This window comes from Sturnira hondurensis, unplaced genomic scaffold (assembly GCF_014824575.4).
Source record: "Sturnira hondurensis isolate 20B ecotype Veracruz unplaced genomic scaffold, ASM1482457v3 Scaffold0008380, whole genome shotgun sequence".
In the NCBI taxonomy this organism is placed as follows: domain Eukaryota; kingdom Metazoa; phylum Chordata; class Mammalia; order Chiroptera; family Phyllostomidae; genus Sturnira; species Sturnira hondurensis.
Genome location: NW_028081011.1, coordinates 3949519 through 4089926, shown reverse-complemented (window position 1 = coordinate 4089926; position 140408 = coordinate 3949519). Strand labels below are relative to the sequence as shown.

General features: G+C 44.3%; 7 protein-coding genes and 2 pseudogenes across 11 annotated transcripts; 5 read left to right on the top strand and 4 right to left on the bottom strand.

Moving 5' to 3' along the window:
• Nucleotides 1-21640: 21640 nt before the first annotated feature.
• On the bottom strand, nt 21641-26299 carry PVRIG (PVR related immunoglobulin domain containing). Its single transcript, XM_037054955.1, has 5 exons — nt 26099-26299; nt 25655-26011; nt 25442-25565; nt 25292-25349; nt 21641-25175 (listed from the first exon to the last, which is right to left on the bottom strand). Exons 1-5 carry the CDS (start codon nt 26238-26240, stop codon nt 24858-24860), a joined length of 999 nt encoding a protein of 332 aa, XP_036910850.1. The 5' UTR covers nt 26241-26299; the 3' UTR covers nt 21641-24857.
• A 6469-nt stretch (nt 26300-32768) lies between these two features.
• STAG3 (STAG3 cohesin complex component) lies at nt 32769-59912 on the bottom strand. The gene is made up of 33 exons (XM_037054954.1): nt 59738-59912; nt 58601-58703; nt 58052-58168; nt 52796-52892; nt 52024-52100; nt 51533-51737; nt 50928-51079; nt 49264-49337; nt 48346-48469; nt 47723-47821; nt 47437-47516; nt 47016-47123; nt 46646-46760; nt 46382-46487; nt 46089-46192; nt 45764-45856; nt 45552-45641; nt 45098-45298; nt 44929-44999; nt 44731-44818; nt 43234-43314; nt 43060-43152; nt 42750-42918; nt 42487-42623; nt 41810-41911; nt 41127-41275; nt 40768-40896; nt 40511-40668; nt 35344-35518; nt 34973-35074; nt 34605-34683; nt 33469-33528; nt 32769-33196 (listed from the first exon to the last, which is right to left on the bottom strand). The coding sequence occupies exons 1-33, from the start codon at nt 59908-59910 to the stop codon at nt 33188-33190; spliced, it is 3720 nt and encodes a 1239-aa protein (XP_036910849.1). The 5' UTR covers nt 59911-59912; the 3' UTR covers nt 32769-33187.
• Nucleotides 35533-36161, top strand: LOC118992753 (60S ribosomal protein L28-like; annotated as a pseudogene).
• Nucleotides 59913-61214: 1302 nt separating the features above from the next.
• Nucleotides 61215-67267, top strand: GPC2 (glypican 2). The gene is made up of 10 exons (XM_037054947.1): nt 61215-61603; nt 62247-62405; nt 62714-63036; nt 63958-64038; nt 64753-64915; nt 65123-65253; nt 65485-65628; nt 65714-65853; nt 65962-66137; nt 66866-67267. Exons 1-10 carry the CDS (start codon nt 61438-61440, stop codon nt 67096-67098), a joined length of 1716 nt encoding a protein of 571 aa, XP_036910842.1. The 5' UTR covers nt 61215-61437; the 3' UTR covers nt 67099-67267.
• Nucleotides 67268-68373: 1106 nt separating this feature from the next.
• On the top strand, nt 68374-73970 carry GAL3ST4 (galactose-3-O-sulfotransferase 4). 2 transcript variants are annotated; one of them, XM_037054949.1, is made up of 4 exons: nt 68374-68461; nt 69722-69823; nt 70016-70319; nt 72511-73970. In XM_037054949.1, the coding sequence occupies exons 2-4, from the start codon at nt 69726-69728 to the stop codon at nt 73540-73542; spliced, it is 1434 nt and encodes a 477-aa protein (XP_036910844.1). In that variant the 5' UTR covers nt 68374-68461; nt 69722-69725; the 3' UTR covers nt 73543-73970. The 2 variants fall into 2 exon arrangements, with proteins under 2 accessions (XP_036910844.1, XP_036910843.1); XM_037054948.1 differs by having other exon boundaries at nt 69525-69823.
• A 219-nt stretch (nt 73971-74189) lies between these two features.
• On the top strand, nt 74190-78501 carry TRAPPC14 (trafficking protein particle complex subunit 14). Of its 2 annotated transcripts, none has more exons than XM_037054946.1 (11): nt 74190-74785; nt 74982-75077; nt 75181-75310; nt 75473-75559; nt 75718-75838; nt 76018-76087; nt 76206-76288; nt 76377-76540; nt 77047-77201; nt 77439-77632; nt 77743-78501. In XM_037054946.1, the coding sequence occupies exons 1-11, from the start codon at nt 74375-74377 to the stop codon at nt 77894-77896; spliced, it is 1665 nt and encodes a 554-aa protein (XP_036910841.1). In that variant the 5' UTR covers nt 74190-74374; the 3' UTR covers nt 77897-78501. The 2 variants fall into 2 exon arrangements, with proteins under 2 accessions (XP_036910841.1, XP_036910840.1); XM_037054945.1 differs by having other exon boundaries at nt 75940-76087.
• Nucleotides 78502-78743: 242 nt separating this feature from the next.
• Nucleotides 78744-81958, bottom strand: LAMTOR4 (late endosomal/lysosomal adaptor, MAPK and MTOR activator 4). Of its 3 annotated transcripts, none has more exons than XM_037054953.1 (4): nt 81852-81958; nt 81218-81298; nt 79405-79522; nt 78744-79039 (listed from the first exon to the last, which is right to left on the bottom strand). In XM_037054953.1, exons 1-4 carry the CDS (start codon nt 81852-81854, stop codon nt 78942-78944), a joined length of 300 nt encoding a protein of 99 aa, XP_036910848.1. In that variant the 5' UTR covers nt 81855-81958; the 3' UTR covers nt 78744-78941. The 3 variants fall into 3 exon arrangements, with proteins under 3 accessions (XP_036910848.1, XP_036910846.1, XP_036910845.1); XM_037054951.1 differs by lacking the exon at nt 81852-81958 and adding an exon at nt 81708-81845 and having other exon boundaries at nt 78744-79056; XM_037054950.1 differs by lacking the exon at nt 81852-81958 and adding an exon at nt 81708-81845.
• Nucleotides 81959-95612: 13654 nt separating this feature from the next.
• Nucleotides 95613-98763, bottom strand: LOC118992772 (keratin, type I cytoskeletal 18-like; annotated as a pseudogene).
• A 14356-nt stretch (nt 98764-113119) lies between these two features.
• Nucleotides 113120-139533, top strand: LOC118992771 (NXPE family member 3-like). Its single transcript, XM_037054728.1, has 8 exons — nt 113120-113162; nt 113614-114079; nt 117524-117571; nt 121898-122012; nt 129746-130470; nt 136623-136696; nt 136804-137016; nt 139001-139533. The coding sequence occupies exons 1-8, from the start codon at nt 113120-113122 to the stop codon at nt 139531-139533; spliced, it is 2217 nt and encodes a 738-aa protein (XP_036910623.1).
• Nucleotides 139534-140408: the final 875 nt, after the last annotated feature.

The following is a 140408-nucleotide window of genomic DNA, read 5'->3' as shown; positions in this document are numbered from 1 at the left end:
ATAAATAGTGTCTTAAATTGGGCTTCTGAGAGGCTGGCAATTTCTCGGTTGCTTAGAGTTATTGGCTCTGGGACTTTGAGTTCCTCTTGCGCCATCTTTTGGGCTGTTTGTACCTGTTAAGTAGCAGGATCGGAGCCCTAGGTTTTCACCAAAGCAGGGCAACTAAGTCGCTGGGTTGTGACATTGTATGTGGGGGCGGGGTCAAAGAGGGACAATGGCTTCCCTCTGCCGTCCGCTGCCTCGACCCCCACTGGCACCGCAGCCACCACTGTCACCAGGCCCATGCGTTTCGTTCCACTGCACTCGAGTGTGCCACCGCTGTTGGCCCTCCACCACTGGGTTCGTCCCCTGGGGCCTGCGTGGTCCGTCTCACTGTGTGCGAATGTGCGACCTTGGTCAGTCTGCCCCGCACCCCGACTGGCTTTGGGCTGCCCGCGCGCCTAGTGCCTAGGTCGGGGGATCTGTCCTGCCCGACCCAGCTCTGCTGCTGGCTCCGCCCCTCTTACCGTCCCATTGAACGGTTCGTAGCTGTCGGACTTCCATATAATTCCATGTTCTGGTCTTTGGGTGTGTTCTAGTTCTCCAAAACTTTTGCTGTAGTCAAAGTTGGTTGTGGGAGAAGGCACAGTGTTTCCGCCTATGCCTCCATCTTGGCGGAAGTCCCCTAGAATTTTTCTTATAATTCATTTTTTACTGACAGTAATGCCAAATTAGACAACCTTTACTGGTTCATTGTATTTCTGAGGTAGTTTTCTATTAATTCCTATTTGGAAACATCTCTCTCCTAAGGCAGAAACTGGAATTGTGAATACAATTCTTGCAGCAATACTTACATTTGGAAATGTCATGCATCTTATACAACATATTCAAGTGTTGAGACAGGGTCACAAATCAGAAATTATTGCAGAAAATATTATAAAATATTTTATTATCTGACTTGTTATCACTTAGATCATGATTTTAGCCACTTTTTAAAGCAACATTCATAGCATGCATCATGTATGATAGGCCAAACCCATATATAACACATATGCATGTATAATGTATATATACATGCACAGGCACATATGTAGACATGTAATAAGAATTGTTTAAAGCGCTACAGTGCCATGTGCAGCTGTTATGCAGAGCATGCTGCTTTGCGCTACAGTGCCATGTGCAGCTGTTATGCAGAGCATGCTGCTTTGTACCTGGAACTATAAATTGGAACATGAAGAGAAGAAAGAAAGTGGGTGCTGACACAACCAGGACACAATTGTTTGTTTGTAAAACTCTACTGCATTCTAGTTCTATGAGGGACTTAACCAGTTAATTTGTCTTTTCTTTTTTTTTTAAATTTAATTCTTGTTCAAGTACAGTTTTCTGTCTTGTATTCCCAGCCCTGCCCCCGTAATTTTCTTTTCTGAAACATCTGTACCTCCTCTGCCCATTTCCTTCACACAGGCCTGTGCAGAGACAGGCTTCTCTGTCAACAAGGGCCTCCCCGAGCCTTACGGCATTTGGGTCCAGTCCCCTTGGATCAGGACATGGGGCAGGCTGTGGGAGAAGCACTTCTCTGAGGTCGGAAGGGTGTTAGTCACGAGAGCCCTCTCTATAGGTTACAAGTTTTCCTGGGCTAGCACTGAGGTGCTGGAATCCAGGTGACCCGGAAGTTCTTGTGTGTTTCATAAGTTCACTTGTGTGTTTATGTTCAAGACTTTCTGGAGCCTGGGGTCAGGGTAGGATCCCCCTTGCCTGACTGTGTTCCCAGTGCCTGTCAAGCAGCCCTATCTGCACAGCTCTCCCTCCCTGCCTCCCTCCCCCTGTGTCTGGATTCTGATAACCACTCTCTCAGGCTTGCAGGTGGAAGAGCAGGCTCATTGGGCCAAACTTGGACCACCACACTGACTCTTCTAGTGTTCCTGAACCCTGCCCACCCCTTCCTTTATAACTGTCTCTTTCTCAGGGTCTCTTCTAATTGCCTTTGTTGGGAGAGTCATGTATCCAGTTAGGACCCACCCTGCTTCCTGACCTGACAAAAGCAGGTGGAGTGTGAATTTGCTGTGGGCAAAAGTGCGGTGGCTAAGAATGGAGATGTGCTCTATGGCTCTTTGTTCGAAAGCCACGGTGTGGCTTGAGAAATGTAGACAGAAGGAAAGAGGGTTTATAGTCAACCAAAGAAATTGTATCTTACATTTTTTCAATCTTGGACCTTAGGTCCATCCACGGTAACAAACAACCCTCAATGCCTGTGGTCTGGAATCTCAGTTCTGTATAACATTTTAGTGGATGTTCTTGGTCCAGGGCTCCTTGGGTATTCATCTCCAATCAGTAATTCACGGACCCAGACTCCTTTTGTCTCATAGCTTCACCTCCTTTGGTTCCTTAGGGTCCTCTCCATCCCTCTGGCAAATGGGGAGAGAAAGAATGTGGAAGATTCTACAGAGGGGTTACATCACTTCCTCCCACATCACATTGGTTAGAAATCAGTTGGATGACACCACCCATCTGTGAGAGAGGCTGGGAAATATATTTAGTTATGGGACCAGGATCACAGTGAAGCAAGTGGGGGCCATCACCTCAGAGTGAAGACATAAGGGGAAGGCAAGAAACTTAGGAGATTTTTAAAGTGTTGTTGATGAGCTTGCCTTTTTTTATTGTTGTTCAATTACAGTTGTCCCAATATTTCCCCCATTGTTATCCCCTGACCTGCCAACCTTCCCCCCCACCCAGCTCCCACAGTCAACCTCCACCCTGTTATCATGTCCATGGGTCATTTATACCTGTTCCTTGACTAGATCCTTTTCTTTCTTTCCCCTATTATATTTCCCTCCCCTCTGGTTACTGTCAGTTTGTTCTTTATTTCCATGTCTGTGGTACTATTTTGTTTATTTATTTGTCTTGTTTAGGTTGCACTTATAGGTGAGATTGTCTTTCACTGCCTGGCTTATTTCACTCAGGATAATTCTCTCCAGTTCCATCCATGCTGTCGTGAAGGGTAGGAGTTCTTTCTTTCTGCTGCACAGTATTCCATTGTGTAAATGTATCACAGTTTTTTTGATCCACTCATCTATTAATGGGCATTTAGGCTATTTCCAGCACTAGGTTATTGTAAATAATGTTGCTATTGGGGTGCGTAGGTTGTTTGGATTAGTGACTCAGGGTTCTTAGGGTTTAATCCCTGTGGTGGAGTTGCCAGGTCAAAAGGCATTTCCATTGTTCGTTTTTGAGGAAATGCCACACTGTTTTCCACAGTGCCTGCACCAATCTGCATTCCCACCAACAGTGCACTAGGGTTCCCTTTTCTCCACAATCTCACCAGCACTTGTTGTTTGTTGACTTGCTAATGATGTGTGAAGTGGTATCTCATTGCGGTTTTAATTTACATCTCTTTGTTGACTAGTAATGCTGAGCATCCTTTCATATGTCTCTGGGCCCTCTGTATGTCCTCCTTAAAGAAGTGTCTGTTCAGGTCCTTTGTCTGTTTTTTAATTGAATTATTTGTCTTTCTGGTGTGGAGTTATGTGAGTTCTTTTTATATTTTAGAAATCAAACCCTTGCCTGAGGTGTCATTGGCAAATATGTTTTCCCATATGGTTGGTTCTCTTTTCATTTGGTTGATGTTTTCTTTTGTTGTGCAGAAGCTTTTTATTTGATGTAGTCCCATTTGTTTATTTTTTCCTTTATATCCTTTGCCCTAGGGGATGTGTTGGTGAAAATATTGCTGTACAGGATATCTGAGATTTTCCTGCATATGTTCTCCTCTAGGATTTTTGTGGTGTCATGACTTATATTTAAGTCTTTTATCTATTTTGAATTTATTTTGGTGTATGGTATAAGTTGGTGGTCTAGTTTCATATTTTTTGCATGTACCTGTCCAGATCTCCCAACACCATTTGTTTAAGAGGCTATTTTTACTCCTTTTTATGCTTCTACCTCCTTTGTCAGATATTAATTGACTATAAAGACATGTGTTTATTTCTGGGCTCTCTATTCTGTTCCATTGATCTTTGTGTCTGTTTTTTTTTTCATTGTGAATTTTTTTCATTTCACTTATTTATTTATATATTCATCGATTCATTGTTTCTTTTTTAAATTTTTAAAATTTTAATTGTTGTTCAAGTACAGTTGTCTGTCTTTTACTCCTCTATGTGTCTGTTTTTAAGCCACTTCAAAACTGTTTTGATTATAGTGGCCTTGTAATATAGTTTGATAACAGGTATTGTGAGCAGGTATTCTGCTTTATTCTTCTTTCTCAATATTGCTGAGGCTATTTGGGGTCATTTATGATTTCACATAAGTTTTTGAAATATTTGTTTTAGATCTGTAAAATATAGCATTGGTATTTTAATAGGAAATGCATTGAATCTATAGATTGCTTTGGGTAGTATGGACATTTTAATGATGTTAAGTCTAATCCATTAACACAAATGGAAGTACATGCTTCCACTTTTTTTGTGTCTTCCTTAATTTCTTTTTTCAGTGTTGTGTAGTTTTCCAAATACAAGTATTTTACCTCCTTGGTTAGATTTATTCCTAGGTACATTACTTTTCTTGTTGCTATATTAAATAAAAATTTTTTCTAGTTTCTGTTTCTGATATTTCATTGTTGATGTACAAAAATGCCTTCAATTTCTGAATATTGACTTTCTATTCCACTGTTTTGCCAAATTCACTTATTAGGTCAAGTAGTTTTTTGGTGGAAAAACAGACAGCCATAACAAGAAAAAAATCAAATAATATGCACCTAATTGTAGGAAAAGCTCACCTATAGCAATATCAACAACCAATGAGCTAAGATTTATATGGGTGGGATGGGAATAAGAGAGAAAAGGGAAAGAAAGAAGAGCTTAAGAGATGTCTAGAGGAGAGGTTTTTTGAGAGGGTAGAGGGAGAAGGATAGGAGTGTGGAGTGAAAACCCAACTGAGACAGGGAAAGATTAATGATTAAGATTAAAAAAGGAAAGGGCAGGAGGAAGACAAAATGGAGTAGGAGAGGGGAATAGTGAAATTTGAGATTTGAAATAAAAAGATAGTGACTCTAGAAATAAGATTGAAGAACTGTAACAATAACCTACTTATCCACAACATACGAGCAAAGATTGATAAAGGTGGAAAGAGAGTAAGGGTATTTTAAGAATGAGAAAAGGAATGTGAAGTGACTAATGACAATAACAAATGGTTTTGAGAGGCTGGAGAGGTGCACAATAGTAAGAGTGTAGGATAGGAACAAATCATAACAAGAGAGAAAATGAAGAGTTTAAAACAAAGAGGGAGGAAGGAGGTAGTGTGGAGTAAGAGAAGGGAAGAACAATATATGAGATTCAAAATAAAATATATTATAAAACTTGGTGTCATATTATGCTCAAACTTGAAGGATATGAAATGAATATTGAACAGCTATGTAGGAGAGAAGATAGCATCTTGTTGTACCTGTCTGTTTGCTCTGCTGGGTTTAGCAGATCAGGGCGAGGAGCTGTGTTGCATGTAGTGTCTGGCAAAGGGCCCTATCAGCATTTTTTCTTCTTTTCCCTGAGTAAATGTATGCAGCAGGACACTCCTGAGCCTGACCTCGCAGCTCTGCCAAACTTGTAATCCTGCAGGTGGGGATTGGGTTTACCTGTCTGTGAAAGGATCTGGCTGACTATAGGCTTTCAGCTCCTGCCTTCCAGACCTGAGCTTGGTGCTCTCTCACAGGAGGGTCAACTGTAATTCTCCACTCTCAGCTACCCTCTGTCCACCAGCCACACTGAGTCAGATTCCTTCAGTGTATTCTCTGCTTCTGAGTTGGTTAGCAAAACCACTGTGACCTGCTCCTGCACAGCCATGCAAGTCCCGGAGCCCTGCTGAGCCTCAGATCCCACCTCAGCTCCCCTTTTAAAAGAGTTTCTATATGGTCCCATGCTGTAGTATTGGTCCCTGGGGGTCCCATTCTGCACACACTCCCCCCTGCCCCGCCCCCTGCCCCACCAAAAGAGTCTTTCATGGTGAGGACTCACTGCCTCTTTCAGAGCCTCTGGCAGTTTTAGATAGTTTCTCTCTGAATCTTTCCCAGTTGGTGTTGGGAAGAGCCCTCCCTGAAGTTACAATGTAACACAGGGCAGTGGTGGTGTGCTGAGCCTGATACAGGGTGCAGCCAAGGGGGGGCCCAGAAAAGATTTGGAATGGTGTCCAGAACGCAAAGTGTACAGGAATATTGGAGGAAATATTAAGATATCCTCACTCCCCCCCCCAGGTGTCAGTTGGGGGAAGGGACGAATGGAGCAGGGCCATTGAGAGCTGTTTTGCATAGCAACAGTTTTGCAGCTAACCTCTGGAGTGGTCATTTAACATATCTATAACCTTTAACTGGTTTCATAGATATGTTAAATAGCTGTGGCCAAGTTTTGGGCCAGGGAGAAGTGAGTGGCTGCTACCCAGGCTAGAATTGGGAGCTGCTTCTCTGAGAGAGGGCCTGCTTGAGAGCCATGTGGCTTTAGCAGAGTGGGGGCTAACCAGGCTGGAATTGAAAGCTGCTTCTCGGAGAGAGTGCCTTCGAGAGAGGCATGTGGCTTTAGCAGAGTGAGGACCCCCCTCCCCCTTGGCCAGGGGAGGGGGAGAGCCACGCTGTTTTGGAAAGATGTAGACCCCTGTAGCCATTAGGAGGGAGAGCCATGCGGTTTCAGCAGAGTGCAGACCCCCTCTTGGCCAGGTGAAAGGGAAAACCACGCAGCTTTGCCAGAGTGGAGATCCCTGCGGCCAGGTGAAGAAGAAAGACGCGCTTTCGGTGGAGTGCGGCTTTGGTAGAAGAGGCCCACGCGGCTTTGGCGTGCTCCCTTTGGCTGAGTGGCCTGGAAAGCAGGAGAGACTTTGACTAGAACTTGGTACAAAGAACTCTTGCCAGTGGAAGGTGCCGCATGACTTTGGATTAATTGGAGATCCTGCCTGGACAGGCAGGCGACACAGCTCACGTGCCAGCGGCCTGAAAAAGGGACGTGTGCTCTTTTCCTGATTTACGGTACCCGGAGTTGGGACAGTGGGAGAAGGGAGCGCTGTGTGTGTGTGTGTAGGTGTATACCCTTAAAGACTTTAATATTTTAAGGAAGGCATTAGGCCTGAATAGCATTAAATAAACATTTTGTTTCCTTTTCACAAATCTCTGGCATTGAGAGATGTCTTTCCAATTGGCGGCGGACAGAAGAGCCCTATAGATATTAGTGTATCGTCCTTGGGAGGGGCCCCTGTTTTCTGCAGCAGTTTTTGGCATCCCTCGGTGGGCCAAGTATTGCCCCCCCTCGGACCCTTGGTTCGGTAACAAGCCCACATCCTCCTGAGATCTTCAGCCTCAGGCAGGCCTGCTCCCTCTGTGCTGTTTCTAGAGCCCACACCTCCCAGGCCTTCTCTTGCCAGCCCTGTTGCTTGCAGGTACTGAGCTGATCTATACCTGCCCTGACTCTGTGCAGCCATCAGTGCCAGTTCTTGCATATTTTGTGCACTCCCCATGCTCTCAACAGTCTACTTACAGATGCTTTCACTCCCTGTCTGCTCTGTGTTCTGACTGCAAATCTGGTCCATCTTTGTCTGAGAGCAGATAAATGGGGCTGCCAGCTACTCTGATGCCATCTTGGATCCATTCTGCCTTGCTTTTTTAAAGCAGGACATTTGAGATGCTGACTTTTTAAAATGGATTTTATTTAGTTATTTTTAGAGAGAGGGGAAGGCAGGGAGAAAGAGAGGGGAAGAAACATTGATGTGACCAGGTACCAAACCTGTACCCCAAACCTGTGCCATAATGGAGAATGGAACCAACTTTCTGTTTTGTGGGATGATGCCCAACCAACTGAGCCACACTGGTCATGGAGAGTTTGCTTTTTTAAGGCCAGAAAGATAAAATAGTAATAAATTCTGGTTTTAGTACAAACAAAATATTTAAGCTTAGTGTTGTAACTTTTAACAAGGGGGCCTTTTCAATTTTTCAACATTTTTAGCTCTATAATGTTCTGTTAAAAATGATTAAAAATACATTAAATCATTTTCATAACATTCACATTTTTGTGTATCTGGTAAAAAAAAGAAAGATCGGTTTTGAGGAATACCTAACAGTCTCTGCCAAATCTTCACACTTTATTGTCCGTCCTTTATTTATTTCATTTTTCATCTTTCTTCTTTAATAACAAATGCCTTTAAGGCAGGACATTTTTCTCTGCATACAGCTTTCACTGCATCCCAGGGTTTTGGTATGATGTGTTTTCCTTCTTGTCAAGTGGTTTATTATTTCTCTTTTAATTTCTTTTTTTAAAAGATTTTATTCATTTATCTTTAGAGGGGAAGGGAAGGAGAGAGGGAGAGAAGCATCAATGTATGGTTGCCTCTCGTGTGTCCCCCACTGGGAACTGGCCTGCAACCCAGGCATGTGCCCTGACTGGGAATCGAACGGCAATTGTCTGGTTCACAGGCCCGCGCTCAATCCACTGAGATACACCAGCCAGGGCTTTTTAATTTCTTTTTGATTCAAGAATTATTTGTGTATCTCTTTATTTTCAAGCATATATAGTTAAGATTTTTGGCCCTACTTAAAAAAATTATTTCTTAGATATAATTCACATGCCACACAATCCACTCATTTGAAGTATACAATTTAACGTTTTTTGGTGTATTACATTATTAATTTTTAAAACTTGTGGTAAAATATGCATAACAAATTCCTATTTTAACTTTTTTGGAGTATATAATTCAGTGTCATTACTTATATTCACAATATTGCACAGCCATCACCACAATCTATGTACAAAATCTTTTCATCACCCCAAACAAAAACGTTTTTCTTTTGCCTGTAGATTTCCAGTTGCCACAATAGCACTTATTAAGGCAAACTCGCATATTTTTTTAGTGGTTGTTGTAGGGATTATTGTATGTAGGTTTACTTTTTAACAGTTTTGTTTGAATTACTATTTTACCACTTCAAGTGAACTGAAGAAAATTGAAAGCCACATAGATCCCTCTAGCCTCTCCCTTTTATGTTGTAATTGTTATATGTGTTAAATCTACAGTCATGGATAATCCCACAAGATAATGTTATATCAACAGTCATATATATTTTAAATAATTTTAAAAGAGAAAAGGAATCTTTTAAATTCGTCTGGATTATTACTATTTCTGTGGCTCATGCTGCATTTCTGAAATTCCAAATTTTCCTGTGGTGTCATTCTCTTCCCAGTGAGGAACTTTTTTTTAGCATTTTTTTTTGCACGGGATTAGGTGTGCCAGTTTATGAATACATTCAGCTTTCCTTCATTTGAGAATATCCTTTTAAAAAATATGAGATAATGGATGTTAACTGAAGTTATCATGACAATCATTTCATAATATATGTAAGTCAAATCACTACGCAGTACACGTTAAACTTGTACAAGAGGGATTTATTCCTGGGGATGCAAGTTTGGTACAATACTTGCAAACCAATAAATGTGATACATCACATAAACAAAATGAAAGATAAAAACCATGTGATCATATTAATAGATATAGAAAAACATTTGATAAAAGCCAGTACCCATTTATGATACAAACTCTCAGCTAAGTGGAAATAGGTGGATCATAACATAACAAAGCCCATATATGAAAAACACACAGCCAACACCATACTCAATGGGAAAAATTCAAAAACAATTTCCTTAAAACCAGGAACAAGACAGGGATGTCCACTTTCACCACTCTTATTCAACAGTACTGGAAGTTCTAGTCATAGCTACAGACAAGAAGAAGAAATAAAAGGTATCCACATTAGAAAGGAGGAAGTAAAACTGTCATTATTCAGAGATGATGCAGAAAACCCAATAGGCTCCACCCAAAAAACTACTAGCCCTAAAATAAATGACTTTGGCAAAGTAGCAGGATGCAAAATCAATACTCAGAAATTGGTGGCATTTTTATACACCAATAATAAATTATCAGGAAGAGAAACTAAGAAAACAATCTCATTTACTATTGCAACAACAACAAAAAATAAGTTACCTAGGAATAAATCTAACCAAGGAGGTGAAAGACCTGTACTTGGAAAACTATAGGACACTGAGGAAAGAAATTGAGGAAGGTACAAATAAGTGGAAATAAGTGGAAGCGTATACCATGTTCATGGATTGGAAGAATTAACATTAAAATGTCCATACTACCCAAAGCAATCTATAGATTCAACACAATTCCTACTAAAATACCAATGGCATATTTCACAGATCTAGAACAAATATTCCAAAAATTTATATGGAACCAAAAAAGACCCCTCAGCAATCTTGAGAAAGAAGGACAAAGTTGGTGGGATCACAATGCCTGATATCAAACTATACTACAAGGCCACTGTAATCAAAACAGTTTGGAACTGGCATAAGAACAGACATATAGATCAATGAAACAGAATAGAGAGTCTAGAAAGAAATCCACACCTTTATGGTCAATTAATATTTGACAAAGGAAGCAAGAGTATACAGTGGAATGAAGATAGTCTCTTCAATAAATGCTGGTAGGAGAACGGGGCTAGTATTTGCAAGAAAATGAAACTAGACCACCAACTTATACCATACACCAGAATATACTCAAAATGGATACAAGACTTAAATATAAGTTGTGATAACATAGAAATCCTATAGGAAAACACAGGCAGTAAAATTTCACATATCTCACACAGCAGTATTTTTGCTTATATACCTCCCAGGGCAAGGGAAACAGAGGAAAATATAAACATGTGAGACTAATCAAATTAAAAACTCCTGCATAGCTAAAGAAACCAAAATGAAAAGGGAGCACTGACTGGTGTGGCTCGGTAGGTTGGGCATTGCTCTGTAGACCAAAAAGTCACCAATTAGGTTCCCTGTCAAGGCACGTGCCTGGATTGCTGATCAGGTCCCCACTTGAGGGTGTGGGAGAGGGACCAATCAATGTTTATCTTGCATGTGGATGTTTTTCTCCCTCTCTTTCTCCCTCCATTCCCCTCTCTCTAATGGGAGAACACATTTGCCAATGATACATTAGAAAGGGTTTAATCTCCCAAATATTTAAGAACTCATACAACTCAACACCAGGAAGACACACAATGCAATTAAAAAATGGGCAAAGGAGAAGAGACACTTCTCCAAGGAGGACATACAGAAGGCCCATAGACATATGAAAAAATGCTCAACATCACTAGCCATCAGAGAGATGTAAATTAAAATCACAATGAGATATTACCTCACACCAGCCAAAATGGCTATTATTAATAAATTAACATACAAGAAGTGCTGGCAAGAGTGTGGAGAAAAGGGAACCCTAGTGCACGGTTGGTGGGAATGTGGATTGGTGCAATCACTCTAGAAAACAGTATGGGGTTTCCTCAAAAAATTAAAAATACCTTTTAACCCAGCAATTCCACTTCTGTGAATGTATCCTAAGAATCTCACAACACGAATTCAAAAGAATATATGCACCTTTATAGCAGCATTATTTACAATAGCCAAGATCTGAAAACAGCCTAAGTGCCCATCAGTAGAGGAGTGGATAAAAAAGCTGTTGTACATTTACACACGGAATACAATGCAGCGGTGAAAAAGAAGGAATTCATACCTTTTACGACACTATGGATGGAACTGGAGACTATTAGGCTAAGTGAAAGAATCCAGTCAATGAAAGACAAATACCATATAATCTAACTTATAAGTGGAATCTAATGAACAAAATAAACTAACAACCAAAATAGAATTAAAGGCACAGAAACATGAAACACACTGACAATTGTAAGAGGGGATGGGGGAAGTGGGACTGGTTGAAAGAAGGTGAAGGGAATAGTCAAAGAACATACGTATATGCATGGACATTGACAACCGTGAGGGAATTGACTGTGGGAATGGGGAGGGGGCTGACTGAAGCGAATCAAAGGGGGAAATTTGAGACAACTGTAATAGCATAAACAATAAAATATTTAAAAGAAAAAAGCTTATACAGGGCTGAATGTCAACTATAAAACTAAAAAATTATTTAAAAATGGAATTATAATTGAAAGAGGACAAATTACACTGATACCACTGAAATACAAAATAATGAGGTTATTATTAAAAATCATACACCAACAAATTGTATAATCCAAGAAGAAATAGATAAATTCCTAGAAACATTTAATCTACAAATGTCAAGCCATAAAGAAATAGAAAAATTGATCAGACCAATAATAAATAAGGAAATTGGGTCAATAATCACAAATCTACCAACAAAGAAATGCTCCTGGGATGAGAGGGTTTCATTGAAACTACCAAACATTTCAAGAAGGATTAATGCAAATCCTTCCCAAATTCTATCAAGAAATTGTAGAGGGGACACTTCCAAACTCATTTCATGAGGCCAGAATTGCCTGCATATCAATGCCAGGTGAGGACACTATAGAAACATTTGAAAATATCCTTTTTACTGAAAGAATGTTTTCACTAGACACAGAATTCTGGGTTGACAGTTCTCTTTCAGCACTTTAAACATGTAGTTTTAACCATATGACCCAGCAGCCCTCTTTTGGTTATCTATTTGAAAAATTTGAAAATATTTATTTGTAAATGCACTTATTTGTAAATAAATGCAAATTTATTTGCAAATTTATTTGTAAATTTATTTGCAAATAAATGCATGTAAATGCATTTATTTGTAAATATTTATTTGTAAATGCACCTGTGTTCATTGCAGCATAATTCACAGTGGCCAAGACATGGAAATAACCAAAACGTTCTTTGGTAGATGATTGGATAAAGAAGGTGTGGTACATATATACAATGGAATGCTGTTCAGCCACAAGAAAAGATGAAATACTACTATTTGCAACAACCTGGATGGATCTTGAGAATATTATGATAAGTGAAATAAGTTAGAAAGTCAAGAACCATATGATTTTACTCATATTTGGGATATAAAACTGAAAGCAACAACTGGACAAACAAAAACTCATAGACACAGACAACAATATGGGGGTAACCAGAGGGAAGGGGGTAGGGAAGGTAGTGAAGGGTAAAGGGGATCAGACATATGATAACAAGAGGATTTGATTTTGGTAAACACACAATGCAATATAGAGATGATGTATTATCATAGAATTGTACTCTTGAAACCTATGTAATTTTATTGATCAGTGTCAGCCCAATAAATTTGATTAAAATTTTTTTGAAAAGGAAAATGGGGAAAAATGTATTTCTGCTATCTTTCTGCCTCTACATTTTATGATGAAAAACCTGCAGTCATGTATATATATTGTTCCCCTGCTTTCTTATGTTTTGGCTGGTTTGGAGCTTCATTTATTTATCTTTAGTTTCTGATGTGTCTGGACATGGTTTTCTTTGACTTTCTCCTGTCTGGGGTTGCATGAGCTCCTTAAATCTCTCAATTTATCTCTTCCACCACACTGAGAAGTTTTCAGCCACTGTTTGCTCAAATATTTCTTTTTGCATTGATCTCTATCTCTTCTTCCAGAATTTCAAAGATACATATGTTAAATCTTTTCATGTTGTCCCATGGTCTTTAAAGTTCTGTTCATTATTTTTAGCCCTGGCTGGTATAGCTCTGTGGATTGAGTGCTGGCCTGTGAACCAAAGGGTCACTGGTTTGATTCCCAGTCAGGGCACATGCCTGGGTTGTGGACCAGGTCTCCAGCTAGGAGCATGTGAGAAGCAACGGATTGGTGTAACTCTTGCACATTGATGTTTCTCTCCCTCTCTATCTCCCTCCCTTTCTCTCTCTCTAAAAATAAATAAATAAAGTATTTTTAAAAAAGACTGTTCACTTTTATTTCATGGAGCATAATGTTAAAGTCTTTGACTAAAAATTCCAACATTTGCATCTTTTGCATGTGGGTTGTTGAGATTTTCCTATTTCTTGTATGTCAAGTAATTTTGGTAACATCCAGGATATTTTAAGTATTTTTCTGAGATGCTGGGTCCTGTTAAAATCCTTTAAAGTTTGTTGATTTCTCTGTTTTGATAGACAATTGAGCTAATTAAATTCAGACCACAAGTCCTAACATGGCCTCTGTGGGATGTGGTTCCAATACCATTTGCATTTTTAAATATTTGTGTGTTTGGATTTGTCCTGCTAGAAGAGGATTCCACCCTCTTCTTTTCCTCCTCTCTTTCCACTCCTTGCCCCCAGGCCATTCTGAGACTATGGTGAGACATCTACACCACAGTTTCGTTCTCTAAGTCTTTGGTATGTGTTTATGGATTGCTTCTGTGTACGGTATCTCAGAGATGGGCCTGGGACTTCATATGCAGCTTATGGAATCCCTTTCTCAAGCTTCCTTCTCTTAAATAGAGAAAGACAGTGTTTCAGTTTTCTCAGGCACTTCTTGTCACCTATTTCCTGTTACTGCATCTTCCACCTGGGGGGAAGCAGTGGGAGGCAACAGTGAGTAAAAAGCGGGGGGGATTTCCCCTACTCTTTTTCAACCGTAGGGGCTCCCGTTGTTAGTTTTTGTGGTCTGGCAAAAGGATTGTTTTCTCTCTTCTAGTTTCTCTGTCACTGTGGTCATGTATGTTGCTCATGCTGCTATGTTGCCACTGCTGTGACAAGAGGGCATCTTTGGGAGAGGGACTTGCTTTGGGGCAAGGTTGGATGGGTTAGAGGTGAAACTAAGGTTTCCCCCTACTCGCTCTGTCCTCGTCCTCTGACAGAGAGAACTTCTCTTGGAGCTCTTCCCCTGAGCCTGCTATGCTCTCGGGGGATTCCGGCTGTTCTGACTGAGCCTGAGCTGGGAGATAGGGGAGGATAAAAACAAAACAAAACGGTAAACTCACTGCCATATTTTCCCTTGAGTTTTGACAGGTCTCTCCAATCTGTCTTCTATTATTTACTTTTCCAAGTCTTCCAATAGTTTCTTTATGTATTCTGTCCAGGGTTTCAGTTGCAGTCCTAGAGGAGGTGGGGTGGAGTGTGTTTACTCAACCAGAACTGGACCCCACCCCCCCCACATTGGTATTTTAAATCTCATGAATGAGACATTGTTGCCATTGTTTTGTAAGCTCAATATTTGTTCTGGTTTACCTGCATCCTTACTCCTTTTTTCTCATCGTTCCCTTTTGCCCCACAGACTTTACTTCCTTCTGTTACTTTTGAAAGTAACAGAAGGAAGTAAAATGTTATTTTACTGAAAATGTTATTTTGCTAGTGTTCCTAAAAATAATTTGTCTGAGTATGTAACTTTAGGTTGACATTGCCTTTCCTTCACAATGCAAACGTGAAGTGCAAACATGCAAACGTGGCATTTCACTGTCTTCGGAGTTCCATCGAGAGGTTAGCTGTTTATTTGTGGCTATTCTGTAGAACTGGCTTTTCATTTTGTCTATTAACATCTTTTTGTCTTTGGCATTTACAGTTTCACTAGAAGGCTTCTAACTGTGGACTTCTTTTCATTTATTATGCTTCAAATTTGTTGGGCTTCCTGAATCAAAACTGGGAAATTCTTAGCCATTGTGTCTTCAAATACTGCTTCTTTCCCAGTTTCATAGTCTCTCTTTCTTAAGTCATATTATCTGCCATCAGAAATGGCAGACATTCTCACTCTTTTACTTCTGAATTTTTTCCTTCATATTTTCCATTTCTGTGTTTTCATGTTGCATTCTAGTAACATATTTGGACCTATCTTTAATCTGCCCACTAATTTTTATCTCCAGCTGTATCCAATTTGTTGTTTAATTTATCCATTTACTTTTTCATTTTAATTTTTATATTTCACATTACTAGAATTTCCATTTGTGGTTTCCCCCCATCTGGTCATTTTTACATGCTTCTGTTTCATACTACTTCTGTCTTATTTTATTTCCTTAAACATTATTTTGTAATCTGTGTCAGATAATTCTAATGTCAGCAGTTGTTGAGGGTCTAATTCTGCAGTTAACTGATTCTGCTGTTCTCTTGCCCATGAGCACTTGTTTTATTGTACTTGATGATTTTTTTATTTTTTATTTAAAAAAATATTTTATTCATTTATTTTAGAGAGGAGAAGGGAGGGAGAAAGAGAAGGAGAGAAACATCAATGTGTGGTTGCCTCCCATGTGCTCCTTATTGGGAACCTGGCCTGCAACCTGTGCATGTGCCCCAACTGGGAATCGAACTGGCGACCCTTTGGTTCACAGGCCAGCACTCAATCCACTGAGCCACACCAGCCAGGGTTGTACTTCATGATTTTTTAAATTGTTATTTCATTACTTGGAACTTAATCTGTGGGAATCCTGTGAGGCCTAGATCTAAGTGCCTTTCTCCAGAGGAGATCTATGTCTACATCTGCTAGGTCAGGTATGCTACCCATTAGGGGGTTGCATTAAATGACATTGTTGGCTTTGTATTTTCCAAGCCTCATAGCACTGTGAAGTCTGGTCTAAACCCTTGAGAGTGTTATGAGTGGTTAGGGATGCTCTTGGGAGGTATTTTTCATTCTTTCAACCCTACCACCTCCTCTGCTTTTTCTTCTAGCTCACTATCTGAGGGTTTAGTGTTTTAGGGGTCCTACCTTCGTGCAGAAGTCTCATCTGATCTCCATCTTTTAAAAAATGTTTTATTTATTATTTCTGTTTAGACAGAGGGGAAGGGAGGGAGAAAGAGAGGGAGAGAAACATCAATGTATGGTTGCCTCTCATATGGCCCCCACTGGGGACCTGGCCCGCAACCCAGGCATGTGCCCTGACTGGGAATCGAACTGGTGACCCTTTGGTTCAAAGCCTGCACTCAGTCCACTGAGCTACACCAGCCAGGGCTAGTCTCCATCTTGCTGTGGCTCATTTTTGTCTCTTGTCACTGGGGAGTTTGAGGCCTGTTAAAGCTCATTCATTATGTTTGGATCCTTGGGGACTAGATGAAGGATGCAAAGTATCTTCCAGGACACATTCATTAATAACTTGCCTTTTATTCTTGTGATATGTGATTGATAAGAAAATTCTTATAAGAATTTATAAGAAATATAAATTCTTCCCATGAACTTGGCTTCTCCTGCATGCTGAAGGAAGTTCATGTCCTTAGGGTGTCAGAGGGGAAAAATGCTGTGGCTTTGGGACAACCTGGGGCTGTGTCAGCACTGACAGGAGCCTGGTTTCCCGAGGACCTGCTGGGGACATGCCACTGAGGGATGAAAAGGTGACTAGGGAGACTGGGGTCCCAAGGACACCTATTACATTAAGGCCACTCTACCGAGATGGGGAGATGGAGAAGCTCTAATACATAGAAATAAACACAGGAAGGTAGCCAGAATGAGCAGGCAAAGAAACATGTTCCAACAGAAAAAATAGAACAAAACTGTAAAAGAACTAAACAAAATGGAAATACAAGATGCAGAGTTCAAAACACTGGTTATAAAAATGCTCAGTGAACTTAAGGGGAGAACAGATGAACTCAAGTGAGAACTTTAATAGAGGTAGAAAACATAAAATGGAGATTAAAAGAAACATAAAAAGGAACCAGTCAGAAATGAAAAATACAACTGAAATGAAGAATCCTTAGATAGAGTCATCAGCAGATTAGATGAAGCAGAGGATTGAATCAGAAATTTTTGAAGACAAGGCAGCCAAAAACACCCAGTGAAAACTTCAAAAAGAAAAAGAATTTTAAAAAGTGAAGATAGTTTAAGGGGCTTCTGGGACAACATCAAGTATAACAACATTCACATCATAGGGGTACCAGAAAGAGAAGAGAGAGAGCAAAGGATTGAAAACCTGTTTGACAAAATAATGTCAGAATTTTCTGAAAAAATTTTTCTGAAAATTTTTTCTGAAAAGAATGTCAGAAAATTTCCCTCACCCAGTGAAGGACAGGGTCATAGAAGTTTGTGAAGCACAGAGAGTTCCAAACAAGATGAACCCAAAGAGGCCCACACCAAGATACATCATATTTAAAATGCCAAAGGTCAAAGACAAAGAGAGAATCTTAAAAGAAGCAAGAGAGAAGCAATTATTTACTTGCAAGGGAGGTCCTGTAAGACTGATTTCTCAACAGAAACTTTGCAGGCCAGAGGGATTGGCACGACATCTTTAAAGTGATGAAAAGCAAAGAACTACAATTAAGATTACTCTACCCAGCAAAGCCATAATCTAGAATCAAGGGACAAAGAGCTTTCCAGACTAGAAAAAGCTAAAGGAGTTCATTATCACCAAACCAGTATTATAAGCAATGTTAAAAGGTCGTCTTTTAAGAAAAATAAAAAATTAAAATATGGATAATAAAATGGCAATAACTACATACCTATCAATAATTACTTTAAATGTAAATTAATTAAATGTTCCAATCAAAAGACACAGGGTAGCTGAATGGATAACAAACAAGACCCATACAAATGCTGCCTCCAAGAGACCCATTTTAGAACATTTGGTTTCTTGCTCCCTGGCATGTACCCTCACTTGGTTGAAATTAAACTAATAAAAAACTTTTAAAGTATAATAAAAAAAGAAGAAGGGACCCACTTCAGACTGAAAGACATACACACGGAAAGTAAAGGGGTGGAAAGATATTTTATACAAATGGAAACAAACAAAAAGCTGGGGTAGCAATACTTAGACAAAAGAGACTTTAAAACAAAGGCTATAATAAGGGACAAAGAAGAACCCAGCAATTCCACTTCTGGGTATTTGTCCAAAGAAATCCAAAACACTAATTCAAAAAGGCATATGCATCCCTATATTCACTGCAGTATTGTTTACAATGGGCAAGATATGGATACAATCTAAGTATTCATAGATGGATGAATGGATAAATAAGAGGTATACATATATGCAATGGAATATTACTCAGCCACAGTGAGATGTTGCCATCTACAACAATAGGAATAGACCTAGAGGGTATTACAATAGTGAAATGGGTCAGAGAGAGGAGGACAAATGCCATTTGATTTCACTTACATGTGAAATCTAAAAAACAAGACAAAACGAACAAACATAAACATTCCATTCATAGATTCAGAGAACATTTTGATGATTGCCAGGTGGAAGGGGTTTCAAAGGATGAGGGGAAGGGATTAAGGTGTGAAAATTGCCAGTTATAAAACAGTCACAAGGATGTAAGGTACAGCATGGGGAATATAGTCAATAATACTGTGATAACTGTGTATGGTGTCAGATGGGTATGAGACTTCCTGGAGTGATCACTTTGTAAGTTACATAACTGTCTAATCAATATGTTGTACATCTGAAACTAATGTAATATTATATGTCAACTCTAATTGAAAAATAAAAATGATTTCACCTGGCTGGTGTAGCTCAGTGGACTGAGCTCGGGCCTGCGAACCACACGATCGCGGTTCGATTCCCAGTCAGGGCACATGCCTGGGTTTCGGGCCAGTTCCCAGCAGGGGACTCATGAGAGGCAACCATACATTGATATTTCTCTCCTTCTCTCCTTCCCTTCCTCTCTAAAGATAAATAAACAAAAATCTTTTAAAAAAAGAAAAAGAAAAATGATTTCAAAAAAGGACATTAAAATATATATATATGGTCATTCAGATGACCAAAATACATTTGCCAGGTATATTTGGTCTTCATCTAGATTTCTTGGCTTACATCTCCCCAAACCTTTGGAATTCTTTACTTTTATGTAAGTTCTGAAGCCAATAGTGTGAGTTTTCCAACTTTATTCTTATTCAAAATTGTTTTGTTTTTTTCTGCAGTAGGTACTTTTGGTTTTCCCTGTAAGTTTTATAATCTGCTGGCAAATTTCTACAAAGAAGTCTGGTAGAATTTTTATTAAGAAGGCGTTAATCCTGTAGATGTACATTTGGGAAGAATTGGACTCTTAACAATGAGCCTTCCAATCTATAAATATGATATACCCCTCTATTTATAACTTTTGATTTCTCTCATCAATATTTTGTGAGATGTTTCCCCTTCCTAAGACAAGGTCTGGGCTCCATGGAGGGGTCCATATGCTTTCACCTTGTCTGTTTCTCAAGCATCTCAACTTAATCTGTCTCTTATTGGCTTCTTGATTGTCACCCATTCCCTGGAACATGCTCCTATCCATCTTCCATCTCAGTGAATGGCACTCCTTCTACCTAGTCACTCAAGCTGAAAAACAGGGCATCACCCTTGAGACCATCCTTGATCCCCTCCCAGCAATGAAGAACAACTCTGCCTCAAAAACATACTTTGAATCCATCCATTTCTTTCTTTTTTTAAAAATATATTTTATTGATTATACCATTACAGTTGTTCTATTCCCCCCTTCATTCCCCTCCACCCGCACACTCCCTCCCCCACCCTTCTCCCCCCTTAGTTTATAACCACGTGTCTCAACTTCTTTAGATTCTATATTTCCCCCGCTATTCTCGCCCTCCCCCCTATCTATTTTCTACCCATTTCTTTCTATTTATATTCCACCATCCTCTACTCAGGTACCCCCATCTTCCATCCGGATGGTTGCAATAGCTTCCCAGTTCTTCCCACTTCCACTTTTCTGCCCTGCCTCCCACACAGATGTTTTTTTACCCAGATTGGTCTTTTTGTTTATTTTATTGCTCTGCTTAAAACCCACCCCGGATTTTATAATGATGCCCTTACAATAAAATCCTGATCCCACCCTGGCTAGTGTGGCTCAGTGGACTGAGTACCAGCCCGACAACCAAAGGGTCACTGGTTCACTCCCCAGTCAGGGCACATGCCTGGGTTGTGGGCCAGGTCCCCAGCAGGGGCCATGTGAGAGGCAACCACACATTGATGTTTCTCCCCTTCTCTTTCTCCCTCCCTTTCCCTCTCTAAAAATAAATAAATAAAATCTTAAAATAAAAAAAATCCTGATCCCTTCTGTCAACTTTGCCTGCTGCTCTCACTCACCTTGATTCAAACATACTGAGCTGCTTTGGGCCCCCGCCATGCCCAGCTCTTTTCAGCCTCAGGGCCTTTGTTTTTCCCTGCCTGGAAGGGTCTCCCCACGATTGTTGCCTACACAACTCCCGCTTACCTTCAGATTTTATTTTAAATGTCTACTTGGAGCGCCTTCTCAAAGCACCCCGGTATCTTAATTTTAACATTTGTAATGTTAGTTTATTTACTTTTCTCCAAACAGCCCAGCTTTCCAAGTGAGTTGACTCGTTTCACAGATGCTGAAAGAAAACTATTTAAGGACCCAGCTATGGGAATTCCAGATGTCACTGGCCACATCAGCAGTTTTGAAGTTGGAGAGCTTCCCCTGCCCGTGACTGGGCCAACGGGTCTATTAATACAGTATCCTCTGCATTTGTGCTTCCCTGTGTTGAAAATGAGGGCACAGTCTGTGGTTTCTTTTGGGGGAGCTACTCCTCTATGGGGTCTGGGAGAGGCCCAGGGAAGAGCAGGCTCTCTTAGCTCAACTCTGTCCCTTTCAACCACTGTCTCACGCTGGCCAGCATCTTGTCTTGCTGGCTGAGCCCTGACACCTCCCTGTCTGATTCCTTCTTTCCAGGTCTCAGGCCCATGCTCTTCACTGTTGCAGTCTCCTGGCCATCTCAGCTCGAGCGGGGTGGGCGCCCAGCAGGGGCTGGGAGCTAGGTCACAACGCGGCCCAGTGTTCTGCAGCACACCTGGCAAGGGGATGAGGCTCCCCAGCAAACTGGCGGCTGGTGGTCACCCACTGCAACCACCACCACCACCCCACTCCCCCAGCGGGCGGGCGGTCGTGGACCCCAGATTCCAGCACTTTGCATGGGCGCGGGGTTCTTTCCAGCAGGTCCCCAGAGGGCCTGAGGGCGGGGAGTTTGGCTGCTGGGCACCTTGACTGGCCTCCTAGGGGTCCAGACAAGGTGGTGGCAGCTGGGGGTTCAGAACAAAGAGCAGCCTGCACGACAGGGATCAGAAAGAGCAGGGGGCCACATAGATGTTGGGGACAAACGGAGGGAGGGGGGCGAGGGGAGGGAAGTACTAGAGGAAATAAAGGGGCCAGGAGTGAGTTCCAGGGACTGGTGGCAGGACATGGGTAGGGAGGAGGGCTGTGGTGGGCTGGGGGTGGAAACGAGCGTAGCTAGGGCTGGACCATGGAAGGAGGGCTCCGCGGTCAGTGAGGGGCAGATGGTCAGAGCAGACAGATTCTAGGACCCGCTGCTGGACCACAGTGGGGTTGGGGTGGGGTTTGGGGGATCAGCTGACCGAGGGTGAAGGTGGTCACGGTTCAGCCCAGCGTGCTGCTGGGCAAGGACAGGCTGCGGAGGGGGTCGGGGTGGCGGTCGCTGGTTGGTCGCAACTCTGTTGAGACCCCAAGACGCCTCCGAGGATCCTATTCTCTCAGGCAGGGTTGGTGTCTTCTGCAGAAGTACCTCCCGGGAACCCTCGGGGGCAGCCGCGCAGTGGGGCAGCGGCTGTCATCGCAGGGCCGACTGGTCCAACCCGAGGGCCCGGACTCCGTGGGTACCCTCCAGCCCCCTCTGGCCTCTCCCCATCGCCGCAGGGAGGCGGAGTCTGGGGCAGCTAATGTGTCCAGGACCAGACGGGTAGGAGTCCCAGGCCTCCTCTCCCCACCTCCTAAGAGCACCTCTGCCTTCCAGTCCCTCACCCGGGGCTCAGGCTCCACATCTGTTAAATACGCTATTGAAAATACCTACTACCTACCCCTTGGGGTTGGTGAAGTCCCAGATAAGATACCCCAGGCAGAGCTGCTTGGTACTGAGCCCTACTGCACAGTCCCTCACTCCCTTCAGGCCTTACCACCCCTACTAGGCACCAGATGAACCTAGTGAGCCTCCAGAGGTTAAGTCTTCTGGGTCCCACAGCTAAGGAGTAAGTAGCCCTTGGGATCAAACCCAGGGCAAGTTCAAAGCGCAAGCCTTCTCTCGGATTATGTCTGAGGGCACAACCGGGATGCCTGTCTGTGGATGTCCTGGGGCTGATTCAGTTCTGTCCATTTGAGCAAGTCCTCTTTTGGGCCTCAATTTCCCCTCTCATTGAACAAAGGTGAGGATGATCTCTCAGACTGGGTCTGAGAAGGGGCCTGGATTGCGGATCCCGCAGGCTGTGTCCAGCCACATGCCCACGGTGTAGAGCCACAACAGGGTCCTTTCAGCTACTCCCCTCAGCACTGCTGGGTCTGGCACTTGGGGATGGACAGTGGGGAGCAGGCCAGCTGCAGAGACTCCCTATGTCTCCAGGATGTTGATTCTGCGTGCAACCAAGACCAGGCTGGGCTGTGGCCTCCTGAGCTTGTTTGTGGAAGGCCAGCTCAGGCCAGAGGACCTCTCCCTCAACTCACTTAGAGGCAAGTATCCTGGCTGGCAGTTGGGCTGGGGCTGGGGGTCCCTCAGAGCTCCCCTTGTCCCATAAACTGCACTTCCCTTCCTAGAGAAGTAAACCTAAAGCCTCCCCTGAGACCCTGTAAGCCCCACTGCCCCCCAAACCCCTGTCCCTGGTCTCGACATGGTTCCAAAGCGGCTGGGCCCTCAGCTACTCCCTCGCTCACTGACATCTTTCTCACCCTCAACCCACCTGTGGACTTCCTCAGCAACCCCTTCTCTCTCCCTTAAACCCCCAGCCCTGCAGGGACCACTAAACTGTCTAGGCAAGTGCCAGGGGCTCCACAGAGGAGGAGGATGTTCGATGACTGAGGGAGGCAGGCCCAGTAAGCCCTTCACCACCCCCACGCTATGTCTGGTCCACCTTCTCCCTAGCACAGCATGGAGTTGGTGGCTAGATGGGCCTGGGTTCTGGGAAGGCCTCTTCTGAGCATGACTGGAATAGTAAACTGGTTTGCTAGAAGATTCTGTGGTTGGACAGAATCTCCAGGCAGGTTCTCCCTAAGTCAGGCAGAGGCACAAGAGGTGGTTCCTGGCTTGGCAACTGGTTCTACATGGGATCTCCCATATGGAGGACCAAGGAAGGGGCCAAGCAGCAGGTATGCCCCTGAACTAGGACTTGCCCTGGTTGGAAGTGCAGGCTCAGCCTGGCTCCAGAGCTCCACTGTCTCCCACGCTTCACGCAATCTGCCACGCTCCCGTGGAGCCTCTCAGCTTGCAGAGCTCTCCCACACGCTGTCTTAGGTGGCAGACGTGCGATGAGGCCCAGGCCGCTGGGTCCTTTTACAGGAGAGCTGCATCCTGGGCAGGAAGACAAGTGGGCAGGGGAGTGTGAGTTCAGCCCCTGTGTCAAGTGGGCCTGTCTGCTAGTGGCCAGTGGGGAGTAGTCCTGGTGCCCTAGTGACAGAGGGGGAGCAAAAGGAAGCCACTGTGGGCAGATATGAGGTAAGTCCCCTGCCTCTGAGTGTCAACTCTGGAGGGGAGACATCAGGGCTCATCCCCAGGCCATCTCAGAGAGCCCTGTTGTAGGGACAACAGGTCTAACCACAAGGTCTTTTCTCAAGTTGAAGCCCCAGAAACCTTTGTGCTCTCCTAGGATATGGTGGGGTTTGAACATGGACTATCCTGCCTGTGGCCATCGGACCCCCAGTTCTGTCAATCTCACCTGGCACCCCTCAGCAAGGCCTATAGGGCCAGGAGTCCCCTGCCTGACACGGCCACCCCAGCCCCAGGAACCCCTTGTCTGGGAGGGGCCGGGGCGGGGGAAATTGTCCTGTACTGGTGCCCTGCCTCCTCTGACTCTAACCTGGCTCTTACCTCCCAGCAGTCAAAAATACCTCTAACCTCTTAGGCTCCCAAAGAAGAAAAGGCCAGCCAAGACCTTAGTCAAATAAACCATTTCTGTTAACTTAATTATTGACATTGCCTGGGAGGGCTGGGGACTTGAAAACAGGAAACGACCTGGTATGGGTTTTGTCACCTCTCACATACACAGGTGCCCACACGTAACCCACATGAGCACATATGCTGACCACATCCACAGTAAGTGGGCCCTGGCTGCATGGACATGGAAACACTTACCAGAGGCCTAATAAGATGTACAAACACCAAAGGAAGGGGGTCCCAGAGGCCTGGGAGGTGAGAAGGCTGAGTAGACTTGGGGCCCCTTTCATTGAACTCTTATATGTCCCTCCTCGGCTCTGGGCTCCCGAGGGTCAGAGAAAGGGATGAGGTTGGAATGGGTGTGGGGAGGCCTCTCTCCTGACTGAACATAGAGTCCATTCTCAACGGAGATGAAACTGCTGCAAGCAGAGGCTGGCAGAGGTGCCCAGGGGGCAGGTGGGTGTGTTGTGTGGGTGGGGATCGGCGCCCACCTGGACAATGGCTGGGGTGGAAGGACTGTGTCCAGATCCGCCGGGCAGAAGTAGTTGGCGGTGATGGTGGCGTAGGGGATGTGGGGAGAAGCCAGGGAGACTTGGCTGGCGGCCTGCATGGGTAATGGGGGAAAAGGCCCAAGTGAGGTTCCACATCATGGCCCCAGCTCCAGCCCAGCCAGTTCCCGCCCACCCAGTTCCCTGCTCCAAAGCCATCCCTGATCCTCACCCTTGCTCTTGTCTGTGTTGGGAGGCTGCTGAGGGGTGGCTGAAGCTTCATGACAGAGCTGGAAGAGAGTTAGGAGGGTGAGAAAAAAAGCACGTGGCTGGCCCAGTGATGTAAAGATTTAGACTGGGCCTGGCCAGGGCTAGATCTCACCGGTGCTTCTGCCGATGCAGCAGGTAGAGAAGGTAGATGCAGCCAAAGACGAGGATCCCTGAGACCCCCAAGATCCCGGCCAGGTCAGCCCGCAGAATAGGGGCTGGAGTAAGGGCAGGAAGGTCTGTGTACAAAGAGAGACATACCAGATTGGCAGCTGGTGTCCCAAGCTCCTCCCTGCCCTCCCTGGGCCCTGCTCCTCATCAGCCCTACCTTGGTCGGTGCCGAGGAGGAGGTTCCCACAGGCTTCCTGGGAGCCCTCAGGAAAGGAAGTAAACTTGCAGCAGAAGGTGGTGTTAGGACTGGGGCTTCTCCCATCAGGCTCTTCCAGGGTGAGGGAGATGCTGGTTTTAGTTTCCCAGTGGGCCTGATGGGCAGGGGGCCACTTCTTGGTGCCAAATTCTGGGCTCAACACAGCCAGCTTGGTTCCTCCAGCACCATCAGGCCCCCCGGAGCTCACAGTCACCTGGGAGATAATGCTAGATCCCAGGAAGCCACAGCGAACAGTGAAAACAGTGAAGGACGGGGTCCTGGTGGCCATCTGAACTTGCACCCATACCTCAGGTGTCCCTGTGGGTTACAGACACAGGAAAGGCACAAGGCTGAGTCTCCATCACATCCCCACAGCCTGTGCCTTTCTCTGGCTGCCCCACTCACCAGCAGTGATGCAGAGTGTCAGCAGTGCCAAGAGCAGGACCAGAGCCCGGGGCCTGTCCATGGCTCCCCTCTGGCCCAGGCTCTGGGGGCTGTCATAGTGGGGATGACACCTGTTTCCGCTCTCATTGCAGGAAGTTTTCATGTGTGAGCAGGCCCAGGGGCAGCTGGGCTGTGTTCTCTGAAACCCAGATCCACTTCCTTCTCTGTCTACCTCAGCTGGTGAACACAGGGCAATGAACCCCCTCCCTGAGGACACTTAAAGTGACAGTGACAAGGTTTTTCCTGTCCCCATGTTGTGCTTTAGTGTGAGCAGGTCAGGTGGCTCAGATTCCTTTACCAGCCCTGTCGCTGGGTAACAACCTCAGCAGGGCAGGCCCTGGGGACAGGTGAGGGGTTGGGAAGGGAAGAACACTGCAAAGGGACCTGAAAAGAATCTCCTTCCCTCAGGAGGGAGGGAACCCTTATTTCTCCTTAGGAAGAAGGCTCTGTCCCAGACCCTCCCCACTAAGAGGTGGGGAATGTGGAGAAACATGGGAAGAGGAAGACCTATAAGCAGCAGGGGCTACCTATCCACTGAGGACACCTGAAGTGAGTGTCCTCACTGTCTATATGCCAGCCTGTCCCACATTTAAGTCTCCAGCCCAGACCTCCTTCTCCCTCCCAACAATACAAGCACACCCCAGACTGAACGCTACCTCATCTGCAGCCCACCCCCACCCCACTGTTGAGGGCCACTGGCTTCCAGCTGCACAGGCCAGAAGCACAGGCATCTGTGACTCTCCTTCCATCTCTAGCCCACCAGGAAATCCTGAGGGCTTCACATTGTGGCCACCTGATTTCTTGTCACTCCTACTGCTGCCTCCCTGACTCAGGCCATTTTTTTCCGCAAAGTGTTGCTCCAAATTGCTTCTCTGTTTATGGTCATTTACAGAATGCTGCTGTATAAGCAATGATGAGTGATCAGAATGCTTTGCATTCTGTCTTGCGCTGAGCTTGATTCTGGAATGAGAGTAGTTTGGTGAGCTCAGGGTTAGAGCCAAGGGGGTTGTTGAGGACTCTCTTGTTCACCGCATGGCAAGAAATGAGAGGTGGCCCTGCCTCAGGGCTGTGGTCGCATTTCTGGTTTGCCTACCTGCCTGATTCAGCATCTGTTTAATCCTGTGTTGTTGGCCACAAACCAAATCAGTCTCTTGGGTGAATCTGTCACCCCATCCACACCTGAGGGCAGTAAGGAGGGCCCCGGCCCAGTTAGCATTCTCTTAAACCTTTGACTTCTCAGGACTGACATTCCAATCTCCAAATCTGACTCAGACCCACTCTCACCACTTCCTCCATTACTTTTCTGTTGACAGGGTGGGAGACCTGTGCAGAGCTGATGTACTTTAAGTGTGGGCGCTGAGTGTGGGTGCCGAGCACTGGGGCACTGGAGGCTGCCGCTAACCTCGGCCTCCCTCACCTGGAAGATCATTGTCTCTCACTGACTGAAATCCTATTCTGCAAGGCCCAGATCAAATTCTACCACCTCCAGGAAGCTGTGAGATGGCTGTCCGAGAAGAACATTGCCTTCTTGGACAGCCATCTCACAGATGGCAGGCTTTAGTGGTGGCTCTTCGACCCTCACACAGTCCAAGTACCTAAGGGAGGATCAATGGATTAAAAGCCATGGTACGAAGTTAATTACTCGCCAACATTTTCCATTGTTTCCACCTGTAAGCCACGTTGTCTCCTCAGTAAGTTCTAATTGCGTAAAATTCAAGCGATATAAACTAGAAAACACCAAAATTCTCCTTCACCATCTTGTTCATTCACATTTTCCTCCTCAATTTAATTATCATGAAGTTAAAACTGTCGACTTTTTATCATACCTAAATTTCGTATACTGCTTAGTAAGGCCAACTTCTAAACATAATTTTATAGTTTTGGTTTTATTCTTAACCGAGGGTTTATTTTTAGCCTGTGAATAATTTTAATGGGGTGGGGGCAGGGTGTAAAACAGTGTGACATTGTAGGTAGAGAGCCAGAGGTCCCCTAACCGTTTATTGAATAGTAGTCTGTTTCCCTACTGTCTGGAAATGCTGTCTTGATCATAAATTCTTACAAATGGATATACTTCTGGCTTACCACGTGTCTCATTACCATATGGCCCTAAGCAGCATGCTTTCTATGTTTTGATACACGTTAGGGCCCTTGTTCTTTCAGAACGTTCTTGGCTATCCCTGAACCGTCTCCAGAGTTTGGAGCTTCGGAGACCCTACAGGTCATTAAACCCAGCAACGTAAGCCCGGAATCATCAGGTCTGTGTTGTTCACATCATCCCTCTTGGGCCTGGAGGTACAAAGTTAGGGGACACAAATCTGGTAGCAGCTACTTCCTGCTCTAACACCTCTTGGCGACATTTGTACAGCCATAGCCCGAATCTAGATGCCGTGGAAGCGGCCCTAGTGGTCAGTCTCTAGAATGAGGCCCCGGAGGGTTTGAACTGGCGCCACAATTTCCTAGCTCTGCAAGCTTAGGTAAAGTGACTTCACCTCCTGGAGAAGCAGTATCTCCATAGGACTTGACTCTGCTTCGCAGTGTAATTGAGAGTAATTATGCACATGTGGTACTTGGTTCACATCTGGCTCTAGCACTCTGGGTATTGATGACCATCCTTTTATATAGGATACTCTGCATGAGTTTATAGAATGAAACTGATAACTGCTCCATATAATTTTAACATACATTTTAAATGTTGTGAAGAGGTCATTTGTGTTTCTGTATCAAAGTAACATAAAAACTAAGACGTAACATCTAATGTATACTGTGCTAAATTTGTTTGAGTGATTCCACACTTACAATTATCTGATGAGGAAGTAACTTACCCAGGGACACCAGGCTAGTACACAGTGAAGCTCAGATTTGAACTCTGGCAAAAACTTTGGCTCCAGAACCTACACTATTAACTATGCTGATCTGCCTCTCCTACACATAGTTCAAAAATTTAAATTGAATTATAAGGTTTTTGTCAAAAAACAGCAGTCCTCCACCCCATCAGTGGGGAACCTGTGCAGACTCCCTATACTGGGCTGCCTGCCCATCCTCTAACGTGAGAGGCCACTGCAGTCACACAAAAGGCTGCATTTTTCAGCTTTCCACTACGCCACTCAGTCCTGTTGCTCGTTCTAATCTGCTTTATCAAATTACATAATTTTCCATTAGGTTTCCTTCAAGCCCAGGATCTAGGCCCCTCTGCCCACTGGAGGTCCTCTTTAATTCCTGGGGTTCATTTCAGTGTCTTTGCCACTCTTCTCCTTCTCAGCTCCATCCTGACCTCAGTCTCAAGTGCCCACTCCTCTGGTGTTTCCAACTCAACGCGTAGTTAGGGTTTTCAGTGAATCTGTGCTTAAGACTTGTTTTGTGTATGCTCTCAAGGGTCACAGCATGCTTCCCCTATTCTTGGGGAAGCATCTGCAGAGCTCAGCGAAGACCTTTCCACCACCTCATCCTCTCAGGCCAAACACAAATTATTTTTTCATCTTGTAACCCCCCCCCCCGGAGTCAGTTTTGCTTGAAGTTCAAAGGATGGTGACTGACTTGTTAGCTGAAGACTTTCCTCAGCAACTGGGGGGGAAAAAACCCTTCACTTTATAATTTAGGAGAGACTACGAACAACTCATTTTCTGGCAGAGCTCATGGCTACAACCAGAGTTGAAAAAGCCTTATTTAAAATTATTTTAAAAGCAACTATTCAGTAGTAAGCTTAACAGGCAATGCACAGCAGGGACACTCCTGAAAAGCATTACTTAGCATCATTTATCAACCCCGGTGAGCTTCAGCCTGTGTGGAGGCCCCCACCTCTCCTGCCTGAGCTGGCCTCCACTGCAGTTCCAGCCTGGCGGGGCCTAACCCACTGGAAATGCTCATGAAGCCCTCAGCTCTACCTCTGCTGGCAAGGAGCTTAGGGCACGGAACCCTCTGATGGGGCTGTCAAGATGGGGTGTGTGTCCCACAGGCGGTATGCAGAATATTCACTGGTGTCATGCAGAAAAAATGATCAACATTTCTAATTTTTAAAGATAAAAATACAATGAAGTTAACTTTTATTACTATTCAATGACACTGGTGCCCTCACTGAGATCCAAATGTCATGGTTCACCTCTGATAAGATCAGTAACCTAAGGTAAAGAGAGGCAAACCCACAGCTTATGATGATGGACTGCAATTTATGTGCTACAGGATGTAGTGATCCATGTAGTGGTCCCAAACAATGCATCATACTGTTATTTGCTGTTGGAAATAATTTTATGATCTGTTACAAGTCTTCTAAATGAGTAATTTCACTGGATTTTAGCTCATCTATTAAAGTAGTAAATGCAGCCAAAGCAGCACCCATTCCATTTGGATTTACATGTTTTTGAGAGGTATTCTTTTCAGGTATGAAGGTCATTGAAACTATCAAGCTAAAATAAACTTTCAGCTAGACTCAGAAATGTGAAGCTCTGGCCCTGACCAGGTGGCTCAGTTGGTTGGAGCATCATCCCATAGACCAAAATGTTGCGGGTTTGATTCCCAGTCAAGGCATATACCTAGATTGTGGGTTCAATCCCTGGTCAGGGAATGTATGGGAGGCAGCTGATGGATGTCTTTCTCTCTCTGCAATCAATATACATATCCTCAGGTGAGAATTTTAAAAAAATATTAAGCTATGATTTCAAAAATGTTTCTCACTTTGCTCTTACATTTTTATTGTGAAAAGGTGTATTGTACCATTAACCAATAAGGTATTTAGAAACATTTACTTCATCACTAATTCATCCATTATATTGTAATATGTAAAGTAAATGTTTAAGTAATATGTTTATATAACATATACAATTTTTTGACTGATAAAGATGCGCAAACATTTGGAGTCTTAAGACTCTAAGGTTCCGTTTCAGTTTAGTGTTACATACCCAAACTTAGTGGGGTAGCCACCACCCCTTTACCATGCTCATGGATTCTGTGGGTCAGGAATTTGGAAAAGGCACAGAACGGTGGCTTGTCTCTGCTCCCTGATGCCTAGGAGCTCAGCCAAAAGAAGCTGGATGTTGGGATCATTTCATTTACATCTGAACCATGTCTGGTGGTTAATGCTGGAAGTCGTCTGAGGCCTCAGCTAGAGCGGTTGGCTTCACACTTACACACAGCCTTTCTCACAGAATGGTGATTAGGTTCCGGGAGTGATTATGTGGAAGCTGCCAGTTTAATGTCTGGGCTTGGAAACTGGCATAGCATCACTCCATCATATTCTATTAAGCAATCACAGAGCCCACATTCAAGGTGAGAGGACCTAGAACCCAACCTCTCAGCAGAGCGGTAAAGAATCTGGGGAGCATGGTGTAACACTTGCACGGATTCTAAGGTTGGAGCTCAAGCCACTACATTGGGCTGTCTGGCTGCATACATATTGCCAACATTTACAGAGCTTCCAAGTTTCTCTTTTGATCTTGTGAAGCACTCTCAGCTTGGTTGGTATTTAAATAACTCAGGAATCTTTTGCCTTCTGGGTCCTCAGTGATCTTCACCTCTGTTTTCCCACTCTGTTCCCAGATCCCATAGAAAAGGCTCCTTTTCCTGGTGCTGTTCCACCTGAACCCAGACTAAAGATCTCTGACTGCATCAGCTGCCCCCAGGATACTGGTAGGCTGCCTTCCCCAAAGGAGACTCATGAACCCAACTTCTAGCTTTTATCTAGGAGGAAGGGGAAAGAAGGAAAAAGTGGGTTTGGCTGAATGACCTGCAGGAAGTCATGGTTCCTTCTGCAGAGACCACTAGCTGGATGGCTGTCTTCAGCCTGGAAGACCACAGTGAAAACTGGAACTTAAAGCAGACGCCTAGTACAGGGATAAACTGGAAAACATATCTAAAAGGAAAGACTAAAACGTTCCTTAAATCACAAAAGAAAACAGTTAAGGTAGAAAGTGGTAAGTGTCTTCACATATTTGATTGCTTGTCAGAGTGAAGAGAGAGCAGAGCTCTGTGCTGCTCCAAAAAGCAGTGTAAGATCTAACAAGTCAGTGTTTCAAGGCCAGTTTCCATAGTACTTTATGGCAATCTAAGTGAAAGATGAAGGTGGTAATGAAAGGAGAGATGGATCAGAGAGATATATTGGAGAATGACTTGACAGGACTTGGTAAGAACTAGCTGGGGAAGGCAAAAACGAAGAAGGTGACGTCAAAGACTTGCATTTTAGGGTTGGACACTTAGAATAACTTCTAAGCTACCTCCTAATTCTCAGATACTGAGATTCTATAAAATTTCAAGTTATTGAGGGATGAGGGCTTACAATCACCCCTGGAAAGAACCCCTAGGTGAAGGATGCCAAGTGTATGGACTGGCCTGGTCTCATTGTAGGTGGGACAGGCAGGTCCACCCTCCAGCCGATCATGATACCACCCTTCCTCTTCAGCCTAAACTATTCTCAACAGATAAACTACTCAAAGGCAGCCAGTCTCTCCCTAACTTCTCCGCCTTGCCCAGTCTCTCCATCACTGAGCAGCAGATCCTTGAGAACCAATATAATATAAGCACCTGGGGTGTGTGCAGGGCCGCCCCTGCACACCACACTATGGAGCTGGGCAGGGCCATTTAAAATACCAGCAAAGACCTGATTCCCATCAGTTTAACAATCTCAAGCCACACCTGGACCCAGCTGACTCAAACATGTTTATTGAGCTAATCACTAGGGCACAGAAGAGGCTGGGAAACATGTTCCAAAAACAAAGGAAAACTGTTACGCTCTTTCAATTCAACACAGGGAGGTAGTGCCCCTCTCAAATACTGAGGTGAAGCCCCCACCCCTCCAAACACAGCAGGAAATAGGCGCTATGCTCAAACACAGAGGAACAGAGCAATGGTGCATTAGGAATGATGGGGCTCAAGGCTTCTCTATGCCAACATCATCAGAGAAACATTGAATTAGAAGGGCAAAGCCCACTTCTTATTCCTCTCAGAGACCAGGGCTGGGGCTGGACGTTAATGGTTCATTTTGCTTCTTTTCCTGTTTGCCTTTTTCCAAGTGGTCATACTGTTGAGGTGGTGGGTGGAGATAGGTAGGGGCGCAGAGTCATGTCAGAAGTCCTGTATTGAGAAAGTTGAAAGGCAAACACAGATATTAATAGACCACAGGGCAAAGAGATGACTGCAAGGTCCTGCAGATGACAATTCTAATTCCCCTCCTGCCCCCTTTCCTGGCTAATCCTAAAGCTCTGGACACAGCTGAGAGGGCAGGCCATGGCCTGTGGCGTTTCTTTCTATTTATTTGGCAGGTACACAATGACCTGCCAGCACATCCTAAGAATATATCACTCCTCTTACTCTGCCGTCCGCAGCCTGTTTTGGGGGTCACTCACCTCAAAGTTCAGCTCTGTAGAATCCAAGAGGTCCAATCCAGGCTCACTTGGGTAAGAGTGCTAAAAGGAATGGAGTCAAAAGTCAGAAAGGTCCTTCCCTAGTCCCATCACACTGCAAACAATCACAAAGTTCCTTTTCCAATAACAAGTGTAAGGGCTGCAGTAGGTCCCTGAAGCAGTCAGGGAGAGATTAACAAAGGCAGGGTGGGCGGGAAGTTCAGGCCTAGGCTTCCCAAAGTCATCAGAGAAGTGCCTTCTCTTCTGACGTGCTGAGTCCCTTCAATTCGTTCCATGTTGGAACCTGAGAATGGGATTTTTTTAGGGGTCTTTAGGAAAGACTACAGAATTTTAATTGCAGACTTGCTCGCTAGTCTCTGGTTTAAAGATATCATTGTCTGGTTTTTCCTTCTGAGCACAGAATCTCCATTCTCCTGCTTTATTCCATCCTTTCTCCTTCCCCTCAAAGAGAAGGGAGCAGAAGAATAACAGCAGCAGACACACAATCTTTTTCAGTTTATAATCATTTTTATTCTTTTTCATTTTGTATTTTGTGTAAAAGCTTCATTTTAAAGATGAGGAACCTAAGAAGGGTTAGAGAGCTAGCTTTATGAAGTGGTAGAATTGAGGACTCTCAGGTCACCTCAAATTCCATGCTTTTCCTACTCAACTGGCAGCATTTCCTACTGGGGAAGCAGTCGGGCTGGGGCAGAAAAGGGAGGGGATGGAGGAACAGGGACTGCACAGCCCTCTAAAGAGACAGGAGGAAAGGCAGGGTGCCCATGTGCCCATGTACATGCATACATTATGAAAAGACTTAATGAATGGGCTGTAAGACTAGGCTAAATGACCTTTCATCTCTAGCTCTAGGACTCCTTTCAGTTTAGATTCAGAGGCAAAATACTTATTTGGAGTGCTGTTTCAGTCCTTTCTGGTATTTTTTGCATTTTTTAAATAAAAATAAAATCCCAGCAAATGCAAAGCAACTTCAAACCTCCTTCCATTAATCTGTGATGCTTTTAAAAAGTATCTTTCAGGGACAAAGACATCATCAGGACTGACAGAGCAGAATCACTCTAGTTTCTCTTTCTCATATGTGCATCTCATATGAGGGAGAAGGGAATGCTGGGTCCACTCACCTTGTCTGGATCTTGCCATTCTTCACCTGACTTGTTCTGAATTTCTAACTCTTCTTCATCCTCTTCCATAAGGCTGAGTCTGATGGCAAAGAGTAGAGGTTTCCAAACTGCTTTTCAAGACTCCTGAGAATTTCTCAGAGGCACCCCAGGGAGCAATAAGTACAACAGGTTCCCACTCCTGTTTTAATCAGCAACTCTACTCTTCTCACAGTTTTATATACTAGAGTTCCACATTATATTGGAAAGAAGTGTTCTGTGGTTAAAACAATTCCACAAAGCATCAGCACAGAGCTTTGGATAAGGGGAGAACCCTTTCACCATGGGTAACAGATCTGAAGTGAAGACAGAAGATAATGAGAAAAGCTCACCGGGTCAGCCGGTTGCCCAGACCAGGACCTGAAGGGTTGAAGACAGTCTGGAAACGCCGTGGACTCAAGAACCTTGACCTCTGGGTGCCTCTAAGGAGTTGACTGTTGGGAAGGGTGTAGGATCAGTGACAGGTATGTAAAAATAAAGAGTAAAAAGAAGAGATAAGGCGGCCAGCATTAAAGGGGAGAACAGCTCAGAGTATAGGGAAAAAGAGAAAGTGTAGAGCTAAAAAGATTGAAAAGCATTGGAGGAAGATCCAAGAATGAGAGAGTGCTGCAGGGGAGAACAACAGAACAAAAACAGCAAGATGGAGATGGCAAGGCACCAAACTAAGAAATCAGATACCCAGATTCTCCCTCTCAACCCTCACCCTTGGGTGAACTCTGATTCTGAGCCACCTTCTTCTTCCATTTCTTCCAGCCCCCCCAGGGGCTGCCTATTCTTCACAGCCGTGGAGGTAAGAGTGGGTGTAGGTGGGATGCTGTTCAGTTGCAGGCTTTCCTCCTGGGATGAAGAGATGTCCTCTCTGTGCTGCCGGGAGGAGCCTGCAAGGAAGCAGATGCACATAAACTGTAGACCAGGTACTGCCATGGACAGTTTTATTTTTTTCAAGACCTGTATTTTGGTTAGAAAAAGTTAAGAAGGAAATGGAAAACCTAAATGGCCTATGTTATGACTAAAAAAATGAGTGTAGCCTTACATACTAAAAGAACAAGGATTACAGAAGTGTACCTAGTACTTTCCATCTCTGGCCAACACAGTAAAAGCTGCCACCACGTCTGCCTACCTGCAATGGATAGTCATATAGAACTGCTCCAGCTTTCTGATAAACAGGAATAAGCAGACATACAGCATGGACCCCAATGATCTGAAGGCATGCAACTCCTTCTCCTCTAATGAGCTGATTCACCACAAGATGGTGGGTATAGAGCCAGTGGCTGATGGCAAAGGTGTGGTGGTCATCGTGAAGCAGAGATGGGGACAATGAAAGCTGGCCACCTCCTATGCACAAACCACCATCAACAGAATGCCTGGGCCACCCTGAGCAGCATCCAGCACATGATCCACAAGAACAAGTTCTACTTGGATCTGCACATGGTCACCATATGCAGGGCCAGCACTATCCTGGGCAGCCAGAAGCCCATGATGGTGAAGAGGAAGCAGGTCCACCTCACCAAGAGCTTCTGAGCACCACAAAGCAATAAAGATATCAGTGACTTTTCTTAAATAAAAAAAAAAAGTCCTGGCTGGTATAGCTCAGTGAATTGAGCACAGTCTGTGAACCAGAGTTGCTGGTTTGATTCCCAGTCAGGGCACATGCCTGGGTTGTGGGCCAGGACCTCTTTGGGGGCCACATGAGAGGCAACCCCAGATTGATGTTTCTCTCCCTCTCTTTCCCCCTCCCTTCCCTAATCTCTAAAAATAAATAAATAAAATCTTAAAAAAATAAAATATTTTAAAAAGACATGGAGGGACCTTAAATGCATATTACTAAGTGAAAGAAGCTGATCTGAAATAAATAAAAAGTATACCTAGGACCTAGCTAAGAAAAACTTACTACAGAGCTTATAAAATAAGATGGAAAAAAATGTAAATATATTTTTCATATATGAACAGTAACATCTGAACATGAATGTGAGAGGGGCTGGTCTCAGTTAATAAATGAAGATATTTAAGGTCCTATTCATTCAAGATTTCTGTGGTGAGAAAAAGCTTAAAATGGCAATAGAGTTTTGGGACCTGAAGCTATGACAGAAGGGGTGGTAAGGGAAAAAAATGGAATACTGGATTTTCAAAAAGCCAGAAAAAATGAGATGATTGCAATGTTGGTGTAGTGCTGATACAAAGGGTAAGTAAAGAACCTAGTTAAGAATCTCAAAAAGAAAAAAAAGAAAAAAAAGAAGAATCTCTCTCCTGCAGAGATCTGAGAAGGTAGAGGAGAAAAAAAGAATCCAAAATGTCTCAGAAAACCCAGGTAATACTATTTGAAAACATAGGTTAAATTGATATTAATATTTGTCATCTGTAAATATTCACACCCCATTACCCTCCCCCCTTATGGCCATGCTTATTCACTGAAACCAATGACCTGGAAAAGTGAGGAAGAGTAGAGCTACAGATAACAGGAGGGAGCCACAAGCATGAGCTTGTAAACGCAGAGAGGAAACCTTGGGCCCCCAGGTGGATCCCCCTAATCTCCCCAGCCTATTAATGGCATAATTCCCAAGAACTCAGCCTTTGGGCCCCTCCTCTGCCCCACCCTCACTGGCTTCCTTAGCCATTTAGCCTTTACACCTTTAAATACCAACTCCTAAATTCATCTCAGCTTTTGCCTCTCCCCTGAACTATAGATTCCTATTCCCAACTGTCCATCCAACATCTCCACCTATAAAAACATGGCTAATACAAAAGTCCTGATCTCACCCACAGCCCTGCCCATCTCCTATTGATGCCATCCTTTCACTTGTTAGGCCAAAATTCTTGGAGGCACCCTCACTCCTCTGTCTTATATCACACATCTGGTTTGTCAGGAAGTGCTACTGGTGATATCTTGGAAATGTATGTCCAGAATCTGGCCACTTCTCACCACCTCTGCCACTCCCCCCACTGTATCCTGTCTCATCTGTACTCCTGCAACAGCCTTCTCAGTGGCTCCTTTGCTTCTACCCTTGCCCCTCTTGTCAGTTCTCAACATAGCAGCTAGAGGAATGCTTTTTTTAAAAAAGATTTTATTTATTTATCTTTTAGAGGAGAAGGGAAGGAGAGAGGGAGAGAAATATCAATGTATGGTTGCTTCTCGTGAGCCCCCTGCTGGGAGCTGGCCTGCAACCCAGGCATGTGCCCCGACTGGGAATCAAACCACAATCCTCTGGTTCGAAGGCCCACGCTCAATCCACTGAGCTACACCAGCCAGGGCCAGAGGCATGCTTTTAAAACATAAGGCAGGTCCTGTCACTCCTCTGTTCAACTCCTACAGTATACTCTCATTTCATTCCATGTGAAGTCCAGTCTTTACTCTGTGCCATACATTCTAGGCTCCTATGACATCTTTGTTCTCATATCCTACACAATCTCCATTCGGTGATTATGTACAGCCAAGGGAAAACAGAGAAGACCAGTATAGCCAATCTCTATTCAGCTACACTGGTCTTCTCTGTTGTTCCCTGAACGTGCCAGACACATCCCCTATCATGGCCTCTGGATGGGGTGCCCCTCTGATAAACTATTCTGATATATACCTAGCACCCTCCCTCAGCTGCTTTAGGTTTTTGCTCAACCTTTGCTCTCTACAAAGCTTCCCTTTGATCACTCTCTACACACCACAATCCCTACCTCATCAGTGTTTCCTGATCCTCTTCCATTTTTTCCCACAGCATATTATCACTACCTGACACTCAAAAGAAAGGGATAGCTGTCTTTTTTGTTTGTTGTTGTTTACATCTCCGGCACATGGTGCTCAATATGCATCTGCTGAATGAACAGTGGAACTAATCTTTTTAGTGTCATCCTACCTTTCCAACCCTGTTTTAGGCAAACCAATCAGCACATCCATGTGTTTTACCTAAAGCATAGGTTCCTGTGTTTGCTTATGCTATGCTGCTAGTACATGGTACTCATTCTTTCCTGATTCAGTGTATGTAAATTTTACCCATTTTTCAAGCTCCAGCTTAAATTCCATATTCTTGGTAAAATCTTCAAAGATCAACTAAACGTAAAGTGGCAACTTCCTTCCCCAAATTCTTTAGCATTTATCTTTAAATTCTCAAATGCTCAGGAAGTTATCATTTACTGGTGACTATTCATAATTCATATTTTCTACAAATGTATTTCCTCTTTCCTATTAGATGGTAAGCTGTTTAAAGATCCTTCATGGTCTCTAAAACACCTAACACAGTATGTTGCATATAGTAGGTCCTTAATAAATAATTTATTAGCTAAATTATTAAAATAAAGTTTCCTGGTAGTATAGGATAATTTTAGGTGGTATACTGAAGACATTAAAAAGAAGTCATACCCTCCCTCACAACATATACAAAAACTAACTCAAAATGAATCACAGACCTAAATGTAAGAGCAAAACTAAAAAGTCTTAGAAGAAAGCTTAGGTGTAAATCTTCATGACCTTGAATTAAGCAATGATTTCTCTAAATGACACCAAAAACATAAACAATGAAAGAAAAATCAAATAAGTTGGATTTCATCAAAATTAAGAACTTTTGTGTTTCAAAGGACACCATAAAGAAAATGACAAGAAAACCCACAGAATGGTAAAAAACTTTTGGATATCCTATCAGATAAATGACTTGTATCTAAAATATATAAAGATCTCTTACCACTCAACAATAAAAAGACAAAACAATTTTAAAAGTAGCAAGGGATTTGAATAAATATTTCTCTAATGAAGATAAATGGTCAATAAACACATGAAAGATGCCCAGCATCATTACTTATTAAGGAAATAAAAATTTAAACAACAATGAGATACCAATTCATAGGCACTGAGGTGAATAAAATAAAAAACACAGACAATGACAAATACTGGCAAGAACATGGAGAAACTTGGGTCCTCATACACTGCTTTTGGGATCATAAATAATGTGGGCACTTTAGAAAACAGTTTGGTAGTTCCTCAAAGAGTTAAACATGGAGTAATCATATGACTGAGCAATTTTACTCCTAGTACAGTCCAAGAGAACTGAAAACACATGTCCCTGAAAAAACTTGTACATGAATGTTCATAACAACATTATGCATAACAGCAAGAAAGCAGAAACAAACTAAATGTTAATCAACTGATGAATGGATAAATAAAATGTGGCCTATCCATACAATGGAATATTATTTATTATTCAGCCCTAAAAAGGTATGAAATATTGATATATGCTAAAACATGTATAAAACTTGAAAACATTATGCTAAGTGAAATAAGTCAAACACAGAAGGCCATGTATTATATGATTCCATTTCATAAAATGTCAAAAAATAGGCAAATTCAGAGTTACAAAGTACATTAGTGGTCTTGCCCAGGGTTGGGAGGGTGGGGAGAACAAGGAATGACTACTACTATTTTAATCACATCAAACTTGTGATCTAGGATGCCACTTAAGATGATACTATATAAGAAATTTAGTTTAAAGAAAAAACCCTTATGTGAATTATAAGATAGGTGGTGATTTGAAGGTAAAAAATATGAAGGTGTGTAAAAATATTTACAATTTGCAAAATCACAGAATACAAGGGGCGCCCCAAATGTACAGATCTTAGCTCAATCTTTGGCTTTATCATTAGTTTCCAATTGATTTTTCATGGAGGTTTGCTTTTTTCAGTTGGCTAAATAGACCTTGATAAAAATGAGTACCCTTAATGGTAGTAGATGCTCAATAGAAGATTTTTTATTTAACCAAAGGCAAAAGTTTGAAGTAGGCAAAAGACCATACGCTGCTTATCCACATAGTGGCACTAAAGGAAGTAGTGCTGGGGACCCTGAAGCCTGTACACACAGTATATATACATAGGACACATACATGGCACTCTACCTTCAATGCGCCTCTTCTTGGAGTGGGGGTAGCCCTGAGGGTTGGTCTCTGCTGTGTTCTCCACAGGGCTGAGGGAGTGGCAGTAAATGGTGACTGAATCCCAGGGATGGCCAGGGGTCTGGGAGACACGCTGCAGACACTTTTCTAGGTAGGACAGTCTAAGCAAGGGGTGGGATGAAGAGGCTGAAATGATCCCTGGACCCTCACCATCCCCTTCTTCCCTAATCCACATCTTAATCCACCTACCCACAACTTACAGTAGCTGCTTGTCCTGATGGAAAAGTCGGGGGGAAAACTCTGAAAGGAGCTCCAGGAATGCAAGATTTGGAGGTTGACTGGAGGATCCAGCTGGAGGAAGCTCAGACAAGGAGAACTTGATACCCTCCCTTGGTTGGACAGATTTATTTTAGGAAAGGAGTCCCTTTCCACTTCTGTCCCAGGGCTGCCCAAGTATACCCTCCTCCTGTCCCCCAGCTTGTCTCCCATAGCTGCCCACCTGCCAACCTGACTGCTCATCCTCCCCTCTAATACCTTATTCCTGCTCTCCCTACACAGTGTTTGACTTAAACTTCTCAGGAAAAGTCAAAACACTGACTTCCAACCAATACGGCCTTACTTGTGCAGCATGACCACAATGCCACGGTTCTGTAGCTGCTGGGGTCCAAAGCTCAAGGCAAACCTCCGGGCTAGGTCCCTCATCTCCATGAAGGCTGGAAGCTCATTCAGCCCCTGGGGCCCCTGTTCCTGCAGCAGTTCTGTGTACAGCTGTGTCAAAGTCACATGATACATTTGAGAGCAGGAGAAACAAGGTGGACATAGAGGAGCAGAGCGTTCCCTTCTCTGCCTAGAAATTCTGAAGGGCTTGGTATGCTGTCTGCTACTTTTACTCTTTCTTTCCTCTTAGGACACTATCCCTACCTCTGACCCCTGCATCAGAGAGAGCTTTCACCCCTGCTCTACAGCAATAAAAAACAATGTCTGTAGTAACCAAAGGATGCTGAGAGATAATAGATTTTTAAAAATTAGAAATTCCCTATAACTTTATTGTTGGTGTTCCTAAGTAACATCTAATAGTTGAACTGCTATAGAGTTGGGGTAGAAACTGTCCTTCAGTTAAATATTTCTTATGGGTCTAGTAGTTATGAAGGAGATATCATGTACAATAACAGCAAAAAAAAAATCAGCAAATTCCTGCTCTTGAGGATCTCACATTCTAAATGGCTTCGGGTGAACAGAAAGTCTGTGAACTGTACAGAGGGCATGCCACAGCTTTGAGGCACTCCAGGCAGAAGAGCCTACCTGCTTGAGGCTCAGCAGCAGGATTTGGGAACAATGACTTCGGTCAATCTGTCTTGCTCTAGTTAATGTTTCCTTGATGATATCACCATAATCATTGTAAAACTGAGGGAGAAGAAATGGAGAAGACAGTGTTTGACTACAGGAAAAGACTGTTTCTGTTTGGTTTCTTCCTTCACATTCCTAATTAAGTCTCCTTCCAAAAGTGACTTAGTGACACCGTTACTATTTGACCCCACTAGAAGAGAAGTTCTATGAAGCAGGAATGTTTTTCTATTTTGTTCAAGGCTTTGTCTTTAGTGTTTGGAATGATGCTTGGCACATAGTAGATGCTCACTTAACAGAAATCAATACAATGGTGGATTGAAGAAACCAAGATATACATCTAGGCATCTTATGAAAACTGATCCCTCTTTTTTTCCTTCTTATATTACCCCATTCCAGAGACTGGGTTTACACAAAAAAATATTTCCTCTCCAATGAACTTCCTCCTCCCAACAACTTTTTCTCTATAATTGTTTACTACTAAGTTTCTTTTCTTTGTTCCTTTATTCTAAACTCCTATTGCTTTTTTCTCCTACTTTTCCTTTAAGCCTCATACCATAATCTCCCCTACCCTCCTTTCTGTAGGGCTACAGACTCTGCAGTCATGCCTATAATCAGCTTGGTGCCCACTGTACCTTGTTATAGTGTTTGAAAACATCTGAAGCTGCATCCATCTCCAGCACTCCATAAATCAACAGCTTACAGAATCCTGCCAATAGGCGGCGCCGCTTGTGCAGCTGCTCTATCTGTAAATGGTCCTCCTGGGAATGACCTGGCTCATATCAATCAAATGCAAAGTGGAAATACAAGAACCAAAGGTTTAGGCCTCTTGTCCTATTTGCCTGAGGTAGGCCCAAGACCCAGACCTTCCTCAGCCCCAGGTATACAACTCCTGTACCCTTGCCCAGTTCTCCAGGCTGGATGAAGATGTGGTCCATGAGGAAGCTGGCTAGCTCAGACTGCAGAGTGGCTTCAGGAACAAAGACAAGGGGCCTAAGAAAATCACGTCCCCCTACAATCATCTGAGGGCTGAAGATGAGAAGTAGATCACTTAACAAGACAAAAGCCTGTTAGGGAACAAAAAGAATGCTTAAAAACATCAGAACATAGACCAAGATCAATATTACACAACTAATTTCTCCTTAGAAAGGGACTGCTCAAACAATGGGAAGTCTTGCCTCCTGGGTCCCTCTTGAATAAATGCTCACCTGTTCCTGGATCTCAGGGTCCACATCCGAGAGGCAGCTTTGGCAAAGTTCACAGAAGGCCACCATTCTGCCCTTCAAACTCAAAAGCTGTTTCTGTGGAGACAGTGCCTTCAGGCGAAGGAATGAAGACACAGTGCCTTCATTCCCATTCCCCCTACTCAGGCCCATATTCACCTGGGAAGCACCTGCTCCAGAAAGGTGGGTTAGTGTCCAGAGAATGGAAAAATAGACAACAGTCAAGGCTGGCAGGATCACCTGTAACCACCAAATGTTACAAAAATGAGGGATAGGTCAGGAGAGTAATAAAAAGATAGGGAGGGGAAAAAGAGAAAAGAAGAGGAGGAGAGACAAATAGGTAGATGTATATGAGGTCTGTCTGGAAAAAATCCAGCCATTATTAATATAACAAGAACAGTTTGCACAACAGCAATGTAACCTGGCAGCCAAGGAGAGTGGACTGGAATGCGCATGCATGAACAATGACACCTTCACTGTACTAGTCAGTGGGGGTGGTAGTTGCTGTTGAGTGAGCATGTGTAGGTACTGCATGGCCATTCTATTCAAAATGACTGAGTAGAACAATGAATTTGCATCAGATTTTTCATTAAGCTTGAACACTTCTTATTGGGAGCTATTTAGATGATGCAGAAGGCTGCAGCTATAGGCAACTAGTGGTTGGCCACTTCATTGCAACATTATGCCCATTCATGCATCATGTCTCACGCAGTTTTTCTGGCAAAACACCAAATCACCCAGGTGACTCGGCCCCCCTACAACTCAGATTCAGTGCCCTGCAACTTGTGGTTTTTCCAAAAACTAAAATCACCTTTGAAAAGGAAGAGATCTCAGACCATTGATGAGATTCAGGAAAATATGATGGGGCAGCTGATGGTGACTAGGAGAACTGTGTGAGGTCCCAAGGTGCCTAATTTGAAGGGAACTGAAGCATCATTGTCCTATATACAATATTTCTTGTATCTTCTTCAATAAATGTCTCTATTTTTCATATTACATGGCTGGCTACTTTCTGGACAGACTTCGTATAAGGCAGTAAAAAGAGACAAAAGCCGTGAAGAAGAGAGAAGATGAGTTTAAGGGGTGCTCCAATTTCTTTTCTGCTATAAAAGAAGTGATTCCAGACAATCTTCAGAGGATTTTATCCTGGATAAAAATGTCACCTCTGCTTAATTTATTTGGTCTCCTAGAATCTGTCAATATTATCCTTGACTCCCAGAAACCAGAGATGATGGCTGTTTTCAGGCATTGAACAATACAGTTCAGCCCTGACTGATGTTGCTCAGTGGGTTGAGCACTGCCCTGGCAAAGCAAAAGGTCACCGTTTGATTCCCAGTCATGACACATGCCTGGGTTATGGGCCAGGTCCCTCGTTGGGGGCATGGGAGAGGCAACTGATTGATGCTTCTTACACATCAGTGTTTCTCTCCTTCTTTCTCCCTCCCTTCCCCTCTCTCTAAAGAGTAAAATTTTTAAAGAAAATAAAAAGTACAGTTCACTTTCCAAGAGTGAAATGGAAGGAGAGCACAAACATGATCTTCTTTTGTATCCACTCCACATCCCTAGGACTGGAATTGCCTGGGAGAATTTGCTACCTAGGACACAGGGCCCTTAAAAACTCCTCTCTGCCTCCACATCTCCAACTTGTCTACTTGCCTGGTGAGGAACCTGTCCTGTGTCCACAGCCTTCCGGATGAGTCGGTAGCATGGCTCATAGAGCTCCCATCGTGTTAGGTCATGAGCACTTGAGTGGAGAGGGAGGAGAGGGAAATGTTACACCAGAACAGAAGGTGAAGAATCAACTCCATAGACACCAGTAGAAATCAAAGAGGAAGCAGGTGGTGAGCTGCTCACTTGTAGAAGGCAGAGAGGCGCTTCAGAGTGGCTGCCAGGCTATATACCTCATCTTCATCTAGGAAGGATGACTGAAGAAGAAGGTCCACAATGAAATTTTCCTAAGAACTCACAGACCCATGTTCCCTGTCCTGTGGCCCTCTCCCTGTCATTCAGCCCCAGTTCCTACCTGCAGCAGCTCTTCAAGTTCCTGCTGGAAGCGGTCAGTCAGCAGATCGACTAGTTGGCTACGGGTAAAGTCCACTCGGCTGAAGAATGTGAATTCAGGATTACAGAGCAGATAGAGGGCGTGAGCTCCAGCCTCAAGCACTGCTGGGTCTGCATGCTTCATCACCACCTCCTGGAGTTGCTGCAAAAACAGCTCCAGGTGCTGAGGAAAAAAATGGTGGGAGAAACTAATGCTGTTAGGGAGGTGGAGAGGACAACTCTTCTGGAGGGGAGTATAGCTAAGGGAGACAAGAAACAGTGTTAAAAGCATTAAACTTTAAAAAATAAGATACCTAAGAAAGGGAAAACTGATTTTTCAGAAACCTAGGTTCTTGAGAAGAACCAGATACTAGCAGTAGAACCTTTGGCCCTAGCAGGGAAGGAGCAAGGTAGAGGAAATACATCTTCCTCCTCACCTTCTCTAAACGCCTGGTGCAATAGATGTTGAGGTCAAAGTAGTTAAGAAGCTGCAACAGGGGGGCAACCTTTTCTGCATCAGCTGAGAACTGTGATTGAAAGGGAGACCAACTTGTTATCTAATACACTGCTAATTCTTACTCCTATTTCTCATCAGATGCCCATTTTTCACCCCTTCCTTCCCAGATGCTGAACAGTGAGGCAGCTCTACCTTGGCCAGGAGCTGAGGTAGCAGGGGAATGAGATGCTCAGTCAGCTTCACCTTGTCATCCGCTTGGATCTTACGTTCTTTAGGGGTTAAGCCCTGGAATTAGAGTCATTTGAAAGTGTGGAAAAGGTGTGGAGAAACACTGGTATGTGTATCCCTCCTCCCCAGGAAGGACGAGAGTATTTAGCAGTTTCCTTCAGATTTTTCTTCTGGAAATGGAATTCTTTGAGGGACAGAGTAAGGGGCACCCTAAGCTAAGACTTGAAGATTGATAATACCTGCCTGGATTTAATATTGCCAATCAACCCAAGCCATCTCCATGCCATACCTTCCTCCCAGTGACCCGTCCCACAGGCGGATGACCCTCTGAAGCTTGCCGAACACTGGACACAAGGATTTCTATCAGTGTGTTCTCCTGTACATCACCCAGGTCTGGATTGGCAAGAGAATGAAAAACAGAATCATAGATTAGCCACCTCCCATATCCAAGTCTTCCCCACCACCCTGTGTCCCCACTGCCCATTACACTTCTGCCTTTTAAAATATAGGAAAGAAATCTCTCCCAGTTTCCTACTAGGTAAAAGGCCCCCACCCTGCCCCCAGTTACCATATGATACGCACTCTGGTCCTTCTCCAGAAGCAAGCTTGTCAGACTCTCCCAGTCCTTCAGCTGAGATCCTGCACAGTCCCACAGACTGTCTACTAAGTAAGCAGCATGGTCATGGAGCTGTGGAAGAAGGTACCCATTAAGTTACTGAAGTCACATTAAAAAACCCTAGGAAGTGACTACTGATAAACCATGTTTCTTCTTCCTGTAGTTCCCCCATCCTTCTCTACCTACAGGTGTTACGCACAACAACTAAACAGCTCCTTCCTATACGTCACCTCACTCTCCACAAAGAAGGACAGCAGAAGGTGGAAGAAAGTCCTCTGAGCTAGTGGACTTCGGCGTCGCTCTCTCCCACTCACCATTCTTGTCTCATATTCAGGGTAGAAGAGCCTGGTAGAACAGACACAAAGAAAAGGCACAGCACAGGAAGAAATAACCACCATGGAGGGAAGAAAAAAATCCAAGAAGAGGTATAGAGAAAAGAGGTTCAGAGCTAAGGGAAGCCCCAAGGAGTGAGAGGGAAAAGGAGACCCTGAGAGACTTTAATAGGTATGGGGAGTTCTTAGCAAGATCAGCAGCAGGCGAGAGAGAAAAAAAACAACAGAGGATGGTGTTAAAGGAACAAATGAAAGGAGCCCCACTCACTTCCAGTACAGAAACTCCCCTGCAGCAGAGGCCAGGGCTCGGTGAGAGGCATACACAACAGGGTAGATGCTCTCACAGTCTGCATCTGTCAGCACCCCTTCCATGTTCCTGTCAAGGGAAAAGGAGAAAAAGGAGGTGGGTATAAATGTAGTCTTCTGGCACAACTGAGGCCAGAAACAGAAACAAGCAAAAACAATAAGGATTAACTCACAAAGAACTTTTAAATGAAGAGTAGAAGACAGAGGAGTATGGAGAGTTAGAGAAGATAGGAGATCTTGCAACTCAGGAATGACCTCTTTCAATCTGTACATAAGGGAGAGTCAACCTATGCTAGGTGGAGGGATAGGACTCTAGAAGGGCCTGTCTGATGCTGCAAAGGTGCAAGTTCAAGAAGCTTGCTTCTCTACTTTCCATGACTCACTTAAGGATAAGTATAAGCAACCTGACGGCCTCCACTGCCACATCGTACTCTCGGTCCATGACCATGGATACCATCCGATCCTGCAAGAAGGAGAACATTGCTCAAAACTTCACTGTACCCATCCCCAAAACCATGTTCTCTTAGAATCTGATTCCTAAAGAGAGGGTGTAGAAGCAGATGCTGCAATAGCTATAGCTTTATCAGAGCAATAGAAATGGAAAAATGAGGCAGGGCAATGGGAACCACAGGAAAGAGCCAAGCACAGGAGGTACTGTCCCAATTTTACCTTGAAGCGGCTGGTAAAGAGCTCTAGGCGTGCGATCAAGTCCCGGTTGCTGTACAACTCTTTGAGAGCCTTCAGGCACTTCAGACGGACCTCTCGATGCTACTGAGGAAAATGGAAGTATGACTGACGACTCCTTTCCTCACCCTCACTGGGCCTCCATACTATCTCCCCCTTCCCCAGATTACTCATTCCGGGCTTGGGTATCCTCTACAATGAGGATTCTGAGATACCTTAAAGACAATTTACAGCTATCTCATTACTTAAAAAATAAAAAGATCATAGCGATATTTAGCAATCATAATGGAAAGGATCTCTGGTTATCACCCCAGCACCTATGCTATAACAAACCATCAATAATGTTCTTGCTTTTTTATACGAAAAGTCTTTCTTTCCCCTACTCTGGTTTTGAGGTGTTTTATTTCCTGGATAGGTCTTTCTCTCTTCTACCTTATCCTATTCTCTCCTCCCCAATACTGAAGAAGTTTCAAGGTTCAGTATCTTGACAGGTTGATTACTGATCACTAATCAAACACTGAAGTGGCAGGACCAGGAAAAGCTGAAGTGTCCTAGGGCAGGGGAAAGAATGAGGGCAGTAAGGAAAAGGAGATGGACTCTGCTCTCACCTTATCATGCAGGGTCCAGCCAATATATTTTAAATAGCTATCAGTGAGGAAAGAGGCACTGTAGCTTTGCATCCAAGACCCAATTTCCTCGATGCAGATAGCACGAATCTCAGGAAGAACATCTCTAGGCATAGAGAGATAAATTGACCTGTATCACCTTCTTTCCAAATTCACTTTCCATCCTACCTGATGACCTCTCTGTCACAGAAGAATTTTTCTTGACACCATGTACCACGCCTTTCACTACCTCTTCCCAATGTAAATATAATAGACAAAAAGTAAACCTTTTCTTTATGTTATCAGCCCATAAAATAGTTAAACTTATCTTTCTTGTCCCCTTTAAAAACTAATTTTGCAAGTTAATTTAACTGTTGGCCAAACAGTGAGTGTTTTAATTCCACTCCAAGAAAAGATTAAATCAGTTAACGAGTTCTGAAAAGGCAGAGGCAAAAAAATCTAAAGAATGAGAAACAAATACAGATGCTCTTTTTAACTAATTCTACCCATTTAAACAGTATAAAACTCCCCCACTTTAGCATAGTAAAACAGCATGCTAGGCTTGGAAAAGGCTTGCCAAACTATACATCCTCAGAAAAGCCCTTTTTGCTTTCCATTCTTATCCTCTCAAGTATCTAGCCCCAGGAAAATGGGAGAGGGAAGGTATTAAACGATGCTAGAGCAGAAGAATACTCAGCAATGCCCACCCTCTTATTTGATCTCCCAGAAGAGCTTACAAGATCCTTTATAGGTGAGGATAAACTAAACTTCATTAATTTTAAACATCTGTTAGTTAGTGCTCTAGCTGCATTAGTTCTAAGACTAACCAAATAACTCAGAGTTAAGGAAGGGGCCGTGTTACTTCTACAGACTCTGTAACTAAGGACCAGCTCCTTCAATGAGAAGAGCCCGTTAACTCACCTATACCGATGTACAAAAACACCCCTGAAAAGGGCATTCATCATCCCCTCAATCTCCTCTTGATGCTCTTGGAGCTGAAGGATAGGAAGGAACAGGTGGATGTTTCTTGTACTTGAACAACATAAGGCCACAGAAATATGAAAAAGTATGGCTTCTGCCTGCTTCCTATTTATTATAGGACATAGTCTGAACCCTTGGTATCCTAAGTTCCCTTTAAACCTTCTAATTCTGAAAGAACCTGTATAGTCAACTAATATCTCAGGGGCCTCTTTGTATATGGAAAAAATAATATTTCCTTTGCATCTGGTTATTTTATTATTTTCTTAAATTTTTGAAAATTTCATATTTAAAAGAAGAAGGAAAGGGAGGACAGAAGGAAAAAAGGTAGATCATCAGTACCAAACTCTACAGAAGTTTGGAAAAGGGAATTTGAGAAAAGGCCATTATCTAAAGGGATTAGAAAGTTGCTGATTTGAGAATGACTTCAAAGAAAAATGAGGACAGAAGCTAGGCAACAAAAAGGATTCAGATGAATATTAAGAAAGTTAGGAAACACTTTCTCACAGAAGCAAAAAATAAGGGTACAGTTCAAGAGCTTCCATATATCTTATAAGCGAAGAGAAGAAAACAGCAGGGAAGGAGGGACTAAAGAAAAAAAGAGGAATGATAATTGATAAAGCAAGAGCATGGAGAAGTACAAAACAAAAAGACACACTACTGTACATAAGATTTGAGACAGAACTAATACACATAAGGTTTAAGAGCATACTGGCAGTGAAAACTGAAAAAGAGAATGAAGTAGAAAGTTTCCTTCTCTAATGATTAAGCACAGAAGATATCTTTGGTAAGGACTGGGAAAACAGTTAATTAGTACAGTTAGACATGGTGAGTCCCACCATCTGAAGATGGGAAAGTCTCAGATAACAAGGGAGAGTGGGGGGGAAAAATCAGTGTCTGTCTCATGACAGACACAGCTTTTGAAGTTTTAATCAGTGTAAAAGATTTTGTTAGGGCTTATGTCCTCCAGTGGTCTTTTTTAAGTTTCAAAGGAAATAAAGCAAGTATCTATTATGTGCCAGGCTAGGTAATTTACTCATTATACTCTCCATAAAAAGGTAGAATTATCCCCCTTTTAAAGAAAAAGAAACTGAAACCTAGAAGTGTTACTTAAGGCCCTGGAGCTAGTAGCTAAATAGAACAGAATTTAAACTCAGGAGTGACTGAAGGGCCTGTGCCCTTTCCATTCCTTAAAAACTTGGCTCCCCCAGTCAGTGGTGAGCCTTAGTGGTGACCTGCATACTGTACACTTGACAAGAAGGTCAAAACTTAACTCCTTGCATGAGATGTAGGCACAACACTTAAATACTCCTAATAATGAATGTAGACAATGGAAACTGAACAAATGTGGAATTATAGAGAACTCTAAAATCTACAAATTATCAATGGAAATGATAATAATTGAGCCCACATCCCAGAAACAAGATGAGCACGCAATGACCTCTAACAGGATGGATCTATTAAACTACTGCCAGCCTCCATTATTCATAATGTAAAATGATGCTTGGGGACCTGTGCCTTACCAGAGAGAAGTGCTTGGGGACTGATACGGTGGGCTGTGGCAGCAGCAAATGGAAACTGGGAGAGAGGCAGAGAACACTTCTCACCTCTTTCCGTTTCTCCAACAGGCTCTCCAGCCTCTCAGGTGCTCTCTGTCCTGGCCCTTTGTTTCGTTCAGCCTCATACTGGCGCTGATTGTTGTCTTTGTGCAAACTCAGTTGGAGGGCTACTCTTACGAGGGAGGTCATTAGCTTCATGGCTTTGAGTCAGGAAAAGCAAGATAAGGAAATCATCACTTAAGTCAGAGGAGAGAGGATAGGTTCAAAGGAGGAGGAAATAAGGAGCAGTAAAAATAAAAAGCTAGAACAAGGTCACCCTCAAATTGCAAGATTCACTGTTCTGGAATGGACTTTTTCCTCCCTAACCCCTTTGGGCTTCTCTTAATCCTCAGCATATTCCCAGTGGTGAGCTATAAGAAACACAGGAAAGCTGGAAATTGTCAATGTGTCCCATCTACCCTTTTTTACAATTCCAGTAGTAGAAACTTAATTTGGTTTGTGATTTAAAAAACAAACATACAAACAAAAAAAACCCCATGGCCTTGAAATAAGCAGCTAAGATGCAGGAAGGAAAGAAGATCCAGGACTACAGAAGAGAGGAAAGTCCTAATAATCCCCAGGAGAACATTTACAGAGTAAAAATGAGTGCTCACCAGCCAGGGTGCTAGTGTGACGAAAGGCACGGACTTGGGAGTCTGACAGGCCAGTGAGCAGGGAGATGAGGTTGTCCATAGGAAAGCCATCATAAAGGAGACTGTACTGACACTGATAAACCAAAGTCCTCACAAATTCACAGAAACTTCCATGGAATTTCTTCCAGGAGGGACCTGGAGCTGTCAGGGGATAGTCTCCTGAGTCCTACACAGGGTTTATGAAAAGATTGGGAAAGTTATTACCAGGTATATGAAGCAATAGGATGTCAAAACCCAATAGTATAGTAAGTATGTTATCTTTGTTATACCGCATTTCCTGCTATTTTCAACTCTAGAGGTATATTCAGATAATATCTATGGGTCTCTTTTGCCCCCATGAGATTGAACTTCTTCTAAAAGCTATCCTATTTCTCCAAATCAGAAAGAAGGGGATAAGGAGTCTTGTGTTTTGAAATAGGAGTTGCATAATAATCTTGGTCTTCTCCTTCCACCTCATTAAACTGTTCTGTTAGGTGCTGGATGATCTCCGAGTTGGACATCTTCTTGAACATCTCAGGTGTCACAGTGCCTAAGGAATGGAGGAGATGAGATATTTACAAGGAAAATAACAAGGCATCATGACTCTTTACATATACGTACGAAAATGAGCTCGGGAATATATCAAAAAGAGCTTAGGTGAGGAAAGAGAAGACCCAAATCTGCTATCATCTAATTGTATATCTAATATAAGGCAACCACTCCAGAAAACCCAAAGGAATCAATCAGTGGAAAAGTACAGTTACAAAAAAAATCCAACAAACAAAAAACAAAGACAGCAATACAACACCAGATTCTGGATTCTTATAATACAACCTGCCTAAGACTACCTGCCCCAATAAATTAGGTCATGGACCCTGGGGGCCCATAGTTTCAATGAAGAAATATGTGATAAAATGGCTAACAAATAGGGAAGAAGAAAATAAAATATTATTTCATGTAGAGAAAGGAAAACTAAAAGGTGTCTGATGGTCCATTTTTAATTTGTGACTAACATTAGTATGACTACTTGCTTTTCCACAAAGGGTTTTATCTCCAAACCAACAGTGATCCCTACTGGATACCTATTTGCCACTTAACAAGGTAGTTAAAAAAGTAAAACTTTTTTTATGATTTACCTTCTCCCTTCATTTAGGAAATGTCCAATCCTACTTGTCTAAATGGAAGAAAGTTTCATAACATAGGAGCAGAAGGCTAGAGACCAGAAAGAGGTAGATGTTTCCTCACCTTTACATCCACAAGATTGAATGAAAAAGTTAATGAGCTCCAGGAATGCTGCCTCTTGGTTTTGTTTGTAGCTCTCCAGCCACTCATCCACCAAAGACTAGGAAAACAATGTGGATAATTTATATTTTGGCAATACGACAATCTAGAAATCCTGTATGATCTTCCCAATTGAAGCATCTAAACTTCTGATTAAATTTTAAAAAACATCTTTTAAAATGTATTGCTGAACTGGAATGAAAGGTAAAATTCTGTATAGTCCAAAAATGAAGTGAAGGCAGCAATCCCTAGAGATAAGCCAACTGACTTTTGCCGTGAAGGTTTCTATTAAGCCCTGGGAACCCCGACTTTCTGTCCAGAAGACTGCCTGGACATCAGAGCATAGGAGATGGAGCCTAACAACTTCCCAAAAGGAGGCTCCTGCACAGAGTTGGGTCCTGCAGAGAGTCATATCCTCATGAAAGGAAGATGAGAAATAAACCTATGTGTCAGAAGAAGACAACAAGAAAACTCTCTCGCTATGATCTTAGTGTTAGGTGGAGGGACAAAAGAATTCTCCTTTGAGAATTCATAACCATAAGCCAGCTCACAGGTCTAGATATGCAGTCCAGATTCCCACCCCCTTATATAATCATAATTATTGCAATCAGAGAACTTAATTAAAAGTGATTCTGGAGTGTTCCCAGTCAACTACCAGAAGCAAATGCAGATTCCTTTCTTTAAATCTAACTTCAACCCAGGCCCCAAAGAATTCCAACATATAGAGCTCCATGGCAAATGAGCAGATCATAGTAAAACCTAGTAACAAAACAAGGCACTGAAAGTAAGAATCGTCCCTGGCTGGCGTAGCTCAGTGGATTGAGTGCGGGCTGCAAACCAAAGTGTCGCTGGTTCGATTCCCAGTCACGGCACATGTCTGAGTTGCAGGCCAAGTCCCTACTTGGGGGCATACGAGAGGCAACCACATATTAATGTTTTCTCCTTCCCTTCCTCTCTCTATAAATATAAATAAAAATAAAATCTTAAAAAAAAAGAAAGTAGGAATCGGCAGGAGAAACAGATAGCAGAATTATATTCACAGACTTTAGACACTGGTTATCACAGATTATAAAATTGTTATGTTTACTATGATTAAAGAAATGAAAGAGAAGCCTGAAGGTAGAAACAAATAACAATTAGTTTTGAAAAGGGCCAAACAAAATTTGCTGTGGTAGAAAATGTAATAAATAAAATTTTAAACTTCAATTAATGAATTAAAAGCAGATTGGGCCCTGGCTGGTATAGCTCAGTGGGTTGAGTATGGACATGTGAATCAAAGGGTCACCAGTTGGATTTCTAATCAGGGCACATGCTTGGGTTGTGGGCCAGGTCCCCAGTAGGGGGCGTGAGAGAGGCAACCACACACTGATGTTAATTTAAGAAAAAAAGCAGATTGGACGAAGAACAGAAGATGAGTAAACTGAACAATTAAGCAAAAAAAAAAAATTTATCCAAAATGCAGCCCAGAGACTAGGAGAAATAATGAAAGAGCTATTTAGAGACATGGAGAATATAGCAAGAAGTTCTAATGGTATCTAATTGAGTTATAGAAGATAATATTTGAGATTAGACAATATTTGAAAAAAACTTTCTGTAATTGTTGAAAGACACCAATCCTCAGAGCCTGAACACTAATAGATCTTAAGGATGATAAAACATCCTTTAAAACATCAGAACACAAAAGCAAAAAATGTCTTGAAACAGTCACAACAAAAGGAGATCACTTACAAAGAACTGGCATTTAACACTTACAAACAAAAACATATACAACTTACATTTACACAAATACATTAGCCCCTAGCCATATCTGGCTATTTAAGTTAAATCAAATAAAAATTAAAAATCCAGTTCCTAAGTCACATTAGCCATATATCAAATGCTCAATAGCCACATGTGGCTAATGGATACTGTACTAGACAGTGGTGACAAAGAACATTTTCATCCTAACAAATTGTTGTATTAGACAGCACTAACTCAGACTGATACCTGATTTTTAGTAGCAATAAGGGAAGTTAGAAGGCAGTGAAATAATATTTTTAATGTGCTGAGAGGGAAGAAAAATTTCATCTTAGAATTCAATATACAGCAAACAATCTTTCAAGAAAAAGGGTAAAGAGACCTGAGCAGGTGGCTCAGTAGGTTAGAGCATTGTCCCATACATCAAAAGGTTTACAGGTTCCAGCCCTGGGGGTTCATCGATGTTTGTCTCTCACATCAATGTCCCCCCCGCACCCTCTGTCCCCCTTCCAAGTCAATAACAATATCCTCAGAAGAGGATTAAAATAAGAACAAAGGCAAAGACATTTTATACAAGGAAAAAATAAGTTTGTTAATAAACTCATATCAAAAGAAATTTTAAAAGATAAACATTGGACAGCAAGAGAATGATTCTGTACAGAAGATCTGCAATTTCAGAATGAATGACAAACAAAAGGATAGAAATGTAGTTACACACAAACACTGTATAAAATAGCAACGTCTAATTTTGTGGAGAGGAGGAATGGACACAACTAAAACACTGTACGCAAGCATGTAAACTGGAAGGAACAATGGAATTAAAATGTCCTCAGGTCCTTGTGGAAGGCAGAAATCCAAGAGCAAGCAAAGAAAAGGGAAAAACAGATAGGAAAGCAAGATAAAGTAAAAGCACATACAATGGTAGAAATAAATTCAAATATATCAGTAGGGGCAATAAATATAAATGAATTAAACTCTTTTGTTAAAGGAGAGATTGGACTTCCAGTCAAGATGGAGACATAGGTAGACATTCTTTGCCTCCTTGTGCAACTACAGAAAGAATTACAACTAGAACTCAAAACAATTAATACCCAGAACTGTCAGGAAAGCAAACTGTATGGAAGTCTGACAACCAAGGATTTAAAGAAGCCACATTCATCCAGATGAGTAAGAGGGGCAGAGTCTGCAGGTGGGTGGAGGGGCATGGAAACATGGTATGGCACAAAGAGGCAGCAGTGGCAGAATGGACAGTCCCATATTCATGTATGGTGGATAAAAATCTGGAGGGATACCTTGGTAGTGAGCAATTCCAGCCCCAGGTCAGACTGCATAGCCCAGGGTTCCAGAGCCAGGAAGATAAATCCCCGTAACTTCTGGCTGTAAAAATCATTGGGGGTTGGGGTGGCAGAAGGAACTGCTAGACTATCAGGAAACTCTGTTTTAAAGGGCCCATGAAGACTTAGAACATATGCAAACCCACCCACTCTGTGATTCTGCACCAGGGCAATAGCTGGAAGAGTGCCAGTCAAATATGGGAAATGACTGAAGTGATGGGAAATGCGCAAACCTCCAGAAGCCTGGCAGTGGCACTGTCCTCTCTCTGAGACCTCCCCACACAGAGCCACAAAGTAGTGAAGGGGGTTGCCCTGCCTGGTGTTTACCTAAGGCTCCCCAACTCACTATTTACAGGTGCCTTTTCTATAATAGGCCACACTACTAAGACAGGGAGAACAAGCAGCTCTACCTAATACGCAGAAATAAACACAGGGAGGCTACCAAATTAAGGAGACAAAGAAAGATGGCCCAATTGAAAGAACAGAACAAAACCCCAGAAAAACAACTAAACAAAACAGAAACAACCAACCTATTAGATGCAGAGTTCAAAATACTGGTGATCAGGATGCTCAAAGAACTCATTAAGTATGGCAACAACATAAAGGAAGAAATGAAGGTTACACTAAGTGAAATAAAGAAAAATCTACAAGGAACCATCAGTGGAGGGCAGGAAGCCAGGATTCAAGTCGATGATTTGGAACATAAAGGAGAAATAAGCATTCAACCAGAACAGCAAGAAGAAAAAGAATTTTAAAAAAAATTTTAAATGTGGATAGTATAAGGACCCCCTGGGACATCTCCAAAAGTGCCAACATCTGTATCATAGGGATGCCAGAAGGAGAAGAGGAAGAGCAAGATACTGAAAACTTATCTGAAAAAATAATGAAAGAAAACTTCCCTAATTTGGTGAAGGAAATAGACATACAAGTCCAGGAAGCACAGAGAGTTCTACACAAGTTGGACCCAAAGAAGACCACACCAAGACACATCATAATTAAAATGCCAAAAGTTAAAGATAAAGAGAGAATCTTAAGAGTAGCAAGGGGAAAGCACAGACTTACCTACAAAGGAGTTCCCATAAGACTGACAGTTGGTTTCTCAAAAGAACTTTGCAGGCAAGAAAGGACTGACAAGAAGTATCCAAAGTGATGAAAAGCTAGGACCTACAACCTAAATTACTCTATCCGGCAAAGCTATCATTTCGAACGAACGAAAGGGCAAAGTGCTTTCTGAACAGGGTAAAGCTAAAGGAGTTCATCATCACCAAGCCATTGTGGAAATGGAAACTATTCTACATCCTCAAGCACATGTAGAATAGTTTCCAAAAAGGACTAAATGCTTAATCATAAAGCTAATCTCCAAGTTTCAAAGACCACATTTTCTGACATTGCAATAGTGTTAGAAATCATGACAAAAATATAAATATAAAAATTGTTTGAAAATTTTAAACTTCTAAAAACTATAGAAACCTATACTACACATCAATATGGATCTCAAACAATTGAAATAATTAAGTCACAGAACACTATAGGATTCATTTATTTAAATTAAGGAACACATTAATTGGTGATAAAACCACAATGAAAAGACAAGGAAATGATTAATAGAAAATTCACTCTAGTGGTTGTCTCTGGGTGGTGAGGGGACTATGGGGATAGGGTAGAAAGAAGATATACAAGGGCCTCTACAGCACTATTAATATTTCATTTCTTGAGCTGGGGCTGGAGATCTGGATGATCATTTAAAATTTTTGTAAACTACATAAAAGCCTTATATACTTTTAGATGATAACAGAATTATAACAAGTTATAAAAAATGTGGAGAAGGAAAAAGGAATTAGGTATAATTGTTAGAGTGTGAGTAAAAAATGACAAGGGTGAACAAGTCGCCACCATATCCAAGCTTTCTCGCTAGATTTTCCAATGCCTACTTGCTCTGTGACAGTTAGGAAAGGAACTATCTTTCTCATCTAAGTCTCCCTTTGTATCATTCCAAGGATTCACTTCATGGTCTTATCTGCCTTTCCTGATATAGGTTATATTCATTAAAATGTCCACATCAAATTAAGTTTGTAGACACCTGTCCTTATCTTTCCACACTACAAAGAGTGAGATGGTATCAAGAAAGAGAAGTGAGACACTGTTTTACCTGCATGTCACTTTTGGCCGCTTTCACAGCATCAAAGAGATCATTGGCTGGTGGCTCTGACTCTTTCTGGCTATGACCACGTACCATTTGAGACCCCTTCTTAGGGTGTTTTGCCACCTGTTAAGTATAAAGAGATCAGGGATATGTTTAAAAAGTGAAAGTCTTATTAACACTTGGTTTCATCATCACATCGGTAGGCTTAAGCTGCCAATTTTATACAGCAGTTTGAGTTACTGACTCAAATCTAAAATAACTAATTTTAATACATAACTTTTTTTTCCTTTCAAAAAGTCCCTTAGCCCAATAAACAAAGATTTATTCATTTAAATTAAGGCACACATTCATTGGTGATAAAACTACAGTGAAATATTCCTCTGAATCCTAATACCCTCCTCTTTTGTCCTTTTCTCTTCAAAATTTGCCTTCTTCCTCCTAACACTCTTTAAGTCTTGTTTTTTTTCACCAAACATATCTCCTGAGCCTCTTCTAGGTTTTCTTTCAGCATTTCCCAGAACAGGTTTGAAAACAAAACAAAAGGGACTAACTCACTGGGGCTGTTTTCAGTGGTCGTTTTGCTGCTCTCTTCTTCACACTGCGTTTCAAGCTGTCTTCAAAGTCACTGTCTTCATCAGCTGACAAAGAAGCACTATCCCTATGAGGGAGTGTGGTTCTCCTTAGATACAACACCCCAGAGTTCCTCCACAGAAAAGGGTAAATAAATTATAATTTCTTTTTCATCTCTAACTGTACCCCTTCTCCATGAAGTATGTATTCAGATTTTCTTTAAGAAGAGATGAGCTTACTGATACCCGGAAGTAGGGACAAAGTCTTAAAGAAAAACTCAGTTGAATAAAGCAATGGAAATGAATGAGGAGCTAAAGTAAGTGAAGAACAACCTTTTACTAACAGTCTCTCTGAATAAGAAAAACAAACGATATTTACTTAAGTGAGCAGAGGTATAACTGCTGTGTAGAGAAAAATCAGCACAGCTTGGGGAATCATACATTACTCATACATAAACAGGAGATTGATATGGGCCTGGAGTTTAATCCCACCCTGGAAACAAAACCACATGTCTGATTGATTACAGTTAAATTTGCAACATAGATCTGGTCCTCAATAGTGGCACTGACAAAAACAGAAATGATTTGTAGGAGGCGAACTGAAAGAACTACAGGATAAATCAGATCTTGTGTAAGACTGTATTTTTTCCTGCAAAGATTAAAAGAACGAGTTATTATAACCTTCACCCCAAAGGCTCAAAAGTGGTAACAAATAAGGATAGATGAACCTGTATATAAATCCCCAAATTAAAGCACTACAGGACATCAACTACAAAGCATATACTGCATGTCAGGCAACAAATAAAGAACTCTTTACTTCCCCTTCCACTCTCTCCCCCTCCCCGCCCCCACTAGAGGCTGTACATACTGAACATATATTAAAGAAAGGGTTCGACAACTTGGATGATGGATTTTAGAACAGAATGTATTATTCTTGATCTGTACAACATGAACAGCAACTAAAAACAGACACCAGAACTGGAGGGGCGTCACTGTTGTTCACCAGAAAAGTATCTTTTACATTTTCATGTAGTCACACCCATTTTACTATTAAGGCAGTAAAAAGAGCGAAAAGCTGCCAAAAAACCAGACAAGCTAACAATTTGTCACCAACTCCACTCACCCCTCTGAAGTCTGGTCCGAGTCCCTGTCTTCACAGGGCGCATTGACATACAAACTGGAAGACGCAGACAAGGCCCTCTGTCCACTTCCCATTGCTTGTTGCAGTGGGGAGGACTCACTGCTTGGGGAGGAGGAGCCATGGAGCCAGGAAGACGGGGATCGAAGGGTAGGCATGGTGGTCCGGCTGGGGGAGGAAAGAGAGGAAAAGGTTTCTTTCCAACCACTTCCCCAGCTCCGACCACCCGCTTTCTTTCCAGAGGAACTGCTCTGGAACTTGGAGGGGGGGGGGGCGGGGGCACACACACAAAAATAAGACAGTCTTGACCCAAGGCATCAGGGGATTAAAAACACCGCTGCCCCAGACAGACACAGACTGGGTTTGGAGTTACTCTCTGAGGGCAGAGCGAGGTACACACACCAGAGCAGCTGAAGGCAGACCCCTCTCCAAATTCAGAAGCCTAAACTGACTGGAGCAAGTGAACCAGATCACACGTTACAAACAAAAAACAGAAAATTACCTAGAGTTTCATTTCTAGCATGGAATGGGACATTTTTCACAATTTGGGGGTGGAGGCACCATTAGAAAACGGCCAGAAACGCCGAAGAAGTAAAGGAAAGCTCACATTCTCTACTTTTCTAGATGGCGGTACTTCTGACCTTCCATTGGGTAAGTTTCTTTGGCCTGAGGAGGCTTCTAACCGTTCAGGAGAGTAACTATCAGTCCCTCAGGTTGTAAAGCTGGAGGAGGCCACTGAGGCACGGAGGAAAATCCTCTCTGAGGGCCAGCAGGGCTGAGGGTGAGGGGGTGGGGGCGTATTCTCGGGTCAAGGAGGAGCCTCACTGTCTGAGCCGGGAACAGCAATTCTGGGGGAGCTGGGTTGAGGAAAAGTCACCACCTGGGGGTTCCCTCTGGTCTCCTGTAGTCACCCCACCTGCGACACAGGAGCCCACTGCTTCCCTTCCTGTGGCAGAAGAATCCAGAAAAACGCGGGAAGGCGCAAAGCGCGTTGTGCGCAGGCGCGAGCCCAACGGCTAGTTGCAGGGCTGGTAACTGTCGCGAGGCTTGGACGTGTGCGAGCTCGTGCTCACTACATTGCAGTCACGCTGCTCTGGCAGCCTCGTGTGACCGCCAGCTCTACCGCGTGCCGCCGCGTCACGTGGGCTCAAGCGTGCCGTCTGCCTGCATCAGCTGTGCTCCACCCGGCCCCGCCCCTCTGCTTCAATATTCTCCTTTCCCCCTACCCCGGGCTTTGCACTAGACCAGTAGTAGCCCCTTCTATCTGGTTTATCAACTGCCATAGGCTGGGTTCTATACTGGCCCCGACTTTCGGACTGGATCGCCACGCCCCTAGGAGAGGCCACGCCCCTCTCTCCCCCCACTAACCTCCGTAGTTCAGCCTAATTACGCCCCTCTGCTGAGCTTCCCCACTACATTGGCTTAATTTCTCTCTTGATCCCGCCCCTGAGGCCGGCTCCGAGCCATCATTGGTAAGGCCCCACCTTAGGCTCCTCCCGCTGTCCGACTCCCCGCTCCCATTGTCTCAAAAGAGACAGCTATCGTGCTCCGTGTTCATATTTCTGAGGTCGCTCTCTTTCTCTGCCCAGCGGGGCAGTCCTGCAACGGAGAACCAGCTTCCCGAGTTCGGGCAGCTCTTCTTTCCTCCTTAGGACCCACTTTGCTGTTCCAGGGTCGCAACTACTATGTCTGCGCTACGAACTCTTCTGCTTCTGCTGCTTCCTCTGTATCCCGGTCTTGGTCCTGGAGCCGGGAGCGAAGCAAAGGTCACCCGGAGTTGCACTGAGACCCGGCAAATTCTGGGGACCCGGGGATATAGCTTAAGCCTACTCCCTCCCGCCCTGATCTCAGGTGAGGAGAAAAAGGAAGACTAGAGAATTCGGGGAGAGGGGTTCGGGGGCGGGTCCTCCCCATCTGACAATAACTTTCCTTTCAGAGTGACCATTATAATCTTTTCATCCCATAGTAACGTCTCTCCTCCTGAACTTCCTTATTAGGATCACAATAATCCTCCTGTTCACATAGTAGCTTTCTTACTCCACCCCATCCCACTCCAGGAATCCCTTTCTAGTAATGAGCATCCACCTCTCGGTTCCTTTCTTTATAGCTCAATATGTTCGCCTCGCTATTTTTAACAGTACTTCTATAATAATACATTCTTGCTAACCAAGTAACTCCACCCCTCCAAACCCCATCTTCCTATAGAAGCTGTCCTATAAGTCCTTAGAGACCTGGAGTGTGCGATGTTGGGGAAGGTCCCCTGAGGACTCTGATCACTAATTTGGCCCATCACCATTTGATCCCATGGCCAATGCCAGTGGACTTGGGATGGGTGAGGAGACAATAAAGTGGGGATACAGTCAGGTAGGAATGCCGGTACAGACAATAGAAAAGAACCTCACAGGTGAAAGAGAAGGGATGGCCCCCAGAGATTGGCAGGAAAAGAAAGGAATTTCACCACACCACTTCCCACCATTCCTTGTTCTCTGTCCAGGTGAGCACCTCCGGGTCTGTCCCCAAGAATATACCTGCTGTTCCAGTGAAATAGAGGAGAGGCTGACCTGGGACACTGAGGCTACCTTCCGAGGCCTGGTGGAGGAGAGTGGCTCCTTCCTGGTTCACACATTGGCTACCCGGCATAGAACGTTTGATGGTGAGGACTTGGGGTCCCGAAACCTGGCCACACACCCCCTCTCTGTGCTCATGACCCCAGCATCCTATCATTTCCTACTCCATCCCAAAGGCACCCAGCCCAGGTTTAGCCCCCCACTCCCACCCCATCCCCACCCCAGGCTCTTTCCAGGCTGCTGCCCCACCCCATTCCCAATCTGCTGAGAGTTGCTCAGTTTCTAACTCACTTGTCTTTTCTCTTCTCTCCCCATTCCCATCTCTTCTTTCCTCTGCCCTTTCATTTTTTCATCTTTCTCTGGCCTCACCCCCCTTTATTTGCATTTACCACAGAGGTTTTTCGGGAGATGCTCTCGTCAGCTGAGCACTCCCTGGCCCTGCTCTTCCACCGCTCCTATGGCCGCCTGTATTCCCAGCATACTCCCTTATTCAGTGGCCTGTTCTCTAGGCTGCGTGACTACTATGAGAAGTCTGGTGAGGGGTTAGATGATGCCTTGGTGGATTTCTGGGCGCAGGTCCTGGAGAAAATGTTCCCCCTGCTGCACCCACAGTACATCTTCTCCCCTGAATACCTCTTCTGCCTCACGCGCCTTGCTTCCTCTGCTGATGACTCTCTGAAGCTTTTTGGGGACTCACCCCGTCGCCTCCGCCTACAGGTGAGGGGTTTCAAGGCCTGAGTTTCCATTACCTTTGATCTAGCAACCTCTGAACTGTGCATTCACCTCCAATCAAATGACACCCCCTTCATGCCCCAGTCACTTCTGACCTGGTGATACCCACATCCTGCATGTCAGCCATCTCTGACCTGGTGACTCCTATATTCAGCCCCAGTCATTCCTGCCTGACCCAGTATTCCTTGGTCTCCTTTGATTGTCTATCCCCCACTTTCATCCTGTGTGGTAGTTTCACACACACCCCTGACCCACTCACCTATTCTTGGCCCCCAGTCACCTTTCTGCCAACTCTTCCCTCATCCCAACTTGACTTCCTCTGGTTCAACTGAATATGAATTAGGCACTTAATATTTGAGAATGATTTTTTTTACTTAATCTTTATTGTTTTTTCCACTACCATTTAGTCCCCTTATAACCCCCTTACAACCTCCTTCCCCCAGCAATCACCACACAGAAGGATTTTCACTTTATAGTATCTCATTTGATTGCTATTGTAACTCTGTGAGGTAGGTGGTAGTATCCCTGTTTTGCAGATGAGAAAACTGAGCCTCCCAAACGTTAATGTCTTGCAGTCAGTAAATTGTAGAGTTCTGTCTCATACCCAGGTCTTCTGGCTGTACGTTCAGTGTTTGTTTGGTGCACACAGTTCCTTTATCTCCAAGCCCTATAAAACACAATTCCTCCATCTCTTCCCAAGCCCAGCTGCCCTTGATCCTTCCAGACTGTAATTCCTTTGAGTCTCTTGCACCTGCCTCCCTATACCACCTGACACTCCTAACCACCCCTTGATAACTCCACAGACCTACCCCCTCACTGCTTATCCCTTTGGTGCGGTCTCTTGGCCCCAGTCTTGACTGACATAACAACCCCATGGTTTTTCTCCCCTTCTTTCCCCTCCTCCAGATAACCCGGGCCATTGTGGCTGCCCGGGCCTTTATCCAGGGCCTGGAGATCGGAAGAAATGTGGTCAGTGAAACGCTTAAGGTTAGAGGGGGCCTGAGTGTGGGAGGGACTCAGAGAGGGAGAGGAAGAGTAGGAGAGGTCCCATGGTGAAGAGTCAGACGCCAACTGGCAGGAAAGACCTGCAGCCTGCTCATATCAGCCTCAAGGTCCTGGCATTCCAGGGAGAATCTGGAAGTAGGGGTGCCAGAGTGAAGTCTCCCTTGTGTCATGATTCATGACCTCCTCTCCCCTCTGCTGCTCTCTGGTGATTCATACCCTTGCCAGTCTCTAGGGGCCTGCTCATCTCCATAACATTCTGAGATGGGAGTACTGGTCCCCCTGGTTTCCCCCAGACCCCTCAGTGGCTCCCCATTTCCCTCTCTTGAAGGCCAGATTCCTGATCTGGCTTTCAAGGCCCTCTTCCTTCTGCCCATTCTCTCCTGACCTCCCAGCTTTACCTGCATCCTCAGTTTCATCCTTCCCCTACCACTGTCGCCTCATTCTTGTCCTCAAACCTTTTCTCAGACTTCATTGTTCCATCTCTCTCAAGAAACAGTTTCTGCAACTTGGCTCCTAGAAACCTCCAGTCTTTTGGAGGTCTCACCTGCTGCCCACCCTGGCTGTTTATATCAGTTCTCCACATAGGGCCTGGGAAGGCAGGGTGGGGTATTTGATTTCTCTCTGTGCCTGACACCAAGGTTGGCTGAGGGCAGCCTCAGTGTTTGTGGATGACACAGCCAAGCCCTCTGTCCCCAGGTGCCCATGTCTGATGGCTGCAGGCGGGCTGTGATGCGTCTGACTGGCTGCCCCTTTTGTCGGGGGGTTCCCTTGCTGCCTCCTTGCCGGGGTTTCTGCCTCAACGTGGCCCATGGCTGTCTCAGCAGCCAGGGACTGGACCCTGACTGGGGGGCCTATCTGGGTGAGGACTCACAGAAGCCTGGAACGGCTGTCTGTGTAGGAATGAGTGGGATGGACTGGGAGGGGGAGCATGGAGGGGAGCTCTTGAGTCCTCCCCCATCTAACACCTTGCTGCCCAAGTTAGGATTTGTGGGAGCTTCCTAGTTTAGTGAGTATCTCCCTGGCTGTCCCCTCACTTCACCCCTTGTCTTTCTCCCCCTCTTTCAAGACGGTCTCCTGTTACTGGCTGAGAAGATCCAGGGTCCCTTTTCCTTTGAGCTGGCAGCCCAGGCCATTGGGGTGAAGATCTCAGAAGGTTTGATGTACTTGCAGGAAAACAGTGTGGGGGTGTCCGCCCAGGTACAGGAGGAGTGTGGGAGTGTCAGTCTGGGGGCCAGGGGAAACAGTCTGGGGGTGTTTGCTCTAGTACAGGAGAGGGAAGGGTGGAGACAAGGGTCTAGGGTTGGGGGACAATGTGGGGTATCAGGGAGGCACTATATCTGGGGAAACAGGGAATGTCAGGGGATATTTAGGTATTGGAGAGGGGATACAGTTTCAGTTTTGCTGTGTGGGGGCATCCCTGTGCCACAGGTGTTTCAGGAATGTGGGGTCCCCCCAAAGGCAATGACCCGTGCCCGCCGAGCCCCAGCACCAGTAGAAGAGGTGGGCCGATTCTGGACAGCAGGGGCAGAGGAGGAGCTGCCGACAACAGCGGCAGGCATGTTGCCCAGAATGGTAAGCTAAGGACAGGCCACATGGGGGTGTTGGGTGGGTAAGTAGGCACGAGCTGCAGCTCCACCTGCTCTCTCTGCACACCCAGGTGTGGGAGCTGCGCGAGAGGTTGGGCCGGGTCCGGGGCTTCTGGGCTGGGCTGCCCCTGACAGTGTGTGGGGACCCCCGTATGGCTGTGGACATCGCACAGGAGGCAGCACCCTGCTGGACCGGAACAGGGCGAGGCCGGTGAGAGCTGGGCAGATGGGTGACTTGGTGTGTGGGTGAAGCCCAAATTCAGGCATGGGGCTGATTGGCAGGGCCAGGCGGGAGCCTTCAGGGCTGCTTTGCTCACAGGTACTTGTTGCCTGTGGTCGGAGCTTCCCTGACAGAGCAGCTCAACAATCCAGAGGTGCCTGTGGAAGCCTCAAATCCTGACCTTCAAACTCGGATGCGGCGGCTGCAGCTCCGGTCAGCCACAATCAGGATGAAGGCAGCCGCCCTGGGACGTGACCTGGAACTGGAGGACTGGGGTAAGACCCCTGGGGTGCTCTGAGGGTCTCTGCCCTCTGGCTGCTTGGGACTAGAGCCTGGTCCTGCCCACTGCTTTCTGAGTCCCTCCCCTATCATCTTGGTTTTCATTCATTCTCTCATGCATTTTACAGTCTTGTATTGAATGATTACCTTGGAGGTTAGGGGCAGTAGAGTAATCTCTGAGAAGGTCTCTACCTGTCAGTTCACATTCCAGTCAGCAGACTCCAAAACATTCTTACAGAACAGTCAGCAAAGGACTGTGGGAGATTGGGGAGAGTGAGCAACCCAGGGGAGGTGGGGGAGTGGGATGGGGGTTCCATTGGCCTGGCTTCCCAAAGTAGAGTTTGCCAGAGAGACAAGACAAGGACACATTTTTTTCTCTCTCCCACTGTCTATCTCTTTGTCCTCCCTCTCTCCCTTTTCCTGTGTGCTCTCTGCTTCTATGAACTCGTTTTCTCTCTTTTCCTATTTATCCACTCTCCCCATCTGTCTGTCTGTCTCTTTCTTTTCTGTCTCCCATTGCCCTTCCTCATTCCCATGTCTTCCTGACCCCTCTCTTTCCTTGCCTTCTTGTCGCTGTCTTTCTCCCTCTTCTCATCTACCTACCTATGTCTCTCTCTCCTACCACTCTTTCTTATTGTTTTTGAATGATCTTCTTCCTTGTGTCTGTCTCTTTCCCTTTTACTTACTCATCCCTGTCTGTCTCTGATTCTCTCCCTCCCTGCAGATGAGGACGCCAGTGGCTCTGGAGAAGGACAGCACTATGCAGATGACTGGATGGCCGGGGCAGCAGCTGTGGGACCCCCAGCTCGGCCTCCTCGCCCTCCTGGCCGCAAAGGAGGTTTCATCATCCGCCAAAACCAGGGCAGGAGCAGGACTGGGGGGACATCTGTGGGTTTTCACACCCAACCCATTCTCATTCTCTTCCTCTCAGCCCTGGCCCTGCTTGGACCTCGATAATGGGGGAGGGGTGCCCTGGCATCAGAAGGGTTCATGGCCCTTCCCCTCCTCCCCACTCAGCTGGGTCTGGGGAGGAGTTGAAGGGGGCTGCAGATAGGGTAGAGAAGGGACGTTTTTGGGTGAATGGCTAGGGCCCCAAATCCAGGAGATTCCCATTGGGGTTGGGTGGATGGGTACTGACCTGGGGTTGGGTGGATGGGTTCACAATATTTATTTTTTCATTTGGTATTGGGGTGGGGAGGCTGGGGGTATTTATTTAGGAAGGACTTGTGATCTCTCCAACCAAGCCTCTAAAGCTGGGCTCTGGTGGTCAGTCAGCTCCAAGGAGGAGGAAGGGAAGATTTTTTAACTGACATTTGCTGATGCAGGGTGGGGGCGGCGTAGGGGGTGGTGAGGCTTGAAGGACATTGGAAGTGGGGGGTGGGGGGCCACCTGGCCTCAGAAATGAGCAAAGCTGGGTGCCAACAAGGTGTGGGGCAGGGAACTTGGTTGGGTATGTGAATAGGATGTCAGGATCCATGGGCCTCGGTTCTATGAGATTTTTCAGTATCAATTTCTTCTACTAAAACACACACAAAAAGGACTCAGCTCATGACCTCTGCCATCCACATCCTTCACAAGCTTTGCATTTCACAAATAAACAATGAATTTTTTGGACCCTGCGTGTGCGACTCTAATTTCAGCAGCTCTCCCTGGGCCCTGGCTCCTTGCAGAGGCCCCAGGGTCTCTATAATGGCTCGTTTTCTGCTTGCTTCTTGCCTCTCTTGGACCCTGTCCCCCGATACTGAGTTTGGGCAAGTTGTTTACCCTCTGGATCTGAGGACCTTCATTTGTAAAATGGGGAGAAATGTGAGGACCAAACAGGAACTGTGTGAGGAAGCACCTTGTCACTGCCGAAATTCTTTTCGAACATGAGGCATCATTAATATTACCTCACTAGTGCCCCCTGCCTTCAGGGAGGGGTCCTGTTTCTGCCCTCCTGCCTTTGGCTACCTTGTCACAAGCTCCTGACAGTGCCTGCTTTCAACTCTTGTCTGTTACTTGCTCCTTTCTTTCTGTCTCCTGAATGAGTCTTTTGTTCTGCAGGAAGCAGAAACAGAAAAGGAATAAGTGATTCCCAAGTGTGAAAGGAGGGTAGAAATTGTGTCTTCTAAGAGTGAGCTGGCTGCCCAAACGGGAAAGATGCAGGGAAGGAAAAGCCCGAGACTAGATCAAGCAGCAGGGACTGGCCAGACAAAGGGAGGGAGAGGGGAGGAGCCTGAGCGCTGAGAAAGTTTATGGGGAAAGTTTAGCAGAGTGAGGAGCTGGTTGGTGGCTGGGAAGGGCCAAATCCTGATTTCCTTGCTGCTCCTCAGGTGGCTTGGTAAGTGGGCAAGTGACACTGAGGCTGCAGCCAGTATAGGGACTGGAGAATTTATGGGAGGAGTCCTTGTGGGGCGGGGGGGGGGGGGTGTCACCACAGCTGAAGGGGACAGAGGGCTGGAATCAAGAGTAATGGAAGGAGACAGAGATGGGTGGAAGGATTAGAAGAAACCTGGACACAGGAGAGGAGTCTGGCACAGGGCTGGATTCTGGGGACTGTGTTGGGGGAAGGATGCCAGAAGGGGCAGGTCTCTAGATTGCAAATATCGATTCTGTCTGGGGTTTCTCCTGCCTCGTCCTGGAAAGGGGTTGTCTAGGCTTGTTTGAAGGGCTGTGGCCCAGTAGGCTGTAATCTTAAGAGGTGGGTCTGACTCCCAGTTGATTAGGAAACTGGGGCCTGGGAAGGAATTCCAAGCTCGGTGTTTGTCTGCCAGTATCTTTGTCTTGCAGAGTTTCTCGCCCGCCCTTCAGCCCCGCCCTCTCAGTCTCCTCCGGGTGCATCGATGGGGTTGGAAAGTGGGAATAGGAGTGTGTGGAGGTGTGCCTAGGTATCTGGGTTTTGTCAGTAACCCCACACTGGGGTCAGCCCTGAACTGAGAGGGGAAAAAGAGATGCCTGAGTTTAGCCTACATGACTGACTCTTACTCATTATGAAGCCACTCCTGTGGTCTCACCACTCTGGGTTCATCTGACCCATATTTCCTCCTTAGGGCTTTCCCTTTCAGCTTCCAAATGGGACTCTTGTTCCCCATCTACCAGAAGCTCAGGAGGGAGCCAGGGGCCTGGCAATGTCCACCTCACTGTCATATGAGCAGATTGGCCTGATCTTTCTGGCGGGCTCTCTTTTTCCCCTTCCCCTTCAAATCCCTGAGGCTCAGGGAGAAACTGCAGGTGGCAGTTGGGAGAGCTGGAGGCTGACAGCAGAGGGGTAGTTGAGGGGCCACCTAGGTCTGGGTGTAGAGAGCACCTCATCACCACCCCGCTCTGTGCATTATTCTCAGCTGCAGGAAAGAAGGCTCTACCCTTTCCTTAGACTCCCCTCCTTCCCCTCATTTCCCTTCTAGACGCTGACAGAGGCAAAAATCTGCTAACTCAGGGGGCAGACTCAACCAGGGCTGCAAACAGGTCTGGGGAATGACCCCCGATCTCGAACCTGTGCCTTCCGCGGCTGCACAGCTGCCTCCGGCTGCCTCTGCCTCTGTGCCTGACCCTTGCCCTGTCACCCTTGCCTGTGCCACATGGGCCCTCTGTCTCCTACCAGGACCATGCGCCTCTGGGGGCCTCGGAGCCTGGGGGTGGCTTTGGGAGTCTTCATGACCATCGGATTTGCCCTCCAGTTCTGGGGGGGACCTTTCCAGAGCAGGTGAGTTTCATCTTGTTCCGATACCTGATAGATGCCCCTTTATATGCTCCTCCCAACCCTACCCATGACTGCTGGGAACTTAGAGGAGGCTCCACACCCTCTGAGGTTCCACACCCTCTGTCCTTGATCCACAAGATGCCCATCCGCCTGCTGGCAAGGGACAGAACACATTCCCCCCCATCTTTTCCCCAGGCTACCTGGGCTGCAACTTCAACAGAGCTGGGCCCCATCCCCAGGACCAGCTGTTCCATCCTGTCCTCCTCGGCAGCGACTAGTGTTCCTGAAGACGCATAAATCTGGGAGCAGCTCAGTGCTGAGCCTGCTTCATCGCTATGGGGACCGACATGGGCTACGCTTCGCCCTCCCTGCCCGCTACCAGTTTGGCTACCCAAGGCTTTTCCAGGCCTCTCTGGTCAAAGGCTACCACCCTCAGAGTGGAGGCACTCAGCAGCCCTTCCATATCCTCTGTCATCACATGAGATTCAACCTGAAAGAGGTGAGTGGTATAGAGGGAGTGGGTGGGACTGGAGAGAGATGGGATCAGGCCTTTCGCCAAGACCATCTATCAGTGGAGGAGGCCCCAGGTGTAACCTCACCCAAAAGTAGGGCATGGGAGCCACAAAGGTGAAATTTTCTGTCTCTTCTCAGCTGTCCCTTCTCCAGTAGTTCCTGAGAGCAGAAGTCCTGGCCTCTCCTATCTAGTGCATTTTTCAATCTCCTCCTTGACCAACTGACCCAGCTAGTGTCAACACCCTGCCTGCTCTGAATCCCACCCCCAAACTCTCCCTCCAAGTGCCCCTTACCCTCCTTGGCCCCTTCCATTGACATTACCAGGCTCTCTGCTTAGCCACTGCCTTCTGACCTGTCCTCCTTCACTCCCCTCACCATGTCTGCCAGAGTTTGGGGGTCAGATACATGCCAAGCCATAGCCCAGCCCTGACACCCCTAGAGCCTCAGTTCTAAAACGGAAGATGGGTACATGGACTCACATGCTCACCTGAACACACAGAGAAACCTGAGAGCTCTTGGAGAAAGTCAACATGCAAATGAAAACATGCAGGAATGAGGCTAACTTTTATTGAATACTTCCTGAGTTCTGAATATTAATCTTATCATCACCTTGCGGGGAAGGCATTGTTAAGTGCTCCATTATACAGAAGAGGAAATTAAGACTCTGAGAGGCCATGTGACTGGTCTCTGTTAACCAGATTTGAACCCAGGCCCATCTGCTCCAAAGTCAAAGTGCTTTCTGTGGTATGTGTGCATATGTGTGTCTGTATTTGGAACTGTGGGGAGAATATTCATCAAAAAGAGGTGAGGCTTTCTGGAGAGGTAGGTTTTAAAGAAAAGGGTGGATATAATTTTGTAGTAAGAACACAAGGCATTCTTGGAAGAAAATACCAGCTAATGTGTGGTGGTGTGGAGGTGTGCAAGGGGTGTGTGTGTGTGTAGGTGGTAGAACTTGAGTGGGGACAGCAGACACACTCCTGTTGAAGCTGGATCTGGAGAAAGCAGCTGAGGAACGTGAGTGTGATCTAGAGGGCAGCAAAGGCCCACTGCTGGGGGTGAGGCAATGACAACGATCTTTGAGGCAAGTTTCTCTAGAGGTTAGAATGATGACCTTCATTGTCACCACCACTTATTGAATACCTGTCATGTTCCATGTACTTCCATATTCTTCAAGTTAAGTGTTAACCCAGATTTATAGATGGAAGAATGAAGGCTCTGAGGAATTCAATAATCTCCCCAGAGTTACTTAACTGGTAAATGGCTGAATTGGGGTTTTATTCCAGGTCCACCTGATGCCACAGACTATCCTCTGTACTGTTCTCCTCTTCCTTCACAAAGACACACATTTCACAGCCCTGCCCTGCAGGCATGCTCATATGAGCAGGGCAGATCTGAGGACATCATGTCAGGGAGTCAGGTTCAATGACAGTCACATTCAGAGGCAGAAACCCTTTAGGGAGCCCAGGAGCTGGTTTCTGATGTGCAGCCACCTAGCTCTGCCCAATTCCCACCTTCCTTCTTGCTGAAAAGTGGGACCAATGTCCCAGGTCTCAGGGCAGCTCTCTACCAGGTGACCATGGCTCCCCAGTGACCAGTCCAGAGGTGTCTTTCCCTCTCCAAGATGCCCAGGAGCCCCAGAAGTGCCCTGTTTTTCAACGCATCCTGGGCTGCACACCCGACATCTATACCTGAGACAGCATTATGGTTGCTGCTCTTTTCCCTCTTTGCAGCAAGTGACCTCCACCCCCACTGAGAAGGCCTGACGCCTTAGAGTTGTGACCAAGAGTCCCAGGGTAGGCACTTAATAGTTTTTTGCTACAGAAGTGAACACAAATTGTGATTCTTAGAGGTTTTACTGACCAAGGCAGACAGAGAGGCCAAAGAAAATAAATATTCTCCAGGAGCTTTCCACATTCCAATTCCCTCATATCCTTTATCCCATGTAACCTCCATAATCAACTGGGAAGGAAGGCACAAGTATCCTCATTTTGTAGATGAGCAAACTGAGTCTCAGAGACATTAATAACCTGGCCAAGATCTGTCAGCCATTTAAGAAAGCTGGGGGTTCCTCACAGAGCTGTCGGGAGGAGGCTGGGGTATCCGTGGACATTGGACTTGCACTTAGTTTCTTCCTGGCCCAGTTCTTTCTCCCTATGTCTGTTTTTTCTCCTCTGCAGGTACTTCGGGTCATGCCTTCTGACAGCTTCTTCTTTTCCATTGTCCGAGACCCAGCGGCTCTGGCCCGCTCTGCTTTTTCCTACTATAAATCCACCTCATCAGCCTTCCGCAAGGCCCCTTCCTTGGCTGCCTTCCTAGCTAATCCTCGAGCCTTCTACCGACCTGGGGCCCGTGGAGACCACTATGCACGCAACTTGTTATGGTTTGACTTTGGCCTCCCCTTCCCCCCAGAGATGAGAACCAAGAGAGGATATCCTCATCTTCCCAAAGATCCCAGTCCCGCAGAGTTGCATGTCCTGCCTTCTGGCACTGGCCCTCGAGCCCACATCCTGGATCCCAATACTCTCTTCCATCCTGCTGCCACTGCTGTTGATGGTCACAGCCAGCTGTCCAGCCCTGCTTCTTTAGATTTGGGGTCTTCATCCTTCATCCAGTGGAGTCTGGCCTGGCTGGACTCTGTCTTTGATTTGGTCCTGGTGGCCGAGTACTTTGATGAGTCTTTGGTTCTGCTGGCAGATGCCCTGTGCTGGGGTTTAGACGATGTAGTGGGCTTCATGCACAATGCCCAGGCTGGAAGTCAGCAGGACAGAAGTGTTGTCAGTGATGGTGAACTGACCGCTGAGGACAGGCAGCTAAATGCACGGGCCCGAGTCTGGAACAGCCTGGACTGGGCTCTTTATGTTCACTTCAACCACAGCCTGTGGGCACGAATAAAGCAATATGGCCAGAGTCGACTGGAGAGTGCCGTGGCAGAGCTCCGGGCTCGCCGAGAGGCCCTGGCTAAACATTGTCTGGTGGGGGGTGAGGCTTTAGACCCCAAATACATCACCGACCGACGGTTCCGCCCTTTCCAGTTTGGGTCAAGTAAGGTTTTGGGGTATGCCCTTCGGAGTGGATTGAGCCTCCAAGACCAGGAGGAATGTGAACGCCTGGCTACCCCAGAGCTACAGTACAAAGACAAGCTAGATGCCAAGCAGTTTCCTCCAACAGTCTCTCTGCCCCTGAAGACTTCAAGGCTACTCTCTCCCTAGACATTAGACCACTGAGTGAGTATTATGCTAAAAAACAGCTAACCTACAAGACACCTGTGACAAGTATAGGGCTGCCAGAGGACATTTCTGCTTCCCTCAGAGAGCTTGCCTGCTCCCTAGAGGATGAATGGAACTTTGTACGGCTGTGGGAACCAAAGTCAACTAGGCTGTGCCCAGGAATCCAGTCGTTCAGCTCCTAGCAGAACTCCTCCGCCCTGTTTTGCCTCCTTCTCCTTTCCAGGCCCCTGGCAGGTCTGTGTAGAACTCTCAAAGGCTCCCTGGAGGAGCAAACCATGGTGTAAGCCAGAGAAAGTTTGGAACACGATGGATTGGAATAATGCATCCATTTCTCCATGAAATGTTTGTTACTGAGCTATGCTCATTTCACTATGAAATGTTTGTCGAATGAATAAATAATTTGAAACTTGGACTTGCTTTATGTAGGGCAGAGAAGGGATGAAGCATCTTTCTTCCTGGGAGAAGCGGAGTTTGGAGGGGGTTCTTTTAATATTCTCTAAAAATTCTGTCTATAGTCTTTCCTAAAACCCCGCCGCAACCTAACCGCAGCTGAACCCCGCCCTTCTCCAGGGTCCGGTCACCCACAAATTCCGGGGCCTCAGAGACCACGCCCCTTCCCTTCCGCTTCCGGCTTCTCTCCAGTCATTCGGCCTTGCTCCTTGCACCGGGTTCCGGCCCCGCGGGGTCCCGGTTCTCGACCCCAGCGGGTGTCTTTGGGCCGCCCTGGCCTGGCCACGCGCAGCTCCCGTTGGGTGTCAGGACTCCCTGCCCCTACCCTGGCGGCTTGCCCTTCACGGCCGTCCCTCGCCACCCCATGGAGTCCCAATGCGACTACTCGATGTACTTCCCGGCTGTGCCGCTGCCACCGCGCGCGGAGCTGGCTGGGGACCCAGGCCGGTACCGGGCGCTGCCCCGGCGCAATCATCTCTATCTGGGGGAGACTGTCCGCTTCCTGCTGGTGCTGCGCTGCCGGGGCGGCGCAGCCTCCAGCGCCGGGGGTGGCCCGGGCTTAGGCTCTCGAGGGGCCTGGGCAGAACTGGCAACCGCCCTGGCAGCCCTGGCCTCGGTCAGTGCCGGAGGCGGGGCCCCCGGGGGCGGTGGTTCCTGCGACCAGGATCCTGAACCCCCAGGGGGCGGGGATCCTGGCGGTGGGGGGTTGTTTCGAGGCTGCAGCCCCCTTCTCACCCACGGCCTGGGTCCTGCTACCTCAGGGGGAGCGACCACGGTGAGAAGCTGGGGTGACACGCACAGGGGCGAGGGTGCGATTTGCGGGACCCCAAAGACCAAAGAGAAGAGGGACACTGGAGGGAATTTGGAGACGGCTGACAGTTGAGGGGAGGGAAAGAGGAGCCAGGCACCTCTTAAAGGGGACTCTGCAAGCTGCCTCAATCCTGACCTCTTCACCCCTTTCACATCCCCAGCTGCCTGTGGAGGAACCAATTGTGTCCACAGATGAGGTCATCTTCCCACTCACTGTTTCACTGGATAGACTGCCCCCAGGGACACCTAAGGCCAAGGTAAGATTAGCAAGGGGTGGGGCTGTTGTCCTAATTACCACACCTTCTCTAAGGTTGGCTGGCACTCCCCTCTTGACTGTGGTCCTGTGTACCCTGTGCTCAGATTGTAGTGACTGTGTGGAAGCGGGAAGTTGAGGCACCAGAGGTCAGAGATCAAGGCTACCTGCGCTTGCTGCAGACCCGATTTCCTGGAGACACCTTCCGGGGAGAGCAGAGCGCTTTCAAGGCCCAAGGTAGGGAGAATGCAGGGAGAAAACGCTGGAGTTTAGAATTTGGGGGGCAAATGGAGGGGTGATATTGGCAAGTGCCATATCTGAAAAGAGAAAGGTTAGAACTGTGGGTTGGCCTAGGTCTGTGCCCAGCCCATAAGTTCTTGCCTTCGCCCTTTCCTGCAGTGAGTACGCTGCTGACTCTGCTGCCCCCTCCAGTTCTGAAATGCCGCCAGTTCACTGTGGCTGGAAAACACTTGACAGTTCTCAAGGGTGAGCAGATTGGCAGCTCAGGCCTTGGGTAGTAGCAAGGGCATTGACTGGGTGGCATTTACCCTGTGCAGGATGCTGGGGATGGGTCCATTTTGGTGGGATTAAAGTGGGGTCTGAGGGGTCTGGACACTTTGCACTGAGCTGGTTACCTTCTACAGTGCTGAACAGCTCCTCCCAGGAGGAAATTTCCATTTGGGATATCCGCATTCTCCCAAACTTCAATGCCAGTTATCTACCTGTCATGCCCGATGGCTCTGTGCTGCTGGTAGACAATGTCTGGTGAGGTCCTGGGGAGGGGCAGGGCTGTGAAGTGGTGGGGATGGGGGCAGGGCCGAGAGTTCTGGCATGGAAAGATCCAGCTCTTCCTCCTCCTTAACTAGTCACCAATCTGGGGAGGTCTCCATGGGCTCCTTTTGTCGGCTCCCTGGTACCTCTGGCTGCTTCCCTTGCCCGCTCAGTGCCCTGGAGGAACACAACTTCCTGTTTCAGCTGAGAGGGGATGAGCAGCCACCTCTAGGGGCCAAGGAGGTGAGTATAAGGGGCTGGTGATTTTAAGGAACAAGGTTAAGAAAAAGCAGGAGGGAAAGGCCAAGGGGGTGTTGCCCAAACGTGACATATATGGGGGTTCCCTTTGTCTCTCCCACAGGGCCTAGAAGTTCCCCTGATCGCTGTGGTTCAGTGGTCCACCCCAAAGCTGCCCTTCACCCAGAGCATCTACACCCACTACCGGTGAGTGTGTGGGAGCCTGGTGAATACTGCCCTGTTCACCTTTGTTTCAAAACACACACATCCTGCTTTCCTCTCTCACTGCATCTAGTCTGCCCAGCATCCGCCTGGACCGCCCATGCTTTGTGATGACTGCTTCTTGTGAGTCCCCAGTGCAGACCTACGAGCGTTTCACTGTCACCTACACACTGCTGAACAATCTCCAAGACTTCCTTGCTGTGAGGCTCGTGTGGACCCCGGAGCATGCACAGGCTGGTAGGTTGCTACCAGGCTGGGCCATTGTCCTGAAGGAGCTAGGGGAAAGGGAGTCATGGAAGTAGGTGCCTTGTGGCAGGCTGCTTTGGCTCTGTCCCTGGGTGCGTGTCACAGATGGGTAGTTTAAAGAGGCATTAGGGAAGTACGAGAGCTGGGCTCCCTGGTATTGGTATGTTTGATTGCTACCTCTCGTTTATAAGCTGTGTGACCCTAGGTAGGTATTTAACCTCTCTGATCCTCGGATTCCCCATCCCTAAAATGGAGAAAATAATACTGCTTACTACTCCATACTGCCCCTCCATGAGGTTGTTATAGTGATTTAAAGATTTAACATGTTAGATTAGACCTCAGCACAAAGCAAATATAAGCTGGTCTTTCTAAAATTTGGCAAAAGATATACTCAGTTCACTCCACAGGATGACCTTGAGGTCAAATGAGACTGCTTGTTGGAAGCCCCTTGCTGAGGAACACTATGTGTTTAGTGGTCGTTGTTTCTGCTTCCCCAGGAAAGCAGCTGTGTGAGGAGGAGCGCCGGGCCATGCAGGCTGCCCTGGACTCCATTGTCTGCCACACGCCCCTCAACAACCTTGGCTTTTCCCGGAAGGGCAGTGCGCTCACCTTCAGTGTGGCCTTCCAGGCTCTAAGAACAGGGCTCTTTGAGGTGGGCAGGGGAGGCACTGGAGAGGGGTGAATAGTGTGCTGGGTTGTGCAGAATGTCGGGACGGGAGACATGGGGGTTGCTAGCCTCAGTGGATGAAATAATGGGCGGCATGAAAAAAGCCAGGCCACAAGAAGGTGGGATTTAGATCCAACACTGCCCTGTCAAGGGGGAAGATGATTTGAAAGGTCTGGGGCCTGGAAGCCAAGTGGGGATGCTTATCTCTCTCTCTCCACCCAGCTGAGCCAGCACATGAAACTGAAGCTGCAGTTCACTGCCAGTGTGTCCCACCCTCCACCTGAGGCCCGGCCCCTCTCTCGAAAGAGCAGTCCTAGTAGCCCAGCTGTCCGGGACTTGGTGGAGAGGCACCAGGCCAGCCTGGGCCGCTCTCAGTCCTTCTCCCACCAACAGCCCTCTCGCAGCCACCTCATGAGGTATGGAACCAAAGGAGGGGTGCCACTGGACTTGGTAAAGGCCGGAATTGGAGAGGGAGCAGAAAGTTCCTGAGGTCTAACCAGAGCCCACATCCTCTGCCTTTCTCCAGGTCGGGCAGTGTGATGGAGCGCAGGGCCATCACACCCCCTGTGGCCTCCCCTGTTGGCCGCCCCCTCTACTTGCCCCCAGAAAAGGCTGTGCTTTCTCTGGACAAGATTGCCAAGCGCGAGTGCAAGGTCCTGGTGGTGGAGCCTGTCAAGTAGCACTGTGCTGGCTTTCTTACACTCCCAGGAATCGAATGCCTCCAGAGGGGGGTCCTTGTTCTAGGCTGTGCCTCCCTAGGGATTCTCCCGCGGTGGTCTCGGAGGCCCTCCAGGGTGCCTGTCTGTGTCTGCTGATGAGGGAAGAAGCTGTGAACTGGGTAGGCATGGCTGCAGCACTAAACCAATAGTATTTCCCTGACTTCCTGGGGGGGCTGGCCCCACCCCTGGATCAGGGCAAGGGTTCCAAGAGCTCCCTTGTTCCCTGCCTTGTACCCTGGCTCTAAGTTTACAAAGTGTTTTCTCATTCCTATTAAGTTGTCTTTCATGCCTCTGACATTCCCTCTCACTCACCTACCCACCCCAGGGCTGAGATTAGAGGGTGGTGGTGGTAAAGGGACCCAGACAATGACCCTCCTGTGTCAGAGGTGAGAGGAGATAGCTAGGTGGCCTCCTCCTGCCCCTATTGTTTACGTTTGCAGCCTGAAGCACTTTAAGTTGTGTGGGGGTTTTTTTGTCTTTGTTTTTTTGGTCTGTCCCTGTAACTTATTCTCCAACTACTGCTTCCACTGAAATGAGACTATTAAATGCCTGTTCAGGAGGGAGAAGAATGACTGTTCTTTGTGTGTGGGTGGCAGGAGCAGAGACTCAGAGGCTCAGAATGATCCCCTTCAGCGTGCATACCAAACAGCTCCTGTCAGCTCCCCCCATTTCTTTTTGATTCCCAGTTTCATATGCTCAGAGGTGGCCTAGGTCCACACCTTTGAGCTGAGGTACCAGATTTTCTTCCTAGAAGGTAGAAGACATGGGTATAGCACCCCCCGCCCCATACACACATCTCTGGGCCAGGGAACATCAATAGACTCATGTTTATTTCCTCATAATCCTTAACACAGTGCAGTCACCAAGCCCTTCCAGGTAATGGGGAAGGGGGAGGAGGAACAGAACGCCTTAGTTTTAGCAGCAGGCCAAGAAAATTAGAAGTTTGTATCTTTCTCATCAGAGGTTCACGGACCCAGTCCACCTCTGCCCCTCGCCTTTGGCAGGCTTAGACGTCAATGGGCTCCCGGCCTCGGTTCTGCCTCTTCACCACAAACACCCTCTGTCCTGACACGGTCACCAGCAGCGTGTGTTCTCCAAAGACCACTGGAAGGGAGACACACCTTCCCAAGCCCCGGCAAAGGGAAGGGAGCACAGAGTCAGTGGGATGCGATGGCCTCCATGGGATCTCACACAAACTGGCTGGGATCAAGAGCCAAAGAAATTTAATGGTTCAAGATTCAGAGATCTAAAGGTGGGAGGTCTCCATTCAATCCTCTCCTCACTTTCTCATACTTCTGAGATGCAGGGGTGCATCCCAAAGGGAAGAAAGTGGCTAGAACCAGGGTCCCCAGGGAGAAAGGGTGGGAGGCTGGTAGGAAACAAGTTTTTTTTCCCCTGAGGACAGCACCCCACCTCTGGGAATACCCTACTTCCTATTACCACCATCAGGGGCAAGGGCTGTGGCTCACCCGACAGGCGCTTGAAGGGTATGTTCATGCCGTGGTGTAGCCGGAAACCGCAGGCTGTGCTGACCAGCTCAGAGATGGCACTGGCTGCCTGCTCATCATTCTCTAGATCCCCAGATGACTACATGCAGACAAAGGAAGGAGGATGACAGAAATTAGGGAACAGAATTGGGAAAGAATTCCAGGAAGAGTCACTTGGCTCTAGCCTTGGTACTCTCTCCCAATGGTCACCTCAGCTTTGGAAAAACAAACCTGAAACTTTCCTACTGCATTGCCCCCTTGATGCCACACTGTTTCTCATCCTTGTTCTGGGCTTCCCATGATGAGCAGTGACTCTTACCCACTTCTTTACCAACCACCAGTTTTCTAACCCCCCGAAACTCGGTTTCTCACCCTGTCTCCACTTATTTGATATAACCACATTCTCAAATTCCAATGCCCACCCACCACTGACTTGTTCAAGGCTCAATCTTCCCACTTGTAGCCCTGTCTGTTGAATCTGAAATAAACATTTTTTATCCTTGAACCCCCTCCTATTACCTAGGCCTTGAGTAATAACGTCAGTGGTCTGGGCTTCCTTTTTTCTGGTGACAGTTGCAACTTCTCCCTACCTCCATATAGGCCTCTCACTAGGTTAAGTTCAGTTCCCTTTGCTCTCTTGGACATCTGTACCTCAGTTTCCTCATCTGTAAATTAGAGACATTACCTATCTTATGGGCTTGTAAGGGTTTTATGTACATATATTAACTGCTGTTACCCTATTTGAAATTCAACGTCCAAGGTCAAGCCATCACAATTCCCCTTACAGCTCCCATTCCCCAGTCAACTTCCTTTAGTAGTTTCCTGTTAATGACACCACCATTCTAGGATTGAATGGAAAAGTATCTCTTCTATTACATTATGTCTAGTCATTACAAAGATATATTGATTCCTACTTTAAAAATGTCTCCTTGCTCTTTCTCACTGCCACCAACCCAGACTCAGATTTTCTTCCACCGCAGCCTCCCCACTTGTGGATCCCTCCCCTTCCTGCCCAAATCCACACCTATTAGAACAATCTTCCTCAACTATTTCATCAGCTCATGTTTCTGTTCAAAACCCTTCAAAGCTCCTATCACCCTCAAGATTAATCCAAATGTGCTAACCCGGTCTGGAAGTCCTCCACAAACAACTCTTTCCTAGCCACACCCCCTTCTTTCCCTAAACCTTTTGAAATCTTTTTAACATAAACCTATCACCAAGTCAAACAGGCTGGTGTCACTCCCACAAATATCTCCACCTCTCAGCCATTTTCTTTCCTACCTGTTCACAACCATCCACCCTTTAAGCCCAGCTGAATTTATGTCCTCCAAGGATTCCTTGTTGAAACACAAGTTATAACGTTAAAGGTTGAATCCTCCATTTTCTGGACTCAGTAGTCTTACCATGGGCACTGCCTTCAACTTTTACCTATAAGCCTTGTTTCTAGCTAAACTGAAAACTTCTAGAGAACTAACACTGTAGTATACTAACAAGTAAAATACAAATCCTCTTCAATAAATACCAAAAAAAGACATATTAGAGAATAACTTGGGTAGTATCAGTTATCAACAAACCTGAATAGTTGTTTGACTTTGGTAAAGTTAGTAAACCCTTTTACTTTAGAACACTTACCACACTAAGATTCCAGAGATTTATTTAATTATTGAAAACTTGCTCTATGCCAGGCAGGAATGGTACCAATTAAGACCGTGAATTGCGGGAAATAAGTGGGCAATGTTAGAAGGGATCACCCGGCCGTGTGTACTTGGGGGAAACCCCCTTGCCCAGAACGCACCGCCAGCACTGCGCCTTCACTCAGAACCAGGTACCCGAGCTGATCAGGAATTCGCTCCAGCCCCTGGGTCAGTGCAGAAGTCTAGTGGATAAAGATGCAATCAGTAAGAAGCACTGCTAGGAGGACGGCCCTTGAAATTCTTCACTTGCAACCCACGTCTCTCCTGACCTGCCCTAGACCTTCTCTTTCCCAGGGAAAGAGAAGAAGCCAGGGCCCTTCCAGACCCTCTTCCCTACACATGGCCTACAACAGTGATCTTCTTGAGCCTCTGATCTGTCCTCACCCCATGTTCCTGGGCCCCCTTGGCCTTCCACATCCCACCATTGCTACCACTGGAGGCCTTTGCAGCCTCGCTGGCTCCTCTCTACAACCCCCTTTCCAATTCCCCAGTAAGCCAGCTGCTCCTCTGCACACTACTCCCCAGCCCTCGTACACCCTCCCAAAGACCCCCTCCTCAGCCCTCTACGTCGCCACCGCCCTCCTCCCCCACCTCTCGCTCCAATCCATCTCTGTCCAGGCGAGAATGGGAAGTGAGGGCGGAGGGCGGCCCCACGAATGGAAGGGGTAACCTGAGATTGGGGACCAGGGACATAGAACCCCCAGCAGGTACTCCCGCGCATGCGTCCTCACTCACCATCGCAGCCTTAGGTGCGGAGGGGTGCTCCGTACCAGATAGGTAGCTTCCGGATTCAGGCCCAGGTCACGTGCTTCCACCGGACAGGCTTCGCCTCCTCCTGCCTGGCGCCTGCTGGACTTCAGCCCCGCCCCCAAAATGTGGATTGGAGCTTGACTAAGTCATCAAACTTAATCTGCCAGTGTAGAGAGCCGCTTCTCGGAGACGCATGCGGATTGGTAGCAGACTATCTTTAACACCCATCTCCCCGCCCTCCTGACCCAGACAGTGAGTAGGAGGAGTAAGTGTTAGTGAAGGGGTGGGCCTATGGTGGTGGGCGGGTGGTGGGCGGGTGGTGGGCGGGAGGGGGCGGTGACAGAGGGAGGAGTGTGGCAGCCTGTTTGCCCAAGATTTGGCACAGGGTTTCTGCCTGGCATATGCTGCCCACAGCTGTGACCGTAGCAAGCGAATAAAGTGAGATGACGTGACCTGCGTGTGAAAAGCAATTCAAGTGCTACTCTTAGGCCTACTCTAGACTGTTCTCTGTTTAAGGCAGGGACTGGTTCCCAAAACGGCGTTTCTTCCAGGAATTCTGTGAGGAGCCGTGTGATGGTGAATTGAGTCTCACGCTGGGCAAGACAGCTTCAATATTGGATAATCTCTGCCAGGAAAAACTAGAAACTAGTACCATGGAGTCATTTAAAAAAGAAAAATATTCCACAAAAATATGGAATTTTGTGTTTTCATTTAAATAGTTTCTAGACCTGCTGCAATACTAATGTGACTGAGATAGTGTTGGTAAGTAAAATGGATGATTCTAGAAATAAGTACGTGTGGGGAAAGGATGTGGAGAAATTGGAGCCCTAATACTTTGCTGGTGGGGATATAAAATGGTGCTGCTGCTGTGGAAAACATCAGCGGTATCTGGTGAAGTAAAATACAGAGTTACTGTGTGACTTAGCAATTCCACTCTAGTTATGTACCTAAGAGAAATGACAAATATGTTTACACAAAAACTTGTATCACATGTTGTGGCAGCATTATTTATAATACCTCTCAATGTAAACAACCCAAATATCCCTAAACTGAAGAATAAATAAATAAAAGTAACATATCCGTACAATGGAATATTATCACTGTTAAAAAAGAAATTAATTACTAATACAAGCTACAACACAGATGAGCAATGAAGTCATTAAGCTAAGTGAAAGAATCAGACATGCACAAGGCCACATATTGTGTGATTCTCTTTATGTGAAATGTCTAAACTAGACAGAAAGCAAATTACTGGTTGCCTGGGGCTGGGGAGACAGGGGAGTAGTAGGGAGTGACAGCTAAGGGGCATGAGTTTCTTTCCTGGTGATGAAAATGTTCAGGAATTTTATAGTGATGATGATTGCACAACTTTGGGAATGTAATAACTAAACTGTACACTTTAAAGTGGTAAATTTATCTCAATAAAATAAAACTAAGTACTGTTGCTTGAGGAGAAAACTCATTAGAGAAGATGCATTTTAAAAGAGGAGTTATGTTTATAATAAAAAATTTAAAGTGAAGGAGGATGTAGAGAGAGAGTAAAATACAGTGTGGAGATGTTTAATCTGCAAAACCTTCCTGAGCCTTAGTATTGATGACAGTTTGTGGTATCATTTTCTTTGCTGTTCAGAGCATTTTCATCCATGCACTCATCTAACCTCCACAGTAACCACCCTGTACTAGTACCCCAATTTTGCAGATGAGGAAGTGGACACTAAGAAAGGCTGAATGTTGCTAACGGGCCCCACTGGCAAGTGGCAGAGCCAGATTCCAGTCTGAGTCTGCTGATGCTGATGCTTTTTCCATTGCTCCATGGGCCAACTGAGTTTCTTATTATTTTAAAGCTACATTTAATATTACTGAATTCCTGCACTCATTTTTCTTGACACAGGAAGCCTTAGCAGAACAATGCTCATTAGCCATCATTAAATTGTTTCACTTTCACAACTTGAATCATACTAGTCATATAGAAAGCAAGGTTTCTCTGTCTTTCATTCAACAACTGTTAATTGAGCAAATTCTATGTACCAGATGCTCTTCTTGGAATTGGAGGTACAATAGTGAATAAAAATGAGACATATTTTTTTTGTTTTGTTCTCAAGGAGCTATGAGGGAGAGGGTGACCCCAGAGAATCAATCAATCAATCAATCAATAAGAAAATAAATGTTAATTGCTGAGAAATGCTATGAAAAAATAAAGCAGAATTCCATTTACATCAAGTTCAAAAACAAAATAATGTATCATTTAGGGAAATACATATATTCATATAAAACAATAGGGATATATCTCAAAATAATAAGATCAAGGGAATAATAAATTTTGGCAAAATGGTTACTAAAGGGATAAAGATGGAGGTGAGATAGAGGGATATATATATTTTTAAACTACAAAAAGTTTTAAAATATTGATAATTGTTATAGACTGAATGTTTTTGTCCCACTTCAACTTCGTATGTTGAAACTTCATCCCTAATGCAATGATATTAGGAGGTGGAGAATTTGGAAAGTGCTTAGGCCATGAGGATGGAGCTCTCATGAATGGGATTAATGTTCTTACTATTTTTTAAAAAATTTCTATCTTCACCCAAGAACTTTTTTTTTATTTATTTATCTTTAGGGGGGGAAGGGAAGGAGAGAGGGAAAGAAATATCAATGTATGGTTGCCTCTGCCAAGGACACACAATGTATCGTGTGTCCCCTGCCAGGAACTGGCCTGCAACCCAGGCATGTGCCCTGACTGGGAATCGAACTGCGATCCTCTGGTTCGCAGGCCGGTGCTCAATCCACTGAGCTACACGAGCCAGGCCCCCAAGAACATTTTTTAATTGCCTTTAGAGAGAGAGGAAAGGAGGGAGAGGAACATTAATATGAGGGAGAAATCAATCAGTGTCTCCCAAACATGCCCAGACTGGGGACCAAATGTGCAACCTAGGCATGTGCCCTGACTGGGAGTAAAACCCACAACCTTTCAGTTATAGGATACACTCCAAACAGTGGAGCCATACTAGCCAGGGTGGGATCAGTGCTTTTATAAAAGAGACCCCAGAGTCTCTGCCCCTCTCATCATATGAGGACACAGCAAAAAGACGGCAGTCTATGAACAGGAAGTGGGCTCTCAACAGATACTGAATCTGCTGGTGCTTTAATCTTGGATTTCCCAGCCTCCAGAAATGTGAGAAATAAATGTTTTGTTTCTAATAAGCCTCCTTGTCTCTGATATTTGTTATAGCAGCCTGAATGGACTACAACAATAACATACTGTTTCTTAAGTTCTAAGTCTGTGAGTAAGTGTATACATATAAACACTGTTTTTAATACATGAGAGATTTAATAATTTTTTAAAAACCTTTAAAAAATAGGTCTGTGACCCAGCAATTTCACTCCAAGGTGAAATGTATATACCACACAGAAATGTTTACATATGTTCACCCAAAGACATGTATTGGAATGTTCACAGAAGCTTTATTCCTAATCACTCAAAATTGAAAATGCACCCAATGCCCATCGATGATTGAGTGGATAAATAAATAGTGTCACATTCACATAATGGAACACTATAAGCAATAAGAATGAATGAAATAAAATGATACACAGACACGTGAATAAATTGCACAGACTTCATATAGAATGAAAGAAGTCAATCCCAAAAGAGTACCTTCTGTGTGGTTCTGTTTATGTAATGTACAAAAACAAGCAAAACTAATTTATGCTGTTAGAAATCAGTGTGCTGGTTATTCATGGGGGAAGGCAGGGGCCTATTAGCTAGATATTGTTTCTGAGTTGCCCAGCAGGACTTTTCCTGTGGTGTATGTTCCTCCCTCTCTCAACTGCTTGTAAATCGCCCATTCTCACTTCTGAAATCTAGCACCCTGCCCACCCTCCCACTTTCTCTTTTGTTCAAAATGTCTTATATACCTAATGTTGCCTCACTGTCTTTGGGATTTTCATGCCTATGTGGATTCCCCATGTGCATGCATTAAAAACTTTGATTTTCTCCTGTGGAAAAAAAGTTTGGGTTGAAAAGAAGAGTGCTGAAGGAGGCAGCAGAGATACAAAACCAACCGAAATTAGCCATCAGTTAACCACTGTATTAGTCAGGGTTTAACAGAGAATGAGGGAGAGATAGAGCTATTTTAAGGAATTAGCTCACGCAATTGTGGGGGCTGGCAAGTCTGAAATTTGTAGGGTAGGCTGGCAGGCTGGAAATTCAAGGAAGCATTGACATTGCAGTTTTGAATCTGAATTTTGCAGGGCAGCGGGCTAGAACTCAGGCAGGGTTTCTGTGGTATTATAGCCTTAAGAAGAATTCCTTCTTCGCTGGGAAACTTTTATCTTTTCTTTTAAGGCAGAAGTGTCAAACTCATTTTCACTGGGAGTCACATCAACCTTGTGGTTGCCTTCAAAGGGCCGAATGTAATTTCAACTCCTTAACAGTTAAGGAGTAGTTACATTTAGACAGTCCTAAAATTATTTTGGAGGAGGACGCCTTCCACATGAGGGTTTCATCTCCTGTCCTCACAAAGAAAAAGAGGACAGCCAGAGTGCCCTTCCTGCCCCTGCTATTTTTTAATAGCAACTCAAAATAATTTTTAGCTCAAAATAATTTTTTTGTCCAAAAGGCATATTTTGTGGTGACATATTCTGATTTCCTTGAACAGCAGCACCTACACTGCTATTTGACCGGGCAGCTGGGTACCACAGCCTAGCCAAATTAACACCTAAAATGAATGGTCACAGCCACAAAACCCAGAGAGGGTGGGCGTCCCTTTCCTGCAATGCTCTCCCTGGCAGCATTCATACCTCGGCCTACACTCCTGAGTGATTCTTCCCCCTGGTTTTGATAGGGGACTCAAGACTTGGAAGATTTTGGCTTAAGATAAAAAATCTGTTAATCAAACAGTTTCAAGGTAAACATTAAAATTTCAAATTTCTTTAAAGAAAAAAAAAGTTATAAGTCTAGCAAGTAATGTGTATGTTAAAGCTTTTGTTTCAGAAACTACAAATGAGGCTCATCTTGGCTCCTGGGAAATAGCCAGCCTCCTGGGGCGCTGGCTAGAGATTACTGCCTGGGGACAAGTTGGAGGCATCTGGGCCTTTTGTCTTCCAGGGGAGCAGATGACCACCACCCGCCCCTGGGAACAGCTAACTTCAGAGGATAGGAATGTTGCAGCTTGTGAATCTCAAGGCCCTCATCATGCCTTGTTTGTCCTCCCCCACCCGCCTTATAAAAGATCAGGCCAGGAAAGAGAAGGGAAGATGGTTTCCTTAGGGTATGAACCCACCATCTTTTCGGATCACCTGCCATCTTCTTGGATCGCTGGCCATCCGAATAAAGCGCCCATAGAAGTTTCAATTGCTGTCATTGCTTATTGTATTTGGTAGTGACAGGCAGCCCGAATGCCGGTGTCTTTTCCAGTTACAGTTTTCCCTCTTTTACTTCCACCCCAACCCAGAAGTATGATGAAATAATGGAGCGAAGAGGCAGGACTGTACTTTGTCAGCACATATTTTGGGGAAGCATTGGTGAGCTACAAGGGAAGGAGGCATTTGGGGGTCTGGGCTCTGGCAACCTGTGAGCACCAGGAGCTCATGTGATATTGCACTGTCTATCTCCTTGCTTCTCTGTGGCCAAGAGGGAACAAAGCTTATTAAAGCCCCAACCACTGCCACTTCTCAAATTTAGCAGTAATGTGAAAGGGCAAAGAGAAACAGGGTTCCAAAATTGTGGCATAAATGAAATAGTTATATTTAACAAATGAATGCTTTTAACACAAAGCTTTGTGATTTTGAAAGTTATTCAAGAATTACAAGGCTTATTAAGTTATTCCATGGGGCAGAATGCTGTAATGAGACACCAGTTAATTGTAAGCTGAAAGGCATCTACTGTAACTGGAAAAGACACCAGGGTTTGGGCTGCCTGTCACTACCAAACCCAATAAGCAATGGCAGCAATTGAGTCTTTATGGGCACTTTATTCAGATGGCCAGTGATCTGAGAAGACGGCGGGTTCATGCCGTAACAGACCATCTTGCCTTCTCTTTCTAGGCCAGACTTTTTACACCAGGGAATAAACAAGGTGCGGTGAGGCTTTGAGATTCAGAGAGGATTACATAATAGAAGCTGCAGCATTCCTGTCGTGAGCAGTTAGCTATTCCCAGGGGGAGGTGGTCCTCTGTCTCTCCCTGGAACACAAAGGCCAGGATGCCTCCAGTTGTCCCTGGCGGTAATTTCTAGCAGTGTCCCAGGAGGGAAGGCAGCTGTTTTTCCAGGAGCCAGGATGGGCCTTATCTGTGGTTTCTGAAACAAAAGCTTTAACATACACATTACTTACTAGACTTAGAACTTTTTACCTTAAGCTAAAATTTTCCAAGCTTTGAGTCCCCTATCATTTCCTTTCTTGTGGTGTGCCTCTGGCTGAATATATAACCAGTGCCCTTTAGAGGGAATGTTCAACATCTACATTTGAGGTTCTTTATGGATGTGAGGCCCAGGCAAGAAGTCCCACTCACCCTGAGATAGGCTCCAGATACAGCGTTATCATGCCTCAGTGTTTAGCTATTCTCATGACCCTAAGGAGGGGAAGTCCCAGACAGAATTAATAATGTGGCCACATGTCACATCTTCAGCCCTGGTCTCTTTTTTTCTAGTTACAGATTTGCTCAACTGAATTTGTAGCTCCTTCTAGGACTTAAGTTTTTTCCCTAGGGCATGGAGGGTTCATTTGCCCATTATTGAGAGTTACTCTGTACCTGGCACTGTCACTGTTCCACAGGCTGTGGATAGAACAGACAAAGATTTCCACCCTCATGGAATTTATATTCTAGTGGATGGAAAGAGAAGCAAGCAGTACAAATAAAAGGGAAATGAAATAGTATGTTTCATTCACTAGTACGAAATAAGTGTTATGGTGAAAAAAGCAGAAGTAGATCAAGGTAAATGGGGTCCAGAGTGCAGAAGTAAGGGGTGAGGGGCATACCACAGTATTAAATATGGTGGTCATGGTGGGTCTCTGTGAGGACACATTGAGACGAGACCAGCAGAGACTGGAAGGAGATGAGTCATCCTGGAGGAAACCTGAGAGATAGTAGCCATAGCAGAGATAACAATGAATGCAAAGGCATACGGGGTGAGTGTGTGTGCGTGGATGCTTGATGTACTTAAGAATCAGCCGAGAGTCCAATGTGGTTGGATTTGAATGATCAAGGAGGAGAGTAGTAGGAGACGAGCTCAGGGAAGTAATGAGGGACAGATTATGTAGGGCCATGTAGGAGTTTGATGCGCTTCTGTATTAGTGGTTGTTCACCTTTTAAAAATTACTATGTCCCTTCTGGGCCATTTTAGATTTTATTTTCCTGACTGCTACCATTCCATAAAATTTTAATAACATAGATATAACATATTTGTTTATGTATTATAGCCCTTTGGAAGGCCACAAACTATTGTAATATCCAAGAGAGAGAGTGAATGAGTAGAATTTCTTGGGCAATGACCTTCTGAAGGTGAGAAAGGATGGGGTCTAGTGAAGGGTTAGAGAAGAGTATAAATAGTTCATCCATGGTAATAGAGGTGCAGGCTGATTATATGGATGTGGATGCTGATAGTTAGCTAGATTGTGGGTGAGGGAGTCTGTGAAATTTTTGTAGAAGTGGGAACCATGGTCATTACCTAAGAGAGAGGATGAGAGGGGTATTTGGAGTCTGAGGACAGAAGCTCAGGTGTAAAATGATCAGCCTAGACTGAGCAGCTGAGAAAGAGTAGATGACAAGATCATTGGTAGATGGCAGCTCACAGAACTGAAAAGCTATAGTGTTCAAAGGTTCACCTACATAGATTTTGAAATTGATGTGTGTTAGGACAGGAATTGGAGAGAATGACATTTAGCCAGGAGTTGACTTTGTTTAGAAATGAAAGAAAGGACATGGTGGCTGGCAGATAGCAGGAGCAACTTGCAGTGGGATCTCAAAAGCCCTGAAAACTACCGGCATGGCTCCCATTTCTGGTCATAAAAGTGGATCTGGGAGTAAGGCAGGTGAGGCAGGTGAGGCAGGTGAGGTGACTCCAGAGCAGTAGCACTGTGAGCCACAGGGTCAAGGCCTGGGGCCAGCCAGTCAGTAATAGCTAAGTGACCAGGCAGACTGAGAGCTAGAGTGAGGAGGGTCTCTTTTTCTGGCTTCATTAGAAGGTGAGTGTATATTGGTTGGCGCAGGCATCTGAAATTAAAGGATGCTGATCATAGGATGAAGATGTGTAAACTTCCAGAGCTGCTAGTGTACATGATTTCAGAGGATTTCAGAGGATGTCCAGTGGTTTATTGACACTACCGTGGATTTAATAAGCAAAACATTTTCTTGTATGTGTGGAGAAATAGCTATGTATCATTAGTGTTGGACACTATCAACTCATCCTCTATTCAGCCCCTGAAGCCTCAGCTCAGAGTGGCTGTTAAAAACTTGCAAACTAAGAACAGAGAGGATCCAAGATAGAGGCAGAGTGAGTGGAAGATATACTCACACCCTCTCGGGGCCCAATTGGAATTACGACTAAATTGTAGAACAATCAACCTGAATAACAACTGAAGACTAGCTGAACAGAAGTCTTATAACCAAGGATTTACAAAAGAAGCTACATTATGAAGAAAGGGTGGAGACGTGGAAAGGGCTGGCCCTGTACCCACGTGTGACAACTAAGAATCTGGAGAGATAGCTCAGCTGCAAAGGTCCCCTCTGAAGAGCAAGGGGTCTCAATCCCATGCTCGGATCCTCATCCTGGGAAGAGGAATCCGAATAACACCTGGCAGTGATAATCAGTGGGAATTGTCAGGGTGACATGGGAGCCTGCTAGAAACTCAGGCCAACACACAATATCTCATTTGGGGCCACTCCAACCTGGCCTCTGAAGGAAGAAGGGTGAATCAAAGGGTATTGTAGAGGGAGAGACTGGCTTCTGTGGCTTGGAGTGAGGGCTAGGGGCACAGCTGCCAATGTCTCTGTGCTGAATCCCTCTCACACTGCCCACAGACACCATTTTCCCTGAGTTGAGCACTCCTCTCCATGTGACATCAGTCTGGGGGAATACACTAGACCTACCCATCAACTCCCAGTGGCCCTGCCCTGCCAAGCTTGCTCATTGCGGAGCAGTCTGCTGGCTGTGCCAGCCTGGGCCTACAGTGCAGACTTTCTCAGAAGATAGACTCAGCAGGTGTCAGAGATGCACATGGAAAGACAGAGTTGTTCGGCTTCAGGGCCATATCCCTCCTGCAGGCCCCGACCAATGCCACCATTCCTGTGCAGATCCCTCCCTCCACATGGCCAAATCTCAATCTGTTTTAGCCTGATGAACTCTACTGGCCTTACCCTACTGACTTCCTGAGGCCCCATCTTACCACAAAGGTCTGCAGGCCCCAGGTGCTTGGCAGCTGGCCTTGATGTACCCTGAGTCTTTTCCTGAGTGGCCACAGACCCAGCACTGGCACCAAGTTTGGATTAACTTGCTGAATACCACTCACCCCTGCCTGGTGACTCACTGAGAGCCTCCTTCAAGCAACTCGCATACTGGCAAAGGCTCTTTCAGTGATTACATCTAACAGGCAGCTGGCAGCCAGAGGTTAAGCTTGAGGTACCTTGGACATTTTGCTGACCTGTCCCCAGGTTTGGTACTGATGGAGGCTGGCCTTGGTACACAGCTTGATGCCTCTCACATGTACCCAGGCCTGCAAAGGCAGCCACAAACTGTGGATCACTTTGTAGCTCGTAACAGGTAACCCAGGGTTGGCCTTAAGCAGTGTCTGACATTTATCTGTACCAGAGCCCCTGAACCAACACACTCCTTGGCAGGCTTTAGACCACAATGGAGCACGAGCTGATTAGCTCCACAAGCAGCACTCCCAAAGGGAGATTGCAGCAGGTACTAGACCCTGCTGGGGAAAATTCTACTTCTTGGGGTCAGCCTTCACACAGCTACTCCTACAATGTGGTCAGAACCAGTCCTTATAGTCAGCTAGCCTGAAGGTCAACTTGACCCACAGGTGGTCCAACAACAATCAAGACTCAAGTACAAAAGGAGGGCTCACATAAACTATACAAGGGACATCTTGGAGCACCTAGCTTGGGTGATCAGGGAGACAGTGCCATTGAGCCCCATAGGACACCTACTACATGAGGCCACCCTACCAAGACTGGGAGACGTAGCAGATCTACCTAGAAATAAATACAGAGAGGCAGCCAAAATGGGGAAACAAGGAAACATGCTCCAAATAAAATAACAGGTGAAATTCCCAGAAAAAGAATGAAATGAAATGGAGACAACCAACCTTCCAGATCAGATACAGAGTTCAAAACAATGGTTATAAGGATGCTCTAAAAACTTAGGGGAAGAAGGAATGAACTCCGTGAGAACTTCAACAAAGAGATACCAAGCATAAAAAAGAGTTTGAGATTATTCTTTGATCAGCTTCACTGCTTCACTTTTATCTTGGGTCTGATTCAAATTGGGTTGCTCGTTATTTGTTCCTCTGACCTTATTTGTCCTTGGGTTTGGCTGGTGAAAATGGCATTAATTGGGACTCTGTTATTTATCTCCTTGACCAGGGAAGTTTAGGCTATTTGTTGTCTGGTTAAAAAGAATGAGAGGTATAAACCATTTGTTCTCAAGTGTAAGGTCTTGTGATTTATTAGCTTTCTGTAAATTGTTCAAATTGTTTGACCTTGTTTAATTGCCTTGTTTTAGTTTCTTCATTCCACTTGTCTAGGAATTCTAGCTTCTTACTATCCTGCATCAGTTATTGTCTTCATATACTTAACTGGCAAGTTATTTTCAACTTGATTTTATGACTATTGAAAAAATTTTTGCTTTGATGTGTTACATAGCCTTTAAAAGAATGGCAAAGGTGGATAGCTACAGACCAGGTTGGAGCACCACAACCCTGCCCCTGCACAGCTCATCCTCTGTAGAAGGCAGAGGTTGATGGGCAGTGGTCACAGCCTATCCTTGCAGTTGACTGGCGTGGGTAAATCCCTCCCATTGATCTTCCAACAGCAATCAAAGCTCAACTACAAGAGGAAGGTGTACTCAACCCACAGGAAGGGTGCAGGTTAAGTACCCAGCTTGGATGATAAGGGAGTCTCTGCCACTGGACCCTACAGGACACCTATCATATTAGGCCACACTTCCAAGACATGGAGTCAAAGCAGCTCTATCTAATACATAGAAACAAACAAAGAGAGGCTAACATAATGAGGAGACAAAGAAACATGGCCCAAGTGAAAGAACAGATCAAAACTACAGAAAAAGAGCTAAACAAAATGTAGACAAGCTATCTCTATAAGACACGGAGTTCAAAACAATGGTTATAAAGATGCTCAAGGAACTTAGTGAGGACCTCAGCAGCGTAAAAAAGATCCAGTCAGAAATGAAGGATTCACTAATTGAGATAAATAACAATTTATGGGAAAATAACAGTAGAGTGGATGAAGCCAAGAATCAAATTAATGATTTGGAACATAAAGAAGCAACAAACAACAAGTCAGAACAACAAGAAGAAAAAAAGACTCCAAAGAAATGAGGATAGTATAAGCAGCCTCTGCAACAACTTCAAGAAGTCCAGTATTCACATCACAGGGGTGCCAGAGGAGAAGAGAAAGAGCAAGAAATTGAAGACTTATTTGGACAAATAATGAAGGAGAACTTCCTCAATCTGGCAAAGGAAATAGACTTCCAGGAAGTCCAGGAAGCTCAGAGAATCCCAAAGAAGTTGGACCCGAGGAGGAACACACCAAGGCACATCATCATTACATTACCCAAGACTGAAATGAAGGAGAGAATCCTAGAAGCAGCAAGAGAAAAGGAGATAGTTACCTACAAAGAAGTGCCCATAAGACTGTCAGCTGATTACTCGAAAAAAAACCTCTCAAGCAAGAAGGGGCTGGAAAGAAGTATTCAAAGTCATGAACAGCAAGGATCTACATCCAAGATTACTTTATCCAGGAAAGCTATCATTTAGAATGTAAGCACAGATAAAGTGCTTCCCAGTAAGGTCAAGTTAAAGGAGTTCCTCATCACCAAGCCCTTATTATGTGACAGGTTAACAGGACTTATCTAAGAAGAAATATGAACAGTAAAATGACAACAAACTCACAACTATCAGCAACTGAATAAAAAAAACAAACTAAGCAAACATCTAGAACAGGAATAGAATCAGTGAAATGCAGATCATGTGGAGAGTTATAAGTGGGGAGTCGGAGTGGGGAGAATGGGGGAAAAGGTACAGGGAATAAGAAGCATAAATGGTACATACAAAATAGACCAGGGGAGGTTAAGAATGGTGTAGGAAATGGAGAAGCCAAAGAACTTATATGTATGACCCATGGACATGAACTAAGGTGGGGAAATGATGGTGGGAGGGGGTACAGGGCAGAGGGCGGTAAAGGGGAGAAAAAAATTGGACAACTGTAATAGTATAATCAATAAAATATATTTTTAAAAAGAATACAGTTTTCTAAAGGTTTTGGGTTTAAAAAAGACTGTCAGCTGATTTCTCAAAAGAAACTTTGCAGGCTAGAAGGGATTGGCAGGAAATAGCCAAAGTCGTGAAAAGCAGAGACCTATAGCCAAGACTGCTCTACCCAGCAAAGCTATCATCTAAAATTGAAGGGCAGATAAAGAACTTCCCAGACAAGAAAAAAGATAAAGGAGTTCATCACAAAACCATTCAAATCATTATTATATGAAATATTAAAGGGACTTATTTAAGAAAAATAAGATCAAAACTAGGAACAATAAGATGGCAAAAATACATATCTATCCACAATTGAATCTAAAAAACAAACTAAGCAAACAAAAAGAACAGAGACAGTATCATGGATATGGAGAGCCTTTTAATGGTTGCCACATGGGAGGGAGGTGTAAGGTAATGGATGAGGAGTTGAGAGGATTAAGATGTACAAATATGTAGTTACAGAATAGCCATAGGATGTAAAGTACAGCACAGGAAATGGAGTAGCCAAAAAATTTACATGCATGACCCATGAATATGAACATTGGTTGGGGGTGATGCAGACACTGGTCCACAGTGTCTGCAACATTATAGATGAAATGAGACATTCTCATGGACTACTGAGTCTGGTGAAGGAAAAGGGACAGCAAGGCTTTTCTCTTGAGGGGAGCAAAAGCCTTGGCCCTTGTCCTCACTGGCCTTTGTTAGGTTTCTCGGAATGTTACATCATGGTCCTCATTTACTATGCACAGGTTCATTTTAAGTGGTTACCTTTTACAGAAAACAAAAGAGCCAATGCTACTAATCACATCACAGAAGAAGGATATTTGCAAATGAAAAGGCAAAAGTAGTTGAACTGGGCCCTGGCTGGTGTAGCTCAGTGGATTGAGCGCGGGCCTGCGAACCAGAGGATCTTGGTTTGATTCCCAGCCAGGGCACATGCCTGGGTTGCAGGCCAGTTCCCAGCAGGGGATGCAGTTCCCGGCAGGGGGCGCACAAGAGGCAACCATACATTGATATTTCTCTCCCTCTCTCCTTCCCTTCCCTTCTAAAGATAAATAAATAAAATCTTTAAAAAAAAGAGTAGTTGAACTGGTTATTTCATCCTTGGAAGGTTTAGCATGGATTTTAGAAAGTCACTTTGCAGTAAATGTTTGCCACTGGGGACTGGGCCCATGCCATGCAGAATGGTCTCCTACATGTCCCACCTTGTTTTTAGTTAGGACCCTATAGATCCCACAAGGCTTGCTACTTGTTCATCTCCCACACGACCCTGGGAAAGTAATTTGCAAATACATCAAAGTACATAGAGCATTATTATTATTTTTTTTTAATATTGTATTTATTTATTTATTTATCTTTAGAGGGGAAGGAGAGAGGGAGAGAAACATCAATGTAGGGTTGCCTTTCGTGCGTCCCCTGCTGGGAGTTGGCCCGCAGGGAACCAGACTGCAACCCAGGCATGTGCCCTGACTGGGAATCGAACCGCGATCGTCTGGTGCGCAGGCCCGAGCTCAATCCACTGAGCTACACCAGCCAGNCTCGGCATGTTACATCATGGTCCTCATTTACTATGCACAGGTTCACTTTAGGTGGCTACCTTTTACAGAAAACAAAGGAGCCAATGCCACTAATCACATCACAGAAGAAGGATATTTGCAAATGAAAAGGCAAAAGTAGTTGAACTGGTTATCTCGTCCTTGGAAGGTTTAGCATGGATTTTAGAAAGTTACTTTGCAGTAAATGTTTGCCACTGGGGGCTGGGCCCATGCCGTGCAGAATGGTCTCCTACATGTCCCACCTTGTTTTTAGTTAGGACCCTATAGATGCCACAAGGCTTGCTACTTGTTCATCTCCCACACGACCCTGGGAAAGTAATTTGCAAATACACCAAAGTACATAGAGCATTATTATAATCAGTAAGCAACCAGTGGTTTAAGAGACCCACATTCTCAGATTAAGCCCATCCATCATTGTCAGGCAGTATCGATCAAATAGATAACATTCAAAGAACTCTGAGGGCCTATTTTGAGTCAGGGTCAGATACTGAAAGGGCCATAAAATTCTGGGGAAACAAACTCATTTCAGGCTTGGGCCCTTATCATTTAAATTGAGGGTATTAGCAAAGCAGGTTTCATAGGATTTTATGCTTTCTCTCTTAGGCCTCATTGCCCTGCGGAACCTACCCTCTCCAGCACAGGGCCACACCCACCTCCAGCATTGTTTCAGGCTTAGGTTAAGCAAGAAGTAAGGCAGTCAGTAGATTAGGAGACTTCTTGCAGACAGAAGGAGGACTCAGGCTATGTCAGAATTGAGGGGTAAGGGTCCATCACCCCCTTTTTCTATAGCCCCCCAAGTCCTTCCCTGAGGGCCTCCATGTGATCATGCCTGTCTTAGGTCACCCCGCCCTTGAGGGATCTTACCCATCATTGGCTAACCGACCAAGCACTGGGGACCAGGCAGAGTGAAGTAAAGTGGGCAGAGGTGGTGCTCCTGCCAGGAAGATAAGCTTTGTCTCCTTAGTGGCTTATAGTCTGAAGGTTGTTCACTCAGCCTTAGCCATGGAGGGGTTACAGCTTCTGAAACGAGGCAGGGCAGCTCCCAACAGGGGGGATTACCTGAGGGAGTGGTATATGCTGGATGAAGGGTGGGAAAGGGGGAAATATTAGGACAATATTAGGACAAATATTAGGACTGTAATAGCATAATCACTAAAATAGAATTTAAAAGAATAAAAATAAAAGAATGGTAGAGGATTAAAATCCAATTTATTTTTCTCAACAGATTTGATTTATTCTAAATAAATCATAACTTTTAAAAATCCTCACCTGAGGCTATATTGATTTTATAGAGATAAGAAGGGAGAGAGGGAGTGAGAGAGAGAGACAGAGACAGATGGAGAGAGAAAAACATCAATTGGTTGCCTCCTGTATGCACCCCAACTGGGGATGGAACCCACAACCTTTTGGTTGTATGGGATGATGCTCCAACCAACTGAACAACTTGGCCAGGGCAATTTTATTCTAAATTTTAAGTCTAGACTTTTTCTTATATGGTGTTACATGAAAAGGGAAAGTGAATATTTTGAATTTTTTGTTTTCATTTTTTTCCAGTGATCTCTGAACTTTTTATTGGCTTCCTGTCCCCACCACCAAAGGGGCCCCTCATTTCCGCTGCCTTTAATGTCTCCAAACTGGTGTCATTGACCTCAGACACCATGTTTCTGTCCACACTCCTGAAGGTAGTGGTCTTTTGGTTGGATTGTATGAAGTGACTGTTGTCCAGGACTTCACCAAGGTTGAAGTCTTCCCTTTCTTTCAGCAAGTGGTGGTAGCTGGCTACCTCACCCTCCAGCTTGACCTTTATATTCAGCAGGGTCTCGTACTCCTGGGCCTGGCACTGCCCCTCTGCCTGGGGCTGGGCCATCTCTGACTCCATGTGCAGCACCAGGATCTGGTTGAACTGTTCCATCTGCATGGCAGAGTGTGTCTCCACCTCCCTCATGCTATTCTCCAAGCTAGCCTTCAGATTTCTCATGGAGTGCAGGTTGATCTCCAAGGACTCAATTGTATGTCTCAGCTCCATGAGTGTCATCTCAGCAGCTCCTATCTCTGTAGTCTGCAAGGTGACCACTGTGGTGCTCTCCTCAACTGCTGGTACCAGTACTTGTCTAACTCCTTCCGTTCTTCCAAGCCAGCCCGTCATACTAGACCCAGATATCTGCCCTGATTTTGCTGATGTCCTGAGATGTGGGGGCATCCAACTCCACCATCAACTCAGAGATGACAATCGGGTTTTGTAAACCATTTACTTCCTCCTTCATGAAGAACAGCTCTTCCTTGAGAGCCTCAATCTCTGTCTCCAGCTGCAGCCGAGTGATACTGGATATTAATGAGTGGTATCAATGACCTTTTGGAGCCCACTGATGTCACTCTCTACAGATGGATACATGGCCAGCTCCATCTCATGCTTGACTCTGAAGTCATCAGCAGCAGCAAGACAGGCATTGTCAATCTGCAGAATGATGCATCATTGTCCATAGAACCTGTAGAGATCTGAGCCCTCAGGTCCTAAACAGTCTTAAAATAATGCCCCAGCCTCTGATCTGGCATCCCTTCTTCTCCAGATGTTCCTGATTTTGTTCTCCAGCCTCTGATTATCAGCCTCCAGTTGTCTCAGCCTCTCCAGGTAGGAGGCAAAGCAGTCATTCAGGCATTGCATAGTCTCCTCCTTGCTCTGGATGTTGCCTATACCCACAAACCCCTGGCCATCCCCATAGCAAGACCCCTGGACCCCAGCCACCCTCATGCTGATGGAGTGGGAAACAGAGACCTGGGAGCTGAAGCCCCTTGTGCCTGCATAGACGCTGGCCATGCTACTGGCTGGCCGGACCCAATAGCTGGGCATGGAGTCCAGGGTCTGGCAGTTTGTGGAAAGCTGGAGTGGGTACTGAAGCTCATGTTGTTCTGGGAGGAAGACGAGAGCTGAGACTCAGTCAAGCAGCAGTTCAATTTTTATTTTCAAAAAGTATTTAGCAAAACAAGTTAAAAAGTCATTTAAAAGCATATTTTATATCTATGAATTTTACATTTTAAAGTAGTTTATATAGTGTAAGGTTATTTTTAATTGTTCCTAGTGTTTTCTACCATGTGCATTTTAGTATAATTTCTTTTTTGTTTGTTTCATTGTGCTTCACTTAATTGCACTTCACAGATGTTGCATTTTTTTATAAATTCAAGTCTAGTGGCAACCTTGTGTTAAGCAAATCAATCAGCACTATTTTTACAACATCATTTGCTCACTTTGTGTCTGTTTCACATTCGGGTAATTCTTGTAATATTTCAAATATTTTCATTATTATTATTATATGTGTTAGGGTGATCAGTGATCTCTAATGTTCCTATTGTAATTGTTTTGGGGTCCCATGAACTGCACCTACATACAATGGTGAACTTAAATGTGTGTGTTCTAACTGCTCCACTGATTGTCCATTCCCCCATCTCTTCTCTCCTCTGAACTTCTTATTCCCTGAGGCACAACAATATTGAAATTAGGCCAGTTAAAACCCTATAATGATCTCTAAGTTTTCAAGTGAAAGGAATAGTCACACATTTCTCATTATAAATCAAAAGCTAGAAAAGATTAAGCTTACTGAGGAAGTTGAAAAGCCAAGATAGGCCAAAAGCTAAACCTCTTCCACCAAACAGTTAGCCAAGTTGTGAATGCAAAGGAAAAGTTCTTCAAGGAAATTAAAAGTGCTACTACAGTAGCACTTTTAAAGAAGCTGTTTAGCACTTCCTCTCTACTGACACAACTTATAAAAAAGTGAAATGGCCTTATTGCTGATATGGAGAAAGTTTTAGTGGTCTAGGTAGAAGTTTGAACTGTCCACAGCATCCTCTTAAGCCGAAAACCTAATCCAGAGCAAGTTCCTGACTCTCCAATTCTGTGAAGACTGAGAGAGGTGAGGAAGCTGTAGAAGAAAAGTTTGAAGTTAGCAGAGTTTGGTTCGTGAAGTTTAAGGAAAGAAGCTGTTTCCACAATATAAAAGTACAAGGTGAAGCAGGAAGTTGTAGAAGGTACAACAAGTTATCTGGTAAGACCTAGCTAACTATGAAGATGGCTATACCAGTCTTGTGTTAGAAGATGACATCTAAAATTGTTTTATCTAGAAAGAAGTCAATGTCTGGCTTCAAAACTTCAAAGGACAGATTGGCTCTCTTGTTAGGGGCTAATGCAGCTGGTGAGTTTAAGTTGAAGCCAATGCTCACTTACCATTCCAAAGATCTCAGGGCCTTTAAGAATTATGCTAAAATCTACTTTGCCTGTATTAAATAAGTGGAACAATAACGCCTGATGACATCTGTTTGCAACATGACTTACTGCTACTTAAGCCCACTGTTGAGATCTTAATTTAATTAAAAAAAAAACATTTTAGGTTTGTATTTATTTATTTAGAGAGAGAGGAAGGGAAGGAGAAAAAGAGGGAAATATCAATGTGTGATTCCCCCTTGAGAGCCCCCTACTGGAAGCCTGTCCTGCAACCCAGGTATGTGCCCTGACTGGGAATCGAACTGGTGACCCTTTGGTTTGCAGGCCCGAGTTCAATCCACTGAGCTACACCAGCCAGGGCAAATATGGATACACTATTTTTAAGTAAAGTCCATAGTTTCTTTAGTTTTAACTCAGTGATTTAACAGGTGTGCAGTAAGAATTTTTGAAACATGTAATACTTGACTATTTATCAGGGGCACTGGCCTCTTTTCCCTTAAATTGTCGCACACACAAAAATGACAACAGCCAAACAACAATAGATGTCCAGTGTGAATGAATCAAAGATGACACCACTTTTTTGTCAGATCAGCAAAAAATGTGTATTTTTAGTAATTAGTTTGTGTGTGCTATGAGATCAAAAAGGTTGAAAATTGCTATTTTAACCTAATGTTCTTCTTCCATTCCAGGATCCCATTCAGAATGCCACATTACATTTAGTTGGCAAGGCTCTTCTGGGTTGTGACAGTTTGTCATACTTTCTTTATTTTTGACGGCTTTGACGGTTTTGAGGAGTATTGATTACATTTTAGTATTCCTCTCTACTGAAATTTGTCTGATGCTTTTCTTATGATTAGAGGAGGTCACCGAGGCCAGGTTACATTTTCATCACATCATATCAAGGGTGCATACTAGCAACATAACTTATGAGTATTGATGTTAGCCTGGTCACCTTGCCGGGGGAGCGTCTGCCAGGTTTCTCTGCTGTGCAGCTACCGGCGCCCCCCCCCGCACCCCCTCCTTGCATACCATACTCTTTGGGCCTCTTTATGTACAGCCCACACGGAAGGAGTGGGGTTATGATCCCTAGTGTCTGAGTGTTTTATAACAAAAATTATTCTGCTCCATATTCCTTCCAGAATTTAGTGTCAGAAAGAGTTAGTCTCTCCTGGCATGCTTGTGTACCTCTATTTATCGGAGGAGTCCTACATGATCCACCTTGGATGATCTTCTATTACCTGGACTGTTAAGTAAACTGAGAGCTAACAGGTGGGTCATTTGCAGAAGGTCCAGGTTCCCAACAAGATTTTCCCTTCCTCCGATCACTTTTTCTCACTCTTTATTGTAATTGCCTCATTATAAATGTGCTAATTATATTGTAATGCCTCAAACTCCTTTTGGAGTTAGGCAGAGTAGAAATTACAAGCCAGCCAGCTTTCACCTTGTCACCCCTCCCTCACGACCACTCTTGGTGTTTTTCCAGGAAAGTGACAGACGAAGTACTCCCTCCAGGCATTGCTCCTATCCAGACAGAATGGCAGCCCCAGGAAACAGCACCCTGAATCTGGTATTTACTGGGAATTGGGGTGAGGTGGGGGAAATAGATGTTGGTGGTGGGGATGTTATTCCTTGACTAGGAGTTTAGCCCCAGTCTTCCTGCCAGGGTCATATTGCATAGTGGTTAGTAATATGTGCTGTAAACTCAGATTCCTTGGGATAAAATGCTGTTTCTGCCAGCCACTGTTCTTGATCATGAATAAATTGCTTAACAGTTCAGGGGCTCAGTGTCCCTACTTGTAAATGGAGGTAAGAGTTGTGCTTTATGGGCTTTTGTAAGAGAGTAAATGAAATACTACAATACGTGTAAAGCACATAGAAGAACCCCTGGCATTTTGTAATTTATTAGTGTTAGTCCTGTTCTGTTTTTCTCTTTTCTATAGCCTTGTCCCCCACCCCGGCCCTCATGATCTTCTGGGCTCCCTGCTGCAAAGCCCTCCAGTTTCTATTACAGAGATGTGTGCCACTCGCTGTCCTGCTCCAGCTGCTCCTTTCCCTCTGTTGACAGCATCCTGGGCTCCCTGGCTGGCCCGTTGTCCACACGATGGGGGACTCCACACTTCAACCGTGGTGAGGTTGTGCCCTGTGAGTGGCCCTGTGGGGAGAGGGGAGGACTCCTAAGAGAAGAAGAGGAGAACCAGGACGTTGAGAGACAAGACTCCTAAATTTGTGGTGAAGAGATTGGGGCGGGATGCTGGGAATTTTCCAAGAGCAAGTGAGCAAAGGAATCAGAGCTGGGAGAATTATTATCATCAAGCTGCCTTTACAGTTTTGTTTACCAGAAGTTATGTAATGAGCTCAAAAGACAGTATTTAAAAAAACTCATATAATACAATTTTTGATAATACAAAAAAGTCCCCCATTTAGTTTCTAAGTAAAAATCCCCATTTAATCGCTTAAGTAAAATTAACATGTGAAAGACATGAAGTTCAAATTTTTGTCCCACTCACCTAAATTTCTTTCCCCTTCTCCTCTTCCTTCCTCCATCTCCTCCCCTTTCTCCTTGCCTTCCCCACTCCCCACCTTTGCCTCACTGCGGTGTCCTGACCGGAAGTTGGTAAAGCTGTGGTTCTCTTAGTACCTAAAAGCTGAGTGACTCCTGCTGAATGCGTGTCATGTCCTCTGTCCCTCCAAAATTAAATTAATCTAATCCCAAATCTGCCATGTGTACCATTCTTCTAACTAGTCAAAAATTAATGGAATACAGAAAATTACCAGAGGATTTGTGAATAACCTCCAATTTAGAAAAGAAAAACAAACACTTAGCTTTTATAGCAGTCATTTTAAATAAAATTATATCCAAGCAGCCTATACCTAATCCGAAGTTATTACAAGTCTTGAAGCTACCTGAGGAGTAGTGAGGTAGAACAGAACAGCGAGCCCGAATGCCTGTCGGACTGGGCCCACTCTCTGATGGTCCTAATCTCTGCGAACTCAATTGTGAAGTTAGCAGCAGGCTAGTTGTGGCTCTTGCTCACCGTGTTTTGGAGGAAAGTCCACCCAAGTGTATTATCTCCAGTCTCAGATAAGTAGTGCAGATAGACACATTTCTGTCCTCCTGGAAATTTAGCAATTTTTTTAAAGTTTAGAGATTTGCCATATTGTCACCCTCCGTAACTAGACCTAATCTTAGGTTCTCCTTTATTTTAAACAGTTTATTGAGGTCTAATTGACAAACCACAAAGAATATATATATGTGGGGGGAGTATCTTTTCTTTCTGAACTTATTTTTAATTTTATTTTTCCATTATTATTTATACTCCTTATACTCCCCTCCCCTCTTCAATCACCACCCTGTAGTCTGTGTCCGTGAGTTCTTTTTCCGTTTTGCTTGATTCCTCCACTCCCTAACCTCCCCCCATAGCTGTCATCCAGCTCTCTATGTATGAGTCTGTTTCTATTTTGCTTGTTAGTTCAGTTCCTTCATTAGATTCCATATATGGTAATCACACAGTATTTGTGAAATCATATAGTTAGTACTTGTCTTTCTCTGACTGGCTTATTTCACTTAGGGTAATATTTTCCAGGTCTATCCGTTCTGTTACAAAGGGTACGATTTTCTTCTTTTTTTACGACCAAGTAGTATTCCATTGTGTAAGTGTCCCACGGTTGTTTTATCCACTCATCTACTGATAGACACTTAGGCTGCTTCCATATCTTGGCCACTGTAAATAATGCTTCAATGAACGTAGGGGTGCTTATGTTCTTTCAAGTTAGTGTTTCAGGTCTTTGTGTAAACTCCCAGAGGCAGAATTGCATAAGACATACATTTTTAATTTTTTAATGTATCTCTGTATTGCTTTCTGTAGTGGCTGCACCAATCTGCATTCCCACCAACAGTACAAAAAGTTCCCCTTTTTATACATCTTTGTCAGTGCTTGTTGTTTGTTGATTTATTGATGATAGACATTCTGAATGGTGTGAGGTGATATCTCATTGTGGTTTTAATTTGCATTTCTCTGATGAAATATGACATTGAGTATCTTTTCATATGCCTATTGGCCATATGTATGTCCTCTTTGGAGAAGTGTCTATTCAGGTACCTTGCCCACTTTTTAATTGGATTGTTTGTTTTTTGGTGTTGAGTTTTTTAAGTTCTTTATAAATTTCAGATATTAACCCTTATCAGATATATCATCAAATATGTTCTCCCATTCAGTGGGATGTCTTTTTATTTTGTTGATGGTTTCTTTTCCTGTGCAAAAACTTTTAATTTGATGTAGTACCATTTGTTTATTTTTTCTTTTATTTCCCTTGCCTGAGGAGATATATTAGATAAAATATTGGTACAAGCAATGTTGGAGATTTTATTGCCTATGTTTTCTTCTAGTATTTTTATGGTTTTGGATCTAACATTTAAGTCTTTAATACATTTTAAATTTATTCTTTTTAAAAAATTATTTTATTTATTTATCTTTAGAAGGGAAGGGAAAGAGACGGGGAGAAAAATACCAATGTATGGTTGCCTTTTGTGTGTCCCCTGCTGGGAACTGGCCTGCAACCCAGGCATGTGCCCTGACTGGGAATCAAACTGAGGTTGTTTGGTTCACAGGCCTATGCTCAATCCACTGAGCTACACCAGCCAGGGCTTAAATTTATTCTTTTGTTTGGCATAAGAAGGTGGTCTAGTTTCACTTTTTTGCATGTACCTGTCTAATTATCCCAACTCCATTTATTGAATAAACTATCTATAGCCCATTTTATGTACTTGCTTCCTCTGTCAAATATTAATTGACTATAAAAATAAAAGTTTATTTCTGAGCTATCGTGTTCCATTGATCTATGTGTCTGCTTTTTATGCCAGTACCATGCTGTTTTGATTACTATGGCTTTATAGTATAGTTTGATAATAGGTTGGGTGATTTCTCTAACTTTGGTCTTCTTTCTCAAGATCACTGTTGCTATTTGGGGCTTTTTGTGGTTTTATATAAATTTTTGAAATATTTCATCTAGTTCTATGAAATGCATCATTGGTATCTTGATAGAAATTGCATTGAATCTATAGATTGGTTTGGGTAGTACGGATGTTTTAATAAAGTTAATTCTTCCTATCCATGAACATGGTATGTACTTCCACTTATTTGTATCTTCCACAATTTCTTTCTTCAGTGTCTTATAATTTTCCTAGTACAAGTTTTTAATATCCTTGATTAGATTTGCTCCTGGGTATTTTATTGTTTTTAAAACAATTGTGAATGGGACTGTTTTCTTAATTTCCATTTCTGATAGTTCTTACTGGCATATAAAAATGCAACTGATTTCTTGATATTAATTTTTTGTATCCTGCTACTTTACTAAATTAATTTATCTGTTCTAATAGTTTCTTGGTGGAATCTTTAGGGTTCTCTATGTATAGCATCGTGTCATCTGCCAATAAAGACAGTTTTACTTCTTCCTTTCCAATTTTATTTCTTTATCTTGGCAGATTGTTGTGGCTAGGACCTCCAATACTATGTTGAATGAAAGTGGTGAAAGTGGAGATGTTTGTCTTGTTCCTGGTCTTAAGGAAAACACTTGCTAATATTTAGTTGAGGATTTTTGCATCTATGTTCATCAGGGATATTGGCCTATAATTTACTTTCTTTGTAGTGTCTTGTTTTGGAATTAGAATAATGCTAGCCTTGTAAAATGAGCTTAGGAGTCTTCCCTCCTCTGGAACGTTTTGAAATAGTTTGAGAAGAAGAGGTGTTAGTTCTCAGAATGTTTGATAAAATTCACCTGTGAAGTCATCTGGTCCAGGGCTTTTGTTTGTTGGGAGTTTTTTTTTTTTAATTTATTTATCTTTAGAGAGGAAGGGAAGGAGAGAAGGAGAGAAATATCAATGTATGGTTGCCTCTCATGAGTCCCCTGCTGGGAACTGGCCTGTAACCCAGGCATGTGCCCTGACTGGGAATCGAACCGCGATCGTGTGGTTCGCAGGCCCGCACTCAATCCACTGAGCTACACCAGCCAGGGCTGAGTTTTTTTATTATTGCTTCATTTTCACTAGGCATAATCTGTCTATTTGGATTCTCTGATTCTTCCTGATTTAGTTTTAGAAGATTGTATGTGTTCTAGGAATTTATCCGTTTCCTCCAGGTTGTCCAATTTGTTGGCATATAGTTGTTCATAATATTTTCTTACAGTCTTTTGTATTCCTTTGGTGTCAGTTGTTATTTTTCCTCTTTCATTTCTGATTTTATTTATTTCGGCCTCTCTCTCTTTTTCTTGATGAGTTTGGTTAAAAGTTTGTCAATCTTGTTCATCTTTTCAAAGAACCATCTCTTGGATTCATTGATCATTTGTTTACTTTTTTTAGACTTTATTTCATTTATCTGCTCTGATCTTTATTATTTCCTTCCTTCTACTCACTTTCAGCTTTGTTTATTGTTCTTTTCAAGTTTCTTGAAGTGTGAAGTTTGATTGTTTGTTTGAGCTTTTTTTTATTTCTTGAAATAGGCCTGTAATGCTATGAGTTCCCCTCTTAAGATTGTTTTCCCTGTGTCCCCCAGATTTGGGGTTATTTTGCTCTCATTTTCTTTTTTTTAAGATATCTTCTGATTTTTCCTTGATCTCATTGTTGACCCACTTATTGTTTAATAACATGTTATTTAGCTCCCATGTCTTTGTGTATTTTTTGTGTTCTTCTTGTGATTGATTTCTAGTTTCTTAGCATTGTGGTCAAAGAAGGTGCTTGATATGATTTCAGTCTTCTTAAATGTATTGAATTGTTTTATTCCTAACATGTGGTCTGTCCTAGAATTTGTTACATGTGCATTTGAAAGGAATGCTTTGGGGTGAAATGTTCTGAAGATACTACTTAAATACACTTGATCTAGTGTGTCATTTAAAGCTGCTTTCTCCTTGTTGATTTTCTGCTTGGAAGATCTATCCATTGAAGTCAATAGAGTATTAAAATCCCATATTATGACTGTATTTATGTTGATCTTTCCCTTTACATCCATCAAGATTTGCTTGTTGGTTGCATAAATGTTTACTGGGGTTATATCCTCTTATTGGATTGTTCCCTTTATTATTATATAGTGTCCTTCTTTGTCTCTTACTATATAGCTTTAGTTTTAAAATCTATTCTGTTATATAAATATTGCTACTCTAGCTTTTTTTCCTTTTCATTTGCATAAAATATTTTTTCTATCCCTTTACTTTTAGTTTGTGTGTGTCTTTTATTCTGAGGTGGGTCTCTTAGAGACAGTGTGTGTATCTTGTTTTCTTATCCATGCAACTACCCTCTGTCTTTTGATTAGAGCATTTAAACCATTTATATTTAAAGTAATTATTGATAGATACATATTTATTGTCATTTGTTTTAAAATTATTTTCCTCTTCTTTAAAAAATTTTTCTTCTTCTTAAAGCAAGCCCTTTAACATGTGTTGCAACACTAATTTGGTGGTCAGAACTCCTTTAGCTTTTTTTTTTCTTGTCTGGGAAGCTCTTTATTCTCCTTCAATTTGAAATGATAGCCTTGCTGGGTAAAGTAGCCTTGGTTTTAGGTCCTAGCTTTTCATCATCTTGAAATTTTCATGTCAATCCCTTCTGGCCTGAAACGTTTCTGCTGAGAAATGAGGTGACGGTCTAATGAGGGCTCCTTTGTAGGTAATTAACTGCTTTTCTCTTGCAGCTTTTGAGATTCCTTGTCTTTCAGCCTTGCCATTTTAATTATGATTTGTTTTGGTGTGGTCTCCTTTGGGTCCACATTTTTGGGGGGTCTCTGCATTTCCTGGACTTGTGTGTCTTTCTCCTTCACCAGTGTAGGGAAGTTTTGGGTCATTATTTGTTCAAAAAGATTCTTGATCCCTGGCTCACTCTCTTCTTTTGGTATTCCCTTGATGTAGATGTTATTATACTTCATGTTGTTTCAAGAGTTTCTTAAACTCTCCTCATTTTTTAAAATTCTATTTTCCTTTTTCTGCTCTTAATTGGGTATTTTTTTCTACCTTGTCTTCCAAATCATGATTCGATCCTCTGCTTCATCTAACTTATGCTTATTCCTTCCAGTGTAGTATTTATTTCAGGTATTGCATACTTTATTTCTGACTGGTCCTTTTTTATGCTTCCTACGTCTTTTACCATGCTGTTTAGTATCCTTATAATCATTACTCTAAGCCCTCTGTCTGATAAATTGCTTGCCTACCTTTCATTTAGTTCTTCTGGAGAATTCTCTTCTTCTTTCATTTGGAGCCTTTTGCTTTGTCTTCCCATTTTGGCTACCTCTTTGTGTTTGTTTCTATATATTAGGTAGATCTACAAAGATTTTGGTGAAGACCTATGTCAGGTGCTGCCTGTGACTGGCCCAGGGCAACCAGTTTATAGCTATCAATGATCCACAGCTTGTGGTTCCTTCTGCTCAGCTGGGTATGTGCAGTGAGAACCAAACTGCACACCAAAGCCAGCTCTTACCAGCACAAGGCCTTGGGAGGGCCAGCTAAAGTTGCAGAGCTCCCAGGGATCTGTCTTTGCTCACAGGCCTTCTGTTGGGCTTAATCACTGAAGTAGCCTCCAGCTGTACTCCTTAGCACCGTGGTTTAAGATTAAGCCCTGGGGTGCCACGGGGTCGGGCAGGGATTCCTGCAGGTGGGGCTATTGCTTCCCCCAGGCTGATGCTGCATAGAGAGAAGTACTCTGTCTGAAAAAGGTGGCTTCTGCAGTATGTGGAAAGACTCAGGACAGTGATCCTGGTGGCTGACCCTTCAGCTCTCTCCCCAGAGCCTCCAGCCCCAGATTCTCCTCATGTAGCCCTAATCTACTCTGCTGGAGCCTAGGGTAAGTGGATGCAAACAAAATTCTGTGCATTGGCCCTTTAAGAGACTCTCTGTGTCACTAGTCATCTCTCCTGGTGTACAGAAACCCCACCTCTTTTCACAGTCAGATGTTATTTTGGTTCCTTTCTTGGTTCTGGTGATCTAGGCTGGGGAGTCCATCTTGGGGTGTAGACCCCGCACTTCTCGGGCAGAACACCCTGGCCACTGAAATATCCCTTCAGAACTCAATTGCAACCCATGAGAACCCAGCAATCCCTCTCATGCCTCCATACTTCCTACCAGTCTCGTTGTGGTGATGCGTTTTCTTCCCCAAGTCCTTGGTTATAAGGCTTCTCTCCAGCTAGTGTTCAGTTCCTTATTCAGGATGATTTTTCTATAATTTACTTATAATTCCAGTTTGATCCTGAGAGGAGGTTATGTAGCTTCCACCTACATCACTGCCAATTTCGATCTCCCAGAATATATTTAAAGTGTACAATTTTGTAAGTTATAACATACATGTACCCCTGGAAAACAATCTCCACAAAAAAGATAATTAACATATTCACTACCCAGAAAACTTTTCTGGTGGCCCTTGGTAATTTCTCCCTTTTACCCTTCCTCCTCCCCAAGCAACCACACATCTGCATTCTATCTTTTTAGCTTAGTTTGCATTTGCCATGACTTTATATAAGTAGAGCCACACAATGTGTACCCCTTTTGTGTGTGGCTCCTTTCACTCAACATAATTAATTTGATATTCAACCACATTTTTTAAAAGATTTGATTTATTTTAGACAGAAGGGGAGGGAGAAAGATGGGGAAGCATCAATGTGTGGTTGCCTCTCATGCGCCCCCTACTGGGGAACTGGCCCACTACCCAGCCATGCGCCCTGACTGGAAATTGGACCCTTGACCCTTTGGTTCTCAGGCCAGTGCTCAATCCATTGAGTCACATTGGCCAGAGCTCTATTCTTTTTTTAAAACTGTATTTTATTGATATGCTATTATAGTTGTCCTGATTTTTCTACCTTTGCCTCTCTCCATTCAACACCCCCTACTTTCTCAGGCAATTCCCCCCCCCCCCACCATTGTTCATCTCCATGGGTGATGTATATAAGTTCTTTGGCTACACTATTTTCTATATTGTATTTTACAACTCCATGGCTATTATGGAACTACCTATTTGTACTTCCTAATCCCCTCACCTCCTCATCCATAACCCCACACTGCCCCCATCTGGCAACCATTAAAACACTCTCTGTATCCATGATTTTGTCTGTTCTTGGCTTAGTTTGTTTTTTAGATTCAATTGTTAATGGATTTGTATTTATTGTCATTTTAGTCCATAGTTTTGACCTTCTTATTTTCTTAAATAAGTCTCTTTAATATTTTATGTAATAATGGTTTGGCGATGATGAACTCCTTCAGTTTTTTCTTGTCTGGGAAGCTCTTTGTCTGCCCTTCAATTCTAAATGAATGCTCTGCTGGGTAGAGCAATCTTGGCTGTAGGTCCCTGCTTTTCATGACTTTGAATATTCTTGCCAATCCCTTCTAGCCCCCCAAATTTCTTTTCAGAAATTAGTTGGCAGTCTTAAGGGAACTCACCTGTAGATAACTAACTTCTTTTCTCTTACTGCTTTTAAGAGTCTCTCTTTATCTTGAACCTTCTTTGGCTCTTTAATTTGTTGTGTCTTAGAGTGGGTCTCTTTCCATCTTTCTCGTTTGGGACTCTCTGTGCTTCCTGGACTTGTGTGTCTATTTCCTTCACCAAATTAGAGAAGTTTTCTTTCATTACTTTTTCAAATAGTTTTTCAATTTCTTGCTCTTTCTATTCTCCTCTGTCACCCCTATGATGTGAATGCTGGACCTCTTGAAGTTGTTGCAGTTGTTTCTCATTCTTTTTGCTTTTTTCTTTTTTAAATTTATTTTTTTCACATTTTTTATTGTTGTTTATATCCCAATTTTGGGGGATTCTTTTTTCTTCTTGTTGTTCTGATTGGTTGTTTTTTCTTCTTCTTTATGTTCCAAATCATTCATTAGATTCTCAGCTTCATCTACTCTACTGTTATTTTCCTGTAAATGGTTCTTTATTTCAATTAGTGAATTCTCATTTCTGACTGGATCTTTTTTTTTTATCTTATCTCCATTTTGTTTAGCTCTTTTTCTGGAGTTTTGATCTGTTCTTTCACTTGGGTCTTGTTTCTTTGTCTCCTCATTTTGGTAGCCTCCCTGTGTTTGTTTCTATATATTAGAGCTGCTTTGACTCTGTGTCTTGGTAGCATGGCCTAATGTAGTATGTGTCCTACAGGGTCTAGTGGCACAGTCTCCACTATCACCCAAACTGGGTATTCGAGGTGTGCCCTTCTTGAGGGCTGAGTGTACTCTCATCTTGTAGTGAACCTTGATTGCTGTTGGCAGATCAATGGGAGGGATTTACCCAGGCCAGTCAGCTACAAGGATTGGCTGTGACCATTGACCACCAATCTCTGCCCTCCATGGAGGATGAGCTACAAAGGGGCAAGGCAGTGTTTACTCTGATGTGGTCTGTATCTGTCCACTGGGTTTTCTGGCCCTGGGGTCTCCTGGGTGGTGAAAACCAAGGTCAGCTCCCACCTGTGTTTTGCCTGAGGCCACCCTTCCTGACCTAGAAAGTTCCATGAGAGGGCTACTATTTGTGGTATGCTTAGAGATTCCTAGGTGAAGCCAAGCTGTGAAACTAATCTGGCGGCTGCTAGTGCCTGGCCTGGAGCTCACTGAGTCCAGCTGTTGCCTGTTTGATAGGATTTAGGAAGTTATGGAAAAGCAGCTTGGGTGGGCTGGAGTCTCTGCGGATCTCCAAGGCAGGTCAAACAGTGTTAGCCAGGTTGATGGCTAACATCAACCTGGTTGATTGAGTCTCATATATGTCACCAGCCTGCTGGTTCCATGGCTCTGCATGGGAAGTGATCAGCAAAGGGACAATGACCTCTGCTCACCTTGATGCCATATGCTTCAGCCTCTCCCACTATGCCCTTTATGTCCTTCAAGCCACCACCCTGGTGCTAGAGCTCAGAGAGAGTGAGTCTGCATAGGTGAGTCCGTGTGTGGGTTCTTTAAAAGGAGCTATTTGGGCCTCCAGAAGTTTCTTCTACCAATTTAATCCTTGCTGGTTTTGCTGCCAGAAGTTGTGGGGACTTAATCTTCCTGGCACTGAAACCTTGGGCTAAGGAGCCTGGTGTGGGACTGAAACTCCATGCTCCTGATATATTCCTCCCAAATTTTTATCCACCACATGTGGGTGAGAGACCAGCCCATTTTGTGTCTGTGCCCCTCCTACCTGTCTTGATGGATGTGGTTTCTTTAATTCTGTAGTTGTCAGACTTCTATTCAGCTTGATTTCTGATGTTTCTGAGTAGTGGTGGTTCTACATTTTAGTTGTAATTTTGATGTGGTCGTGCGAAAATGCAAGCCATGTCTGCCTATGCTGCCATCTTGACCAGAAGCCCCCCATTTCACTTCTTAGTACCCCTGCCTCCACCCCAGGTTTCCATAAAGGAGGAAGTATAAGCTTTTTAAAATGTAAATTGGATCATGTCACTCTTCTTTAAAGGACTCAAATTTTCCTTGATATGATCTACAAGGGACTACATGATCAGACCTTGCCTATATCTCTTACCTTACCTTACGACATTCATTGCTCCAAGAGCACAGACCTCCTTCCACTTCTTCAAATTTTTCAACCTCCCTTTTACATCAGGATCTCTCTCTCTCTCCCAAGAGACAATAAGCTCCATGAGGGCAAGGATGTTGGTCTCTTTTTCACCTCTACAAAAGCACCCAGAACAGTGGCTATCTGTACATGTAAAATATTGCTAGATCAATGTAGTCAAGAGTTATTTAAAGCCTGAGCTAAAAGCTAGATGCAAGAATTGGACATAGAAAAACTTAAAAATGAATAATGAATAAGATTTGGTGAATTATTTGACTTCAAATTAAGAATAGAGAAGTATCAGATACGACTAAAGCCTCCCCATAGAAAGCTAAGAAAAAATAAAACATTGAGAACTCACCAAACACAGGAGCTGACAGGTGTCGAACAGTATGGAGAGGTTCGGGATGTAGAGAGAGAGATTTGGGTAGGAATAGTGTGTTCATTTGCAAAGGAGGAATAGTGTGTTCATTTGCGAAGGCAATACATAAAGTGTTCAAGGCCATGGTGGACCATCAGAGAGAAAATACTGATTGGGAAATTGAAAGTGTGGAATGGAAGCTTGCTGAGGTAGAAGTGAGTGCATTCCTCAAAAGATAGATAGTAAAGAAAAGAGGACGATAATAATAGGATTTTAAGGAATGCACCATTTACATAGTGCAGGGAAAATATGAAACAAACAATTGAGCAAAGAATGACCTGAATGGTAGGAAAAAATGGAATATAATGTGTTACAGAAGGCAAGAGAAAGTTTTTTGCAAGAGGTCACTCAAGAAAGGAAAGTGAAATGCCTTAGAGAAATAAAAGCAAACTGAATAGTGTTTGGAGGGATAAAAGTGAGATCCTTGGCAACCTTGGAAACTCAGGGGCAAGGGTTTATTAGGGTTTAGAAATAAAATGCTTATGTTCTAGGAAATGAGGAGTAGCATTTTCATCTGTACAAGAGGATGGTACACAACCCTATATTAACCCCTAAGCTTCCTCTCTTGTTCTCACAGCCCTGAACCCCGTGGATCTACATGCCGTGTATCAGACAGGACTCCCGATGGCAGTGGAGGCTGCTGGGAACATAGTGCTACACTGGCAGGCCCACAGCTGGCCCCTGAGCTCCCTCCACACTCCAGTGGTCTCCATGCACTCTGTGGTCCCAGAGCTGGAGGGCCTGGCCGGGGGCCCCCACACCATGGTGCTAGGGCTGGGCACCTACTTCACCCACCTTCCCTCCATCCTTCTTTGTGCAATGACTGGCAGGGATTCCGAGCAGCCTTGGTTGCTCTGCTGGCCCGGGAGCCCCACACTCAAGTGGTCATTAAACTGGCCAACACCAGCTACAAGTCTGTGTATGGATGGCAGTGACTGGTTCACCCTCCAGATGAACCAGCTTCTCGGAGCTGCCTTTGCTGACCCCTATGTAGCCTGGGAAATGACCTCCAGCCTGGAGCTGATGGACAGCATCCACCCAGGGTGGCTCATTGTCTACAATAAGGTGGACTTCCTTCTCTCTATCATCTGCCCCACCTGAGTGCTTCTGTGGTTTCTGGGGCTTTGTGGATGGGGTCATAGGAATTGTGAAGAGGACCACAGCAATAATGGGATCCTGAACTAACAATGATCCAGAGAAGAGTAGTTACCCTGAGAGTTACCCCCTAGGGTTAATTACTGTTAATTTTTTGGAGGCCATCCTTGCATATAGTTGTCTATATGTATAAAACATATGTGTGTAATTTTAGACATATGAAATCTTTTATATGCCTTCTTTTAATTAATTCTTTTAATTTCCAATTTTTACTGGCATAATTGTAGATTATGCAGTTGTAGGTAATAATACAGAAATCTCTCATACTCAGTTTCTCCCTATGGTAACATCTTGCAAAACTATATTACAGTACAGTATCCCATGCAAGATATTAAGATTGATACAATCCACCAATTTTAAACATTTCCCTAGTTTTATTGTACTCATTTGTGTGTGTATGTTTTTAGTTTTATGCAAGTTTGTTGTATGTATTGTTTTGTGTCTAATTCTTTAGCATCTGTATTGTAGCCTTGCAAAGGAAAGAAGACAAGTTCAAAAGTTTGTCCAAAGTGGCAAGTCTAATAAGCTAAACTAGAATCTCAATGGACTCTACTCTTAGGCTAAAGAGAATAGAGAAACAGAATCTCAGACCCTTTCACTTTGCAATCCACTTTCCCTCTAATGAACAAATATTGTCACCAATGTGAATAAGGGCCTGTTTGAGGTTAAGTCCTATGAACAATGTTCAATCCTTACCTTTTGATTTTTTCTGCATCATGAGCATCTTCTTGTTAAAACCATCTCTTCTCTTGCCTTTTGTAATGTCAGATCCTTCAATTCAAACATGAGTAATTTGAAAAATGAGATCCATCAGAATCCATTTTGCTGGTGATGGTAACAGAGGGACCTAGTTTTCAACATTGGTGGTGGTTGCGAGATCAGGCTCTTAGCACAGAAATGGCATCCTTGGTACAGCGTAAAGCAAACAGGAATTTCTCCTACTGCTCAGCTGGGCAGCAGAAGTGCTGATGGTATAAAGTATAGTTCTGGAAGTCTAGCATCCAGGCCTGCTTCTCCAGTCTCCCAGCAGCATGTGGGATACCCAAGATTCCTTTATTAATACTTTTTTTACTCTTTAATCATCCAGAATTAGCATCTGTTTCTTGAAAGCGAAAACTTGGATTAATCAGACCATGTGATTATGTACCTGGCAATTACAGGTTCTTATGTTAAGTGCTATCATAGAAGGGAGCTATGAGAATACGCAAGACAGGCATACAACCCAGTCTTTGGGATCTAGGAAAGAATTCCACAAAGGTGAGATACCTGAGCTGGGTTTAGAAAGAAGGCTGTCGCTTAGCTAGGTACAGAATATCAGAAGGGCATTGCAGGCTGAGAAATAGGAATACACAAAACCACACATTTCTGAGTTCGGAATAGGCTGAGACAAGAGGTCAAACAACAGAATCAAACAAAAGAGTCCCGAGGACTTCATATACCATTCTGAAAGTTGTTTCTTGGACTAGTAGCAGGGTTAGAGCCCAGGCCTTTCGGTATATACACCAGGATAAGGTAGATGCCTGAAATTACCTGGCTGTGGTTGTTGGTGACTACTTATTTTGTGTTCAGCACCCAGCCTTGCCTGAACACTCAGGGAACAGTAAGCTGAAAGTAACTATAGCCTGTGATGGAACCTACTGACCTGGAAAGAAAACAGCAAGCTGAACCCTCACCTTGCAATCCCCTGAGCCCAACTCTCTTCCCTTAACCCTTCAACTATGACCCTACTCAGCCAAACTCCCATTCTCCTCAGGTACCTTGTTATCTCAAGTTCTCCCCCAGACAACTCTACTCCCTTCCCTGTGGCTTCTACAATTAACAGGAAGTTCTTCTCCAAAGTTGTGTCTTACTTTACTGGGAAAGAAAACATTTCATGTCCTTAGCATTGACCTTGCTGCTAGAAAACCTAAGGCTAAACTTATTGCTCCTGTGGAACAACTTCTAAGCAATGAGTTTAATTACTGGTTTATCTACCTTTGCCAGTAATTAAACTATTGTCTCTCAGCTCCAGACATACCCTTCTATGATCTACTGTGGAAGTCTGGAGTTGGAACTCTACAAACATTTCTGCTCTATCTGCTGGTTCGCTACTGGGATCTTTCAATAGAGGATTCTCAAGTGAGGACTGTAAGTCTGGAGGAAATAGAAGGGATTCTATTCTTTACTATTGCTGTTTGTCTCCTGTTTCCATCAGCTGCAGCAACCTTCACATTGGCAACATCTGTTCCTTCTAGGAGCAGAAGCTGAATTCAGCTCGTGTTTTTCCTCACACTTGCAGAACCAGTTGAACAGCTTCCCTCCCTGAGGTCTGAGTTTTTTCTCCACAGATTCCTCTCCTAAGTTGTCATCATTCTAACATCTTTATTTTGTTCCTTCTGCCCCAAGGGTGGGAGCTGCTTCCCAAAGTTGCAACCTACATGACACCTTAGTGTTCTTTTTCTGCTTTTTCAATTACCTGTGAACAAATTTGTATACTCAGTTAACACTTCTTTATGTTAAATTCTCTTCATTGAAATCTGGTGTGATTTCTGTTCTTTCCAGACTCTGACTGATATTCTATCTTCTCTGCTTTCTGAGTTTTCCTTTTTGTAAATCAGTCTTTATCTTATCTAATCAAAAAATTATATGATGCATTTTGGAAATAGAATAGAAATAATGTTTTCCTACATAAACTCTGGGTTTCAAAGTTTCTCTTTTCCCCCAGCCTCTCACTCATTTCAACAGCCATGCCATTTGGAATCCTCCCAACCCCCAGCTTGAGCTCCGTCTCCTCTTAGTACTCAGTGCTACAGAGAAGACAGACAATTGAAGCTCAGGAAAAAAAGAACTCAGTCTCCAAGCAAAAAATGCAATATACAATCTCATATACACAGTTCCCTCACCTACTTAGGTATGGATTTCAAGCCTAGGTTCTCTCCAGAAAGGAGATAGATATATATAGCCCTCTCCCAAGAACATTGCTTTGTTCTACAGACTACAGACGTCAGTAGAAAAGGCTTTCTGCTATGTGGGAAGAGGAAGTAATTATTCTTCCTCTGAGGGTTTGGACCATACTGTTCTTTAGTGGTTAAGCTTCTCTAGCCTACAGCCTTAGTCCCACATTTTTTTCTTTGCTTTTGTGTTCTCTGCCTCTAAGTTAATTCTGCTAAGAAGTGCGGTTCTCTCTTTCTTACTGCAACTGCTTTTTCTCCATATTTGACCTCATTCTGGGCACCTGAGTGGCCACATCATCCATGTGTTTGCAGATGCTGTGCTTTGGCAGTAGTTGAAGCACCAATAGGACCCCGTGATATGCTATAAAGAGAAAAATAAAGACTTTGGGGACTTTGTAGAAGATTGAGAGAAAGAACACGAAGAGTTGAGAGGTATCCTGCCATTAGGTAAGAGGGTTTAGGTTTCAGAGAGAAAATGAGAGCAGGGGAAATGGACAGATGGGCAGATTCGGGTTTAGGAAACAGCGTATTTAGTCTATTTATCAAACAACCAGTATGAATTAGTCACAAAGTGGGCAAATTACTGTCCTTAGTGTTGTGTGGAATACAAAGAAGGGCACAAGATATCGTGGCGGAAGCCCATGTGTCCTATATAACTAGTTCTCTGGACTCTCCTGGGCTTTGCTTCTGGGCCACCTGATCCTTCTTCAGACCTATTCTACTTAAAAATGTCACCAGCCACCAAAACAGTACCTAGGAGTATGCCTGTCTTTGCCCCACTTAATCTTGCCTTTCTCTGGGGTCCAGCTTCAAAGGAAAAGGAAGATAATTTCTCCATTGAAAGTATACTTTTTAGATTGGTAGAAATGGAGAATGATAAGCCCAGTTCCTTGTTCTCAGTGTTTTCTATGGAAGTGAGATGTCCACTGAGACTATATGTTCTTGATTGCACTCTGCTGTGTTTTTGTTGGTGAATTTAACCTGTTTACATTTCTTTCAATGACAGTGTATAAAGTAGGACTTATTTCTTCCAACTTAGTTCAAATTTCCCATTTACTGTAATTTTTTCCTTCCCTGGTTTCCAATGAATGAATCAATTTTTTCTGATGATTTGAAAATTTTTCATTCTATTTTTAGTTTTATATTTACTAATTACACTTATATTTACTTAACCCTGTTTTCTTACAGCTATCAATATCTGTATATTCACTCCTAAACAATACAAATATCCTCATGTCCCTTAATCATACCCCATGCACCACCTCCACTATGTTGACATTGTCCAGAATTTAGTTATGAGTTTTATGAATATATGCATCATTTTCTTTAATCTTTGTTTCTCTTCTTTTTTATTGAGATGTAATTTTTATATATAGCCAAATTCACAGTGTATACTATATTTTGCTGTGTACAATGAGTTCCCATGTACAATGTACACCCATGTTTTTGGCCCAAACTTTCAGGAAAATAGTTGTTTCAATCTTTTAATTCAATTATTTATTTATTTACATTTAGAAACAAAACCAATTATCATATTCTAGGGTATTATTTTGCATATGGCTAGCATTATTGCTTTCTAGAGTTACATTTTCAATTCATAAGCATAAATAAAAGAATTAACATTTATATAGACATAGAATTAGCACTACCTGTGTATAATGTGCATCCTTATTTTTCCCTAAAAAATTTGGGCAATAAAGTGCACATTATACACACGAAAATACAGTAATTAACGTGGACAAATGTATATACTCATATAATCATCACCCAACTGAAAATAGAGGACATTACAGAACCCCATAAGGTTTTTGTAAGCATTTATTTACTTTTAGAGAGAGGGGGAGGGAGGGAGAAAAAGAAGGAAAGAAACATCAGTGTGTGAGAGATACATCAGTTGGTTGCCCCTCACATGCCCCCACCTGGGACCTGGCCCACAACCTAGGCATGTGCCTCAACTGGTGATCCTTTGGTTTGCAGGCTGATGCTCTCAATCCACTGAGCCACACCAGCCAGGGCTGAACCCCTTAAGACTTTTATGCCAACTTCCAATCAACTCTTCACCAGAGCAAATTGATATTCTGATTTCTATCATCATAGATTAGTCACTTCCAGAATTTCTTATTAAAAGAATAATGTAATATGTATCTTGTTGTTGTTGTTGTTCTTGTATTTATCAGTTATTTTATTTTATCACTGGGTACTACTCAATTTTATGAACATACCCAAACTTGCTTATCTATTCTTCCATTAGTGGATATTTGCTTTTTTGTTCCAACTTGGGAATATTCTGAATAAGGCTGCTATGAACATTCTCGCATAAGTTTTTTGTAGGCATGACTAGAATTGCTGGATCATAAATGCTCCAGGAGTGTGCCGGAATGTCTCCACTGGCAACCTGAACTGCCACAAAAGCCCTGTCATCTGTGGATGATCGTCAAAGTTGGTGTTCTTTGATGTGGCAAATGGTAGACAACCCATTTTTAAATTTTTTTATTATGCTGTTATAATTGTCCCAATTTTACCCCTTTGCCCTCTCCACCCAGTACCTCCATGCCTCCAGCAATCCCCCCTAAGTTCATATCCATGGGTCATGCATATAAGTTCTCTGGCTACCCCAATTCCTATACTGTCCTTAACATCCCCCTATATGTTTTGTACCTACAGTTTGTGTTTCTTAATTCTTGCACCTTTCCCCATCCCCCTTCCCCCTTCCAATTGATAACCCTCCAAATGGTCTCCATATCTTATGATTCAGTTCCTGGTCTGCTTGTGATTTGGATTCAATTGCTGACAGTTGTAAATTTAATGCCATTTTAATGTGTATTTTTTTATCTTCTTTTTCTAGTAGAATTCCCTTTAACATTTCATATAATAATGGGTTGGTGATGATGAACTCCTTTAGTATTATCTTGTCTGAGAAACATTTTATCTGTTCTTCTATTCTAAATGATAGCTTTGCTGGATAGAGTAATCTAGGTTGTAGTAACTTGGTTTTCACCACTTTGAATACTTCTTGCCAGTCCTTTCTTGGCTGCAAGGTTTCTTTTGAAGAATCAGCTGATAGTCTTATGGGAACTCCTTTGTTGGTAACCATTTGCTTTTTTCTCACTGCTTTTAAGATTCTCTCTTTATCTTTAACCTTTGGCATTTTAATTATGATGTGTCTTGGTGTGGTCCTCTTTGGGTCCATCTGGTTTGGGACTCCTTGTGATTCCTGGATTTGTATATCTATTTCCTTCACCAATTAGGGATGTTTTCTTTCATTACTTTTTCAAATAAGTTTTCAATTTCTTGCTCTTCCTCTTCTCCTTCTGGCACCCTTATGATTCAGATGTTGGTACATTTAAAGATGTTCCAGAGGTTCCTTAACCTATCCTCATATTTTAAATTTTTTCTTCCTCTGTTCTGATTGGATGCTTTTTTCCGCTTATGTTTCAAATTGTTGATTTCATTCTTAGCTTTGTCCCCTTAACTGTTGGTTCCCTGTAGGTTTTTCTTTATTTCACTTAACATAACACTCATTTCTGCCTGGGTCTTTTTTATGCTGTTGAAGTCCTTGATGAGTTCCTGGAAATCCTGATCACCAGTATTTTGAACTCTGCATCTAAGAGGTTGATTAGCTCCATTTTGTTTCCTTGTTTTTGGAGTTTTTTTCTGTTCTTTCATTTGGGCCATATTTCTTTGTCTCCTCATTTTGGCAGCCTATCTGTGTTTGTTTCTGAGTATTAGGTAGAGCTGCTTTGACTCCCTGTCTTATTAACATTGACTATTGTAGAAAAGTGCACCTGTAAGTTGTATGGGGCACAGTCTTAGGTTACCACCAGGGTAGGCAACCTGTGTTATGGCTCTGTTGCTGTGCAGAAGAGGGCTCAGAGAAGAGATGCTTCTGCTTCCTGGCCTCTGGAGTTTTTCCTGGGAAGAAGCTGTCTCCTGGTACTCACTCTGTTACCAGTCACTTCACTTCCTCCCTATATGCTATTGGTTCCCTTCCAGCTGTTGCCCTGGTGCTAAATCCCAGAGTAGGTGGGTCCATGTGAGTCCTAAGTCTGTTGTGGGCCCTTTAAGAGGAGTCTGTTGAGAATCCCAAAGTTTCTTCCACTGTCCAACCCCCACTAGTTTTTACAGCTAGAAGTTATGAGGACTTACCTTCCAGGTGCTGGAACCCTGGGCTGGATGGTCTGGTCTGGGGCTGGGATCCCTCACTCCCAAGGTATCCCTTCTGACATTTGTCCACCACATGTGGATGTGTAACTGCCCGTTCCCTGTCTTCACACCTCTCCATACCTCTGCAGACATCTCCACCCCTCCTACCTATCTGGATAAATGTGGCTTCTTTAAATCCTTGGTTGTCAGACTTCCATACAGCTTGATTTTCTGACAATTCTGTGTGATATTTGTTTTGTAGTCTATTTGTAATTTTTGCTATAATTGTGCAAGGAGGCATGGCGTGCTTACCTATGCCTCCATCTTGAATGGCTGAACAACTCTCCTTTTTTTAAAGGATTTTATTTCTTTATTTTTAGATAGAGGGGAAGGGAAGGAAAAAGAGAGGGAGAGAAACATCAATGTGTGGTTGCCTCTCATGCACCCTATGCTGGGGACCTGGCCTGCAACCCAGGCATGTGCCCTGACTGGGAATCAAACCCATGACCCTTTGCTTCTCAGTCTGGTACTCAATCCACTGAGCCCCCCAAGCCAGGGCTGGCTGGACAATTCTTATTTCACCCTGTTTATGATGTCACTTCTTCTGATTTTACACTTTTATTTACTTAGGGTCTTGGTCACATTTCAAATGAGTAGAAAACTACTCCAGGCTTCTGCAGACCTATTCATCACACAGTCAAAGTGGCACAAGATTGTGGCTGTGGGGTCAGTCATTGCAATTTGGGTAAGTATACCTCTTTCCACTTGTCTCTCTCCATCTATAGAGCATGAACCAGTTATTTTCATCTAGACAAAGAAGGCTGAGGGAAGCTCTCTGTTTTGTCATTCTATTTTCCTGTTTCTAATCCAAGAACAGAAATGTCATGGGGGAACTAGATTATAGAAAGAGCATAAGCATGTTGTATCAGGTAATGATAGCTGTAAGGGTGTCCAAAACACTAGCCTAATAGAGTTTGTTGGAGGGGAAAAGAGAACGTAAGATGTCTATGCTTTCTCTTTCCCTAAGTTGTATTTCTTTCCTGTTCACCATGAATTCTTCTTAGTTCTTAAAACTGAGAAAGCCACTATTACCTCATACCTTATCTCTAAGGATACCCTGCTCCTCCTCTCTACCTGGTGCATATGTAGAAGTTTCCTTTTCCTCTTGGTTCTGCTGAGAAAAGTTGAATTCTATAAATTTTTTAAAAAGCTTAACCAGGAATAAAAAGGGAAAACAAGAAAAAGAAAACTTAAATATATAAATCTATGTGTATATTTACAAAGGACAAACCGCTTGGACAAAGGACAAAAACATCCTTTCTTGTTTTCTAGTTCAATTCAGGACCATATCAGAGAACAGGAAATAGGAATTCAGTAGAGAAGTGCTATGTCAGAATAGAGTTTATACCTTAGGGACATGATCCTGGTACAGGAAAAGATTATCCCAAGAGGTGACATTTCCTGATACAACTATAGAGCAATAAGCCCTTGAGCCACCCTACCCTATTGTATCTTAGGACATCTTCACTTTCTCCACATCAACCAGGAAGTACCATACTAAGATGAAATTTAGTTTCTTTGTCTACTGTCTTACACCTGTTGGAATCCAGGCCTAGCCTGGTTATGGTCAGTAATATTTTGCTCCTTAACAAACTAATTTCTCTCTCTCTCTCTCCCCCTTACACACATGTTTCAAAGATACAAAGTTGTGTTCTATGATTGTTACAGAACAAACAGGGCCACACACACAGGGCCAAGGGGGGTCACAACATACTATTACTGAAAAGACCACCTACGGGGCTCAATTTTCCAATGCCAAATAGGAAAGACGTCTCTCAATGCCAGAGATTTGTGAAAAGGAAAGGAAATGTTTATTTAATGCTATACAGGCTTAAAGTAGTGACCTAATATCTTCATTAAAACATCAAAGTTCTTTTTGGATACCCATAGATGCCCACAGTGCTTCCATACCCCCCTGCCCTAATTCAGGGTACCATAACTCTGGAAAAGAAGCAAACGTCTGTTTTAGGCTGCTGGTACCATCAACTGCGTCGCCATCCAGGCAGGATTCCTAATTAATCCAAAGCCATATGGCACATTCTCATGGCCTACTGGCAAGGGTTCTTTCACCCTTCTTCCAGGCAAAGTCTCTCCTGCTTCTCAGGCCACACTACCATAGGGAGGACCCCAAAGCTACATGGTCCTCTTCTACCAAAGCTGCAGGGGTCCCCACTCTGGCGAAAGCTGCATGTTTCTTCTCTCCACCAGATCTGCAGGGGTTTGCACTCTGGCCAAACTGCGTGGATCTCTCCTCTCCTCCAAAGCTGTGGGGAGGGAGTGGTCATCACTCTGCCAAAGCCGAGTGGCGGTTCTCTGCTAAAGCTGCATGGTGATTTCTCTCTACCCCAGCTGTGGGAATCCCCACTCTGGCCAAAAGCACGTGGCTCTCTCTCTCACATGGCTGCAGGGGTCCCCACTCTGCCAGACATGCGTGGCTCTCTCTTTAATGGCCGCAAATGTGGGTTTAAATCCCTGTGCCAGTCCTCCTCTGCAGACCCATTTCTGACTCCTCCCACAATTGGCTACACTTGCCAGCACTCCTGTATCCTCCCAGCTTTACTGGGCTGCCATAGTGAGTCTGGGCAGGTGTGGCCCCATGTTGTGGAGCCAATCATCTCCAAGCTCTCACTCAGGGGACCTGCCCCACAGTTACATCTTGGGTCGAAGTCACTCCCTTCTCCCTGGCTCAAAGTATGGCCACAGCTACTTAACGTATCTATTTAACCAGTTAAGGGTTATAAATATGTTAAATGACCATGCCAGAGATTAGCTGCAAAGCTGTAGCCGTACAAAACAGCTCTCAATGGCCCTGCTCCATTTGTCCCTTCCCCCAACTCACACCTGAGGGGGGAAAGGGTGAGGTCATCTTATATGTCTTTCTAATATTTCCTGGACACCCTGAGTTCTGGGCCTCATTCCAAATCCCTATTTGCCCCACCCCACCTTGGCTGCACCCTGTTACATGATCACTACAGAAATACATTAGAAGTCAATAATAGAAAGAGTTCTAAAAAATTTCCAAATATTTGGAAACTAAATAATACACTTCTTAATAGCCCAGTGGGTCAAAGAAAAACATTTGAAAGGAAATTAGAAAGTATTTTGAATGGGAGGAAAATAATAATAGACCTATAAAATTTTATAAGATTCTCAGAGGTAAACTTATAGCACTAAATATCTTTGTCAGAAAAGAAGATCTCAAATCAATGAACTCATTTTCATGAGCTAGAAAAAGAAGTTTTCAAGCTTTCAAGAAGCTAGAAAAGAAGCTTTCAAGAAGCTAGAAAAAGAAGAAACTCCATGTAAGCAGAAGAAAGAACATAAATATCACAGCCAAAAAAAGATAGAAAACAGGAAAAGATAGAAATGAATTACTTGAAAGTTGGTTCTATGAGATGATCAACAAAATTGATTAACTTCTAGTCTAATTAATCAGTAAAAAAGAGCAAAAAGAAATGATCAGAATCAGGAATGCAAAAGGTGTCATCAATACATATTTTACAGATATTAAAATAATAATGAAATACCACAAGCAAATTTAATCCAATAAATTCTACCTTTCATGTAACTGACAATTCATTGAAAGACAAAAACAAAAGATGACTCAAAAAGAAATAATCAACCTGAATAGCTTTATATCTGTTGTAGAAGTTGAATTTGTAGTTAAAAACTCTACTTGCAGCTTCTAGTCAAGATGGTGGCATAGGGCAGATGTGGCTTGCCTCTTTGCACAACCACATCAAAATTACAACCAAAATATAGACCAACCATCACTCAGAATCATCTGAAATCAAGATGAATGGAAGTCTGACAACCACAGAATTTTAAAAAACCACATCTATTGAATCTGGTAGGAGGGGCATAGATGTAGAATGAATTAATTCTACATCTACATAGATGTAGAATTAATCTCTCACTCACATGTGGTGGATAAAAATTAGGGAGGGATATCTCAGAAATGAGCAAGCCCAGCCACACAGCAGGCGTTCCAGCCCAAGGTTCCAGTGCTAGGAAGATAAGTCCCTACAACTTCTGACTGTAAAAACCAGCGGGGATGGAGTTAGTGGCATTAACTGTGGGAATTCCAAGCAGTTACTCTTAAAGAACCCACACACAGACTTAACCTACTCAAACTCACTCCCTTTGAGTTCTAGCACAGGGATGGCAGCTTGAGGGGTACCAGTGGCATACTGGGAGAGGCAGAAGTGCCTGGCATCTAGGCAAGCAGAGGCCATTGTCCAATTTCCATGACCTCCCCTCAAAGAGCCATGGAGCCAGCAGGCTAGTGCCAATTTGAGACTTCATCAATCTGGCTAACACTGTTTGACCAGCCTTGGAGATCCTCAGAGACTCCACCCCATCCAACTTTCAGGTCCACCCAAACTGCCTTTCCGTATGAATGGCTGGTCTTAGCTCATGTTTCCCAACTTCCCAAATTCTACCAAAGAAGCAACAGCTGGACTCAGTGAGCTCCAGGCCAGGCACTAGCAGCAGCCAGATTAGTTTCACAGCTTGGCTTTACCTGGGAATCTCTAAGCACACCACAAATAGTAGCCCTCTCATGGAACTTTCTAGGTCAGGAAGGGTGGCCTCAGGCAAAACACAGGTGGGGGCTGACCTTGGTTTTCACCACCCAGGAGACCCCAGGGCCAGAAAACCCAGTGGACAGATACAGACCACATCAGAGTACCACCACCCTGCCCCTTCATAGCTCATCCTCCATGGAGGGCAGAGATTGGTGGTCTATGGTCACAGCCAATCCTTGCAGCTGGCTACCCTGGGTAAATCCCTCCCATTGGTCTGCCAACAGCAATCAAAGTACAACTGTTACAGAAAAATGAAGCGACCAGACACCGAGGGGTTCAGGAGCACGATCTTTATTACGTGCACGGGCTCAGAGGAGAGTCACCTCCAAATTCTGAGCCCCGAACAGTGGCAGGGCTCTTATTTTTATGCTCCTTTCTTTCTAAGCTACATGACAAAAGCAGGTTACAGAAGCAAATGCGGAAGTTATGTCTATGTCCTTATTCAGGGATATCTGAAATGCTGGATCTCTCTTGTGGCTGCATGGCAGAAGCAAGTTACAGAAGATAGTCTAACTTCCGCAGATGCGGAAGTTAGATTACTTTGTGGCATTCTTAGGCCAGCAGGAGGGGGCTTTTTCCCTATCACAACTACAAGAGGAAGACGTACTCAGCCCCCAAGAAGGGCACACCTCGAATACCCAGCTTGAGTGATAGTGGAGGCTGTGTCACTGGACCCTACAGGACACACATTACCTTAGACCACACTGCAGAGACATGGAGTCAAAGCAGCTCTACCTAATATGTAGAAACAAACACAAGGAGGCTGCCAAAACAAGGAGACAAAGAAACATGACCCAAGTGAAAGAACAGATCAAAACTCCATATAAAGAGCTAAATGCAATGGAGATAAGCAATATACCAGATGCAGAGTTCAAAACAATGGTTATAAGAAGCTCAAGGGCCTTAACAAGGATCTCATCAGCATAAAAAAAACCTAGCAAAAAATGAAGGGTTCACCAATTAAAATAAAGAACACTTTACAGGGAAACAACAGTAGGGTGGATGAAGCTGAGAATCAAATCAATGATTTGGAACATAAGGAAGCAAAAAACAATCAATCAGAACTGCAAGAGTGAAAAAGAATCCAAAAAAATGAGGGTAGTATAAGCAGCCTCTGGGACAGCTTCAAGATGTCCAATATTTGCCTCATAGGGGTTCCAAAAGGAGAAAAGAAAGAGCAAGAATCAGAAATCTATCTGAAATAATAGTGAAATAAAAATTCCCTAATTTGATGAAGGAAATAGACATGCAAGTCCAGGAAGCCAAAAAAGAGTTAGTTACCAGAAGGTTGCCAGATGGGAAATGGAAGGGGGGAGAATGGGTGAAGAGGTGAGGGGATTAAGAAGTACAAATAGGTAGGTTCCAGAATAGCCATGGAGATGTAAAGTACAGTATAGGAAATGGAGTAGCCAAAGAACTTATGCATGTGATCCATGGACATGAACAATGGTGTGGGAATTGCCTGAGAGAGTGTGGGCATGCGGGGTGGAGGGGGCGCAAAGGTAGAAAAATCAGGACAACTGTAATGGTATAATCAATAAAATATAATTTAAAAATTTTTTAAATGTTCCAGTTGTTGCCATCAACTATCTGTTGAATGCTCTCCTTTCACTGGGCTTCCTTAATCACATCTCAGTCTAATTCCATAACTTTTTTTTTCAATCCTCACCCAAGGATATGATTTGTTTGTTTGCTTTTTTTGTTGTTGTTTTCTTTATATTTTATTTGAGAGAGAGAGGGAAAGAAAAATATCACCCAGTTGCCTCCCATCCCAATTGGGGTTCAAACCTGCAACATAGTTATGTCTCCTGACCAGGAATTGAACCTGCAACTTTTGGTGTAGTAATGATGCTCCAACCAACTGAGCCACCCAGCTAGGTCTAATTCCATAAATTTAAAATAAATATATATTTATTGATTTTAGAGAGAGGGGAGAGAGAAAGAGATAGACAGACATCGATGTGAGAGAGAAACATCAATTGGTTGTCTCTTTTATGTTCCCTGACCAAGGATCAAACAAGCAACCTAGGTATGTGCCCTCACTGGGAATTGAACCTACAAAATTTTGGTGTATGGGATGATGTTCCAACCAACTGAGCGATACTGGCCAGGGCTAATTCCATAATTTTAAGTCAATTTCAGTTATTTTATCAGTCAGTTTTGTTTCTAAGACTCAGTTCTATTCATTTGCAAATTCAGCTTCCCCTATTTAAAGCTCTCCTCCTTTGGTCCATTCCTTCTCCCTCTATCCCCTCTTGCCAAATTCAGCTGAGCCTTCAGCTGATTTGAGTCAGGGAGTAAGGCATGTTCTGCTCACACATACCTTTCTCATTCCTCTTCTCTCTATTTCCTCTTTGATATTGGGAAGGGAAACCAAGAGATAGAAAACCAAACAGGCTCCCCCCTGTCACTAACCTGAGTGAGGTGGGTATCCATTCCTGTTGACTGATCACAGCTAGTGACCAGCTGATTGACTGTTGGCTTGAGGAAGGGGTGGTGGCTCAATAGGTCCTGTGGATGAAGGGCTTAATCTCAAGCCACTCCCAGAGTCATTGGTGGTCTTTTGTAGCTCTCTACCATATCATGTCTCATTGCCCAACTGGCCCCATGGTACATGGGTCCCTGGTACATGACCACCCCACTTCTCAGTCACAAACTATACCAGCAACTTCTATGACACTACACAGAAAAATTCAAATTCCAGGAGCTAATTAAGTGCCTTTTGGATAGGTCTCAATGATCTGCATGAAGGAAATATCTCCTGCCCTACCCCCTCTGTACCAGTCCTTCCTTCCTGAGGTACCTCCCAAATATTTTTTCTTGCTTGTGTTGATTTTATCCAGGCGATATGTAAGGAGAGGCATTTGGGCATACCCAGTGCCCTGGCTCTTGGGAAAATCAAATGAACAGGAGTGTGTACATGTAACCTAATGTCTATACTATGAGAAAAGTCAGAGCAAGACTGTCAAGATTCTTGATGCTCAGGTGTAGTCAGAGAATAAATCAGCTGCAGGACAGATAAATTCTAGAGACCATCTAATGCTGATGGGCCATAAAGTTGAATTAACTTCCTGTCCTGAGAGAAATTGCTAAGCATTTGCACTGTGATTTTGAGCCATATGGATGTTTCCTATGAGGCAAGGCCAACTTAAATTGTGCTTACTTAGATTTTTGTTGGGAGCTGGAGAGAGCTGGAGCCACAGCCTATTTCTTCCCCCAAACCTAATTCTAACTGCACATGGCTCTCCTTTGTGCCTCTAGTGTAATGAAACCCCAGGACACCACATGTCCAGCCCATTGACTGTTCCTCTTTCTATGTGAAAAGGAAATCCTCCTTCTAAATCCATGATGGAGATGTCTAGTAGCCTGGGTTATGGAAAGAGAAAAATAGGAGGGGAAGGTAGATTTACTCTGAGTTTTGGGGTCCAAAAAGAGAAGATGAAATTGTAAGGAGGGGGGAGAGCTAGAAATGGGGGCTGGGTCCCAGCCTGGACCCCCTCTGGTGGCAGTGGGAATGTGAGTGTCAGAGGTGAGCAGGTGGTGGGCCGAAATGTGCAAGGATCAGGAAACAGAAATGCTATTTATTCTTTGTGAGATTTAGCGAAACCCACAAACATATGGTTTTAAACTTGAGATGGTGTTTGCAGAGGTGCATGGTGGTGGTTCAGACAACAGCTTTGCGTCAGAAGTAGCAAAAGGCAGGGCAGGTAGGATTCCTTCCTGAGACCTGCCAGCCAGAGGAGACCTAAATTTGGCAAACTGAGAACTTCTTTCCAGAAACAAATATGAGGAAGCACAAACCATTGATCAGTTCCTCTTTTTCTCCCCACAGATCTTGTACATCAGGGTGTCCTGGCCTGACAGAGATGTCCCTCTGTCCCCAAGGCCCCGACCTGACAGCAAGTCCTCTGGCTCTCTCCCCCATGAGCTCTCAGACCTGACCCATCTTCTGTACTGGCCTCTGCTCCCAGGAGATGAGGGGGAACTTCTGGCCTCCACCAGTCCTCAGACCTCCACCTACTGCCTGAGGGATCCTGCCCAGGCCAGCTATGCCCTGGGAGGCTCCCTAGAGGCCATCCTTGTGGCCAGAGACCATGGGGGAAGGCCCAAGACCCATGGTGGAGATCTGTTTCGGGCACAGTTGCTGGGTCCCAACCTGAAGGCAGGGGTCCCTGGGGATGTCCAGGATCTGGAGAATGGTACATACCTGCTTTCCTTCCCCCTTCTCTGGGCTGGGCAGGCCCAGGTGCAAGTGCGGCTTATCCACTCCAGTGAGGCTGTTGGAGTTCTGAGAAGAATCTGGAGAGACCAATGGGCCACAGTCGATTTCATGGGCTATTTTCGGGGACCCACAGGATATGAAGAAATTGTGACTTGCAATATTAACCCCCTATTAACTGGGAAGGAAGAGTCTACCTGTCACTACAGGGATGAAGATTCGGGGGAACTGTGGTTCTGCGCTCGACCTCCCACCCTGCCCTGTGACTCACTGGTGGGACATTCAAGTGGACAGTACTGGAATGTGACCACATCACACGAGAAGGCCCTGCTGGTGTGGTAAGAAACCCAGCATTCATGGAAAACTGCCCCAACTCCTAAATCCTTGTCCCTCTGATTCTTCTGTCCTTCTGATTCCTCTGAGCCCCCCTGCCCTTATCATTCATCTATTCACTCCTATTACATACACCTCCTGAGCACTTATTACATGCCCAAGTGAATATATATAATGTGATATATAATACGTATTATATACATAACAATCAGCATCCCTGACCTCTACACATTTTCAGTGAAGAGATGCATTCAGGAAGTGTGATAAGTGCTTAACTGTATGCACCGAGTGCTTTGAGGACATGCAGAAAAAGCCCCCCATCTGATCTATGATGGTCGAGGCAGGTGACCATTTAGCTGGAACTTCAGGGGGAACCACAGACCTCTGGCAAAAGAGAATTGTGCTGGTGCTGTCCACCCTCTTGATGGCCCCTGCAAGGAGAGATGTTAATTTAGAAATCACCATTATATGTGGTCGGAGAGTAGAGAGGGTGGATGTGACCCCACTGAGTGAGGCAGGAACAGAGACTGCAGCCTGGAAACCAAGCAAAATAAAGGCTGAGAATTGTCCTCAGTTGCCTAGATCCTGCCTCAGCGGGTCTTAGGGTCCCTGGAGGAGGAATGGCGTGGTGAAGGAAACAGAGCTGGACACCAAGTGGAGTGCCAGAGGACAGTCAGACTGGTTAGTTCTGACTGGCTCTCTGAATGCAAAAATTCTTTATTTTTATAGGGATGATTATACAATGTTACGGCAGACAGGTGCATAGTGTGCTTTTCATAACAGAAAAGGTTATTATAAAAAATAACTGGGAAAAGTGCAGGAAGTTCCACAGACTCTATCATGCTTAACAAAGATTAATGTGACCAAGAGGGCTATTAATCAGCTAAGCAAAAATAGCTTTGAGCAGTGTACAGACTCCCAGGTGCCTATTGTTGGCTTCATAGGTAGGCCAATTTTAAGAAATCCTTCAGGAGTAACTGTGCGTGGTGAACTTAAGTAATAGTTATTAGAAAAGACAAAGGTTTCTTGTGGTTAGGTTGTCTGAATTAAATGTCTAATTGTCTGTCTAGATATACTTCTTATATAGTGGTGGGGACATTCTTTGTATTTACTCCCATGTGCTTAGACTATAATATCTGACCCATTTCCCATGCCTCTTTACTCATCTGTCTCCATCTGTGATTACCCCCGTCCAGGGTATAGGAGGAGGAGTAGTTATAAAGAGTTCTGAGCTTCTATGCTCGGGCACATCAGGGGTGTGCTTAACAAAATCCTCCTCCATCATGCTGACAGTTGGTCTTCCCACTGTTCCATTCTATCACTAAGTTTCCAGGTGAAGGAAGCAGGTGGCCCTGGGGCTGTTAGGGACCTCTGTTCTGCCATCAGTAAATCATTATGTGCAGTATCAGAGGAACTGTGCAGAGGCTTAGTAAAATACTAATGTGCCAAAGTCCTACCACCACATGCAAGCAAGAACAAGCACAAAAGGAGAGATAGCCGAGATTTCCAGCCATAGTCGCTTCTGCCATGCAGATGCATCTCATCCATCCCTACTGTGTCAAGGGTTGGTTGTTGGTTGGTTCCCAACACTCAGTCTCAGGGTGCAAACCTCCTGGGTGGAGAGGGAATGGGAGTGAGGGAGAGGAGACTGTGAAAACAGACTTGCTCACAGTGAGCCCTTCTGTCCCTGAGATCTGAGGCAGAGCTGGTGCTAGAGAGAAACCAGGGGTGAGGGTAGCATTTTTTAAGATGGGTGATCAGGCATCTGGTCTCTGGTCTCCAGAGGAACAACAGAAGAAGGAAGCAGAAACAGGGTCCCAGAAGATGGCTGGTGTAAGGAGGACAGTAGAGAACAGGAGAGGTGGAGGGAACCCCCTAGGAGGGAGAAGGGAGAGAAGAGACTATGGCCACAGGCAGAGATTCAGGTGGGAGAGCTGACGGGTGAGATAGCTGGTGTTCCATCGCCCCAAAGAGCATGAAAGTTATCACTGGCTGCTATGAGGACTGGAGGATCCAACTGGCCTGAAGCACCAAGGCAAGATGAGCTGGAGACACCCGAGTGCCAGCTCTGCCAGAGCCCATCTCTGGAGGTTCGAGGCCATCTTCATGTCTGGGGACTTCCCACTAACATTTACCCCCTGACATAAAAATTTAGCACCAAGACCAATTTCCATGCTCCCTTTGGTCGGAAAAGGAAAACCACCTATCTTTTTTGGCCTTGGTTGACTGGAAATAAATCTAAGATTCAATCTCATGAGGTCACTTGGAGGTCAAGCCCAAGTCTCTGGAGTGTGACTGTGAGGTTTAAATCTCCAGCTGTTACTGTTTGCCAGCTTCTTTGCATGTGATTTCTAGCAAGTTACTTATCCTTTCCGCACCTCTGTTCTCTCCTGTGTAAAGGGGATAATAATAATACTACTCTCATAGACTTGTGGTGAGGAACAAATAAATTAATATATGTAAATGGCTTATAGCAGAGATAGCACATACCTGGCTTGTTGGCTCTTATCATCTGATCTCAGGTGTTTTCTCCTCTTGAGCTTCACCTCCCCACCCCAACTCTGTGCTAGATATTATCCAAAGTCCTAGAGGTCCTGGAGAGAGGAGAGCAGGGCTGAATGGTCTCATCCTGCAGAAGCTAACAGTGTACTAATGGAAGACAGGCATAAGATAGATAACCACCCAAGTGACAAATGTGTAGTGGACATGAATTTTCAATCCCAAGATCAAGTGTTCTCTTTACATCAACTTTAGTCCCATTCTGAGGGCCTCTGTAGCAGGGCTGGTGTTAAGGGTTCCCCTGGCCTAGGGTCCTGCCAAGGAAGTGACACTTGACCATGAGGGGTCTTTCTTTCTTTAGTCAACTGACCACAATGGTCACTCCAGAGTGCCCACAGTCCAAACCTGAGTGGTCTTGGGCTCTGCTAGGACAGGCATCTCCAGCTTGGTCTAGAGTCTTTGGGATAATCCCACACCTGCTTTCTGAAGCTCTGTAACCTCTCTGGGGCTTTAGAGACCTGACACTCTTGGGACAGGCTACACTGAGGTATTTTTCTAGATTCTAGGAACATTTTCTTGCTCCCTCTTCTTTCTAAAAGCAAACTCCCCTCTCACCCTGGAACTAGAAAAGACACCAACATTCAGGCTGCCCGTCACTACCAAACCCAATGAGCAATGACAGCAATTGAATCTTTATGGGTGCTTTATTCAGATGGCCAGCGATCTGAGAAGATGGCAGGTTCATACCCTAACAGACAATCTTACGTTTTCTTTCCAAGCCAGCTTTTTTATAACAGAGAACAAAGTGCATTGAGGGCTTTTGAAATTCAGGGAAAATTAGATTTAAAAAAAACCACACTATTCTCACCCTGGGGCGTTAGCTGTTCCCAGGGGCAGGTGGTCGTCTGTCTCTCCCTGGAACACAAAGGCCCAGATGCCTCCACTTGTCCAGGTGGTAATCTTTAGCAGTGCCCCAGGAGGTCGGCTGTTTTCCCAGGAGCCAGGATGGGCCTTATCTGTAGGATCTGAAACAAAAGCTTTTACATATATATTACTTACTAGGCTCAACTATTTACCTTAAACTAAAATTTTCCAACTATTAAGCCCCCTGTCACTCCTGGGACAGAACCTCTTCAATCAGTCTATTCTTTCTTGCAGCAAATGCCAACTGAGCACCTGTTACCAGCGTGGCTCTGCTATAGACACTGGGAAAGCAGCAGGGAACAAAACAGATAAGGACCCTACCCTGGTAAAGTTTATATAACAGAAGAAAGGGATGATAGCAATAAACATAACAATAATTAAACTGTATAGGATGTTAGAAGGAGATTCAAACTATAGGAAGTTTAAAATATGGAGGTGGTGAGGATTAGGAGTATGTCCAAGTCAGGTTGCAATGTTAAATTGGCAGTCAGTGTGGACCTCTAATGAGGTGACATCTGAACAAAGACTTCAAGGGGGTGAGAGAGTTGGCCAAGGCTATACCTGGAAAAAGAGGGTTCTGTGCAGAGGTAGCGCAGTTGTGTGCTTGATGTGTCTGAGGAACAGTAAGAAAGCCAGATAGCTAGATGGTGTAGAGTCGGGAGGTGGTGGGTGGGTGAAAAGATCAGTAAGGTTAAGGGGAGGATGTAGCATAAATAAGAAAGGCTCTGTAGATATGGTGGGTTTTGCTGTAAGATAAAAGGGATCATTGGAAAAACAAAAGGTAGAAGGCTTTGACCTCAGGTTGCAGTGGTAGAGGTGTCTAATGTGATTCATCTCTAGATAAATTTTGAAGGCAGCACCCATAGAATTTCAGAGACACAAAGTAGAATGTGCCAGAAAGTGAGGACTTGAAGATGGCGGCAGGGTATGGGGCCTGCTCACCTGGAAGGACAGAATTGCCATCAGCTGAAGTGGGGAAAGCTCTGGGTGTGGCAGGGTGGGGTGCAGATCAGGAATTTGTTCACATGTATCAGATATCAAGTGGAGATATTGAGCAGATGGTCAGATACACAAATCTGGAATTTGACAGAGAAATCTGGACTGGAGATCTAATTGGGGAAGTTAAAGTCAGGAGGCTAAGTGAGACCACCAAGGGAAGGAATGTGATCCAAACAGAGGAGCAAAGGTTGTGTCTGGATGCTCCAATATAAAAAGTTTGGGGAAAAGGAGACTAGCAAAAGGGGCTACCAGCAGAGGGAGGTGTCCTGGCAACCAAGGAGAGAGCATGCCTCAGGGAAGAGGGAGCTACTGCTGGGCTGACCAATGGTCAGGAATGACAAAAAACTGGATTTTGCCATTTCTGGGAGTAAGAGTCCAACTGGAGTGAGCTCAGTGAGACCAACAGGAGAGTTAGGACTTCTTGCAAAAGGATCCAATCATCTTCTTGTATGAATCATGTTTTGTTTTGTTTTTTAGATTCTATTTATTGATTTTTAGAGAGAGGGGAAGGGAAGGAGAAAGAGAGGGAGAGAAGTATCATTGTGTGGTTCCTTCTTGCATGTCCCACACTGGGAACATGGCCTGAAGCCCAGGCATGTGACCTGACAGGGAATTGAACTGTGACAACCCTTTGGTTCATAGCCTGTGCTCAATCCACTGAGCTACACCAGCCAGGGCTGAATCATGTATTTTTTGTTGTTGTTGTTTTGCTTTTTTAATTTTAGAGAGAGAGGAAGGGGGTAGAAAGAGAGGGAGAGAAACATTGATGTGAGGGAGAAACATCTATCAATTGCCTTCAGTATATGCCCCACTGTGGGACCAAACCTATACCCCAGGCATGTGCCCTGACCAGGAATCAAACAGGTGACCTTTCAGTGTGTGGAATGATGCCCAACCCACTAAGCCACACCAGCTGGAGCAAATCATGTTTTTAATGTTCTATATTTTTCGATGCTTTGACATCTTGGGGCCTTGTAGGCCTGGCCCTCCCAGTGTCAGCCAACCCCTAGAGATAGCAAACATCTTGCCTTCAGCACACCTTTGATATGCAACCTACCCACTCCCCAGTCTACACAACCACTTCTTCTTCCTTTGTCAGGTTCTTCCAGCCAAACACCGTCTCCCTGCCTGAAATCACCCCAGGGCCAAGTACCAGGCAACTACTTCTGTAGCCCAGAGCCCACTGAAATTATTCAAACTCTTAAATCCTAAACCCAGTCAGCTGCTTACCCTTCCCACCCATTCCTTTCTGCAAAAACTGCAATAAAGTATTTTGCTCACATTTTCCTCTGCTTCTTATGCCTCTTGGCCAATCCAGGTGCTTCCCCCATGTGGCCTTGCGTGGTGCACCATGCCCCCCTCCCCACCTCTAGGACTTCACTGATTGCCTTTAAAGACAGAGTAACACACTATCTTTTCAGTGGCAATCATTTCCGGATCTATTGATTTCACCATATCTAAGTAAAACCAAAATCCTGGGTACGTTTTAAAACACATCTGCTTTCCACACTGATGAAATCCCTGAGGCTAGGGAATTCAAAGGACCTGGATCCCTGAACTTCAGTTTCTGAGCACTCTCTCTTCCCCAAGCTCTCTCTTCTCCCAGGAGCCCTGACAGATGCCCTTGACTCTGAGAACTTCCCTTCCTCCAACAACCTTCGTGTCACCTTAGCCTAGAATTTCTTCCTATCACACATTTCCATTAAGGGCTCCCTTCTTGCCAATTTCTCTTCAGGAACGTGACAGATAAGGTCCTCCCTCAGGGTATTTCTGCAATCTGGGTGGCAGAGGAGAGCAACAGGAGTCTGGGTAAGTGACACTGGGGCCTAGAGAAAAGGTAGCACTTATTCCATGCCTGTAGCTTTTGTTTCTTCCATATTCACTGACTGTTGTGCTTGCCAAACAATTGCTTGTAGTGCTGCCCCCTAAACAGCTCTGCCGTCCTGGGATCCCAGGCCCAAAGCCCTCTGGCTTCTACTACCAAGGAGTGTGGCACTCACTGTCCTGCTCCAGCCGCACCTTCTCCATGGTTGATAGCATCCTGGACTGCCTGGCTGGTCATGTCATCCATATGATGGGGGACTCCACACTTCGGCAGTGGTGGGAGTATCTGCGTGACACCGTGCCCTGTGAGTGGCCATGAGAGGAGAGGGGGGACTCCTTAAGAGAAAAAGAGCAGAACCAGGACTTTGAGAAGGCAGAAAACATCTACCTTGATATGGAATGCTATGTAAGGAGAGGACACCTGGGCTTGGGGCACAGGAAGGGATGGGAAACAGTGCCCAGACTGTGCATCACCTTAACAATTAAATGGACAATCTGAGGCTCTACCAGGAGAGCAGACAGGTTTGATGAACCATGAGTAGATAACCTTGGTTGGAACTAATTATTTGCTTGGAGGGTACTGGAGGAATAGAGTTTGTAATTTAAGAAAGTAATCGTAGAGAAACCAATGGTTTTGTTGTATGGCATTTAGGAGACACTAAACGTTTTTAAGCAGAGTTTTTAGTATGTTGGATAGACTGGATTGAAAAAGAAAGACCAAAGACCAGTTACAAGACAATTGTGTGGTCACCATGTGAGGTGATGAGAGGCTGAACTGGTACAGAAATCTGGTAAAGGAAATATCATGCTAAAGGAATTGACAGTCTTCTTGACTGCCTGGTTCTGGAATAAAGGGAGATGATCAGATTACTATGGATAACCATAAAATGAACTCAAAACAAAAGTCACTGGAATGCTTACTGGATGTGGGAGCAAAGGGCAGGAGTGAGAGAAGATGGCGTATTTACTTTACACCTTTTTCATATTGGGTTAAAGAGGTGGGGGTGAGTTTTGGGGGAACATGTGGATGAGGCATTTGAAGACGGGATTTGAAGTGAATTGAGATGCCTGAGCTTCAGACAAAGTTTTGGTATTTATTCCTCTGAAGATAGAAATTCAAGGAGGTGAGAGTGTCACACAGGGCCTTTGCTTTGCAAGCACAAGTTCCAAAATATAACATGGATTAAGAAATATGACTTATTGGAGAAAGGAGCAACAGGAGAGCCAGGGAAAAAAAGAGCATCAGCTCCCAGCCCCATCCCCCACATGTCCCCCCATCGTCCTATAGAGAGAGGTGTGCGGGGCCAACAGGGTAGGTCTATGCCCTTATGAAGAAGACACCCCTCCCCCATCATAGGTCTCCCTTCCTACCTACAAACAGAAGAGCAGCTTTGTTGGGATTCTCAGCACAAAATACATGTGCGCTGCCATTTGTTTACAGAAGCTGGAAAACACCAGCTGCCCCCACCTGGAGACCCTGAGGTCTGTGAGACAGTTACCTACACTTCTGCTTGAGGGGTTGAAGCTCCCAGACTCCAAGGAGAGTTAGTTTGGGTACAGCCCCTCCTTTTGGGAAAAAAGGGAGCTCCAGTCCCTTTGGGACAATTCTGCTCATGGCCAGGTAGAGTGGGTGAGTTTTCTAGGCAAGAGATGTTTTTAAAGATGGATGGAAACTCATGACGGAGGTTTCGAAAACCAGACACTCTGCTAGCTGATCTGGTGCCTTTCTGTGGAATAGAGAAAGGCGGTCCCTGTGCCCACACAGCCATGGAGCAAACTGTGGAGCAAGCACACAGGGACTTTGTGTAAAGAAATGAATGCCTTTTCCTGCAGGTGTGTCTAGCTCTCCATCAGGACCAAGCAGACGGTATTTCAGGAGTCGCTGGCCCCCTAGGCTGGGCACCACTGTGAAAGGACAAAAACCAGACAACCCTGAATCTCTAGCCTGGAGCAAGTCTTCACCCAGGGGTGGCTGAAGGGAGCCAGTGAATGAATCTGAGTCGGAGTGCCAGGTCCGAAAGGGACTGTAGAGAGTGACAACACTCTGCTAAGAAAGGAAAACCAGTGAGACAAAGTGCTGCAAGGAGCCAGGGAGGTGGAGGACAGCGAACAGGTCTTCAGACTTGGTAATTAGGAGGTCACTGACAATATTATATAGATTAGGAGAGTAAAATCAGGTGATTGGGCCATAGAATTACAGAAGAAAATAATATTAGATCTTCTGTATTTTTAAATCAGGAAGTACAGTCCTGAATTAACCCCCAAGCCTCCTGTCTCCGCCTCCCTCAGCCCTGAAGCCCGTGGATCTACACGCCACCTATCAGACAGGGCCCCTGATGGCTGTCGAGACCACTCGGAACATAGTGCTGCACTGGCGGGCCCACAGCTGGCCCCTGCGCTCCCTCCGCACTCCAGTGGCCTCCCTGCACTCCGTGGTCCGGGAGCTGGGGGGCCTTGCTGGGGGCCCCCACACCGTGGTGGTGCTGGGGCTGGGTGCCCACTTCACCACCTTCCCTCCATCCTTCTTTGTGCGACGACTGGCAGGGATCCGGGCAGCCGTGGCTGCGCTGCTGGCCCGGGAGCCCCACACTCTCGTGGTCATCAAACTGGCCAACACCGGCTACAAGTCCGTGTATGGCAGTGACTGGTTCACCCTTCAGATGAACCGGCTCCTCCGAGCTGCCTTTGCTGACCTCCGTGTGGCCTTTGTGGATGCCTGGGAAATGACCTCCAGCCTCGCGCTGCCGGACAGCATCCACCCAGGGCGGCTGATTGTCCGCAGTGAGGTGGACTTCCTCCTCTCCTTCATCTGCCCCACCTGAGTGCCTCTTCGGGTCTTTGGGCTTTGTGGATGGAGAAGCTGGTGCTATGGTCAAGCCTGCAAGCCCTACTTCTCAGCCCACTGTTCTGCTTCTCGGATCTCTTTCTAATGCACAGACCATAAAACCAACCAGCAGGAATTGGGATGTGGGTGGTGGCAGGGAGAGCAGCCTGGAAGTGGTCCAGTACATCTTGAAAGATGTAGTTCGTGCAAGGACAAGCAGTGCTGAGGGGAAGAGGGGAAGGATAGAGCCAGCAACATCTACTTCATCAGTGAGTATGAGGATTGTCAATCTATGTGCAGGAGTTTCTGTGTAGGGTATTAACAAGCCTTGCAAAGGTATAAGATGATTCCATTTCACTTTATTAGAGCCACCCTAGTGCAAAGCCCGAATATATATATGCAGTTTTCCAGTAATTTTTAAGTGTAAAAATTTTTTTCTATCTCCTTGTTTTTCAAAGTTGAGATATAGGTGATAGGTTTACTCCAAGGTCCTAATGGATATTAGAGAGGATTTTGGTGTGCTCCTCAGCAAGTCCACGTTCTCCAAGAAGCAGGTGTCATAGATCTACTCGCTGTGCCAACCTTGGGCTGCCTACTTCTAGATTTCTCTTTATGTAAGAAAAATCATTTTTAAGCTCCTGGGTGTTGTTTGTTTATTTCTGTGATTCACAACTGAATCCATGCCATAATTCACAAAATTGTGGATTTTCCAATTTGTTATTTATACCATTTTTCTTTTACATGCTTGAAGTCTGTGTAATTATGCACATACCAGAAAATCTGTCACAAAATAGCCAGCATCAGGGCATCACTTGTGAAATCACTGGCTTTTGAAGATAAAGAAAGAATCCTTTAGGCATTTAAGCAAAAAAG

What these genes read in the sequence shown, in the direction of transcription:
- STAG3 (XM_037054954.1), bottom strand. Translation starts at nt 59,910, where the DNA reads ATGCCTACCCTTCGATCCCCGTCTTCCTGGCTCCATGGCTCCTCCTCC. An exon ending in CCTTCTTTGTGGAGAGTGAG is followed by an intron (nt 46,488 to 46,645) that starts GTGACGTATAGG and finishes CTTCTTCCACAG; the next exon opens with CTCCATGACCATGCTGCTTA. An exon ending in GCTTCTGGAGAAGGACCAGA is followed by an intron (nt 46,193 to 46,381) that starts GTGCGTATCATA and finishes TTGCCAATCCAG; the next exon opens with ACCTGGGTGATGTACAGGAG.
- PVRIG (XM_037054955.1), bottom strand. Translation starts at nt 26,240, where the DNA reads ATGAAAACTTCCTGCAATGAGAGCGGAAACAGGTGTCATCCCCACTAT. An exon ending in CCTCCTCGGCACCGACCAAG is followed by an intron (nt 25,566 to 25,654) that starts GTAGGGCTGATG and finishes CTTTGTACACAG; the next exon opens with ACCTTCCTGCCCTTACTCCA. An exon ending in CTGCATCGGCAGAAGCACCG is followed by an intron (nt 25,350 to 25,441) that starts GTGAGATCTAGC and finishes ACTCTCTTCCAG; the next exon opens with CTCTGTCATGAAGCTTCAGC.
- LAMTOR4 (XM_037054950.1), bottom strand. Translation starts at nt 81,809, where the DNA reads ATGTCCCTGGTCCCCAATCTCAGGTTACCCCTTCCATTCGTGGGGCCG. An exon ending in GAGATGGATTGGAGCGAGAG is followed by an intron (nt 81,299 to 81,707) that starts GTGGGGGAGGAG and finishes TTTATCCACTAG; the next exon opens with ACTTCTGCACTGACCCAGGG. An exon ending in GTGAAGGCGCAGTGCTGGCG is followed by an intron (nt 79,523 to 81,217) that starts GTGCGTTCTGGG and finishes GTCTGCATGTAG; the next exon opens with TCATCTGGGGATCTAGAGAA.
- TRAPPC14 (XM_037054945.1), top strand. Translation starts at nt 74,375, where the DNA reads ATGGAGTCCCAATGCGACTACTCGATGTACTTCCCGGCTGTGCCGCTG. An exon ending in ACACTTGACAGTTCTCAAGG is followed by an intron (nt 75,560 to 75,717) that starts GTGAGCAGATTG and finishes TACCTTCTACAG; the next exon opens with TGCTGAACAGCTCCTCCCAG. An exon ending in CCCGGAGCATGCACAGGCTG is followed by an intron (nt 76,541 to 77,046) that starts GTAGGTTGCTAC and finishes CTGCTTCCCCAG; the next exon opens with GAAAGCAGCTGTGTGAGGAG.
- GPC2 (XM_037054947.1), top strand. Translation starts at nt 61,438, where the DNA reads ATGTCTGCGCTACGAACTCTTCTGCTTCTGCTGCTTCCTCTGTATCCC. An exon ending in CCGGCATAGAACGTTTGATG is followed by an intron (nt 62,406 to 62,713) that starts GTGAGGACTTGG and finishes CATTTACCACAG; the next exon opens with AGGTTTTTCGGGAGATGCTC. An exon ending in TGACTGGGGGGCCTATCTGG is followed by an intron (nt 64,916 to 65,122) that starts GTGAGGACTCAC and finishes CCCTCTTTCAAG; the next exon opens with ACGGTCTCCTGTTACTGGCT.
- GAL3ST4 (XM_037054948.1), top strand. Translation starts at nt 69,699, where the DNA reads ATGGGCCCTCTGTCTCCTACCAGGACCATGCGCCTCTGGGGGCCTCGG. An exon ending in GGGGGACCTTTCCAGAGCAG is followed by an intron (nt 69,824 to 70,015) that starts GTGAGTTTCATC and finishes TCTTTTCCCCAG; the next exon opens with GCTACCTGGGCTGCAACTTC. An exon ending in TGAGATTCAACCTGAAAGAG is followed by an intron (nt 70,320 to 72,510) that starts GTGAGTGGTATA and finishes TCTCCTCTGCAG; the next exon opens with GTACTTCGGGTCATGCCTTC.
- LOC118992771 (XM_037054728.1), top strand. Translation starts at nt 113,120, where the DNA reads ATGGTGGACCATCAGAGAGAAAATACTGATTGGGAAATTGAAA. An exon ending in TACTGATTGGGAAATTGAAA is followed by an intron (nt 113,163 to 113,613) that starts GTGTGGAATGGA and finishes TTGTTCTCACAG; the next exon opens with CCCTGAACCCCGTGGATCTA. An exon ending in GGTCAGTCATTGCAATTTGG is followed by an intron (nt 122,013 to 129,745) that starts GTAAGTATACCT and finishes TTCTCCCCACAG; the next exon opens with ATCTTGTACATCAGGGTGTC.